The 138,892-nt window shown below is 38.6% G+C and overlaps 17 protein-coding genes, 2 long non-coding RNA genes and 3 pseudogenes across 34 annotated transcripts; 14 read left to right on the top strand and 8 right to left on the bottom strand.

Moving 5' to 3' along the window:
• Nucleotides 1–486: 486 nt before the first annotated feature.
• On the top strand, nt 487–2,886 carry LOC121795251 (protein DETOXIFICATION 54-like). Of its 3 annotated transcripts, none has more exons than XM_042193760.1 (4): nt 487–842; nt 949–1,004; nt 1,094–1,963; nt 2,195–2,886. In XM_042193760.1, the coding sequence occupies exons 2-4, from the start codon at nt 951–953 to the stop codon at nt 2,744–2,746; spliced, it is 1,476 nt and encodes a 491-aa protein (XP_042049694.1). In that variant the 5' UTR covers nt 487–842; nt 949–950; the 3' UTR covers nt 2,747–2,886. The 3 variants fall into 3 exon arrangements, with proteins under 3 accessions (XP_042049694.1, XP_042049690.1, XP_042049682.1); XM_042193756.1 differs by having other exon boundaries at nt 923–1,004; XM_042193748.1 differs by having other exon boundaries at nt 487–1,004.
• A 23,339-nt stretch (nt 2,887–26,225) lies between these two features.
• LOC121811670 (protein PSK SIMULATOR 1-like) lies at nt 26,226–32,165 on the top strand. Of its 5 annotated transcripts, none has more exons than XM_042212587.1 (13): nt 26,226–26,345; nt 26,947–27,497; nt 27,753–28,078; nt 28,151–28,243; nt 28,340–28,430; nt 28,857–28,950; nt 29,388–29,485; nt 29,669–29,738; nt 29,963–30,057; nt 30,353–30,469; nt 30,571–30,647; nt 31,085–31,129; nt 31,211–32,165. In XM_042212587.1, exons 2-13 carry the CDS (start codon nt 27,405–27,407, stop codon nt 31,716–31,718), a joined length of 1,707 nt encoding a protein of 568 aa, XP_042068521.1. In that variant the 5' UTR covers nt 26,226–26,345; nt 26,947–27,404; the 3' UTR covers nt 31,719–32,165. The 5 variants fall into 5 exon arrangements, with proteins under 5 accessions (XP_042068521.1, XP_042068516.1, XP_042068510.1 ...); XM_042212582.1 differs by lacking the exon at nt 26,226–26,345 and adding an exon at nt 26,396–26,529; XM_042212576.1 differs by lacking the exon at nt 26,226–26,345 and adding an exon at nt 26,484–26,607.
• A 2,984-nt stretch (nt 32,166–35,149) lies between these two features.
• Nucleotides 35,150–40,465, top strand: LOC121811661 (sucrose transport protein-like). The gene is made up of 5 exons (XM_042212556.1): nt 35,150–35,658; nt 35,822–36,589; nt 39,575–39,638; nt 39,741–39,784; nt 40,057–40,465. The coding sequence occupies exons 1-5, from the start codon at nt 35,224–35,226 to the stop codon at nt 40,234–40,236; spliced, it is 1,491 nt and encodes a 496-aa protein (XP_042068490.1). The 5' UTR covers nt 35,150–35,223; the 3' UTR covers nt 40,237–40,465.
• A 322-nt stretch (nt 40,466–40,787) lies between these two features.
• On the top strand, nt 40,788–41,756 carry LOC121797001 (annotated as a pseudogene).
• An 8,708-nt stretch (nt 41,757–50,464) lies between these two features.
• LOC121805121 lies at nt 50,465–52,464 on the top strand. Its single transcript, XR_006051259.1, has 3 exons — nt 50,465–50,649; nt 51,736–51,799; nt 52,279–52,464. It is a non-coding gene; the product is annotated as an uncharacterized LOC121805121 (long non-coding RNA).
• A 6,372-nt stretch (nt 52,465–58,836) lies between these two features.
• Nucleotides 58,837–60,836, top strand: LOC121805042. The gene is made up of 3 exons (XR_006051248.1): nt 58,837–59,021; nt 60,108–60,171; nt 60,651–60,836. It is a non-coding gene; the product is annotated as an uncharacterized LOC121805042 (long non-coding RNA).
• Nucleotides 60,837–67,451: 6,615 nt separating this feature from the next.
• On the top strand, nt 67,452–73,559 carry LOC121811646 (embryogenesis-associated protein EMB8-like). The gene is made up of 14 exons (XM_042212532.1): nt 67,452–67,927; nt 68,240–68,329; nt 68,679–68,740; nt 69,479–69,579; nt 70,055–70,144; nt 70,354–70,476; nt 70,553–70,630; nt 70,908–70,993; nt 71,208–71,256; nt 71,686–71,742; nt 71,863–71,993; nt 72,086–72,169; nt 72,656–72,725; nt 72,943–73,559. The coding sequence occupies exons 1-14, from the start codon at nt 67,668–67,670 to the stop codon at nt 73,360–73,362; spliced, it is 1,701 nt and encodes a 566-aa protein (XP_042068466.1). The 5' UTR covers nt 67,452–67,667; the 3' UTR covers nt 73,363–73,559.
• A 72-nt stretch (nt 73,560–73,631) lies between these two features.
• LOC121811655 (GRAS family protein RAM1-like) lies at nt 73,632–75,111 on the bottom strand. Its single transcript, XM_042212543.1, has one exon. It carries the CDS (start codon nt 75,011–75,013, stop codon nt 73,643–73,645), a length of 1,371 nt encoding a protein of 456 aa, XP_042068477.1. The 5' UTR covers nt 75,014–75,111; the 3' UTR covers nt 73,632–73,642.
• A 1,077-nt stretch (nt 75,112–76,188) lies between these two features.
• Nucleotides 76,189–78,371, bottom strand: LOC121811637 (annotated as a pseudogene).
• Nucleotides 78,372–79,666: 1,295 nt separating this feature from the next.
• On the top strand, nt 79,667–84,376 carry LOC121811620 (probable LRR receptor-like serine/threonine-protein kinase At3g47570). 3 transcript variants are annotated; one of them, XM_042212503.1, is made up of 6 exons: nt 79,667–80,572; nt 80,826–80,897; nt 81,460–83,448; nt 83,540–83,670; nt 84,162–84,233; nt 84,323–84,376. In XM_042212503.1, the coding sequence occupies exons 1-5, from the start codon at nt 79,669–79,671 to the stop codon at nt 84,228–84,230; spliced, it is 3,165 nt and encodes a 1,054-aa protein (XP_042068437.1). In that variant the 5' UTR covers nt 79,667–79,668; the 3' UTR covers nt 84,231–84,233; nt 84,323–84,376. The 3 variants fall into 3 exon arrangements, with proteins under 3 accessions (XP_042068437.1, XP_042068431.1, XP_042068447.1); XM_042212497.1 differs by lacking the exons at nt 84,162–84,233; nt 84,323–84,376 and having other exon boundaries at nt 83,540–84,153; XM_042212513.1 differs by lacking the exons at nt 84,162–84,233; nt 84,323–84,376 and having other exon boundaries at nt 81,460–83,405; nt 83,503–83,640.
• Nucleotides 84,301–85,365, top strand: LOC121762287 (probable leucine-rich repeat receptor-like protein kinase At1g35710). Its single transcript, XM_042158463.1, has 2 exons — nt 84,301–84,741; nt 84,844–85,365. Exons 1-2 carry the CDS (start codon nt 84,301–84,303, stop codon nt 85,363–85,365), a joined length of 963 nt encoding a protein of 320 aa, XP_042014397.1.
• A 1,228-nt stretch (nt 85,366–86,593) lies between these two features.
• LOC121761474 (LRR receptor-like serine/threonine-protein kinase EFR) lies at nt 86,594–87,538 on the top strand. The gene is made up of 3 exons (XM_042157434.1): nt 86,594–86,905; nt 86,976–87,192; nt 87,306–87,538. Exons 1-3 carry the CDS (start codon nt 86,594–86,596, stop codon nt 87,476–87,478), a joined length of 702 nt encoding a protein of 233 aa, XP_042013368.1. The 3' UTR covers nt 87,479–87,538.
• A 365-nt stretch (nt 87,539–87,903) lies between these two features.
• LOC121811597 (FHA domain-containing protein PS1-like) lies at nt 87,904–91,784 on the top strand. 2 transcript variants are annotated; one of them, XM_042212476.1, is made up of 7 exons: nt 87,904–88,294; nt 88,758–88,966; nt 89,037–89,687; nt 89,777–90,472; nt 90,659–90,902; nt 90,989–91,365; nt 91,450–91,784. In XM_042212476.1, exons 1-7 carry the CDS (start codon nt 88,021–88,023, stop codon nt 91,687–91,689), a joined length of 2,691 nt encoding a protein of 896 aa, XP_042068410.1. In that variant the 5' UTR covers nt 87,904–88,020; the 3' UTR covers nt 91,690–91,784. The 2 variants fall into 2 exon arrangements, with proteins under 2 accessions (XP_042068410.1, XP_042068402.1); XM_042212468.1 differs by having other exon boundaries at nt 89,777–90,902.
• Nucleotides 91,785–91,844: 60 nt separating this feature from the next.
• Nucleotides 91,845–94,797, bottom strand: LOC121811611 (protein SENSITIVE TO PROTON RHIZOTOXICITY 1-like). The gene is made up of 2 exons (XM_042212485.1): nt 94,483–94,797; nt 91,845–93,519 (listed from the first exon to the last, which is right to left on the bottom strand). Exon 2 carries the CDS (start codon nt 93,473–93,475, stop codon nt 92,003–92,005), a length of 1,473 nt encoding a protein of 490 aa, XP_042068419.1. The 5' UTR covers nt 93,476–93,519; nt 94,483–94,797; the 3' UTR covers nt 91,845–92,002.
• Nucleotides 94,798–95,531: 734 nt separating this feature from the next.
• On the bottom strand, nt 95,532–98,141 carry LOC121811567 (tetratricopeptide repeat domain-containing protein PYG7, chloroplastic-like). Of its 2 annotated transcripts, none has more exons than XM_042212439.1 (5): nt 97,809–98,141; nt 96,719–96,773; nt 96,320–96,612; nt 96,082–96,228; nt 95,532–96,007 (listed from the first exon to the last, which is right to left on the bottom strand). In XM_042212439.1, the coding sequence occupies exons 1-5, from the start codon at nt 97,998–98,000 to the stop codon at nt 95,714–95,716; spliced, it is 981 nt and encodes a 326-aa protein (XP_042068373.1). In that variant the 5' UTR covers nt 98,001–98,141; the 3' UTR covers nt 95,532–95,713. The 2 variants fall into 2 exon arrangements, with proteins under 2 accessions (XP_042068373.1, XP_042068378.1); XM_042212444.1 differs by having other exon boundaries at nt 96,320–96,609.
• Nucleotides 98,142–99,752: 1,611 nt separating this feature from the next.
• Nucleotides 99,753–101,880, bottom strand: LOC121811585. Of its 2 annotated transcripts, none has more exons than XR_006052725.1 (2): nt 100,762–101,880; nt 99,753–99,967 (listed from the first exon to the last, which is right to left on the bottom strand). XR_006052725.1 is itself a non-coding variant. In XM_042212457.1 (2 exons), exon 1 carries the CDS (start codon nt 101,729–101,731, stop codon nt 101,159–101,161), a length of 573 nt encoding a protein of 190 aa, XP_042068391.1. In that variant the 5' UTR covers nt 101,732–101,880; the 3' UTR covers nt 99,753–99,967; nt 101,122–101,158. The 2 variants fall into 2 exon arrangements, 1 of the variants encoding a protein (XP_042068391.1); XM_042212457.1 differs by having other exon boundaries at nt 101,122–101,880.
• Nucleotides 101,881–111,872: 9,992 nt separating this feature from the next.
• On the top strand, nt 111,873–114,830 carry LOC121811552 (dihydrolipoyllysine-residue acetyltransferase component 5 of pyruvate dehydrogenase complex, chloroplastic-like). Its single transcript, XM_042212435.1, has 6 exons — nt 111,873–112,974; nt 113,591–113,782; nt 113,886–113,973; nt 114,054–114,124; nt 114,230–114,313; nt 114,422–114,830. The coding sequence occupies exons 1-6, from the start codon at nt 112,099–112,101 to the stop codon at nt 114,524–114,526; spliced, it is 1,416 nt and encodes a 471-aa protein (XP_042068369.1). The 5' UTR covers nt 111,873–112,098; the 3' UTR covers nt 114,527–114,830.
• Nucleotides 114,831–114,946: 116 nt separating this feature from the next.
• Nucleotides 114,947–116,882, bottom strand: LOC121811557 (F-box protein CPR1-like). Its single transcript, XM_042212438.1, has 2 exons — nt 116,639–116,882; nt 114,947–116,321 (listed from the first exon to the last, which is right to left on the bottom strand). The coding sequence occupies exons 1-2, from the start codon at nt 116,648–116,650 to the stop codon at nt 115,071–115,073; spliced, it is 1,263 nt and encodes a 420-aa protein (XP_042068372.1). The 5' UTR covers nt 116,651–116,882; the 3' UTR covers nt 114,947–115,070.
• A 1,947-nt stretch (nt 116,883–118,829) lies between these two features.
• Nucleotides 118,830–122,054, bottom strand: LOC121760643 (annotated as a pseudogene).
• A 34-nt stretch (nt 122,055–122,088) lies between these two features.
• On the top strand, nt 122,089–125,502 carry LOC121811505 (pentatricopeptide repeat-containing protein At2g32630-like). 3 transcript variants are annotated; one of them, XR_006052547.1, is made up of 4 exons: nt 122,089–122,183; nt 122,377–122,560; nt 123,108–125,262; nt 125,411–125,502. XR_006052547.1 is itself a non-coding variant. In XM_042212385.1 (3 exons), exons 1-3 carry the CDS (start codon nt 122,153–122,155, stop codon nt 124,957–124,959), a joined length of 2,067 nt encoding a protein of 688 aa, XP_042068319.1. In that variant the 5' UTR covers nt 122,089–122,152; the 3' UTR covers nt 124,960–125,502. The 3 variants fall into 3 exon arrangements, 2 of the variants coding, with proteins under 2 accessions (XP_042068319.1, XP_042068329.1); XM_042212385.1 differs by having other exon boundaries at nt 123,108–125,502; XM_042212395.1 differs by lacking the exon at nt 122,089–122,183 and adding an exon at nt 122,319–122,336 and having other exon boundaries at nt 122,438–122,560; nt 123,108–125,502.
• A 139-nt stretch (nt 125,503–125,641) lies between these two features.
• LOC121811523 (probable arabinosyltransferase ARAD1) lies at nt 125,642–128,581 on the top strand. The gene is made up of 3 exons (XM_042212407.1): nt 125,642–126,784; nt 127,569–127,825; nt 127,903–128,581. Exons 1-3 carry the CDS (start codon nt 126,181–126,183, stop codon nt 128,452–128,454), a joined length of 1,413 nt encoding a protein of 470 aa, XP_042068341.1. The 5' UTR covers nt 125,642–126,180; the 3' UTR covers nt 128,455–128,581.
• A 544-nt stretch (nt 128,582–129,125) lies between these two features.
• On the bottom strand, nt 129,126–138,128 carry LOC121811475 (putative 1-phosphatidylinositol-3-phosphate 5-kinase FAB1D). 3 transcript variants are annotated; one of them, XM_042212362.1, is made up of 14 exons: nt 137,980–138,128; nt 136,923–137,174; nt 136,802–136,835; nt 135,962–136,669; nt 135,110–135,254; nt 134,680–135,021; nt 134,026–134,211; nt 133,408–133,932; nt 132,938–133,272; nt 132,493–132,619; nt 132,227–132,382; nt 130,279–131,694; nt 129,927–130,190; nt 129,126–129,840 (listed from the first exon to the last, which is right to left on the bottom strand). In XM_042212362.1, the coding sequence occupies exons 2-14, from the start codon at nt 137,149–137,151 to the stop codon at nt 129,406–129,408; spliced, it is 4,902 nt and encodes a 1,633-aa protein (XP_042068296.1). In that variant the 5' UTR covers nt 137,152–137,174; nt 137,980–138,128; the 3' UTR covers nt 129,126–129,405. The 3 variants fall into 3 exon arrangements, with proteins under 3 accessions (XP_042068296.1, XP_042068280.1, XP_042068287.1); XM_042212346.1 differs by having other exon boundaries at nt 133,408–134,211; XM_042212353.1 differs by having other exon boundaries at nt 133,408–134,211; nt 136,941–137,174.
• Nucleotides 138,129–138,892: the final 764 nt, after the last annotated feature.

Here is a 138,892-nt window from a genome sequence, read left to right as displayed (position 1 = left end):
TTCATTTTAAAACATATATTCTCTTCATCCCATAAAAATGTAAAACGTATTTTCCCTTTTCGTTCGTTCATATAGAAAGTTATCACAACTCATTGTCCATAGCTATCAATTTATTTAAATAGTTGTATAATTTATATCTCTATGATCCATCATTACATTAAATACTAATAACATTATAATATATAATCGCATTATATAACATACTCCTTCCTTTTTTTTTAAAATAGCAATTATTTTTATTTTTTAGCGTTCCTTAAAAATAGAAACTTTAAAATCTTTCTATTTTAGGACATATACCCTATAATTTACTAACTCTACTTTTACTATTTTTTCTCTTCTCTCTTATTTTACTCATTTTTCTTTTCATTTCTCTTATTTTACATTAAAACTCATATCGTTTTAAACGTTTGTGTTTTTTTTTGGAAGGCGGAGGGAGTATATATAACACGAAAGTGAGTTTAATAATTATCCTAAAATGTAGTTCTATCACATCTCTGATAAATTTCCTTCTCCTCTCATGTGTCATTTCCTTCTGCTCTTTCAGCAGAGTCCATAAAAGCTAATGTCGCCGCCATTATCAAAAGCTGTACACTTTTTTGGCCTTTCCTAAAGTTCAGATTTTTATTTTTAATTTTGTCTGTGACACGACACAACTTGTTAAACAAAGATATTATACGCTGAAAAAAGAATTCGATTAATCACACTGCACTAATGCTGCCCTGCTTATTAATATCCATGTTGTACGTAATATGCAATCTTGTGACATAATTGTGCTCTCGAGTTGCTACAATTTCATCATCAAAAATTCAAGAATCTCAAACTCTCACAACAAGAATTTCCAGGTGGGCTTCTTAAAAATTAAATCTTGCTCCATCCCTTTCCTTTTTTTCTTGTGATGCTATGCAAAATAATGATATTTTAGTGTTTCCCTCTGTTCATCAAATATAGAAATGGCAGAAAAAATGCGGGATTTCTACTCTCACAAACATCCTTCGTCATCCCAGGTAAAACCCACATCCATGTATGTATAAAAATTCAATCTTTATGAATAAAAATCCAATCTTTCTCAAACATCTGCCAATTTGTTGGAAAGGTGGTGGAGGAAATCAAAGAGCTATGGAAAATGGTGCTTCCCATAACTGCAATGAACTTCCTCGTCTACGTGAGAGCCGTCGTCTCCGTCCTTTTCCTGGGGCGGCTCGGTAGCTTGGAGCTCGCCGGCGGCGCGCTGTCAATCGGCTTCACCAACATCACCGGCTACTCTGTTTTAGTCGGCTTAGCTTCGGGGCTGGAGCCGGTCTGCAGCCAAGCATACGGCTCCAAGAATTGGGACCTTCTCTTTCTCTCTCTACACCGCATGATCTTCATCCTCCTCCTCGCGATCATCCCCATTGGCTTGCTATGGATCAATCTTGAGCCAATCATGCTTTTCATGGGCCAAGACGGCGAGATCACATCGACGGCTGCGATTTATTGCATCTACTCTCTCCCAGACCTTTTAACAAACACCTTGATGCAGCCTTTGCGCGTTTATTTGAGGTCGCAGGGGGTGACGAAGCCTCAAATGTGGTGCACTTTGATGGCGGTGGTGTTTCACGTGCCCTTGAATTATGTGTTGGTGGTGGCGGCGGGGCTGGGGGTGCGTGGGGTGGCGATCGCCTCTGTTTTGACCAATTTGCATATGATGGTGCTGATGATGGGATATGTCTGTGTTTATGGAAGGTGGGAGTGGAAATGGGGCGGCGGCGGCGGCGATGGTGGTGGAATTGGGGCTTTGCTGAAGCTCGCCGTGCCGAGCTGTCTGGGGATTTGCTTGGAGTGGTGGTGGTACGAGATCATAACGGTGCTCGCCGGATACTTGCCTAATCCGAAGCTCGTGGTGGCCGCCACCGGCGTGATGATTCAGACCACTAGCCTTATGTACACGGTTCCGATGGCGCTGGCGGGCTGCGTCTCCGCCAGGGTGAGTGATGATATTTGTGTTTGAAAAACTCTCTCAAAAGAATAGTCTATAGTCTATAAGGAGAGCACAATCGGCTCATTTATGAATACTTTGCAATCAATATAGGACATTAGAATCCGCAACAAAATTTATTTCTTGGAATTATTGATGTCATTATGTTTGTGTGTGTTGATTTTACTAGTGATTTGATATGCCTTAATTTGAGGTCTAATTGTGAATATGATTGTACAGGTAGGCAATGAGTTGGGAGGTGGAAGACCGTACAAGGCCAAGCTGGCGGCAATGGTGGCGCTGATGTGTGCGTTCGTTGTAGGGATTATCAACGTGGTTTGGACGGTGGTATTTAGAGAGAGATGGGGCGCTCTCTTTACAGAGGATGATATGTTGATTGCTCTTGTTGCATCGGTCCTACCTATTACCGGTGTATGTGAGCTAGGGAACTGCCCACAGACGACCGGTTGTGGCATCCTAAGAGGCACGGCCAGGCCGGTCGTGGCTGCTAGGATCAATCTCGCCTCGTTTTACTTTGTGGGGACGCCTGTGGCCGCTGGGCTAGCCTTCTGGCTATGCATCGGGTTCCCTGGCTTGTGGCTAGGGTTGTTGTCGGCTCAAGTCACATGCGCCATCTTGATACTCTATGTTGTGTTGCATTGCACGGATTGGGAAGATGAGGCTGTGAAAGCTTGCAAACTTGCTTGCCTAGAAATGAGAAGTAAGTGTAACCCTAATGATGAGATCACAAGAGTATTAGTTTTGGAGGATTCAAAGATGGATGATGTGTAGTTTCTTTTCTTCTTTAGTGTTCTAAGTTGGTAAAGGTGCAAGAATTAGTTGGAAAGTGGGGTGTTTTGCTACACATTACAACTAGAATTGTGTTTGTACTATCTCTTGTTTTCATAATGTAAATGTCATGTTTGTGTAAATAACTCTCTCATGATTTCAACATTGAATAGTAGATAAGATGATGAGGTATGAAAGTAGATCGTTATTAAAAGTGAAATACTATATTCGTATTAAACGTGTCAAATGTAAGTTGATTTGGTGCTTTGTGAAGTGGGATTTGCAAAGACACAAGTGGATGGGGATGGCTTTCAATAAATATGACAACTCTTTGGAGAGAGTGCTCTCAAATCCAAACTCCCTTTTTCTGTGATGTGTTATTACAACCTTTAATCTATGTTAAAGTTTAGCTCTTTTCTATATAGATTTGTTTTGGTATCATATTTTATTTTCCGACTCTATAATGATGTTGAACACCTGATGTGGGAAATCATTTTTTCGCACCCCGTAAAATATTTGTAAAATAAACCTAAAACAAGAAACACAGCTATATTAGAGTTTAGCTCTTATCTAATACTGCATATAGCATAAACTTATAAATAGTACTTCCTCCATCCCTGTAGTAGATGCATTTCATTATGAACAATCTTCTCTATATTATTTACTCTATCCACATTTTAACTATTATTATCTTTTTTATAAAACGAGTGCTCAAAATGAAACGTCTCTACTACATAGGACATAGGAAGTATGTGATTATAGAATTTATAACTAGCTAAATACGAGATATTTTTGAAGAAACTAGAAGATGTACTAGTTAATACTCCATCAGTCTCATATTACTCGCACTTTTCATTTTAAATCGTAAATTTGGGATTGATATTTTAGTGCAATTAAATTAGTATTTGAAGTGCAATGAGAAATTACTTAATGGAGTAAGAAAATGCTTAATTAAATCAAATATATTACTCATATACTCTAATTCTTACTTAAAATAGAAATAGTGTAAGTAATTTGGAAAAAATTGAAATAGAAAAATGCGAATAACATGAGACATAGGAGTATTACTATAAAATAAGTATTAGATTTAAACATCTCAAAAAAATATTGTGAATGTGATTACTGAGCACATGAGATTTTTTTTCATACTTAATTAACACTACTATTTTTATGGTGATATGTTCAATTCATATTATAGTAGTAGTATAGTGTAATATTACTAATTTTACGCAACACGTCGTCTCAATCAACCATAAAAGACTCATTTTGTTTTCACTTTGCACCATACCGATATAACTCAATTACTATAAAAGTTATTCTATTCTAAAATTCTATAAGAATAATATATATGCCGTAGTTTCACCATATTCTTGGCTACGTGGCGCCTTAAACTTTATAAAGTTTAGTTTATGAGCTAGATTTTAAGCCATGCTACTAAAAATGCTTGCAAAAAGTATGAGAATCAGAAAAAGTTAGTGGTAAATAAAAAAAAGAAAATGGATCCATTAACACCAATACGTGTATGTATGTGCTTAGTTGAAAAATATTAGTATTAGTCAAAAATATGTATGAGTAGTTCACAATGATGCTAAAAAAAAGAAAATGGATCCATTAACACCAATAATGTTCATTTTTAATCAATTTGAATATATGATAATAAAAGATTTACATGCTTCAGCCCTTCTACTTTTCTAGATATGCTGACAACCTTCATTACATCATCAAATAAATCCAATAACTTTTATGTTCTTGTCTTTCGACCTGTCCCATAAACTCAAAAGAAACTATTATATTAAATCAAGATCTTGAAGTATTGGAGGAAAAAGAAATCATACTTGACCTAATAAAACATCAAGAAGTGGGCAAGATGAAAGGCAGAGAAAAATGACTTCACATGCATATATATATATATATATATATATATATATATATATAGGGTTTTGATCTATGCAAAACTAGATTTAAATACAGAAACGCAGAACAATATCATAATTAGGTCACTTTTAGGTCATAATTAGGTAATTTTTAGGTCATGCTAACAAAGCATGACCTAAAACGATCTTAGCATGACATTAAACCCAAATATTATAATATGACCTAAAATTGCTTAATTATGACCTTCCGTGTTTTTGGTTAATTATTGACCATTAGATCATCTAATCCTAGGGCCAAGATTTGGTCTGTATTTCGGGATTTAAACACATACTTATTTTGATCATCTCCCTATATATATATATATATATATATATATATATATATATATATATATGATAGTGATAATGTGTAACTAATTTTAAGTGTATAACTAGAGAACAAATCTCAGCCACACATTATCTTAATCCAATGACTAAAATAAGTAAACATTTTTAGTTAATAGAAATTGCATAGGGATATTTTAGGAAATAATGTGTTCAACTTCAACTTCAACTTCACGGGAGAGGAGAAGGAGGACTATATTATGTTCTCGGTGCTGCCGTCGGGGATGGCGATTGCGACGCCGTCGATTTCTTCGTATTGCTGTGGAGTTCTGCTTCCTCGTCGATCTAGATTTCGATTGTTTTGTAGTACTTGAAATTATTTGTGATTGATTTTTTCCGATGTCGAAGTTGATTTACTGCGGCAGAGATGATGGCGAAGGGCGGTTGGTGGTGGGAGAAGGTATGGAGAGGAGTGAGGACGGTTTATTTCGTGGTGGCGATGGTTTCGTCGCTGGTGGTGGTGGCGTTGCCGGTGGTGGTAGCGATCGAAAATTGGGTATAGGACTGGTGGTCGCCGAGAATTCCAAATTTTGGGTGAATTGGATTTGTGATGATGTTGTGCTTAGTGAAAGAAAATTTCAGAGAAGTGGTGCAATTGGGAGAAAGAATGATGTGGAGTATGAAGATGAATTTCTGATTTTAAAAAAATATAAGAAGGAAGTGGATTGGTGTTCTTGGAAGGAGACATGGATGTGAGAATAGGCTATTGTTGTGGAGCGGTGGACTCCTATTTGAGATCGAGTCACTGAACTTGAAACCATAACCTCTTGATTTGTCGATGGAGAACTCGATGAATGCTCGGATTTAGAGGATCTCTCCCTCCTATTTAATTCATCAAAAATGTAAATTTAATTTCTTTACAAATGAAATTGTTTGATGAGTACATTTTATATCAATTACTTTTTTTTTTATAAATGTGGATTAATTACCTTTAAATAATCTAAAGTGATTATAACTCTTCTCAAACTTAAATCTATTTCGAAAAAAATCATTTTGGGAAAATAAATAATGAGATCCGAAATTGAAAATTGAGGCAATTAATTTTGAAAAGGTGGATTATGTGAAATTTTAATTTTACTTATACTTCACTGTTGTTAACAAAATACATCACTCTTGTTTACAAAACACTTCACTCTTGTTCAGAAAACACTTCACTCTTGTTCACAAAACACATCACTCTTATTCTGATTTTACTTCACTCTTGTTCACAAAACACATCACTCTTATTCTGATTTTACTTCACTCTTGTTCACAAAACACTTCACTCTTGTTCAGAAAACACTTCACTCTTGTTCACAAAACACATCACTCTTATTCTGATTTTACTTCACTCTTGTTCACAAAACACATCACTCTTATTCTGATTTTACTTCACTCTTGTTCAGAAAACACTTCACTCTTGTTTACAAAACACATCACTCGTATTCTGATTTTACTTCACTCTTGTTTACAAAACACATCACTCTTATTCCGATTTTACTTCACTCTTGTTTACAAAACAAATCACTCTTTTACTTCACTCTTGTTTACAAAACACATCACTCTTATTGTTAATTTACTTCACTCTTGTTTACAAAACACGTCACTCTTATTGTGATTTTACTTCACTCTTGTTTACAAAACACATCACTCTTATTCCGATTTTACTTCACTCTTGTTTACAAAACACATCACTCTTATTCTGATTTTACTTCACTCTTGTTTACAAAACACATCACTCTTATTCCGATTTTACTTCACTCTTGTTTACAAAACACATCACTCTTATTCTGATTTTACTTCACTCTTGTTTACAAAACACATCACTCTTATTCTAATTTTAGTTCACTCTTGTTTACAAAGCACATCACTCTTATTCCGATTTTACTTCACTCTTATTTACAAAACACATCACTCTTACCATGATTTTACTTCACTCTTGTTTACAAAACACATCACTCTTAAGATGATTTTACTTCACTCTTGTTTACAAAACACATCACTCTTAGCATGATTTTACTTCACTCTTGTTTACAAAACACATCACTCTTAGCATGATTTTACTTCACTCTTGTTTACAAAACACATAACTCTTAACATGAATTTACTTCACTGTTGTTTACAAAATACATCACTATTAACATGAAATCACCAATAGGCTGATACAAGGTTTCACTTGTTTTTATCATAGGGCAGACAAATTCATGCTTATTCTGATTGACCTTAAAAAACACATGACTCTTCTGAGATTGATCATTTATCACAATAGGGAATAAGCTAAGCAGCGCAAGTGTGCATCATATTTTACACACACACGCAACCTTCCTCCTCCCCTTCCTCTCTCTTCCTCTTCCCGTTGCTCTTTATCACCAGCGTGTTTTCCTCCTCTACCGTCACCTGCAGCAATTCCGCACCAATTTCATAAATACCTTCAGCTCGAGCGAGCTATTTCGCATCAATTTCATGAATTCCTAAAGAAATTTCGTTTCAATCAAGCAACAGAGCTTAATTTCTGGTGAATTTCCAGAACATAGAAGAGGAGAAGAGAGAAGAGTAATTGCGGTTCTTTTTCAAATGAATTCAATTTGCCGGTGAAATCTAATTTTGGCTATGCAATGACTATTATACCCCCGCCTTGTTAGTGTGGAGTAAATTTGTGATTGAGGGAACTAATTTCTCCTTAAATTTGAAAATTACATATTTTAATACTAGCCCTTGATTTTCTTGATCTTGTGGCTATGATTTGTTCTCTAGTTATTTGGTTAAGGGGTGTTTGCCATAGATCACTACCCTATATATATAATATGATATATATGGGAGTATCAAATGATTCAAATCCACTTGGTTAGCTACTTTAGTACAAGAAAACAAAGATTTATGAGACAGGAGTGGTTCCACTAATACCTTCCAAAGCTTATTTGTTGAATGATATTTGCCTTGGGAACTTTCCATCTCACCAGCTTCTATCAAGTAGCCTATGTCAACATCCAACATGCAGTTTATAATACAAAAACTGCAAATGAGTAAAGACTAAAGATCCACAGACAAGATTCAAGATTATTTTTTGAACAAAAATATCAGCACCAAAGGCCTAAGCAATCTCTAGAGAACTATGTTCCTATGCTGTGAAATGCTACAGTGTCAAAGTTGAGGAGCAAGCAACAGAGTCGAAAAGATCATGAAACTAAAGGAAATGATAAAGTCGCGCAACACTATCTATGGTTTAATGAAGTGTAAGCAATGCACAGCAGAAATTTTGATTCACATAACACCAGTTTAAGCTGATTGACAAAAAGTACATTCTAGTATTAAATTGAGACTTGATAAATTAACATGTTTTTATCACGTCGCAGTTTGCCCTTTGAGAAGTAGAAGGTAAGCGTGGCACGAGAATACCTGTGTCTAAACAATCGGCTGCCCTGTTGTTACAGGAAGAGCAACAATCAGATACAGCATTCTTATCTTCCATCGGTCCATGCCTACATGAATCAACCAACAGAGAAGTAACTCATTTCTTATGAGCTAGTGACATAATCCCACCTTAATTAAGTGTTCAAACTATGAAATTACTCACAAGAGAGTAGATATGCACATCCAGCACAAAAAACAATAATGAATTGCTTTTGTGCGTTGATATCAAACTATACGCCATCCTACAACCCACATAAATGAGCAGAAATGACATAAGAAGTATTAATAGCAGGGACTGTTTTGCATCAAGACAACAAGAATAACCAGGCATCAATCATAAACTGAAATGCAATAGCAACCTAATACATGAGATTGCTCAGTTAAGCAGCTCATCTCTTTCCACTACCTATGCTATGTGGATCTCCTCCCTGTTTCAGATCGCGTCCTATTTCCTGAGAAATCTGATTTCTTTGTTCTAATCATAATCTCGAAAATTTGTTCTCCTAGAAGGCCGGCCTTGTTGAAAATTTCGACATATTCTCTTCAATTTGTCCCCCTTCCCACACCTCTACTATTCCTCCTCCATTTGTTCTCCTAGAAGATCTTGATGACTTTCTCAACACATTTTCGTCGGTGCCTCTTCCATTATTCCTCCTTCCCACACTTCAAATATCACTTCTTCCAAAATCCCCACCTTTCCTTCCTTTCATTCCCCACCCCCCCTCTTAGTCACATTTTCAACCTCACCACCCTTCTCTCAATCATCAGTTTCATCATCATCCCACGACTTGTGCTTTTTGCCACCTAGCGCATTTCTTCTCCTAGAAGACCTTGTGGAACTTTCCAACACAATTTCTTCAATATCTCTTGCTCTTCTCCTAACTATTCCTCCTTTCGGAAACTCTGCCTTCATCATCTCCTGCATCCCTACATTTCCAACCTCATCATCATCTCTCGTCGTACATTACATCAACACCTTCCTCCACGCTCCACACCACACCCTTCACATTTCTTCATATAAACACCACTCTTCCACTTCACCACATTCATTAGCTGAATATACTTCCACCTAATACCCATTAAAGGATGCCACTCAATTAACATCCCCCTCTTAGAATTAACTACAGTATGCATCCCAATCTTACTCGACACATAAAAAATCCCAGGATGCTGCAAAAACGCACGCTTGAAGCTCGGCCTCAACCCCAAATACTCTGCTAAATGTAGCAGATTTTCCATCTCTGCCTTCTTCTCGACAAAAAGATTAAGCCATCCAGCCACTTCTTATAAGTACTTCTTGTCCATCTCAAACTATGGCAAAAACTCGCTCTTTCCCCTCTTCTTTTCTACCTCCGAAACGGCAAACTCATCAATCCAGCAGACCAACAAACGCCTTCTTCGCAGGTCGGCATCCGTCCCTGTTGGCAGGTCGACAGCCGAGCTCGCCTTCTTCGCGCGTCAACAAACGCGAGCTCAGATGTACAAGATCTTAGCTGACTGGAAGACGGCAACTGACCCCGAGGAGAAGAGTTTTCTTCACTCAATGCTAGTGAGTATGCGGGCCGATTTGAATGCCGCCGCGGCACAGTTGGGGGGCTAAGATGCGGGCTTAGATGCCGCAGATTTGGGGGTCCCGGATAGAGCGACAATGGCGGCGGCGACGGCGACTACGGCGAGGAGTGGGGCGGAGGCAGGGGGCTCGTGTGTGAAGGAGGAGTTTTTTTAAAATTAATGTAATTTTTTGTTACTTAATGTAATTTTAATTAATGTATTTTTTAATTTTTAATATTATTATTGAATTTTCCCGTATCTGTGTCGTAAATTTAATTCCGTATTTTGTGTGATTGTTAATTATTTATTTTTTATAATTTTGTTTATTGTGGCTAGGCTATGGCTAGCCTATTGCTTGTCTAGTTGCTTGTCCTGATGATGTGGCAGGAAGAGTTTTTAGTGCTGATGATGTGGCAGGTGGAGTTTGTGGCTAGGCTATGGCTGGACTATCTCTATTGGAGATGCTCTAACTGTTTTTAACAGTTTTTGGCGGGAATAGGAAATTGCAAAATAGTCCTTCAACTTTTGAAAATTACATTTCCGGATGAATTTTCTGTACAGCAACTTTAATGGAAATAAAAAAATTCCAAGCTGACCCAGCCAGGGGCTCTGCCCCTTGGACCCCGCTACTCGGGGGTGCTTCCCCTGAACCCTCGTCTAATCATAAGGAATTCAAATAAGTGTATACTCCGCACTTCCAATTTATTTGATGTCTCATTATGATCACGTTGATCAATCAAGTTAATCCAATTACACTAAAATATCCCACACAACTCAAGCACTTTCTCATTTTCCCCCAAAATCATCCCCACCAATCAGTAATTCACACTATGTTGATAAGTCAGGGAAGCTTATGAGCATCAGCAATGGCGGACGTCAACGCGGAATTCCCACCGGCGTGCGGGAATTCCGTGGCGGACGTCTGCCATTGCGCGTCCCAAGCACGGATACGGAATTCCGCGAAGGAATTCACAGTTCCTCGGGGAATTCCGTGCGGACGTCCGCCATTGCGTTGACGCTCGCAGAATTCCGCTTTTTTTTCATTAAATATATTTTTTTCGGGAATTCCGCAGGGAATTTCGCTACTGTGCAGTGGGAATTCCGTATGACTTGACAGAGCAGTGAGAAGTCCGTATGACGTGGCAGAAGGTGTTTTTGGGAATTCCGCAGGGAATTCTGCTCCACTGCTTATGCTCTAATAAGAGTAGATGACGGAAACCAGACTTTGTTGATGATTCAAAATCTTGCATTTAATATTTCTAAAATCTATATAATTAAAGAGAGGTAAAATGTCAATCCTTACTACGATTGCACATATACAAAAAACATTGAAACGGAAAAGGTTAAAATCTTTCTCTAATATTGAAATTATATATTCATGGGTTTTTTTTCTTATCAATATATATTTGTTTAATTTATTTATATGTTTTTTATAATTACAGATATTTGTTTAATTTATTTATATGTTTTTTATAATTACAGCAAGCACATTAGCAAAGCTTTGCACAACTATAGAGTATAGATTGCGATTATCTAAACCTATTTGCGGAAAGATTCATCATCAGACAGTTTGTACAAAGCTTGGTTGCGATTGTAATTTTTTGCAAGAATTTGAAAAGAATAAAGATAAATTCAACTATAGAGTCTCAGTATATAAAGTATGTACGGTATATATTTAATATTATTAAAAATCAATATATTTCAGTTATTTAAATTAACCAGAGATTGCAAAAGCGATGGTGACTGCGACTTAAATTCCTTAAAAGGTAAGAAGGTTGTACTTGGTAGACATAATTGTTTGCCCTTTTTATGGTATTTTTAATACTATCTTTAAAATAATTAATACTCTATGTCTCTATCCATCCCACATTTTGAGTCACTTCCACTTTTATGTACTAATTTTATACCATTCTCTGTATTATTTTCTCTTTTACTTTACTATTTTTTCACTCTAACTATTTATTATTATTTTTATAAAATGAGAGCAGAAATTTCTAATGTGGGACGGAGAGAGTAAATTGGATATTTCTCTCCAAATTCAAAATTCATAAAGTTGTGAGCCGTTGTATAATACTGTTAACCTCTTTTTATAATTATACTTTCTGTTCGAATATATATTACAGATTCTAAATTTCAATAACAAAGGAAATTAATACTCCCTCCGTCCCGCACTACTCGCACTTATTTCCTTTTTGGGCGTCCCAAGTTACTTGCACTCTTTCCATTTTTAGTAAAAAATTTCACCTACAGCCGTCATTTTTGACTTTCCTATACACTCATTCCTTAATCTCCGAGCCGAAAAGGAAATGAGCGAGTAGCCCGGGACGGAGGGAGTACTATTATTATTTGTAGAAGCTTGCAAAGTATCGAGAATAAGATAAATATTGAGAATAAAATTACTTAATACTCCCTCCATCCACGAAAATAAGAGTACATTTGTCATTTTTGGTTGTCCGTGAAAAATAGGACACATTCCAAAAAAGAAAGTTTTCAACAACTTCTCTCTTACTTTTTTTTCTTCTCTTTTACTAATAATATGGACCACACATTCCACTAACACTACTTCTCTCTTATTTTTTTCCCTTCTCTCTTACTCAATGGTGAAGCCAGAAGTTTTACGATGGGGGCCCAAATTACTACTCCCTCCGTCCCATAATAGATGTCACACTTTCTTTTTTAGTTTGTCCCACAAAAGATGTCACATTTCCTCTTTTGGAAAAAGTTTCCTCTCACATCAATTATAAAATTATATTTTCTCTCACCACTTAACACACAAAACAACATCTCTTAAAATCTCGTGTCATCTCCCAAGTGTGTGATAGGAACCCAACGCCAAGTGAAGAAACACGCCTGACGCTCGAGCATGAAGAGGAACATGGGATAGACGATGTACCAACAGCTAGCACGGAGCAGGTCGAGCAGCCCAACAACAAACCCAAGGACCGAAAGAAGCCAGCCCAGCCAACGAAGGCGCGACCCAAACGCAATGTGCAGCGGCCCAGCAAGTACAAGGATTTTGTTCCAAAATAGTCTCCTAGATTAGTGGCTTTATTTTTGCTCGAAGAATATTTGTTTTCCCCAATTACCGTTGTATTTGTTTAGCTAGATAGAGTCAATCTTTTCGGGTTTTCTTCTTGATTCTTTCCCGAATCGTAAGTCCGAATCAAGCAGGGGGAATTCTATAAATTATAGAATTCCCATAGATCGAGTCTTGAGAAATAAGTAATAAAATTTTACCTTATTGTCTCAACCATAATTCTCTACAAACCCTAGCACTCCAACTAGGGCTGCGATCTCTTTTCCGTCACTCTCCATCAACGATAGGATCTCACATCCTATCAACTGGTGCTTTCATTGACCTTCTCTTCCCCCGCTACCCCTTACAACCGGACTTCTGCCAGCCATGGCGTCCGACGACGTCGTCACCGGTGGAGACGATAACCTCGGCTACACCCTTCAAGAACTGGGCCAAAGCATGTTTGATATCAAGGTTCGCATCGCCGGCGATGAGAAGAAGATCCAATCGAACCGCTTCGCGCAGGAGGCGTTTGAGCGGCAGCAAACGCAGTGGAACAAGAGCATGGATGATCATATGACCCGTTTGATAAAGGCGGTCGAAAACTTGGGCAAGAAACCTCCTGAAGCAGCAACTCCATCGGCATCAGCGGCGACCCCACGTGGTTGGAAGATCCCGCCTTCGACCACGATCAGACCGGTTGGGTTCAACCAAGACTCTTGGCCGAAATTAAAGATGGATCCACCCCGATTCAATGGCGAGGGGGTGGTGATGTGGATAAAAAAGATCCAGAAGTTCTACAATCATAGTTTCACTCCACTATCGGACCGTTTATATTTAACTGAGTTTCTATTGGACGAGGCTGCGGAGGAATGGTTCGAATGGTGGGAATCTAACAACACCAATCGGGATTGGGACGAATTTTTGCTCGACATTAAACGGCGATTCGATCCGGATTTGTATGAGGATTACGTGGGGCGTCTAGCAACCCTACGCCAGACCGGGTCTTTGGAGGCGTATCTCACCGAATTCGAGCCCGTCTTGAGGAAGGTATCACACGTTGGCGACGACACTTTGACGTCGTTATTCATCGCTGGATTATCAAGCTCCCTCAAGCATGAATTGCTGATCCGACGTCCAGCCTCTCTCAGCGATGCAATTGCACTCGCTCAGCAACTAGCGGCGTGTCACGCGGCTTCAAACACGGGCCAATCGCCGCGCGCGCGATCGACTTGGCACCCTCGCGACTCCAGGCAGCAACAGAGGACTACAAATCCAGCCCCGAAACCGGCCGACACCACTCGCCTGCCTTCTTCTCAACCTCGCCAGCAGCGGGAGTCGTCGGTCCCTACTGATTACCCTGTTGTCCGCGTATCAGCGGCGGAGCGAGCAGACCGCACAAAACGGGGTCTATGTTGGTATTGTCCGGAACCGTACTCACGGTCCCATGTGTGTAGCAAGAAGTTTTATGCCCTAATGGGCGACGACGATGAGAGTGATAATCCTTGTGATGAGGAGGATCCGAGTATCGACGAGGAGGCCGAGAACATGGTGATTTCGGGAGATGTCTCCCGCGTCCTCGTCATCGGCCCGAAGCTCAGACCGCGCTCTATCCGAGTTACTGGTATGATTTATGATGCTCCGGTATCTGTGTTGATTGACGGCGGCAGCACCCATAATTTTATCAAACCCACCGTCGCTGAACAGCTAAGTCTTTCGATTCATACTATATCTCCTTTTCGAGTATTCGTTGGCAATGGCGCTTCGTTACGCTGTGATTATGTGAGTCTCAACACTCCTATTTATTTACAGGGGACTCGCTTCGACATAGACCTATTTCTACTCCAGGTGGAAGGTCCGGACGTCATCCTCGGCGTCCAGTGGCTACAGGATCTGGGCAAGGTGTTGTTGGATTTTCGTGATCTGACCATGGAATTTAATTGGAAGCAATCACCAGTCAAGTTGAAGGGCGAGGACAGGCCACCAAAAAGGATTTCCTACAACAATCTTTTCTCCCTTATTGGCCAGAATCGAGAGTCTGAAATATTTGAGATCGTTAGCCTGAGCCCCGACTCGCCTACTATTCAAGATCCACAGGCTGATGTGGATCCGGTCCTATCCTCGGTAATCGACGAATTTGCTGGGGTGTTTGAAACCCCTACGGGCCTGCCTCCTGTCCGCTGCTGGGACCACCGGATTCACCTTCCACAATCCTGCAAACCGGTCAACGTCCGGCCCTACCGCTATCCCCACTTTCAGAAAGCAGAAATTGAACGCCAAGTCCAGGAAATGCTCTCTCAGGGAGTCATTCAACACAGCACGAGCCCATTCTCCTCGCCTGTCTTGTTGGTCCGCAAAAAGGACGGCTCGTTTCGGTTCTGTGTAGACTACCGGGCCCTGAATGCGGCGACAACCCCGGATCATTTTCCTATTCCAACTGCAGATGAGTTGTTTGACGAGCTGCACGCCGCGGTCATATTCTCGAAACTGGATCTTCGTTCGGGATATCACCAGATTCGGATGCACGTAAACGACATCCACAAAACGGCTTTTCGTACTCACGATGGGCACTTCGAGTTCCTCGTCATGCCGTTTGGTTTAACAAACGCCCCATCCACATTCCAGGCAGCGATGAACGGGATTTTCAAGCCATTTCTGCGGCGTTTCGTCATTGTGTTTTTTGACGATATCCTGGTCTACAGCAACTCTGCCGAGGAGCATCTATCCCACCTCCGCGAAGTATTGCTTATTCTTCAGTCCAACGCCTTCTTCATCAAGAAATCTAAATGCGCGTTTGGAGTGTCGACTATCGACTATCTCGGTCACATCATTTCGGCAGGGGAGTTGAAGGTTGACCCCGCCAAAATCGAGGCTATGCTAATCTGGCCCATCCCCACTAATCTCAAACGGCTACGGGGATTCCTAGGCCTCACAGGCTACTATCGCAGGTTCGTGCAAAACTACTCGGTTATAGCCGCCCCACTGACAGAATTGCTCAAGAAGGACTCCTTTATTTGGAATGATGCCGCGGCAACAAGTTTCGTCGCCCTTAAGGAGGCGATGAGTTCCACCCCGGTGCTCCGCTTGCCGGATTTTTCCCTTCCTTTCGTGATTGAGACGGACGCATCCGACTTTGGGGTTGGTGCGGTACTCATGCAACAAGGGCACCCGATTGCCTACTTTAGCAAGAAGCTCGGCCCGCGCCGCCGAGTCGCCTCAACTTACCATAAAGAGCTCTACGCCATCGTGGAAGCAGTGCAGAAATGGCGGCAATACCTTTTGGGGCGGGAGTTCATAATCCGAACCGACCAACGGAGCTTGAAAGATCTGCTCTCACAAGTGGTGCAAACCCCGGACCAACAGTTCTATGTCCGGAAATTAATGGGATTCAAGTTTACGATCGAGTATAAATCTGGAGCTTCAAATAAGGTGGCTGACGCCCTATCGCGCAGGGATGATGACGGGCCTGATACGGCGCCCAAGCTGTTCGCTCTGTTTGCACGACCGATCCCCGCTGTGATCGACACCATTCGGCGTGAGAATGCCCAACTGCCTGATCTTCTGGCCTTACACCAGGCGGTGGCATCAGGTGAGTCTCCGCCGCACATATCGGTCTCCGACGGCTTGCTTTATTTCAAGCGTCGGGTGTATGTCAGTCGCGACTCACTTACCAGGCAATCCATTCTCGGAGAGTGCCATGATTCGCCGACGGCGGGCCACCCCGGAGAGCGCCGTACACTAGCTCGTGTGGCCGCGGTATTCTACTGGCCAGGTTTACGTCGGGACGTCCACGACTATGTGGCTGCTTGCTTCACGTGTCAGTCAACGAAATATGTCCGCGACAAACCCAACGGCCTTATTCAACCATTGCCTATCCCGGGTATGGTTTGGGAAGCGGCGTCCATGGATTTCATTGTAGGGCTCCCTCCGTCACAAGGATACACGGCTGTCATGGTGGTTGTGGACCGCTTATCGAAGTACGCACATTTCGGGGCCTTGAAACCGGGTTTTGATGCCCCCCGGGTGGCCCGCCTTTTTGTGGACACTGTGGTGAAGCTACATGGGTTCCCCGCCAAGCTTTTGTCAGATCGAGACTCCATCTTTATGAGCGACTTTTGGGAGGAATTGTTGAAGCTCAGTGGTACGAAACTGCAGTTCACGACGGCCTATCATCCGCAGACGGACGGCCAGTCAGAGGTTACTAATCGCGCATTGGAGCAATATTTGCGCGCTTTCACTTTTGATCGTCCCTCCCGCTGGTTCGCATTGCTGCCTTGGGCAGAATTAGCGCTCAATTGCAGCGTCAACGCCAGCATCGGGATGTCGCCTTTTCAGGCTCTTTATGGCAGAGAACCCCCAAACCTCTTCGCGACGTATCCCCGCCCATCTCACAATGCAGCGGTGGAGGAGCTACTGACGGAGCGACAAGAGACGCTGCGCGTCTTGAAGCAGCGCATTGCACGATCTCAGCAATCTATGGCAGAGTATGCGAATCGCCATCGTCGCGATGTTGAGTTTAGCGTGGGGGAACGCGTTTTGCTGAAACTCCAGCCATACCGTCAGATTTCGGTAAGCAAGCCGAGTTCCAACAAGTTGGCTCGTCGTTATTTTGGACCTTATGAAATTATAGAGCGGGTGGGTAAAGTTGCATATCGCCTCCTTTTGCCGGCGGATAGTAGGATCCACAACGTTTTCCATGTTTCGTTGTTGAAGAAGTTCGTGCCGTTTATTTCGGCGATGAAGGATCTCCCGACCTCTTTCCGCCGCAGCGATCCCTACGACTACCCGATTACAGCCACGGCATCACGCACGGTGCTGGTCGACGGCGTCCCGCAGGAGCAGTGGTCAGTGGGATGGGCTTCGGACGGGGGTGCACATCCCTCTTGGGAGTCCACTGCCATGCTAAAGAAACACTTCCCGGATCTTCACCTTGTGGACAAGGTGGCTTTCGTCGATGGGGGAGTTGATAGGAACCCAACGCCAAGTGAAGAAACACGCCTGACGCTCGAGCATGAAGAGGAACATGGGATAGACGATGTACCAACAGCTAGCACGGAGCAGGTCGAGCAGCCCAACAACAAACCCAAGGACCGAAAGAAGCCAGCCCAGCCAACGAAGGCGCGACCCAAACGCAATGTGCAGCGGCCCAGCAAGTACAAGGATTTTGTTCCAAAATAGTCTCCTAGATTAGTGGCTTTATTTTTGCTCGAAGAATATTTGTTTTCCCCAATTACCGTTGTATTTGTTTAGCTAGATAGAGTCAATCTTTTCGGGTTTTCTTCTTGATTCTTTCCCGAATCGTAAGTCCGAATCAAGCAGGGGGAATTCTATAAATTATAGAATTCCCATAGATCGAGTCTTGAGAAATAAGTAATAAAATTTTACCTTATTGTCTCAACCATAATTCTCTACAAACCCTAGCACTCCAACTAGGGCTGCGATCTCTTTTCCGTCACTCTCCATCAACGATAGGATCTCACATCCTATCAGTGTGTCATCTTCTTTGGGACGGAGGGAGTATTAATAGTTATAGGATTTTTTTCGATGTTCATGAAGTCGTTATTTGTTATTTTTAGTTTTTACGTAAGTATAATGGATGGAAATAAATTTTTTATGACGTTTAAATGCCACCATAGAAAATATCAATGAAAATATAATTTATAAAAAATAGAATACAATAATTATTTTTAATTTTTTTATTATGATTATAATAATGTAAGAAAATAATTATAAAATGACAAAGAATTAAAATTAGCATAATTAGTGGTACAAAAGAGAACAAATAGAAATTATGTTCTAAAAAGTTGAAAGTGAAAAAAAATAAAATATACACATTATACTGCATAAACAAAAATAGAATAAAAAAAGTTGCATAAATAGAAAACAAATAGAAATTATGTTCTAAAAAGTTGAAAGTGAAAAAAAAATAAAATATACACATTATACTGCATAAACAGAAATAGAATAAAAAAAAGTTGCATAAATAGAAAGAAGAGGGACAAAAATTGTATAAATCCAAAGTAGAAAAAATAAAAGAGGAAAACCATCAGCAAAGGGAATCAAACTCGGGCCACTTAGACAAAAGACACACTTCTTGATCAATTGGGTTAACAAGCTCACTTATAACAATTTAACTTGTATAATAATTTATCGACATATACAATATATATGTTAAACAAAAATTGACGGGGGGATCAGGGCCCCCTGCCCCAACGTGGCTTCGTCACTGCTCTTACTTTACCAATTCTACACTCTACTTTTTTTCACTTTTCTCTTACTTTTTTCCCTTCTCTCTTACTTTACCAATTCTACATTAAAACTCGTGACATTCACAAAGTGTCCTATTTTTTATGGACGGAGAAAGTAGATAAGGATGCCCAGAATTATACATTTATAGTAATTCATTTTTATAATTTAAATTATTCAAAACTTTTCATTTACTGAATAATCTTATTAAATAACGTCTATGAAGATTATATATGGATCAATAAATAAAGCCAACTACATAAAATGTATATAAATTAGTATGAAATATTTGATTTTCGGCACACGATTTTATGCAGTATTGTTTTGTTTGTAAGTTAATGAAGAGCGGGTAAAATAAGAGGGAGGAAAGAGTAGAGATGATGTTATTTCTATATTAAAAAACATTTTATTTTTAATGAGACAATTCAAAAGAAAAATGTTCATTTTTAATAAATATTAATGCATTTTCTGAATATATGTGAAAATTGAAATAACTAACTTGATGGATAGATAAAATACACTTTTTTGCAAAAAAGTTGAAATAACTTGATGGATAGATAAAATAACATTTTTAATGGATAAAATTGAAATAACTTGATGGATAGATAAATATTATCCAATCGGATAATTTTCAAAGAAAATAGAAGGCAAATTTAGATGTTATTTTCCACTTGCAATTTCGAGGTGATTTCATACTAAGTCAGTGATGCAAATAAAAATATAAAATAATAATAATTTATTCGTGGTTGAATATGTACAGGATCGAAAAAATGAGTCCAAAATGGAAAAAGTTTAGTGTAGTAGGTTGATGCCTTTGCTTTTGCAAACATAATTTAATTAAAAAGATAAAAAAAAATAGACATAGATTGAAATAAATTAAATACATTATACCGACAAAAGCATACAAATCTATCTACACAAACTATAAACAAAGCATATTCAGACAAACTTACATGAAATTTTAAAATTTAACCAAAATTATTGCATGCAATACATATCTTGAACAAAACAATAGAAGAAAATATTCAAATGAAGTAATGCTAAACAATCGACTTTTCACACAATTCTAAAAATTATAAATAAAATTTCTGAAAATATTTGACTTTTTTGGATTTCAGTTTTATAAAATTTCTGATAATAGATACTACTTTATTATGAACTATTAATAATTACCATTATAATTATTATTTTTATGAATATTTTTAAAATAATTTTATGTTAAAAAAATCACTCCATTATTTTAAATCAGTAATCAATAAATAATGATAAATAAAATAAATGTGTCTTTATTATTGGTTATTTTATGAATTAATTTAATGGTGTATGTAGAAATACGATATTTTAAAAATATGATATTATCAACATTTTAAAAATAATTTTGCTGCATAGTTTTATTGTTCAAAAAATCAGTCCGTTAAAATGAAGATATGTGTTAACTCATGCACAAATTTTTTATGAAATTATTTTACTTTATATAGGAAATAAGTGAAAAAAGTTAATGGAATGTGAATCTCATTTTAATAATAAAATGTGAGTGTAATGATCTAGCGAAGTATGAGGTCGAGTTACTCAAAGTAGAAGAACGGCAAATTTGTTTTTCAATGACGAACAACCCGTCGTGGTAAAACGTGTCAGATTTTAACGAAGTGAGGGAGTAATTAAATCACCAATAAAAGTATATGTGTGTATCAACATACAGATAGTTGTGTTTTCCGTTGTTGCATTTGTTTCTGTGTGTCCGTTGTTTTTTGAGCAAATGAATTAATGCACCGTAAAATACTTAAATCTTAAGGGCTTACTTTATTCACTTGTTTAGGGCATCTACAGTTGGGCGGACGATGGCATATCCATCGTCCGCGGACGATAGAGCTTCGACCACGCATCATCCGCGGTATCGTCCGCCCCACTGCGGGTCACGCGGACGATACCGCTGACTATGCAACGCGTTTTCTTTATTTTATTTTTTTTAATTCTTCAAAATTTGTTATATATATACTTCAACTTCACTCTTCCATTCACTCAACTCTTCCATTCTCACTCTTCCATACACTAAAAATGAATCCTGGTGATTACCCAAGTCCGAATAGTGCGATGTTTAGTGGTGGTGCACGGTGGCCGGGTACAAACCCTGATGAATACCGGCCCTTTGACTCCAACACTCAGTACGATCCCGATTTCAGTACGGATTCGTACGGGCTGTCAGACATGGAGCTATCTCCCACCCGCGCCCAAGCCCCACCTCGCCGCGCCGCCGCCGCCGCCTCGGGCTCCGCCACCAAGAAGAAGCGGAACAGGCAAAGGGACCAGAAGTTGCCGCCTCCGGGGAAGAATAAAGAGTTCACCCCAGGGAGGACGAACTACAACCCGGATGAAACCATCGTCTTGGTTATGTGTTGGATTGATATTTCGGAGGACCCAGTGTTTGCCAACAACCAAAAGCAAATCGCTGAATCTTGCTGACACTGTCACCACATTTAGGTCTCATAGATATGGAATGGTTCAACAACAGGTCAGATTGATTCTTGATATCTTCATCTCTTTCTTGCAGTGGAAATGAGATCAACAATACTAATTGAGATCAACTTTGATATGATTTTGCTGATTGCATTTTCTTGCAGTGGCAATATGAGTTCAGCTATGAAGCTATTTTAGATGGACTAAAAAGCCTCATTCTCAACAATCAAACTTTCTCATACTCTTAGTAATGTGGGGAGATGGATTCGTTCCACAGCGATATCAAGCATCTTTGGTTGCAGAATGAAGAAATTATTTTATCAGTTGTTTGTGTTCATTATTCTACTTCTGCAAGTATTGCATCTGCAGCAAGTCAAGAAGTGAAGATATCAAGATACTCATCTCTTGTTTCTGTGTAATTTTAAAGTACATTTTGTAAGTTTTTTTAAGATCCTTTCAATATTTTGTATCCCCATCAAATCAAGAAACATTGGAGTTCACAATGACTTTAGGCATGAATAAGAATATCTAGTGCTTCCTAGCGTGCCAAAAAACTTTAAGCAAAGAATTCATTTATGCATTGTGAGAGTGAATAAGACCATTCAATAAGCTGTCTCTATACCGTCCTTTATTCCGTCCCTTAACTATTATTTGACTACTATTTGAGGGCCCCACTGTACTTTATTCCTCCATCCCTTAACTAAGGGACGGAACCTGCAACGCTCCGTCCCTTAAATTACTATTCATTCAATTTCATTTTTTATTTTTTTTTCCAACACAATTCAATTAAAACAAACACACTTTATTAAAAAAAACAAACACACTTTATTAAAAAACACACTTTATTAAAAAAACACAACATAAAAAAAACACACAACATAATTTAAAATACAAATTTAAAGAAAATTAAAAAACTACTCCGCCGGCTAATCATCCTCCAGAGGCGGTCGAGGTTGAGGGGGAGTCGGAAGGCCAAGTTGTGCTGCCATATGCACAATTCCGTTCCACCAGGCCGCGAATTGGGCGTGCGAGAAGTGTCCTTCATTGTGGCGGTCATGTACGCCACTATAAGTGTGTCCGAGCCTCCCCACGAGCCCGATCCCGAGGCCGCCTGGCTTGATTCGCCTCGGCCCTTCCTCGCTCTAGCCGCTTTCGCCGCCTTCGTCCCTTGCGGCCGACGGCGCCCACGACTGGATCCTCCAGCATCGCCGACCGTACCTGCAAACTCCTGCGATTCAGCCTCATGTGTGCTGATGCCCTCAGCGGTGTCACCACCAGACGAGTATTGACCACTCGCCGTATGCTTCGTGCGCTTCGAGTTTGAGCCCGAGCTGGAGCGAAAACCGTCGGCCCACCGTTCCTCGTCCTTCACGGCCTGCCAAACATCAACATATCTGAATTATTGACGGGTGTCCTGGTAGTAGGCGCGCAAAGCGGACGTTAAAATGTCGGTTGCAGTGGCGCCGCTTCGGCCGAGTAGAGGCCGCAGAATTTTTTGACCTGTCGGTCGACTCGGTCAAAGTGAGAGCGGAGCATTTTGTATTTGCGCTTGCGGGAGCCTTTCGGCTTTATCTGGTGGTAGACCTCGCAGACCTTTTCCCAGAAACACTTCCGAGGTTGTTGATTCCCGATGATGGGATCGTACGAGACGGTGATCCAGGCGTTGTACACCGCCAGCGTTTCCTGGTTGCTGTACGGATGCCAGCCTAGATCATCTTCCTCTTCCTCTTCTTCCTCCTCGTCCTCGCTCGCCTGGGGTTGTACACCGCCTCGCCCACCTCCACCGCCTCGGCCTACTCCTGACGTTGGATCAACGGGAAAATCCTCCCAGATCTAGGATAATCCCTGCGAATACCGCGGGGCGGAGGGACGGGAATATGCATCAACGTCAAAGTTGGGTGGTTGGTACCCCCCGGTGTCTCCGAACCCTGGGTCCCCGGCGTCGACGCACTGGAACCGCCCAGTGTGTTGATCATGGTCTCCCAATCACCGAAAGCGTTGAGATCCCACCCGCCGGAGCCGGAACCGCCGGAGCCGCCTTCGCCGGACATCTTGTGATGAGAGGAAATTTGAGAGGAAATTGAGATGATAGAAGAATAGATGTGTAGTTGTGTGAGAAATGAGGATGAGTGTAGGAGTATTTATAGAGTAAAAAAACTAATTTAAAAATAAAAAAAATAAAAAAATAACAAAAAAACGGTATTATTACCGTTAGAATTTTTTTTAATAATTTTTAAAAAAATTTTTAAAAAAATTCGAATTTTTTTTAAAAAAATATTTATTGCGTCAGCACGTGACGACGCCCACTCGCGGGCCGGCGAGTGGGCGTCACGCACGACGCCGGGCCGCGCCACGTCGCAGCGCGTGGCGAGCCGGCCCGTCGCGTAGCTCGGCGACACGGGACGCGGGACGGGACAAGGGACGAGACGGCAAGGGACGTTTGCTGCAACGCAGTGCGCGACGAACTCGTCTCTCCGGGACGGGACGCGGGACGCCGACGCGCCGCCTAGTGGATGCTTTAGTTGAAATTTCAAGGAAATTGAGAATATTCCGCTGTTCGGAAAAAAATTCTTCATGACTAAAAAGCATGTTATTTATTTAATCTATTTGAAGACTTAAAATTCTCAATAAACGATATTTTCTTGATTTTAGAATTTTTTAATGGTCTGGAGCTCCCAACACAGACGGCCACCGCGTTTGAGTCTGTTAGCAACAGCGTCGATGGCAAGGACGATGTTGCAGACGCACATGGCCCTCAAGAACTGTACCGACCCCGACGAAGCCGAATATCTCCGGGCGTTACTCGATGAGCTGCGTCGGAAGTTGGGAATTGGTCCGACTTAGTTTTTTTTTATTAGTTCAATGATGTAACTTTTTTTTATTAAAACTTCGCCGTTTGTTATTTAGACCGTTTTTTATTTACTCGTTACTTGTTATTTGAAAACAGTTAAATTAATTAAACAAAACAATAAAATGATGATGTTGCGCGTCATAGGGCGCACCTTAGGGCGCCCCACTGCAGGTGGGGAGGTAGGAGGATAAAACTGCTGACGTGGCGCGCCATAGGGCGCCATTGCTAATGCTCTTAGGCCATCCACAATAGGCGCCCAGCGACCGCCCAGCCGAGCGTCGGCGCTGGGCGGTTCGCTGGGCGATCTATTGCAGCCGCCCAGCGGGCGATTGGAGAGAGAAACCGCGCAGCGCTCGGCGGTCGCGTGGCGCTGGGCGGTCCGTTCGGCGCTATTGCAGCGCCCGGATCGCCCAGCGCACCGCCTAGCGCGAAAAAATAATTATTTTTTTTTCGAAACACTATATATACGCGCTTTGTTCGTCATTTTCCCGTATATGTCTCGTAAACTAAATTTCGCATATTGTGTGATTGTTAATTATTTCATTTTGTATATATTTGTTAATAGTGATGTGGATAGTATTATTAATGTTTCTCGTATATGTCTCGTAAATTAAATTCTGTATATTGTGTGATTGTTAATTATTTCATTTTTATATAATTGTTATTAGTGATGTGGCTATTGATGTGGCTGGGCTATTTATGATGTGGCTAGGCTATGGCTGGGCTATTTATGATGTGGCAGGAGGATTTTTAGTGCTGATGATGTGGCAGTGGCTAGGCTATGGCTGGGCTATTGCTGGGCTATTCCTATTGTGGATGGCCTTAGAGTAACTCAAAGAAAGGGTCAAAAAATTGATTTCTGATTTATTTTTTGTGGGCATCCCATGGTCAAGACAGGGACTTTGTGATTATTTTATTTTTACTTTTATTCGGTTGCATTTATTTTTTCGTATAAAAGTATCTTACATAATGCCCTTGATTATTAGTAAATCTTAATATACTATTACGAGGAGTAAAGTTGATGAGGCTATTATTCCAAAATACTCCTATCCTAGTATAAATACAAAAGAAAGAATAATTTTACATCAAATAACAAACAAGTGAAAATGATAAATTTTCCCCTCATAAGCTCCGTCATATGACTCATCACTGATCTCTTTTTTTTTTCTTGCATTAAAAAGAAACATATATTTATTATTTGTAAGTAAAAATGTCATGCAACACTAGTGAAATTTGCAAAAATAGGTTATTGTCTCTAAATTTCAATTCAAATGCAACTAGTGGTACAGTATATTTTACCAGTCCATTCAATTTAAAGACATTTTTTTTTGTTATAGCCATGTCAATGAAAAATCCTGCCATATTGTCGGAAATTATTTTTAATAAATCCAACATTTAACAATTGTGACATATTAATTGGATCCTAAAAATATTTAACTAAAAACCATTTTATCGTTTGTTTTCTAAATTTTTTTAATAAATATTGTAGTCAAATTTAGATGTACATTCTTGACTCAAAGGTGTGCTATGAGTCTATGAGACTGATGATGTTTTTCCCTTTTACTAGAAATTTGAGTTGGATTTATGGGCGGGTTTTGACCTGAGGGAGACACACTCTACTAACTGACCTAGCTCTTGAATCTTGATTTTTGGGTCATTTTGATTTGTAATAGAATCTCTGCAGCAATCAGCATCACTATTTAACACATTTATACGTCTCTGTGAAGACTGGAACACCATAAAAATCCTGTCTTTCATCTTTGTTCAATCTTAATTACCAGGGTTTCAAGCTGCTCATTTTCAACTCATTCTTATTCTACAGATATAAGCATAACTGTAATTATTCTAATTTAATTTATTCTTTTTCTAATAACTACAATATCATCATCATTTCAACCTTTCCTTTTCTCTGACTTCGTCTACTGTATCATTGTGGAGTAGAAAGAGACGCGGCCAAGATTTTTTTTTTCCTGTTAGATCCAAGTCATCATCTTTATCCTCCTTTATATCTCTTAGAAAAGTGCGTACAAGTGGAGAGTATTTGTTGTTTTCTTTGATTCTTTCTTTACACAGGGTTCCTGGAGTTTTATTTGATTAAGTAAAGTATTTTTAGGCTTTATTTCAATCAATTGCAGTTTAATTATTCACTTGTTTTTCCATTTGAAGCTGTAGTTTTTGAGCAATTCTTTATTTGTTTTGTCATTAGACTAAATTTGGGTTTACCTTTTCTGAGCTGCGAATATGCTAATGATTGGCTTCATTTGTTGACATCCATCTAGTGCTTTTTTCTTATGCGGAACAATATTTTTCTTGTTCCAAGATTATATAGTTTAGTTTCCAGCTCATGCATTGGCCAGACAATTTAGCTTTACCTCCTTAGCTGAGTGTTATTGAATTTGTGATATAATGCTTTGTACTCCCATTTCTTGATTTGCAGTTTGAGCTTGCTGCACCTATAAGTTGTAGTCGAGAGAGCGTTTGGTCCGGCTATATAGTTGGGAGTCAGTGTAGTTTGGGCCTGAACTTTCACTGTCAGATTGGTAGTATGTGGTGTATCTTTGTGCCGTTTGCTAGTGGGAGATGGAAGAAGTTTTGCCTTGATTTGTATTTGAAGATTGCTTAGATGACGAGTACTGTTTGCTAGTGGGAGATGGAAGACGTTTGCCTGGATTTGTGTTTGAAGATTGCTTAGATGATTAGTGTTGAATAGGGTTATTATCATTACAGCCTCAATGGGCGGTTTTTGTTCGAGAAGAGCCACTGATGAGACTACGTTGGGTGGTGCACTTCCTCATGTTAATGGACGCTTCAGTTACGGACCTGGAATAGTTTATCAACCGACCGAGGGAACCATTCTCCTTTCCAGAGTTGAGTTCTGTTCCTCATGAGACAAATATGGATGATATCAATGATGGAATACCTCGGTTGTCTAGGGTTTTATCTGATAAATCGAGACCAACAAGAACAAAACAGGTTGCATTGACGAAGGTATGTGCTATAATGGATATAACTCTTTGTTATTTTGCCTGTCAATTATAGTATTTGCTCTATTGTGTCAAAACTTGAACCAGTAATTTAAAATCTTCAGTGTTGCTGTACTTGTGGGTGGTATATTTGCATAAATTGTGCGTGTGTTGCAGGCTTTCCCGAATTGTGTTTGCAACTTCACATGATTTTTGTACATGGAAGTTTTGCATCTGGTGTGTGTTGTGAAAACCGATAAATAACTACTATTACTCTTAGGTCTCAGAAATGAGTTCACGTCTTGGCAGAGCAGGCCATGCCGGCCTCGAGAAAGCAGTTGATGTGTTGGATACTCTTGGCAGTAGCATGACTACTTTGAATCTTAGCAGTGGTTTTGCATCGGGGTTAACTACAAAAGGAATCAAGATATCAATATTGGCTTTTGAAGTTGCGAATACCATTGTTAAAGGTGCCAATCTGATGAATTCACTTTCGGAAGAGAATATTAGGCATTTGAAGGAGGTGGTACTCCCTTCTGAGGGTATACAGCGTCTAACATCGAGGGATATGGGTGAACTCCTAAGAGTCGCTGCAGCTGACAAGAGGTGTGCATATTGAAAACAGTTGCATGATTTACTCTTTTCCACTGATGTGCTCATTCTCTCAATATCAATTAGGGATGAATTGAAAGTCTTCTCTGGTGAGGTGATTCGCTTTGGGAATCGGTGCAAGGATCCTCATTGGCACAACTTGGACCGTTACTTTGAGAAGTAACTGCAGATATCCTTTCTCCATTTGCTGTTCATATCTTTGTTAACACAACAACTGAGTTTCCAATATAATATAGAGTTCATCTACGCATTTAGGTTGGAGTTAGAACTCACACCTCACAAAAAATTGAAAGAAGAAGCAGAATGTGTGATTCAACATTTGATGGTATTAGTTCAGAACACTGCTGTAAGTTATATTACTTCTCTTTTTTATCTGCTTTTGGATAATTAATTTTTGAGATGGAGAATAAATTTGTGATAGACTATGGATTAAAGTCATCCTCATGAAATGTTTCAAGGCTACTAAAAAAAAGAAGCTAATATCTCATAAATATTATATCTATCGGTGATATTGTCTTTAGTTCGAGAAGAACCAAGTGCAAAGTATTTTAATGTATTGTGTTATGTTTCAGATATAAGGGCTCAAGAGATATTATTGTTTATATTGAATCAGTTAGATCTTATTAAGTTGGGACAGGGTTTAAATTTGTGTTTTATCATTCTGTAAAATCCCTTCTTTTCAACTACTTATGATATTTTAATTTTTTGTTGTATGTTTCGTTGGCATCAAACAGCTTTTTCTAGAGAAATGGTAATTTATTGTTTTATCCAGGAACTATACCATGAAATGCATGCATTAGACAGATTTGAACAAGACTGCCGGCGCAAAGCTCAAGAAGAGGATAACTCAAATGCTGCACACAGAGGTACTTATGATCCATTCAAAATTATGTTAAATCTTTGAAAGATCCGATGGTAGGTACACACCAATAAGAATTTATATGTAATACTCGACAATGTATTGTTATGGTGCGTACATGAGAATTTAGATATAAATGAAGTGATCAAGTGGGTTGTCCTGATTTTAATTGGTCTCTGTTGGCGTATTGAAGTTTTTCAAAGCTTCATATTGTAAATTATGATGTTCTCGTAAAATGAGAGAAGTAATCACTTTTTGCAAATTAAAATGACAGTCATTGATGACCTCGCCAAGTTCATATGCTTATGTGTTCTTTGCTTTGTAGATATAATTTTTCTGGAGCCTCCCATTTTGTTCTTTTTGCCCTAACCTATGACTAGTCACATCTTCCTGTTTCGCACTGTTGCTCTCTTCTTTCTGAAATTGTTCTCCCTCCCCATGAAGGAGACAGCCTTGCAGTTCTATGTGCAGAGCTGAAGAGTCTAAAGAAGCACGTAAAGAATTTGAAAAAGAAGTCTCTATGGTCCAAGATATTGGAGGCGGTAGCAATTCCAAACTCTTCTCTTATATGAGTTCCAAATGTATGCTATACGCAAGAAACAGAGCTTACTATTTTTTATTTGCAACACGACTTATATGTATTGAATATTGCTTACTTTTTGGTCATTACAACCATTCTTCAAATACCAAACTGATTTATTTATTCTTTATCCATGTTAATTAAGGTGATGGAGAAGCTTGTGGACATCGTCCATTATCTACGTTTGGAGATCCATTCTGCATTTGGTTCCAGTGGTAATGCACTTAAATGCTTTTCTTTTTCAAAACAAGATATGGAGTATTTTTTTACTGCTTATGTTGCACAATCCTTTTATTGAGTATGTCTTAACTCGAAGAACTATCGTTCTGGTAGTTTCTGTCTTTCTGAGTTTCAATCTGTGTGTCACGTATTCCCTTAAATCTATGTTTGGTTATAGGAATAGATAATAATACTTTGCTTTATTGACTCACTGTTAAAGATGGATACAAGCCAACGAAAGACCACCGCCAAAAGCTGGGATCTGCTGGACTTGCACTCCACTATGCAAATATCATAACCCAGATTGATACACTTGTGAGCTCGTTCATCTTTCTTATTCTACGTTGTACACTTGTACCTCTCTTGCAGTGACATGCAACATATCTCTCTCTTAACTGTTGCGTCTGTCGTGAAACTCGATATAACCTCCTTTTCTGTAAGTTGATTTGGTCGACATACCAAAAGAAACAAATTTTTATGATACTTATGGAGTATGCCTGTCTTCTCGCTCGATTTGTGGATGAAAATTTTGAAGATGGAGAAGCTGATCCATGCTACATATAATTAGTTAGCCTATATTTTTTGAACTATGGCTGCAATTTTCGATCAGGTCACTAGATCAGGATCAGTGCTGCCAAGTACAAGAGATGCTTTATACCAGGGACTGCCACCAACTATGAAATGTGCTTTGCGTTCTAGACTGCAATCTTTTCAACTCAGTGAAGAGGTCCTTTTTTCTTTATTTTTATTTGGCTCAAACAATGATTATGTAGTTTTCAATGTCTACTTGTGATTTTTATACATTTATACTTCTCCTTCTTTGTGCAGTTTACTGTCCCAAAAATCAAAGAAGAAATGGAGAAAACTCTTCATTGGCTGGTGCCTCTGGCCACTAATACAACAAAGTAAAACTACTATCTTCTCTATAATTATGCTTCACGAGGGGAACTGCGTTTAATGAACTTCACTCTGTCCCATTTTTTCTCTTGGAGGCCACAGCGTTGTGTTAAGATAAACATATAGGATTACTTGGTTAATTTTTAAGTTAAACCAGTTTTGTGATACCTCTCCTGCCCACGTTCTAAGAGCTCTGCCGAAATTACTTTGAACCTAAGTGACCATAATTTGTTGGGTAAATATCGCTTTCCAGTCCCACTATCTCCCTGTAAATGACAGATTTGAATCCAATAGATTGGCTTATCGTTCAAGTCTTGGGGCTAGAAAGTGATATCTACCTAATTTTCATCAGTAGAGCATCTGGCATACCCTTATAGTCCTTTTGTGATATCTTTTGCTTTGTTTTTCGATACATACTTTGACTTCGTGCCATGTTCGTAAACAGGGCTCACCACGGCTTTGGTTGGGTAGGTGAATGGGCAAATGCAGGGTAAGCTCATCTCCAACGACACTCATCTTTCAAACATTTCAATTGCTTTCGTCGTGATTGGCTATATATCGTGTTATTCAGATCCGAGATGAACCACAAACTTGATGGCCAGATGGATTTGCTCCGCATCGAAACTCTTTATCACGCGGACAAGGAGAAAACGGAAGCTTACATTCTTGATATGATATTATGGCTGCATCACCTCATCAGCCAATCAAGGGCTGCAAATGGTGGGCTAAGATCGCCCGGCAAGTCCCCAATCAGGTCCCCTAACCAGAGAATGCTACAGCTTTCGAGCCAGAAACCGAGCTCACCGTCCTCAACGCTGTCAGTCGAGGACCAGGAGATGCTCCAGGACGTTAGCAAACGGAAGCTGACTCCCGGAATAAGCAAGAGCCAAGAATTCAACACATCAAGAACCAGTCTTTCCAAGCACCACAGGCTAACCAAGAGCAACAGCCATTCTCCAATACATGAAACCAAGAGGGATCCTTTCCCGATCAGGAGGCCGTCTTCGGTCCCGATAATCAACTTCGACATCGACCGGATCAAGGCATTAGACATGATCGATAGAGTCGATACAATTTGAAGCCTGAACGCGTTATGAAATAGGCATGTTTTCGTGATGCATGTCCCCGGCCCCAGCTCATCCACGAGCTCATCTCTTTAAAAAGCCGCACATGGTGGGTGGGAGGAGGAGACGTTGCAGCGCGTGTTGTACATGGAGAGTTATATCTTAGGAATATACTGGTTTTCCCCGTGAGATCGAGAAGACGGGCAAGCTCGGACTATGTTTGACCGGCGTTGGGTCGGTTCAGGTACGAGTGAGTGCTCATGGGGGTGTAGTTTTCACTTTTCATCAGTATGTGTACAGAATGAGGTATACATGGTTATGTCTGAGTTCCATTGCTGCCCTTCTAAATGGATCAAGTTAATGTTTGTGTAGGGGTGGAATCGTAATTTTAGCACTGATCGAGTATAGAACCGAATTTCTCGATTGATTTTTTTTCTGTAAAAGAATTTAGTTTTCCGTCCAGTATGCTGTCATCTCAAAGAAAAAAAGAAGAAAAATATATCATTAAATATCTATATAAAAACAAATCTATTTTTAATACTCCATTCAAAAGTGTTTTTTGATAAATATATAATTAATTATTTATAATATCCTTATATAGTGTAATTTTTAAGGATAGTTTAGTAATTCTGTTAAGATATAATTATTTAAATAATATTGACGACATCAGATAAGATCTTTTGTATATTAAATTAATTCTAAGTACAGTATAATTTAATATTACACGTATCATATTTGTTAATTACAATAAAATGATTTACGTGATGCTTTTCAACTAATACTATATCATGATAACACCAAATCCAATTGACATTGATGACAATAATTCAATATTAGCATGTAAGGATAACTTATAATACCCCAATATATTATACCGTCATATTATAGCTGGTAATACAAGCTTGTTTAAGTAAATTTATATCAATCCAAAATTAATTGATATTCAAATACTACTTCCACCATCCACAAAAAATATTCCCATTAAAATAGTCTCATTTCTAAAAATGGAAAGTTTATATCTTATACTTTTTCTTCCTCTCTCATACTTTATCAACTTTTTTACCTCTCTCTTACTTTAGCTATTCTCTCGTTCTCTCTTACTTTACCAATTTCTCATTAAAACACGTGTCGTTCACAAATGAGGCTATTTTTATGGACAAATGTAGTACTATATTTACTAGTATTTTATTTTAAATAATTTTATTAATAATTTAAAATTTATAAAATTACAGTAATCTATAAAAGCTTTATATGTTTAGCAGATAAAATAATATACTAAATCTTTGAAAAAAATCCAAGAAATGGGATAAAAATCCACAATTCTTGAGAAACGTGGTTCGGTAGCCTTGTCGGATATTAGGCCAAAGTTTAACATGTACATAGCCTTGTTACAATTATTACGTATAAATTGTATTCCCTCCCTCATTTGTAGTATAGACGTTTCTTTTCGGCACGAGATTTAAAAAATGTTGTGTTAATTGAGTTAATGAATAATAAAGTAGGACAGAAAAAGGTAGATAGATAAAGAAAGAAAAAAAGTAAGAGATGATAAAGTAAGAGAGAATAAAAATTGTTGCTTTTTATCAAAAAAAAGAAAACGATACAGCTACAGTGTGACAACTCAAAAAGAAATAGAACTCAGCTACAGAAGGACAGAATGAGTACCGGTTTTTGAAGTGCTCGTGTTCATGTATATATGTCCTAGTTATCCAAATATTCAAAGATTAGTACTGGTATATCTCAAGTGGCGCAAACAAAATTAATAGTGAAAATCAAATTTTATTAGTTAATTGGTAATTTCAAGGATAAATATATTATTTTGAGGAGGCTTGAATACACACTTATATAAAACTTATTGAGATTTATTAATATCACTCCGTATTTAATCTTTAATGAAGGTGTGATCACGTGAGGACGTTCGAGACAAATATTTATATTGTATTAAGCCTATCACGATTTATTTAATTGGCAATGGCAAGCATATTAATTTTCAATATTTAAAATAATTCTTTCGCTCAAATTCAACACGACCTAGTGAGGATATATTCAAATTGAGTTATGTCAGGTACTACCTAAAAGACATTCACTTTAATAAAATAAAATTCTAGATGATCACTTAGATAATAGTCAGTTTATATGTTTCCACAACTCCACAAATATATTCCATCTATGCACATTATAACTTTGCGACGAATTAACTTTATTAAATTGGAATAATATGTACCTTACTATAGATTTTTAGAAATTTAAACTCTAGCTATCTCACTTTATACCATTTAGCAATAATCGCAAGGCATATGCAATGTATGCATATATCAATGGGAATATTTATTTCATTACTATATCGGAACACAAATGTATTGCATATATTTATGTGATTTAGTTCGTATATGTACCATCTCATTAGTAAACATTGGTTTCTTCATTGTGCTCGCAGTGGCGTAGCGCAGTTGGCAATAGAGGGACAGATCTTGTTGGAATGAGCCTGAGTTCAAATCACTGTTGTCGTATAGTTGCTTCCATCTATCAGGCACAAGTGTGAGGCCTTGGGAGTTGGGCTTCTGGCAGCCAGTGGGTTAAGGCATCTCCCTTAACGGGCTACTGCGTACCCTGATTGAACCCCCTCACATGATGTCGGGCCGGAGTGTGGGGGCGCTTTCATCTCACATGCACAATTGTGAGGTCTTGAGACCGCCAGTGAGTTAATGCCTCTCCCTTAACAGGCTACTGCGTACCCTGATTGAACCTACTCACATGATGTCGGACCGGAGTGGTGGGGGCCGCTAAGTACGGAATCGCCTTTTGTTGCAATTGTTTTGTTCATGGTAAAAGCAAGTACTATCTCTGAAAAGTAGAACAAAGCTTCTGACTCGTACGTAGTAGGGCTCCATCATTCCATGCATGAACGGAATACTTCCAAAATCTCCCAGTAAACATTAATGATTAAATATGTGACCACTTTTTATCTACGGATTCCTATTATTATTAAATATATGCCGTCCTTTAGGTCAGTATGTATTATTCTTCAAATTGATTTACCGAGACCTATTAAATTGTTACAAAATCGTAAGATATTCCCAACAAAATAAACTAAAACAAATACAGATGTTTCGATATAACTTTAAGGATCATAAATAGTTTGAGCTTTAAAGATGGAACTTTGAGACATGATAGTCACTTGGTAGGCAGTAAGTAAGGAGTGGTATTATTCGAGAATAATGTAAGCTTTATACCCAATTTTGAAATTGATTGCATAAAACTTTATTTTTAATACGAGAAAAGTTTGATTAGGCATATGATATTTTAGAGCCAGTTGAGCTCAATTATTGTAAATTATTAATTTAAAAGATAAATAAGGTTTAAGAGTATTTATTTTGAGAAACAACGTTTAGCAACCCACCAAACTTTACCCGCCAAAATAACTATAAAAGCCCCCCCTTGTGTTCCACGGTAATCCAACACTTTCCTCCTATACTCTTGTACGTACGCATGCATATAGAAACATAAAGTTTGAATCTGAATGGAGGTTCGAGGCACTGCTCCATCTATGCAGCAACCGGCGCCGATCAAAATAATGTTTCTCGTGGCAGCGATAGCAGCCGGAGTGCAATTCGGGTGGGCCCTACAGCTCTCCCTCCTCACTCCATACGTGCAGCTGCTGGGGATCCCCCACACCTGGGCGGCCTTCATCTGGCTGTGCGGCCCCATTTCCGGCCTCATCGTGCAGCCTATCGTTGGATACTACAGCGACAACTGCACCTCCCGCTTCGGCCGCCGCAAACCGTTCATTGCCGCCGGAGCTGCGCTTGTTGCAATGGCCGTTTTCCTTATTGGCTTCGCCGCTGATTTAGGGCATGCCGGCGGCGATCCTTCCCGCAAGGGCCAAAAGCCTAGGGCCATTGCCGTTTTTGTCGTCGGATTCTGGATTCTCGACGTTGCTAATAACATGTTGCAGGTTTGAATTTTGATTTCGGATTGTATAATTTTCATTTTATGTAGGACTAATTCGATTTCAATCAGGTTGAATTGGATTGTGTAGTGTGGCATCAACTGCGTAATTTTGATTTTTGAATTTCTCCCCTTTTCTAGGGCTTAATGGAATATGTGATTTTATGCAGGGGCCGTGTAGGGCTTTGCTGGCGGATCTATCAGGCGGAGAAGCTCGGAGAATGAGCACGTCAAACGCGCTCTTCTCCTTCTTCATGGCGGTCGGAAACGTCCTCGGCTACGCCGCCGGCTCCTACACTCACCTCTACAAAATCTTCCCCTTCTCCAAAACCGACGCCTGCGAATTCTACTGCGCGAATCTCAAGACTTGCTTCATAATCGCCATCGCCTTATTATCTATTCTCACCGTACTCGCCCTTACCTTCGTCCGCGACGTCCCCGCCTCCGCTGCGGCGACGGAGCCGGTAAAAAAGGGAAAAATCCCGGTGTTGGGGGAATTATTCGGTGCGTTGAAGGACCTCCCTAAGCCGATGTGGATCCTTTTATTAGTGACGTGTTTGAATTGGATTGCGTGGTTCCCTTTCCTGCTATTCGACACTGATTGGATGGGGAAAGAGGTGTACGGCGGGAAGGTGGGCGAGGGGAATCTGTACGACAGCGGCGTACGCGCCGGCGCGTTAGGTTTGATGCTGAATTCGGTGGTTTTGGGGGTGGCGTCTGTTGGGGTGCAGTTCTGCTCAAGAGGGCTTGTAAAGGTGAAGAAGCTTTGGGGCGGCGCCAATTTCTTGCTGGCAATCGGTTTAGGGATGACGGTGGTGATCACCAAGATGGCGCACCACACGCGCCACTACGGCGCTGATGGAACGCTGCAGACACCGGATCCCGGCGTCAAGATTGGAGCTTTGGTACTCTTTGCTATCCTCGGCATTCCTCTCTCGGTTAGTTCTTTTTCTTTCTTTCAATATTTTAATTAGTGATTGTTTTTGTCTGATTGCATGTGTTTCAATTTGATTTTTTTTTTCCATCAATTTTAGTGTTTATTTAAGTTTCGGTAAGTTGTTTGTTTATTTCTTGCATGAAATAGGCAGGTATTAACTAATTAAGAAAATTTTTATACTAGTTATAATTAAAAATACAATTTATATCTAACATTAACTTTTTTTCAAGTAAAGTGGTTGATTAGATTAAAAATTTAAAACTAAATTCTATCTATACGTCACGCATCCTGTGGTTGAGAATGGAATAAGTATTTTTAAGGTAAATTTAGAAATTTATTATGATAATAAATATTAGAAGGGAAAAAAGTATGTAACATCCTTAATTAAGAATATTAATTTTTTGCCTTTTGTTAACTTGTACGTGTGAGTGTGAAGTGTGAACATTATTAAAATATCACACCTCACTGGACATGGATTTATGAATTTATGCGAAGCATTAAATTTTGTTTATCCTTACGAGAACATCTCTAACCATATGCATAGTCTCTTTTGCCATTTTCGTCTATCCACCAATAAATGTCCCTTTTTTTATACTACTTTTGGTAATGAAAGTAGGATCCACTTTCCACTAATATAAAACTAATACTCGTGTCTGGTCAAAATTGACCTTGTATTGGACGGAGAGAGGACTGTATGTTTTAATTTTATTATAACAAGTGAAGTGTATTTTAATTTTCAAGTTAGTGTAATTGTTTTGAATAAAGTATATTTAATATATAAATATATTAATAAGAAAATTTTATTTAATTATTTAATTTAATTTAAATTATTAATAAAGTGTTTTGGGATTAATGTGTAATTTAAATAAGTATGTAGGTATAAATGAAAAGGAATAAAAAGTAGATGTGCATGAAATATTCTTTTCAGTTTGAGTTTGGCATAAATAATTAGTATAAATTTAGTTTTAATATTGATATATATATATTTTAAAGTAAATTTAAATTTTGTATAAGTAGTCGAAAATGAGCTAAGTAGCCATAAGCGGTATATTGTTTGGCCACGTGCCGATATAATCTTTTTGGAAAAAATGCTTTTGTCACTTTAATATGAATAAAGTAACTAGCTTTATGATGACTAAAATATAAAATAATTAAAGTTCACTATGGAAATTGGAAAATGACAGTCTACCTGCTTCAGAAATGATGAATTACTGTTTAGTTTCTTATGGAAAATTAGAACTAAAAGTCCTTCATCCTTCACTCGCAGTAGTGATTGCCACCTACACCCTTCATCCCCAATAAATGTCATATATTCTCTCCTTTTTTATAACTCTAATATAAATATCTTATCATAAATTTATAAATATAATATTAGTAAATGTATTACGTATTTCATTAACTCATCTATTCGTATTTATTACAAAATTAATACTTCATTCGTTCCTTAGAGATGAGTCATTTTTATATTTTAGAAAGTTCAAGATAAATGAGTCATTATTATTTTTGGTAAAAATTAATAATCCCTCCTATTTATTGTTTCTTTATCTTTTTTACTTATCTTATCTCATTACTTTATTCCACCCAGTTTAACATACTAAACATATTTTTTCTTAAATTTCGTGTCGAAAATAAGTAAGTACTAATTTTTTAAAATGTTAGCAGGGACTAGATGGAGTGTTATTTTAGTAGGTTGCAATGTATTGAAAAGAAATAATTTCAAATATTGACAGAATTTGGCAGATAGCATAGATACCAAAAAGAATAAATATTAGGCTATATTGGCTGTTCTTTTGCATATTGTCAAAGCATACATATCAACTGTTTGGCTCATGCCTAGCCAAATTAATGAAAATGATTTAAGTCATACAAAGAGAATCTGCAGAACTTAATAGCTACTATTTGCTTCTTTTGGGTGAGGAACGAAATAGCAATAATGGCAGTTTTGGCACTAATTAACATCATAATGAGAAGAAACAAACCATAAACGGATCTGGTATTAAAGATTAGGCTCCGTTTGTTATTATTTAAAAATTGGCTGAGCGTCCTTATCCATGTTTAGTTGGGCCGAATTTAAAATCCCTCGTGTGACTTGGTTAGAATTCATGGAGTTTTATTTTTTTAGGGGATTTGCATATGTTGACTTTGAGAAAGTATGCAGGGAAAATTATGGTAAAACACAGACATAATAAAATGGTGAAAGTTACTTTTTGTTTAGTCCTTTAAAAATCAGGATTAGAGTTCATTTTTGGAAGTTGGTTGTTGGTGGGTACACAGTTAGATTATGATAGTGATCTTTTCAACATACTATATATTTTTTATCCTTTCCAGCTCATTCAAAATGTCCACATTCTTAAATAACACGGGATTTTAAGAAGAGTTGTTAGGTGAAATAAATAGAAAAAAAAATACTTCATCCGTCCATGAAAAATAGTCTTATTTTGCCATTTTTAGATTGTCTATAAAAATAGCATCATTTCAAAAAATGAAAAGTTTATCCTTCATATTTTTACCACTTTTTCTCCTTTCTCTCATTTTACCTACTTTTTCTCTCCATCTCTCTTATTTTACATACATTTTCTCCTTTTTTATACTTTATTAATTTTTTTATTAAAACTCGTGCTGTCTACAAATAAGACTATTTTTTATGGACGGAGGAAGTAGTTGAATATTTTAATGAGAGGAAAGGTGAGAAAATTTTATTTTTAAATATAAAAAATGATAAATAAAAAAGAAAAAAAATGAAAGCATAGTTTTTTAAAAAATCCCATCATTTCATATCTTGACAATCCAACATTAAATGTGGGTGGGTGGGTTGGGGATAGGCCATTTTGTAATGATTAACTTGTTACTATTAGGTTGGCTTGGCAGAGGTTGACTTTGAGAAATTACTTGACTATATTGTACTGTATTTTATTTTATTTTATTTTATTTTATTTTATTTTATTTTATTTTTTCTCTGATGAAATCTCATACTGTTGTCAATTAGGTAACTTACAGCATTCCATTTGCTTTGGCTTCCATATTTTCCAGTAATTCTGGTTCTGGACAAGGTAAATATTGCAATGAATATTTGATATATCGTTATATGAAAATCAACTGTTTTCTTCCAATTTCTTTATTCTAAACTACAATCATCATATTAATATATGCAGGCCTATCACTTGGAGTTCTAAATCTTGCAATAGTTATTCCACAGGTAATAATTAATTACTCGCTCTAGCCCAATAATGTATCGACCTAAATTCTCCACTACACTAGTGCACAAAATTTGTCTGCCTAGTTGACTTGTGTTTGATGTACGACGGATCACACAATTTTGCAAAATATACAAAAATAATTGATTAAATCACATGCCATCTTATCAAGATAGCATGGCATAAAGTTTGAGCACATTCCTAGTGGAAGGTTATTAAAAAAGTGCCTGTGTGGATTGATTCTCTATATTTTTGGATTTGTCCTATGCTACAGATGCTGGTTTCTGTAACAAGTGGGCCATGGGACGATCTCTTCGGAGGTGGTAACCTACCTGCATTTGTGGTCGGGGCAGTGGCCGCCGCCCTCAGCGGTGTTTTGGCCCTCACTATCCTTCCATTGCCGCCTCCTGAAACGGTGGCGAGCAAGGCTATGACTTCTGGAGGATTTCACTAAAATTATAATTAATGTGTCGCTTGTTACACATTTTTATCTAGACTTATAATTGTTGTCCTTTTATCTTTTATATCTCCAACTTTAACAGTATTTGTATATGTTAGCGTGATTATAGTTATGTCGTTTTTCGCTATTTCTTTCAATGTGGATAATTATGTACGACTCAAATTAAATCTTTTCTTATTAATATACGTGGTCCGAGAATAGCCAATCATATTTTATTATCTAATTATCTTTATTGATTTCAAGAATCAAGAATGTAGATTTGAATGTTTATAACGTTGGATTATTTTCCTAAGAACACGAAGAGATATAATTATATGCGTGTCGTATGTTTTTATTATTTTTATAATTATATATTATACCAATAAAAATAAAAATAATAATTTAATAGGAAGAGTGTAACTGACTTCGTCTAGTCACACTCATTAATTTCAGCGTAACCACAATCATGGTTTTGTTTGCGTAGGATTAGGAAATTGAAATAATATTGACCTTCCATTTACAGTTAATTTGACCTCTTCTTACATAATTACTGCCAAAGCAATTATAAAAGCCCGAATCCTTCTTCACATTAAGTCCAGCACTCCGTTCTCTGGCACTATCCACACATGGTGCATGCATATATATACATACATATATATAGAGAGAAACATCACCATCTAGTGAGTGAAACAACATCACAATGACGGTTCAAGACGACAAGGCAGGTCCATCTTCTCTAGAAATACAGCAATCGCCGGAAGCCAATGCCCCCATCAGATTGATTATCATCGTCGCCGCCATAGCCGCCGGAGTCCAATTCGGGTGGACCCTACAGCTCTCCCTCCTCACTCCATACGTCCAGCTCCTCGGAGTCCCCCACACCTGGGCAGCCTTCGTGTGGCTCTGCGGGCCCATCTCCGGTCTCCTCGTCCAGCCCATCGCCGGATATTACAGCGACCACTGCACCTCCCTCTTCGGCTGCCGCTGGAGCCTCCCTCGTCGCCCTTGCCGTCTGCCTCATCGGCTTAGCAGCTGACATCGGCGTCGCCAGCGGCGATCCCACCGGGAAAGCTTCTAAGTCTAGAGCCACCGCTGTTTTCGTAATCGGATTCTGGATTCTCGACGTTGCCAACAACATGTTGCAGGTTTGATCGAAATTGATTCAAGCATTTTCGATTTCCCCCATTTTTTTATTCGAAATTAGGGATTTGAAATTGAAATTGATATTGCAGGGGCCGTGTAAGGCTTTGCTGGCGGATCTATCAGGCGGAGAAGCTCGGAGAATGAGCACAGCAAACGCGCTCTTCTCCTTCTTCATGGCGGTGGGAAACGTCATCGGCCACGCCGCCGGATCGTACACTCACCTCTACGCAATGGTGGACCCACATGTAAAGAGGGGAGGGCTTTAGCCCCTAATGAATACTCCCTCCGTCCCACATAATTTGAGACACTTTGACCGGGCACGAGTTTTAAGAAATGTAATGAAAAGTGAGTTGAAAAAGTTAGTGGAATGTGTGTCCTACTTTTATATATTATTTTTATAATTAAATGTGAGTAGGAATGAGTTAGTGGAATGTGTGGTCCACTACCAAAAATGGTAAAAGTGGAATGAGTCAAATTATGTGGGACGGCCCAAAATGGAAAACTGAGTCAAATTATGTGGGACGAAGAGAGTAAATTTTTAATTTTTTTTCTATTATAAAATTTAAATTTTATTCATATTTTGAACATATTGATATATAAAAGCCCCTAATAATATTTTAAATACATGAAAATTTATTTTTGTATAACATTTTGAAAATTTAGCCCCTACTCATGTTTATTTCTGCGTCCGCCCCTGCCTCTACGCAATCTTCCCCTTCTCCAAAACCGAGGCCTGCGAAGTGTATTGCGCGAATCTGAAGACTTGCTTCATAATCGCCATCTTCTTCCTAATCTCAATCACCGTCCTGGCCCTCTTCTTCGTGACGGAGACCCCTCAAGCGGCGGTGGAGCCAGATCCGGCGAAGAAAGGGCAAATCCCGGTGTTTGGGGAATTATTCGGTGCAATCACATAATTAATAAAAGTAGCTAATTTAATCATAGTTTTTATATAATTTTCAATTGTCTTCATACAATTAAAATTTTATTGAAATTTTTTATTTAAATCAAAATTTTCTGGATAAATTTAGCATTATTCTATAATATTATTGTCGGTTTTAGATGATTATTATGTAATTGGTGAATGGTGATGATATAATGACAAAAAGTCACAACAAATTTCGTAAAAATTTTAATTATATGAGACAATTAGAAAATGTACAACAATTATGATTTAATTAGCTATTTTTAAAAGTTATGAGATTGATTATAAGTGAACCAAAAGTTAAATACAAATTTTTCCAAGAAAAAAATGTGTTATTGAAAATGACTCAACTGGTTGAATTTTTTCAAAATGAAAAAAAAATGATATATCATTATAGTGGAACGCAGGGGAATATTTAAAATTAATTTTCAAGTTTCTAAAAGTTAGAGATTAATTTTAAGTATACGTAATCCTTTTCAAGAGATCTCATTCCAATTTCATAAAGAAAAACACAATATTTTCTTAACATTCTACATTATACTGTAATAAGTAAATCACTATCAGTTATTTATACACACAATAACTTATTTTTTAAAATTTGGAAAAAGATATAAAAATAAACAAAAAGAAAAATAACAAACATAAATGATAAAGAAAAAAAATCAAAATTAAACCATGAAAATTAATAAAGACAAATTAGAGTACACCTCAATAGTGATCACTGACCTTAAAAGTGTATGCCTAGTGCATAACCTCATGAGATTATACAAAAATTGACATTAAACAAAGTATATGCATAAAACATCACTATTATTCAAAATTCTCCAGCTTGTTTTGTAGTAATAAGGTTTTATGGGTTGCCCAATAATGAAAGTCTATGACATTCAATCCTAAAATGTACTTTCAAGTGGCAAAATTGATAAAACTAAAGAAATTGATATTTAAAAAAATGAATTATATATAGACCACTCGGTATGATGTGTACTTTGGTGCATAATCTCATGCTATATAGAAAAATGACATTAATAATCAAATCATATAAAATACTCCCTCCTCCCAACTTAAAAGTCCTAATTAGTTAGAGCACGGATTTTAAGAAATGTAAAAAAAAGTGGGTTGAATAAGTTAGTGAAATATGGATCTCACTTTTATATATATATATATATAGAGAGAGTTGTATTCAAATCCTTTTCCCCTTATTAATCCTTTCTCCTTCTTAATCACAGGTGTTGATTTATGCTGATCTAATGGACTAAATCTTTGGCTGAAATTATCATATTTCATGAATTTTTAACGTGAGAAGGGCAAAATAGAGAATCTCTATTGGAGTTAGTTATGGAATGGTCCATGATTTCCTCCGTTGAGGATTTCTGCAGTTTTTCATCAAGATTTGTTCAGATTTCGTTTAATTCTTTCTCCATCGACGAGAGCAAGCTCTACGATCTGTTCAGCCACGTTGCGCCCATCGCCTCCGTTAGGATTTGCAGAGATGTGACGCGCCGATCGTCGCTCTGATATGCCTACGTCAATTTCAATTCTCCGACCGACGGTGATCGTAATTCATTCTGTTTTTTCATTAGCATGCATCTCCAATTCATTACTCCACATATTTTTTTGTTGGAATATCATTGAATTAATAGTGATGATGGTGTGATTTGATTATTCAGATCCCCAATCTGAATGAACTGTGTGTGTACAATTTTCCAATTCGTATTTCCTTATGAATTATGATTCTCATTTAGCAGCTTATAAGTGATGATAGATACAATTCCTGAGTGAAATGTTTTATGTTTGATGGCTTAAAATTGTGATAATGTGCAGGTTCTAATGCAAAAGATGCTTTGAATTTTACTCATATCAATGGAATGCCAATCCGGATCATGTTCTCTCACAGAGATCCTAGCCTCCGGAAAAGTGGATATGCTAATCTCTTCATCAAGAATCTGGATCAAGCAATCGACACAAAGACGCTCTTCGAGACCTTCTCTGCCTTCGGAACTGTGCTCTCTTGCAAGATCGCAGTCGATCACAACGAGAACTCGAGGGGTTATGGCTTCGTGCAGTTCGACAAGGAGGAAGCCGCGCAAAACGTACACATAATGTACATATTGTATAGTATAATGCGTAGTTTAGTTTCTATAATGCATTATTTGTGATATGTAATGAACATTTATACTGACGCGTTTAATTTAAGCTGTGTTGTGTTTCGATGTTTGGCGCATGTTTCTTGTTTTCCCTAAGGGTTTAACAAACCTAGGGGCTAGGGTGTAGTATGTTATAAGTCTAAAAAACGTTGTCCAAATACACGAGCTGCATTAATTCGTCTGGGTTGCACATAATGTATATTTTGTATAGTATAATGCGTAGTTTAGATTCTATAATGCATTCTTTGTGATATGTAATGAACATTTATCCTGACCCGTTTAATTTAAGTTGTGCCGTGTGTCGTTGTTTGGCGAACGTTTCTTGTTTTTCCTAAGGGTTTGATAAGCCTAGGGGCTAGGGTGTAGTATGTTCTAAGTCTAAAAAACGTTATCCAAATACACGAGCTGCAGTAATTCGCCTGGGGTTGCACATAATGTATATTTTGTATAGTATAATGCGTAGTTTAGGTTCTGTAATGCATTCTTTGTGATATGTAATGAAACTTTATCCTGGCCCGTTTAATTTAAGTTGTGCCGTGTGTCGTTGTTTGGCGAACGTTTCTTGTTTTCCCTAAGGGTTTGATAAGCCTAGGGGCTAGGGTGTAGTATGTTCTAAGTCTAAAAAACGTTGTCCAAATACACGAGCTGCAGTAATTCGCCTGGGGTTGCACATAATGTATATTTTGTATAGTATAATGCGTAGTTTAGGTTCTGTAATGCATTCTTTGTGATATGTAATGAAACTTTATCCTGGCCCGTTTAATTTAAGTTGTGCCGTGTGTCGTTGTTTGGCGAACGTTTCTTGTTTTCCCTAAGGGTTTGATAAGCCTAGGGGCTAGGGTGTAGTATGTTCTAAGTCTAAAAAACGTTGTCCAAATACACGAGCTGCAGTAATTCGTCTGGGGTTGCACATAATGTATATTTTGTATAATATAATGCGTAGTTTAGGTTCTGTAATGCATTCTTTGTGATATGTAATGAACATTTATCCTGACCCGTTTAATTTAAGTTGTGCCGTGTGTCGTTGTTTGGCGAACGTTTCTTGTTTTCCCTAAGGGTTTAACAAGCCTAGGGGCTAGGGTGTAGTATGTTCTAAGTCTAAAAAACGTTGTCAAAATACATGAGCTGGAGTAATTCGTCTGGGTTTCCACATGCATAACGCGTAGGTATATTTTAAAACAGATATACATAATGTACATATTGTGTAGTATAATGCGTAGTTTAGTTTCTGTAATGCATTATTTGTGGTATGTAATGAACATTTATCCTTACCCCTTTAATTTAGGTTGTGCTGTGTTTCGATGTTTTACGCACGTTTCTTGTTTTCCCTAAGGGTTTAACAAGCCTAGGGGCTAGGGTGTAGTATGTTCTAAGTTTAAAAAACGTTGTCCAAATACACGAGCTGTAGTAATTCGTCTGGGGTTGCACATGCATAGCGCGTAGGCATTTTTTAAAACAGATATACATAATGTACATATTATGTAGTGTAATGCGTAGTTTTAGTTTCTGTAATGCATTATTTGTGATATGTAATGAACATTTATCCTGACCTGTTTAATTTAAGTTGTGCCGTGTTTCGATGTTTAGCGCACGTTTCTTGTTTTCCCTAACGGTTTAACAAGCCTAGGGGCTAGGGTCTAGTATGTACAACAACAACCAAGTGATGCATAAAACATGATAAATAATGCATTCAAATAGCCAAATAATGTATAGAATCACTCAAGTAATGAACATACAAATATTGCATTCATTCTTAGACTCATGTACAACAGCAGTCTAATGATGCATAAAGCAGGATAAATAATGCATAGAAATAGCTAAATAATGTATAAATATTGCATTCACTCTTAGACTCATGTACAAGTTCCGTAAGGCTTCCTTCTGCCGTGGAGTTAAACCCTTTATACAATTCAGAAACTCTTCCGGAGCTGTACTAGTCCCGGCCTCTGATAATCGCTCTCGGAATTTCTGGGTAATTCCTACTGGCAGTATATCATCGACCGCCTCGTTGATGTCCAATCTTAGCTGCTTTGATGTTGTACAACGTACAGAATAATAACATACAATTAGTTACATAATGTACAGACTGAATAAAATAATATGGACAGTTAAACTGCATTCACTTATACACCCTTGTACAGAAGCATCAAAATAATGCCTAAAAACTGATACATAGTGCATTTTAATAATCAAATAATGTTCAGAATAAAGCAACAAATGCACCATGAATATTGCAATCACCCATTGTCACATGTCCAACTACAATCACATAACGCATAAACCATGATAAATAATGCACTAAAATAACTAAATAATGTACAGATCCGGTCAAGTAATAAACATACAAATATTCCATTCACTCTTTGACACATGTACAACAACAGTCAATATAAGGAATACCAAATAGATATATATTGTACAGATAATTGCAACTAATGAACATCAAAATTACAATAAAAACATTACCAATGTCCAACAGCAGTCATTATGTATTCATATAGGTAAATACTGCAGTAATATATAGTTATAATACAAAGTTTATAACAATTAATGCACATACACATTATCCTTTTACTCTTTGAGTATATAAAACAAAAGTAAACATAATTCATGCATATAGGCAAATAATGCAATCAAATATGCACGTAATGCAGAGATTATATGATGTAATGAACAAACAAATATTCCATGTGTTGTTTGACATTATAAAACAGAAATGACCATAATGCATGCACATAGACAAATAATGTAGTCACATCGGCAAATAATGAAGAAATTATATCAAGTAATGAACAAACAAATATTCGATCTACTCCTTGACAATATAAAACAAGATTGACATGATGCATGATACATGATATATAATGAATAAAAATAGACAAATTAATGCACAGACTCATTTAATTAATGAGCAAACAACTTTTACATTGGTTAATTCAACAATGACCAACGACAGTTTATTGAAGGGTTTACCTTTGAATATAATGTATTTAAATAGGCATATAATGCATATATTATAACAAGTAATGCACATACACATATTCCATTTACTCTTCGACAATTAAAACACCAGTTATATGATGCATGATACAGGATATTTTGATGCATATAAATACTGATATGATGTGCAGATCCATTACAGTAATGAACACACTAACATGCATTATTGTATACAATAATGTCCAGCAACAGTCAGATAATGGCTACATAAGTTAAATTAATGCACACAATTAGGAAAATAATGTACAAACTCGATTAAAACATGTGGGCATAAAAAACCAAATATATCAAACACAGAATCAGAGCAACAATCCAGGTATTCAAAATCCAAATGAAAACAGAAGCTCACCCTCTCTCTGCGATTGTTGGGAATTTGACGGACGTCCTCTTTTAGACATTTTGAAAACTGCGCAAGACACCAAACAAACAAAACCCTATAAGATTTCATCAACAAATTTGCGCCGGTGATGGTAATCGGGTGAATCGTGGTGTGGGTGATGTGTTACGGGCGAAAATTGGGGAAAAGGCTTGATGAAACTCGTACAGTAAACCAGTAAAATAACATTCGACAAAACCTACCTCCCCTTTTACCTCAGAAGAATCTTATGCAAAACCGGAACGGTTGTTGGACCCTAAATCAGACACCGACTGCAGTTTCGAGAAATCGGAGCAACCTTGCGAAGGGGCGGCTAGGGTTTTTAAAGGGCTTGGAAATTTGGGAGACGAATCGGTAGAGAGATTGTGAGTTAATAGGGTTGGTGATGAATGATGTGTAGACTAGATGGAAGGTCGTGGTTATATCCCGCTAAAATTTCGCACATGCCGTTTTCAGAGGTTTTTGAGTATACAAATTTACTACTTCACCCCCATACTGCACGAAATACACCAAATAATGAACTACGGGATCATTATATATGCTTGTCATCTGGATCGTCCATCCTCCAGATCCAACGCTCCAAATTGAGAAGGAACTTAAATCTAAGGGGAGAAAATGAGTTTAACACTACCATATATATATATATATATATATATATATATATATAGGGGAGCGTTATTCTCCTTTTCACATCTTAGATCCTTTTTCCTTCTTAATATTACGCGTTAGATCTAAGGCATCAACGGATCAGATTGATTCTATAAAACTGGTTCCGTGTTGCATTATAGAAGGTGGTTGTATGCATTACAGGGTTATTATTGACATTTGACGGAATAGTAACTGCCACATTTTGGTATCTGCAAATAATGCACCACATGGTCACGAGTAATGCATATAATTGACTATATAATGCACAATATGTGAACTGCAATGCATACGAATAAGATGTACCATGTTATGATGTTTGGACACACGTTTCTTGTTTCCCCTACGGGTTTAATAAGCTTAGGGGCTAGGGTATAGTACGTAGACACGTATGTAATCTTCACATGGTAACGAGTAATGGATATAATTGACTATATAATGCACAATTTGTGAACTGCAATGCATACGAACAAGATGTGCTGTGTTATGATGTTTGACACACGTTTCTTATTTCCCCTAAGGGTTTAATAAGCTTAGGGGCTAGGGTATAGTACGTACGCATTAATAACAAGTTATAAAACGATACGAATAATTCACCAAATTATCACGAGTAATGGATGTTATTAACTATATAATGCGCAATATGTGAACTGCAATGCATACAAATAAGATGTACCATGTTATGATGTTTGACACACGTTTCTTGTTTCCCCTAAGGGTTTAATAAGCTTAGGGGCTAGGGTATAGTACGTAGACATTACTAACAAATTGTTGTTATTGGAATATACGTATGTGCATTATTTGGTTTAGGTAGTGCATTATGTAGCTGTTAATTGTTATTATCTCAGTATATTATGCATTATTAGAAGTATTGTGTATATGGGTTAATCAACGGATTGAAGATTACACACGTGCATTTAGTAATGTCTACGTACTATACCCTAGCCCCTAAGCTTATTAAACCCTTAGGGGAAACAAGAAACGTGTGTCAAACATCATAACATGGTACATCTTATTCGTATGCATTGCAGTTCACATATTGTGCATTATATAGTTAATAACATCCATTACTCGTGACAATTTGGTGAATTATTCGTATCGTTTTATAATTTGTTATTAATGCGTACGTACTATACCCTAGCCCCTAAGCTTATTAAACCCTTAGGGGAAACAAGAAACGTGTGTCAAACATCATAACACAGCACATCTTGTTCGTATGCATTGCAGTTCACAAATTGTGCATTATATAGTCAATTATATCCATTACTCGTTACCATGTGAAGATTACATACGTGTCTACGTACTATACCCTAGCCCCCAAGCTTATTAAACCCTTAGGGGAAACAAGAAACGTGTGTCAAACATCATAACACAGCACATCTTGTTCGTATGCATTGCAGTTCACATATTGTGCATTATATAGGCAATTATATGCATTACTCGTGACCATGTGGTGCATTATTCGTAGCGGTTTCCAGCCATTATTAGATTACTATTGTACCCTCATAATGCACAAAATAGGACAAATAATGCATCACGGGATTAATTACCCAATGTTGATCTTGACCGTCCATTTCTCTAATCTAATGGCTGATATTAAGAAGGAAAAAGGAGGAAATATAGGAAAAGGAAATGAATACATCCCTATATATATATTGTAATACCCGAAAATTTGTGGAATTTTATTCTTTTAATTAAGGATGAAATTTTTATGTTTTTGTGTTTAAAATATGGTGTGGAAAATATTATTTGTGTTTATTTGATTGTTGTGGATGTGGTATTTTCTACCTAGGCAAATTAAAATGGAATTAAGTAATTAAGCTATGAATAAAAACTCCTAATTAACAAATTAAATCCCTCCCTCCCCAATTCTCTCTTCTTTTTCGAAAAAAAAACCTCCCCCATCACCCCATGATTCTCTCAACCGCCCCCACTCCCTCATAACCGATTTCCCTCCCCCTCTTTTCCATTCGTTCTCTCTTCTCGGTCTCTCTCTCTCTCTCTCTCTCTCGCTCTCTAGCTCTCATCTCTCTCGAAGTGTGCTCTCACGGTAAGCTCTCGCCCCTCTCTCTCTCGGTTTACCTTTCCCCATTCATCCCCTTCTCATCATCATCTTGGCTTCTTCAAGGTGTTACGCTCGTACGTTGTAAATCGGTGTAGGGAAAGCTTCGAATTTACGTTTGAACTATCCAAGAAAGGTAACCAAACCCTAACCCTTGTTTAATTCGAAAACTCATGCATATAGGACGTTTTGGATGGTTTAGATGCTGAATAGGGTTTGTGGCTATGTGATATGGTTGAGCATGTTTTTGGTAGTAACTGGCAGTGGGTTCCGACCCCTTTTTATCTAAGCAAACGATCTCCGTTGGGTACGAATTTTGAACTGTATAAAGGTTAATGTGGCTTCTGTGTGGTGTGTAATTTTCAGCCTCTTTGGATGTCGTATGATTTTATTATGATTTTTGCAAGTAAACTGCGCAGTTTCGCGAGTTGTATGTTTTTGGGAGATGTTTTCATGTGCAATTGGCGTGATTCTGAGTGCTATGTTTTTGTGATGAATGTGGGTGTGTTTGACCAAGAGATGGCTCGGGAAAATCAGTGTTTGGTTCGAGGGTTTTGCGTGGGTTGGCCGAGAGTTTTAGGGGCCGGCCTAGGGCAGTGTTGTGGGGGGGTTTTGAAGGGATGATCCCAGGTGTCTGGGTGTGTTTTGGGACGGAGAATGTGTGGTGTGAATGTTGTATAGGGTTTGAGAATCGGAAGTTGGAGGAAAGTGAGTGTGCACGGGACGAGCCAGGCGGCCGAGGTGCCGAGCCAGCGGCCGAGGTGCCGAGCAGGCGGCCGAGGTGCCGAGCAGGCGGCCGAGGTGCCGAGCCAGCGGCCGAGGTGCCGAGCAGGCGGCCGAGGTGCCGAGCAGGCGGCCGAGGTGCCGAACAGGTGGCCGAGGTGCCGAGCCAGCGGCCGAGACACCGAGCCATGTCGAGACGCCGATCCTTTTTCCGAGTTTTTCCGAACCTTTTCCGAGCCAAGTGAGCCGTTTGCACAGTAAGGGTATGCCAGGACTTGGAGTGCTGTGTTCGTGTGTCGTGTGCGCGTTTTGGGTACGTCGTTTGCGTGCGGGGTGTGTTTCGAACGTGTGACTTTGTGTGTTTGTTTTGTAACATGTTGTTAAGTGTATGTACGTGTAACGTGCTAGATGTTGAAGTCGTCCACGTAGGAATCATGCATTGTCGTTTAAAGTCTCGTCTCTTCTGACTCTAATCATGATACAATTTATCTTTCAAAAGGGTGATCGTTTACGAGGAAAGTGTGGTTGAAGAAGGGAATTATTTTAAAAGCTAAGCAATCGAGGTGGGCTTTTCTACCCTACTTTTACGTGGGTTGTTTTTAATACGGACTCTGTTCCGGAATTGTTTATGGAGGTGAACTGTTTGTCTTGCCAAATGTTTTGATTTGAAACCTATCTGAAGTGGTTTACCACATATGTTTAATCGAATTCGGGTCTGTTGGGCTGCGAACCCTCAGGCTAGTGTACACGAGACTGGGTGCCATCTGAGAGCAAGTTGGCCGGTCTAGATGACCTGGGGTGTGGCCACGCCCCTTGTCACCGTTTGGATCAGATAGTGTATGATTGAGGGAATAAGGGTGGCAATATCGGAAAATGACTGCGCAGTCGAATTTATGAAATATATTTTGGTGTACTTGGGTTATTTTCATTACACTCAAAACCCCAATGTTACACTGTTATGGCATGACAAACTATGATTTTGGCGTGTGTCCACTGAGTGCAATAAGTACTCAGCCCTGCATGTTGTTTTCTTAATGTGCAGGTTGAGCGGCGATGGGGAGGACGGATGTTGAGCAGTTAAAGTCAAAATGCGTTTCACTTTGTTTTGGATAATGTCGTGTCGTCATACCCGGCATTATCTGTCTCTTGATCTTTTTCCGCTGCTTGTAATCCGAAACAATGTTTTCATTTAAACTCTGGTTACTTAAACTTTTGAAATGTCGCTACAGTACCTTGTTTTAAAATGAATTTCCTTTTATTAAATGTCTTTGGGTCAAATATTCTTGTTTTTCCCCTTTCTTCCCCGCTTCTTTACTCCTCCCCTAGTCGCGGTCCACCGTACTTCCTATCCTTAGGAAATGCGGGCGTGACAGAGTGGTATCAGAGCCTAGGTTTTCTCTTTCTGCTCTGGACCCAAAAATTTCTTTTTCTGACTGGAGTAAGTTTTCAAAAGTGTCATTGGCTCAACATCCGACTCATCGCACTCAACCTGAAATGAGGTAATGAAAATTTCGAAATTTTGGAAAGTATATGGAAGTGGAGGAAATTGTGATTTTGGTGTTGAAAATGATTTTTATGTAAAGTTTAAGTAAATGTTGAGACATGTGGAAGGGTACAAAGTGATGTGGAAAAGTTGGAAATTATTTGAGTTATGAACTGTTATGGTGTTATGAACTGTTGATGTATGATGAACTTATATGAAAGCATGTGGCTGATGTGTGATGATATGATGACGTGAATGTTGATGTGAGCTTTTATGTGAGTATGTGTTGGCCTTTTGAATGTTTGAACTTAGACGTGATAGAATTTCACTAGTGCTTCTTGGACCTATGATAGATAAGAGCTTTTGGCCTTTGAACACCAGCGGGTTTGGGTTAGAACAGCGATACGTGCATACACACTCTCTCTCTCTCTCTCTCTCTCTCTTTCTCTTCTTCGGTTATGTACTCTGTTTTTATACGCGAGGCGGTTGTTTCTGTTTTTCTATAGATGGCGCGTATGTTCCGAACCGCGCGACGGAGTGATCGCGATAGACTTAGGGCACAGAGGGTGCTCAGGGATTATAGAGTGTACCGGAAGAAGGATCACGTACCGTTGATCGAGTTCGTGGCACACTTCGACACCCTCTGGAGGGCAGCTCAGGAGTTCGGAGTGACAGAGCATGACGGCATTGAGAAGCTAATAGATTTGCTTCCCGATAGCTGGAAGGAGTGGGCCGAAAGAACGGTGAGGAGGTACACGTGGCATGAGCCCGCTACCGATGACATGGTGGGTGACATGGCTGGCTTTCGGAAAGCCGTGTATTGTGCACTGGTGGACTCTCGAGAGGAGCAGCCCCCACAGGAGGTGGAAGAGAGGGTCGTGTATCAGGACAAGTATGTGAGCATGTACGAGGGTGAACAAGGGTATGAAGATGATTATGAGGAGGCTCTGCCAGGGAACTCCGAGGAGGACGACGACGAAGACCCGGAGGAAGGGCCTATGGATGAGGATGATAGAGTCGTAGTCTAGAATTAGAATAGTTCGTTGTCTTTTCAGTTTTTGCTTTCAGTACGATCTACTCTTGGGAACAATGTTGGCCTTCTTTCTTTTAATGAGAATTTGATTTTGATTTATATCCTATGTGTTGCATCTTATACTACATGAAGGTTTTATAAGAATTTTTGAGAAAGTGGTAATCTTGGATGAGAATTAAAGTAACACTTATGGGTATTGAATCAGAATGCCGCCAAGACGTGCACGCCAACCACGACAAGGACCCAACGTGGAGGCACCACCACCGCCACCACCACCTCCACCCCCGCCTCAACAAGAAAGATTCATAGTTACGTTCTCAAGGCAGAATCCCCCAAAATTTGACGGACAAGGAGACCCATCCAAAGCGGAAGAGTGGATACGCGGCCTCGAGCGTATCTTCAGGGTCATGGAGTGCACAGATAGGGAGCGCATTGCTGGCGCTACCTTTCAACTGTCAGGTGCTGCCGATTACTGGTGGGAGACTCGGCAAAGAACTATGAATCCTGCCCGCCTGGAGGCGCTAACATGGGAGGAGTTTAAGGTGGAGATTGACAACAAGTATGTCCCAAAGACGTACAGACGGGCCAAGGTGGTAGAGTTCCACACGCTAAGCCAAGGCCGAATGACTGTGACCGAGTATGACCGAGCCCTCGCGCAGATGGCACGATATGCGCCCGAGTTGATGGACACCGATGAGAAATGGGCGGTGAAGTTCCGGGCCGGGCTCAGAGATGAGATAAAGGCCGCGTTGGCCTGTCGAGGAGAACTCTCCTACTCGGAGATCTTGACTTGTGCACTGGACGTGGAAGATGCACTCCCTAAGCCAAGAGTTGTGGCAACAACAAACGCGACACCCCTACAAGCTCAGTCAGGCCACCAAGAGAAGAGGAGGTGGGATGGTGACCAGGCTCAGTATGGTGGTAAGAGGCCACAACACATGAGGAACCCACCCTACAATGGCGGGAGACAGAATACTTTCCAACCGAGGGCAAACTTTCCGCCGAGGAACCCTCAATGTGGGAGATGCTTCAAGTATCACACCGGGGAGTGTCGAGACCCTAGGTGCTTCAACTGTGGTGGGAGTGGCCACTACATCCGAAATTGCCCAAACAAGCACATGGGAACGGGAACGAGACAGAACCAGCTAGGCTTCCGTCCACAACCCCAGGCTTTACCTGCACCTCCACCACAGCAACGCCGCCAAGGATTGCCATCGCAAGCAAGGGCCTACGCCTTGAAGGGGAAACAGCCGGCAAACGGGAAAGAAACCTTTGAGCAAGGAAACCTGGCAGGTATGGGCACACTTCTCAATATGCCTATAGTTGTCTTGTTTGATACGGGTGCGTCGCATTCCTTTATATCAACGTCTTGTGTGGATACTTTGGGATTACATACTGTTAAGACCGAACCCACTATGAGTGTGACCTCACCGGTAGGCGGGACTATAGATATATCCCGATCTTGTGCATGTGTGAACTTTGGAATAGGTGAACTCAGTTTAGTGGCTCATAATTTGCAAATAATGACGATGGGTAGCGTAGACATAATCTTGGGTATGGATTGGTTAGCGGAGAACCACGTTACCCTTCATTGTAGAGAAAGGGAAATCTCGTTTGAAACCCCCGGAAAAGAGCCGATGAAGTTTCACGGAGTCCCAATGAGCCGACGCAAGTCCATTATCTCTGCGCTGCAAGCCACTACAATGATGAGGAAGGGATGTCCAGCGTACCTTGTTTATTTGAATGGGGAGGAGAAGAAAGACAGGAAGATAGAAGATGTGGAGATAGTGAGTGAATACCCCGATGTTTTCCCCGATGCATTGCCGGGACCCCCACCCGACAGGCAGGTAGAATTCACGATCGATCTGGAGCCCGGATCGGCACCAATATCCAAGGCACCTTATAGAATGGCGCCAAAAGAGTTGGAGGAGCTTAAGGTGCAACTGCAAGAGCTACTGGAATTGGGATTCATTAGACCTAGCGTGTCACCATAGGGAGCACCAGTGTTGTTTGTAAAGAAGAAGGATGGAACGATGAGGATGTGCATCGACTATCGGGAGCTAAACAAACTAACGCTAAAGAACAAGTATCCACTACCAAGGATAGACGACTTGTTTGACCAACTTCGAGGGGCAGGAGTCTTCTCTAAGATGGATTTGAGGTCTGGGTACCATCAGTTGAGGGTTCGGCGAGAAGATGTACCCAAGACGGCGTTCCGAACAAGATATGGTCATTATGAGTTCGTTGTAATGCCTTTTGGACTGACGAACGCCCCGGCAGTGTTCATGGACCTTATGAACCGCGTGTTCCATCCATTTCTGGATCGGTTTGTCCTGGTTTTCATCGATGACGTGCTCGTTTACTCAAAGAACGTAGAGGAGCACAAAGAGCACTTGAGAACCGTCTTAGCAACTCTAAGGGACGAGAAACTATATGCCAAGTTCAGTAAATGCGAGTTTTGGCTCAAGGAAGTGAACTTTCTTGGACATGTAGTAACCTCAGATGGAATTCGTGTAGACCCGGCCAAGGTGGAAGCAGTGCAGGAATGGAAGCCACCTTCTACACAAAATGAAATCCGAAGCTTTTTAGGACTGGCGGGCTATTATCGAAGATTCATCGAGGGATTCTCGAAGATAGCAAGGCCAATGACGCAACAACTGAAAAAGGGAGTCAAGATGATTTGGACGCCAGAATGTGAGGCGAGCTTTCAGTTGTTGAAGGAGAAATTGACCACCGCACCAATCCTAGCTGTGCCGGAGCCAGAGACTGACTATGCGGTATATACGGATGCGTCGAAGGTGGGACTGGGATGTGTGCTTATGCAGAAGGGGAAAGTGATTGCATATGCATCGAGACAATTGAAGCCCCATGAACTGAATTATCCGACGCATGACTTGGAACTGGCAGCTGTGGTGCATGCTTTGAAGATCTGGAGACACCATCTCTATGGAGTCCGTTGTGAGATATACACGGACCATAAGAGTCTAAAGTACTTCTTTGAGCAAAAGGAGCTGAATATGCGCCAACGTAGGTGGCTCGAGTTGGTGAAGGACTACGATTGTGGTATAAATTACCATCCGGGAAAAGCAAACGTAGTGGCCGATGCTCTTAGTAGGAAGTCTCAATCTCAGCTGGCCACCTTTCTTACTATCGAGGAGAGTATAATCCAAGAGTTCAGTAAGATGCGCTTGGAAGTGGTGAGAATGCCCGAGACTGTGGAAGGGATAGTAGCCACGTTGGTGATGGAACCCGACTTAAGAGCCAGAATTGTGGAAGCTCAACGGCGAGATACGCTACTAGAAAGGATTCGCTCAGAAGTGAGGACGGGTGAACCCGGAAGTTTCCGTGAGGCAGCGGATAACGGTCTCACCTACAAGGGAAGGTTGTGTGTGCCCAAGGATGAAGGCTTGAGGATGGAAATCATGAGAGAAGCACATGAAACCCCATACGCTGCTCATCCAGGGAGCACCAAAATGTATCAAGACTTGAAAAGACAGTTTTGGTGGAACGGTATGAAAAAGCATGTTGCAGCTTTTGTGGAGAGATGCCTAGCGTGTCAACAAGTAAAGGCGCTACACCAACGGCCCTATGGGAAATTGCAACCCCTCGAGATTCCGGAATGGAAGTGGGAACATATTGCAATGGACTTTGTGATAGGACTGCCAAAATCCCAGCGAGGGAACACGGTGATTTGGGTGATTATAGATCGTCTCACCAAATCTGCCCACTTTGTACCGGTTCGCGCTACTTATGGATCCGACCAGTTGACTAAGGTATATGTACGGGAGATTATACGCTTGCATGGAGTTCCAGCGACAATCACATCTGATCGTGATGCTAAATTCACTTCTAGATTTTGGACAAGCCTGCAACGCGAGTTGGGGACTAAGTTGAATTTCAGTACAGCTTTCCACCCTCAAACCGACGGGCAGTCGGAGAGAACGATACAAGCCTTGGAGGACATGCTACGAGCCGTGGTGCTTGATCGAGGCTGGGGTTGGGAAGAAGTGTTGCCATTGGTTGAATTCGCGTACAACAATAGTTACCAGGCGACTATCAAGATGGCCCCATATGAGGCCTTGTATGGAAAGAAGTGTAGATCGCCACTTTATTGGGATGAAGTGGGTGAGAGAAGAATTCTCGGACCAGACTCTGTAGAAGAGATGATAGAGATTGTCCGACAAATCCGTGGGAGGATCAAGGAGGCACAAGATCGACAGAAATCTTATGCGGATGTTCGAAGGACCGAGTTACAGTTCGAGGTCGGGGAAAAGGTCTTTCTGAAAGTTTCCCCTTCTAGGGGAATAACTCGTTTTGGAGTGAAGGGAAAGCTGAGACCCCGATTTATTGGTCCATACGAGATTTTGGATAGAGTCGGCGTGGTAGCATACAGGTTGGCTCTACCACCAAGCTTTGGAAATGTGCACAACGTCTTCCATGTGTCACAATTGAGGAAGTACGTGTTTGACCCCACACACATAGTTCACCAAGAAGAGATGATGGTCCTAAATCCTGATCTAAGCTATGAGGAGAAGCCCGAGGCCATTTTGGATCGAAGAGTGCAAGAATTGAGGAATAAGTCAATTGCTTCGGTGAAAGTACGGTGGAGGAATCATGGAACCGAAGAGGCAACATGGGAATCAGAAGATAAGATGAGAGAGAAGTTTCCAGAGCTGTTTGAGTAATCTAACAAATTTCGAGACGAAATTTTGTTAAGGTGGGAGGAATGTAATACCCGAAAATTTGTGGAATTTTATTCTTTTAATTAAGGATGAAATTTTTATGTTTTTGTGTTTAAAATATGGTGTGGAAAATATTATTTGTGTTTATTTGATTGTTGTGGATGTGGTATTTTCTACCTAGGCAAATTAAAATGGAATTAAGTAATTAAGCTATGAATAAAAACTCCTAATTAACAAATTAAATCCCTCCCTCCCCAATTCTCTCTTCTTTTTCGAAAAAAAAACCTCCCCCATCACCCCATGATTCTCTCAACCGCCCCCACTCCCTCATAACCGATTTCCCTCCCCCTCTTTTCCATTCGTTCTCTCTTCTCGGTCTCTCTCTCTCTCTCTCTCTCTCGCTCTCTAGCTCTCATCTCTCTCGAAGTGTGCTCTCACGGTAAGCTCTCGCCCCTCTCTCTCTCGGTTTACCTTTCCCCATTCATCCCCTTCTCATCATCATCTTGGCTTCTTCAAGGTGTTACGCTCGTACGTTGTAAATCGGTGTAGGGAAAGCTTCGAATTTACGTTTGAACTATCCAAGAAAGGTAACCAAACCCTAACCCTTGTTTAATTCGAAAACTCATGCATATAGGACGTTTTGGATGGTTTAGATGCTGAATAGGGTTTGTGGCTATGTGATATGGTTGAGCATGTTTTTGGTAGTAACTGGCAGTGGGTTCCGACCCCTTTTTATCTAAGCAAACGATCTCCGTTGGGTACGAATTTTGAACTGTATAAAGGTTAATGTGGCTTCTGTGTGGTGTGTAATTTTCAGCCTCTTTGGATGTCGTATGATTTTATTATGATTTTTGTAAGTAAACTGCGCAGTTTCGCGAGTTGTATGTTTTTGGGAGATGTTTTCATGTGCAATTGGCGTGATTCTGAGTGCTATGTTTTTGTGATGAATGTGGGTGTGTTTGACCAAGAGATGGCTCGGGAAAATCAGTGTTTGGTTCGAGGGTTTTGCGTGGGTTGGCCGAGAGTTTTAGGGGCCGGCCTAGGGCAGTGTTGTGGGGGGGTTTTGAAGGGATGATCCCAGGTGTCTGGGTGTGTTTTGGGACGGAGAATGTGTGGTGTGAATGTTGTATAGGGTTTGAGAATCGGAAGTTGGAGGAAAGTGAGTGTGCACGGGACGAGCCAGGCGGCCGAGGTGCCGAGCCAGCGGCCGAGGTGCCGAGCAGGCGGCCGAGGTGCCGAGCAGGCGGCCGAGGTGCCGAGCCAGCGGCCGAGGTGCCGAGCAGGCGGCCGAGGTGCCGAGCCAGCGGCCGAGGTGCCGAACAGGTGGCCGAGGTGCCGAGCCAGCGGCCGAGACACCGAGCCATGTCGAGACGCCGATCCTTTTTCCGAGTTTTTCCGAACCTTTTCCGAGCCAAGTGAGCCGTTTGCACAGTAAGGGTATGCCAGGACTTGGAGTGCTGTGTTCGTGTGTCGTGTGCGCGTTTTGGGTACGTCGTTTGCGTGCGGGGTGTGTTTCGAACGTGTGACTTTGTGTGTTTGTTTTGTAACATGTTGTTAAGTGTATGTACGTGTAACGTGCTAGATGTTGAAGTCGTCCACGTAGGAATCATGCATTGTCGTTTAAAGTCTCGTCTCTTCTGACTCTAATCATGATACAATTTATCTTTCAAAAGGGTGATCGTTTACGAGGAAAGTGTGGTTGAAGAAGGGAATTATTTTAAAAGCTAAGCAATCGAGGTGGGCTTTTCTACCCTACTTTTACGTGGGTTGTTTTTAATACGGACTCTGTTCCGGAATTGTTTATGGAGGTGAACTGTTTGTCTTGCCAAATGTTTTGATTTGAAACCTATCTGAAGTGGTTTACCACATATGTTTAATCGAATTCGGGTCTGTTGGGCTGCGAACCCTCAGGCTAGTGTACACGAGACTGGGTGCCATCTGAGAGCAAGTTGGCCGGTCTAGATGACCTGGGGTGTGGCCACGCCCCTTGTCACCGTTTGGATCAGATAGTGTATGATTGAGGGAATAAGGGTGGCAATATCGGAAAATGACTGCGCAGTCGAATTTATGAAATATATTTTGGTGTACTTGGGTTATTTTCATTACACTCAAAACCCCAATGTTACACTGTTATGGCATGACAAACTATGATTTTGGCGTGTGTCCACTGAGTGCAATAAGTACTCAGCCCTGCATGTTGTTTTCTTAATGTGCAGGTTGAGCGGCGATGGGGAGGACGGATGTTGAGCAGTTAAAGTCAAAATGCGTTTCACTTTGTTTTGGATAATGTCGTGTCGTCATACCCGGCATTATCTGTCTCTTGATCTTTTTCCGCTGCTTGTAATCCGAAACAATGTTTTCATTTAAACTCTGGTTACTTAAACTTTTGAAATGTCGCTACAGTACCTTGTTTTAAAATGAATTTCCTTTTATTAAATGTCTTTGGGTCAAATATTCTTGTTTTTCCCCTTTCTTCCCCGCTTCTTTACTCCTCCCCTAGTCGCGGTCCACCGTACTTCCTATCCTTAGGAAATGCGGGCGTGACATATATATATATATGTAGTAGTGTTAAACTCCTTTTCATCCCTTAAATTTAAGTTTCTTCGCAATCTCGGTCGTTGGATCAGGAGGATGGACGTTCCAGATTAATAGCAAATTTATCATCCCGCGCTTCATTATTTGACTAATTTGGTGCATCATGGGGGTGATTTAGTCAATTTGTGTAATCAAAACGGCTGAAAACGAATTGGGCGAAAATTTAGCTGGATCTTTCACCACTTTCCTCACACGCATTGACTCATATCTATCATCATACACATTTAATCACAATCCCGCTCCAGATTCTCTCTCAACAAGAGTCTTCTCAGTTTCCAAATCTGGTAAAAACCCAAGCCGCCGCCCACTCAAAATCGCGACGATTTCTCGGAGATTCACCGCTGGTTCCCTTGAATCTCAGTGCATTACAACAGCAGGTAGGGTTTGGTCGGTTTTTTTTATCGATTTTCAACAATCGTTTGTTTTAATCGATTTTCAACAAGCGCCGGCTGAAAAAAATCGCCCACACCAAGATTCAACCGATTACCATCAAATCCTAGACTATTTGTTGTTGAAATCTTGTAGTTTTTTGATTGTTTGCTGTTACTCGCAGATTTAATAATGACTAAAAGAGGTAGACCTACCAACTCACAACAAACACAGAATAAGGGTGAGTTTCTGTTCGATTAGTTGCTCTGTTTTTCTACTTCACATATTTTAATTTTGATCCTACATAAGTTAGTCGATTTTGTACATTATTTTAATGTTTGTGTGCATTAATATGCTTGATGTTTCCATTATTTGTATGTCAGTGGACATTAGTGTCACAAAATATGCTGTAGTAGTGAATCATTACGCTTTTGGATCTGCACATCATTTGATTGTTTTATGCATAAAAATATTCTGTATTATGCATCAATTAAATGGTGTTTGTAATTGTAAAAAAGTACCGGTAATATATGTGGGAGTGCATTATTTGTTAATACATATGCATTATCTGTCTATCTAAATTCATTATATGCATCGTTAGATGAATTCTATATATGCTGGTGGTGGTCACTGATAATAGTGGATCCAGAAGTGTATTTGTCATTAATAAAATCAGTTTGTTTGGTAAGAAAATATCTTGTATGATTCATCGTGGTTGTGTTATAAGTGCATTATTTGATTATGTGATTGCATTATTTGGATGGTTAAGTTGTTATATATATATCTTGTATGATGCATCATGCTTGTGTTATGATTGCATTATTTCACTATGTGATTGCATTATTTGCTTATGTGATTGCATTATTTGAAAATGTGATTGCATTATGTTGGATTCTGTTTTAAATTGTCAAACATTAACTGGAATATGTGTTAGTAAATTACACTATATAGTCTGTACATTATGTGTACATGGTAAAGCATTATTTTCCTATACGCATGAATTATGTGTACATCTGTTTTGTATAGTCAAAGAGTAAAGGAAGTAATTGGAACATTCTTTTAAATAGAAGTATATTTCATTGTAGTATTCACCTAAATGAGTACATTATATCTGTTGCTGGACAATGGAAATTTTTTGGTTGTAATGGTAATGTTCATTTGCTAGATTTATTCAAGTTCGCGCAGTATTTGATTAAAATTGTACATTATTGTAGGGAATAGTGTGCAATATTCATTTGTGTATTATTTGCTGTCATTAGTAGATTATTGTGTACAAATATTTTTGTTGTTTAATTTTAAGTTGTGCATTATTTCCTGCCATATGTACATTATTGTAGCGAGTGGTGTACATTATGGTTTTTGTATATGCATCGGTTTTATACAACGTCAGTGGTTAAGATAATGTAATATTCATTGATGCATTATTTGTTTCCTTTTGAACATTATACAGTTAATATTGTGCATTATATAATAGACATGCAATACATTACTGATTTTTGGACAGCAGTGAAGCAGCCGAGGGTGGACATTGACGAAGCGGTGTATGGAGCAAGTTTAATTTAGTCCACAAGGGTTTAGCAATCCCGTGGGCTAGGGTGTACTATGGAGTAAGTCACACAACCGTCGGCAAAGTCCACGAGTTCCAGTCATACCTCTAGGGTTTAGATATCATCAATGTTAGGGAGTAGTTTTAACTAATAGACATTATGTACAAATATTTCCGTGTAATGTATTTTATTGACCCAGTAATGGACGATATGTGTCATGTAATGGATATGTTTCAGAGACGTTTTTGTTCTGATTTTATGAGTAGTTTTATCTTATTAACATAATGTGAAAATATTTCAGTGTAATGGATTTTATTTAATCAGTAATGGACGATTTGTGTCCTATAATGTATATGTGTATGAGACGCTTTTGTTCTGATTTGTATGAGTAGTTTTAAAAAATGAAATTTAATTCATGTTGTGGTGCTATAACCTAGCCCATGGGTTGCTAAACCCAGGGGGAATAATTCAAACTCTTTGTCCTTTGTGATGGTTCCGTTTGTGAGTGGGTACCACAACCTAGCCCCATGGATTGCTAAACCCAAAGGGCAAGAATTCAATTTCCTTTCAACATTATTCTCTCCAATCTGTACATTATTCACTGATTCGTGCACATTATTAGATACTATTGGTACATTATTTGTTGTACCAAATCTTAAACACATTAAAAAATAAAATTGAATTCTTGTGGTGGTGCTATAACCTAGCCACATGGGTTGCTAAACCCAAAGGGGAATGATTCAAACTCTCTTCCCTTTGTGATGGTTCCGTTTGTGAGTGGGTACTACAACCTAGCCCCATAGATTCTTAAACCCAAAGGGCATGAATTCAATTTCCTTTCAACATTATTCTCTTCAATCTGTACATTATTCACTGATTCGTGCACATTATTAGATACTATTGGTACATTATTTGTTGTACCAAATCTTAAACGCATTAAAAAATAAAATTGAATTCTTGTGGTTGTGCTATAACCTAGCCCCATGGGTTGCTAAACCCAAGGGGAATGATTCAAACTCTCTCCCATTTGTGATGGTTCCGTTTGTGAGTGGGTACTACAACCTAGCCACATAGATTGTTAAACCCAAAGGGCATGAATTCAATTTCCTTGCAACATTATTCTCTTCAATCTGTGCATTATTCAATGGTCCGTGCACATTATTAGATACCGTTGGTACATTATTTGCTGTAACAAATCATAATGTGAAAATATTTCAGTGTAATGGATTTTATTTACTCAGTAATGGACGATTTGTGTCCTATAATGTATATGTGTATGAGACGCTTTTGTTCTGATTTGTATGAGTAGTTTTAAAAAATGAAATTTAATTCATGTTGTGGTGCTATAACCTAGCCCATGGGTTGCTAAACCCAAGGGGAATAATTCAAACTCTCTATCCTTTGTGATGGTTCCGTTTGTGAGTGGGTACCACAACCTAGCCCCATGGATTGCTAAACCCAAAGGCCAAGAATTCAATTTCCTTTCAACATTATTCTCTCAAATCTGTACATTATTCACTGATTCGTGCGCATTATTAGATACTAATGGTACATTATTTGTTGTACCAAATCTTAAACGCATTAAAAAATAAAATTGAATTCTTGTGGTGGTGCTATAACCGAGCCCAATGGGTTGCTAAACCCAAGGAGAATGATTCAAACTCTCTTCCCTTTGTGATGGTTCCGTTTGTGAGTGAGTATTACAACCTAGCCCCATAGATTGCTAAACCCAAAGGGCATGATGAATTCAATTTCATTTCAACATTATTCTCTTCAATCCGTACATTATTCACTGATTCGTGCACATTATTAGATACTATTGGTACATTATTTGTTGTACCAAATCTTAAACGCATTAAAAAATAAAATTGAATTCTTGTGGTGGTGCTATAACCTAGCCCCATGGGTTGGTAAACCAAAGGGGATTGATTCAAACTATCTTCCCTTTGTGATGGTTCCATTTGTGAGTGAGTACTACAACCTAGCCCCATAGATTGCTAAACCCAAAGGGCATGAATTCAATTTCCTTTCAACATTATTCTCTTCAATCTGTGCATTATTCAATGATTCCTGCACATTATTATATACTTTTGGTTCATTATTTGCTGTAATACAATGAAGAAATTAACTAAATTACTTTCTTATTGTTAAAAAAACCTTAAATGTCAACGTGGGTCCAATGTTCGCTTTTGAACAATCAAGTATGAATTTCTGGTGAACGTCATCCAAATGACGGTTCACAGACATGAACTGCTGGTGGTCGGACTCAACCATGTCGTGGTTATGTACCTCGTTAAAATCTTGTACCATATAACCTGAATTTCCATTATCAGAGAAGTACTTGAAGGAAATACTAGCTTTACAGCCACATCTCTTCGATAAGCGTCGGCGCTTCATTGAGAAACCGGAACGTGCATTCAACTGGTCATCGTCGATGGACTTCTTATGGCCCTCCCTATTGCATACGACGTAATACCACGTTGTAACTTCGTCCACTTCCTCGCACCTTGTTTGCGCGTGTCAAACCCAACAGCCCTAGCATACACATCATAAAACGCGAGTGCAAACTCTAATGTTTGGAACCTCTGACCAACAACAGGCTTCAATTTATCAGAGCAGGCAGGCACAACCCTAACTGCGTGTGAAAACGAAACAGTATGACAATTGGTAAGGTTAAGTAAGTGATGCATTATTAGAGATATTCGATACATTACCGCACAAAAATGATTTCATTATATAGTTATCATGATACATTGCATGTATAATTTTGTACAGCGACTACGTCACCCTGTATAATTCACGGACACAAATCATAAGTTTCAATCTAATAGTATAAAACCCTACTATTGCCTGTAGTCAATTACTACAATTGCCATCGGCTTCCCTGGGATACATAATTGAAAGCAGATGTCAACTAAATTAGCAAACCTAATGGTCTGAATGCACCATTGCCACCTCAGAATATTCGCCGCCCATCAGTAAATTTCGATAAAACAGTAACATAACCACCAACATCAAACACAACATTTCATGATTTACAGACATCTGGTAGTGCGACGGGTATACGATTACAAAAGTAAAACACCAACATCAATAAACATGGGGGGGAATTGGTGACTTACATTCTTCCATTGTTAAACGAACCAACTAGCACAATTACGATCTGTTTGCGACGGAATGTGTGAAATTATAATTTCTCGCAGAATCTTCGACGAACCAAAATAAGGCAGCAGAAATGGATACTTGATTGGGCGAAAATTAGAGAAGAATTTTTGCTTGAATGGGCGAAAATCAGAGAAGAAATTTTGCCAAAGTGCAGGGAACGTAAAAGTGAGAAAATCGTGGACTTACCATAACCAACTCCATTTGCTATTTCCATTTATGCCCTCTACACGGTTAATCTTAATAAAATTTTAATGATTAAGTTTAAAATGTGATCCGCTGGATTAAGGTAAATCGACGGACTATATTAAGAAGGAAATAGGATTTACTAGGTAAAAAGGATTTGATCACACCCCTATATATATATATATATATATATATATATAGAGAGAGAGAGAGATGATCAAAATAAAAATGCATTTAAATCCAGAAATGCAGCCCAAATCTTGGCCCTAGGATTAGATGATCTAATGGTCAATAATTAACCAAAAATACGGAAGGTCATAATTAAGCAATTTTAGGTCATATTATAATATTTGGATTTAATGTCATGCTAAGATCATTTTAGGTCATGTTTTGTTAGCATGACCTAAAAATTAACTAACTATGACCTAAAAGTGCCCTACGTATGATATTGTTCTGCGTTTCTGTATTTAAATCTTGTTTTGCATAGATCAAAACCCTATATATATATATATTATTTTTATGATAAAATGTGAGTGAAATAAGTTGGTGGAATATAAGGCCTACTCTTGAGTTGAGACGGACGGAAATGACAAAAAAAGATTCTTAAGTTGGGACGGATGGAGTATTATTTTATTACATTTATAAAAAATTTTCTGCTCACTCTCTCTAAATTCAAAATCTCAAAACTCAAAAAAGCAGAAGAAAGAGTTGTCTAATGACGATCATGTGAGTCTACCGGTTGCCAAAATTTGCCCAAATGTGCTCCATTAAATATTTATAGAAGTGATTGATGGCTTAAAAAATACAAAAAAAATTAAAAATTTGAAAAAAACAGCTATAAACAGCTAGTATATTTTTTGGGATTATTTTTTAATTTTTGAAAATTTCCTAAATTTTTTAAAAAAACAAACAAAAAACATTTAAAATGGATATAATCGACGTCCACTTGCGGGCTGGCGAGTGGGCGTCACGGACGAACCAGAGCTCGCCACGTTGCCAACGCGCGTGACGAGCTGGCGCGAGATTCCTCTCCGCGGCGAGACAAGGGACGGGCTGAGGACGAGACGGGAGCCCGCATCGCTGTCTCGATGGGGTCTAGTCTCTCCGAGACGAGATTGAGCCCGCATCGAGACTCGATGCGGGTGCTCTAAGTTGCAACCGTAAGCTACCGCAGACAAAAGAACCGCATCACCCTCTCAAGCTTCTGCAACCGTCAACGCTCACCGTCGCGACGGAGAAGACAATAGACACGCGACATACCATAAACGAAACGTTCTCATCTGTCTCACCAAACATGCGATGAATTCTTAATTTCCACAAGATCGCCTTTGCTTTCTTAATGTCTGATAAAAAATCGTAGCTTTTTTCAGCTCCATGGATTGCACCGACGCAATTCTTGAAACACCAGCGGCTGCTTACGAGCTGCTTCTCAAATCGGTTGTCGCGATACCCTTGTCGCATTATTTGGCGGCGGCCCTTTTCTGTTTCACTGTCGTCTTGTACAATTTCTTGGAATTCCATTTTCTTCAGGATCTTCTCACTGGATTTCGCGGGGGCCCTATTTTCTTGACGTACAATGCAAGCTCGGAGATTTATCACGGAATTGTTTCCAAGTGCCGGACGCTTCATGGGAGGTAGGGTCGAAGAAAATTGTAAAGTGACGTTTGAGAGCCTTAAACTGCGTGAAATTAGGTGTTGTCAAAATCTGGTTTCTCTCTGCGTGTGTTCTGATTTGCAAGGGCAAATTGAGTAATCAAGAATGCATTACTCTTGCATAATTGTTTTAGGATATAGTACTCCATATGGTCTGACATGTACATTAGTGACATTTGAGCCTATGGTCATGGTATTGGTGATTATTGGTTGCCTAAAAATCTTCTTCCTTTGTTTATATTTAGGTTGTTTAAATTTTTGATTCAGCAGTTTGTGCTAAAATGGATAAACAGGTACTTGGTTACACCTTGGCTCTCAAGTCCACATTTCCAAACTTCTTTCCTGAACTTCTTTGGGAGGCCTCCGGTGTTCACCTATAGAAGGTGAGGTTCCTGCAATGCTAGTTGTATAATGCTTTCAGTCACTCCCTTTTGTTAGTTTATGCAAAGTGACTGACTATGCAGTGAAGGGAGATTATGTCATGGGCAAAGTATTATATAATTGATCGGGGGAATAATGATTTATTGAGCTAAATTGAACAATTTGAGCAGTCCATTTCGCACCATTTTCGTTACTTGCTGAAAATACACAGCTGTGAAATCATCTGTTCCTTCTTCGAATATTAACATACTTTTATCAGAATTTGCAGCAATAGAATTGGGGATGTTTGGTTGACATTATTGTTGTTAGATGCATTACTTTTATCCATCTGATTTGTCTCTGTACCTTCAGGCAGATGTTTCATGCATCTGATGGTGGGACTTTTGCTCTGGATTGGCTGTTGCACTCTGATGGTAAAGAAATCATCCCGAAGTGATTAAGTGAAATTGGCTGAGGCACATAGCAAATACATGGCACACACAATAGTTTGCTGTAAGAATGTTATGATAAATTTTGTTGACATCCAAAAACCCCAAACGGCATATAAAACTTTTATATGCATAGCAATGTTCCATGTTCAGTTAATATGTCCTCCAGCATTAGACTTTTATTTATTCGAAAACTATTTGGTGTTGTGAAGTTTCAGATTTTAGTGAATACTCCCTCCGTCCCACAATAGGCGTCACATTAGGTGGAGGCACGGGTTTTAAGAAATGTAAAGAATAGTAGGTTGGAAAAGTTAGTGGAATATGTGACCCACTTTTTTATATTGGTTTTATAATAAAATGTGAGTGAGGTGAGTTAGGGAAATGTGGGACCTACTTATCATTTATGGTAAAAGTGAAATATGACTCTTATTGTTGGACGGACCGAAATGGCAAAATGTGACTCTTATTGTGGGACGGAGGGAGTAATTAGTTACTTCTACAGAAACTAATAACTAAATCCTGCACTCTGTGGACCCTTTTCATGACATTTTTTTTTCTCAAAAACATAATCTTGTGAGCGCATAAAATGCAAATTTCTTTTCTTGGAAGGTTGTAAAGCTATTAGCTTCCTTGTATGTTTTGGATAAATGTCTTGTTCCTTCATTTTGGCTGCTGAATTCTGTTTGTCCCTTTTGATTTTTACCTTGCTTATATTCGTGGCAGTTTCTGGAGTATCTGTTCAAAATGATAATGACCTTGCAAAGCATGATGCGACTCCTATTGTTATTATGATTCCTGGACTGACAAGTGATTCAAATTCTCCGGTAACCCCCTTGTTACCGCAATTTAGAATAGTGGTGCATCCTATTGGACGTACCATTTGCTTTTATTGTAATATAAAATTATGTATTTGAAATATTGCCCTTTTCTCTTTATTTCTTATATGTGAGTATGATTCTAAAAGAAATGTGAGTTGGACCATAATAAACGGAAAAAAGAAATGTATCGCATAGACATACCATGCATGTTTTTGGTTAACTTTTGTAGTGTTCGGTAATTTGCCTCAACATTTTTGTCAAGCATGAGTTTATTCTATAGAAGTTCAAGATGGTGATATCTTAAGGTTAAATCGAGCTTTAGTTTGTCCATTGCACTGTGGACATACTATGCATTTTTTATATCTTTTGATCTCATATTCTCATCCATGCTGAAAACCAGTTGCCTACCAGGTAGCTATCGATACAGTGGTATATTATTAATTTGTTATTTGTCTAATTAGCTTCTGCTCTATGGCTGCAGTACATGAAACATCTCGTCTTTGGTACTGCCAAAAATGGATGGAATGTGGTTGTCAGCAATCATCGAGGACTGGGTGGTGTCTCAGTTACAGTAAGCACTAAAGATGAAAGATTTGTCCAAAAATAAGCTGAAGAATGACTTGTCATTATTACTCAAGAATTTGTTTTGTTATGCGATACCATGTTTAAATCTAGACATGAGCACATGTGATATGCTAGATATCTTAGTAAATCCATGAGAACTGGTCATGTTAGTGAATCCATCACCAATATATTGATATTAACTCATCATTTATGCAGACTGATTGCTTTTACAATGCTGGATGGACTGCAGATGTGCGTGAAGTTATTAACTACTTACATAAAGAGTATTCTGCGGCTCCATTGTTTGTAGTGGGAACAAGTATCGGTGCAAACATTCTGGTAGAGTTCTGCTTATGTCTTCATGCTTACAAGGGAATGCCAATGTTGATCTGATATGCCCTTTTTAAACTGTTAGGTAAAATATCTTGGAGAGGACGGAGAAAATGTTCCAATTGTAGGTGCTGCAGCAGTTTGCTCTCCTTGGGATCTCTTGGTCAGTTGATGTGAACTACATATATTTGAATAAAAAATGTACAACCTGTTAATTAATGACTATAAGTCTCTGCTTGAGAGTACTCTGATTGGACCTTTTCTTGTGATTTTATGGGAAAACTGTATCAAGTTATATAAAGCTTTTGAACACAGCTTTAATTTCTAAAATGTGTTAAAAGTAGATGTTATATTCTAACAGACTCTTTTCCTGGTGTTATGATTTTGTTTTAGTTATTTAGTTTCATATCAAATTTGTGTTCCCGTTTCCAAATTCCCAGATTGGTTCCAGGTTTATATCTCGAAGGCTTATTCAAAAGTTATATGACAGAGCTCTTACTATTGGTCTTCAAGGCTATGCACAGCTGTATGTTGCACTGCCTTCTTATACAATTCTCTACAAATTTAGGCAATTGAAACATTTGGCAATGCTAAAGACTGCTGGACTTGAAAATTTCTTTAAATTGAATAGTTTCCATATTCTTAAATCTATTTTTTTCTGTCATGTTTATTTTTTTTCTTCATATGCATTGATTGTTATGCGTCTTACTAACTAAACTATGTTTGCTTGCACGATGCAGACATGAAACTCGCTATACTCGCCTTGCTAATTGGGAGGGTATAGTAAAGGTTAGTCTTCTACATTTGTAACATGCTATTTCGGGCCTCTCCTGTATCTGATTCTTGCATAGCTTGCTTGTGAAGTATGTCGACTGTGAGATCTTCTTTCTGAATTCTATGCTTATCATGGACGCTTGTCTTAGTATCGGTCAGCATTGAACACCCAAGTGACCTATTTTCAGGTCCTTTGTTCGATTAGATCTCTCATTGTTTATCTGCATGAATAGTTTTAGGGGTTGTAGTTTCCTGTACAAGTTATACGGCTTCATGCACCTCAGCATTTGTCATTTCTTTAAATATCTTACCAAAATAAGTAATTATATCGATCTCAAACTTGTATCGTGGTGAAGGTTAATTAGTTTCAAACATTTTCTCGCTGAAGTAATTCAGTGTCACGGTAGTATCTTCATTCGCTGATGGTACCTATATTATCTGTAGTCACGTACTGTTCGGGATTTTGATACACATGCCACCTGCCTTGTTGGGGAATACGAGGTACCTCTTGTTCTACACTTCTGAATATTCCCTAAGCTTTTCAAATTAACTTCGTTCTTACAAAGTCAGTATAAAAATTACCTCACTGACTATTGAAGCTTACTTTTATTTTTGCTTAAGACTGTGGATACATACTATAGACGCTGTAGTAGTACTGCTTTTATTGGACGAGTTTCTGTTCCATTGCTCTGCATAAGTGCATTGGATGATCCAGTCTGCACCCGAGAAGCCATTCCTTGGGATGAATGCAGGTAAAGTAGCGTACATTTTCCCATGAAGTGCCAACTTCCTTTCTACCTTTAGAGTTGACCTGATATAGTGCTAAGATGTTTTCTCATGGCAGAGCAAATAAAAACATAGTCTTAGCTACAAGTCTACGTGGTGGACATCTCGCGTTTTTTGAAGGCATAACTGGATCTCGACTATGGTACTTCATTCTCTTCATTCAAACAATTTATTTTCTGGTCAAGTTCTTTATAGCTTCTTAATTACTGCATATACTAATCGAAGGTAATCATAAAATAGCTACGAAAAAGTTATTCATTTTTGCAGTGTTTTGCCCAAAACATCATATGATACAATGCTGCCTCGATGCATTTCATTGTAGCCATTATTTGACAAAACTTCCTCCTTTTCTTGAACAATTAGATCTTTCATCTTTGATGGGTCACTGTGCTTGATTTAGTATGCAATGGACCTCACAAATATAATGATGTTTAACATCCCTATGTTTCCAAATCTAACAATATTTAGGGTTTAGTGAAAATCTAACACTCGGATGTAAATGACAATATTTCCGTTATTCTATCCGTTCAATGTAAAATGTATACTATTAATTATTCTCCACTCAGATGTGCAATAGAATCTAGGATCTTTGTTTTGTAATAGTTACACTTATTCTTCTTCTTTTCAGGTGGGTGAGAGCAGTTAATGAATTTCTTGGAGTTCTACTCACGAGTCCATACATGCACAAACAGAACAAGGTGCACGATTTTTTCGTTACCTCGTGTCCTGTCCATCTAATAGCTCTCTTGGTATTTACTTTGGGTGATATTTTTGATATATGAAACAGTATAGGCTAATCCACCATGTTTCGAAGCATTTGCTAAAATTTAGAGCTTGTTTGGCCGTCTGATCTTTTAAATACAAAACATCAATCTTATGATGTGATTAATCCCCCTAATATGTTCTCGTTATCAGGCAGAAAGTGTACGGCCTCATTCTCCTGCTATGCAAACTTCCATCGATCAAGGTCCCTATCTCAACATAGCTGATGGAATGGTGGCTGCAATGGGGAACGAGCACACAGATGGCGAGGAGACATCTGAAGGTCACAATCAGACTGATCAAACAGTTCCAGTTACTGACAACCACGTCTTTGGTGGAAGGAAAACCCATTGTGCTACCAATGATGCTCAAACCTCCAGAGATGATGCTGGTTCAAAGGGCCAAGGGATGGTTCGAAGATGCTTGCATCAACTTTCTCGTCAAAGTAACAAATCGATCTGGCTGCTTGCTTACATAGCCATCATGTCGTCCTGGCCAGTAGTGGGAGTTGCACTCCGTTATCTCTACAGAAGGAAGGTGATGAAAGGCTTACCGGGAAGTGGACTGAAATGATCGGACACAGCTGTTGCTTCGTCGTCCGTAACAAGTAAATTGTGATCTCCCTTGAAAACTCTCTTTGAAGTATGAAACATGTGCTCTTTATAGCAATTTAGCAATAAGTTAATTGGGAATAGCAGATAATGTTCTATCATCTATCTTATCAATCATGAAAGTAAACACTTTCTCAATGAAGAATGTTTTTATGTGTATCTAATAGTGCTGTTGGTAACAAAATATGTACTGATGAAACGAACATGCTAAATAAATTTACAAGAAAGTAAAGAATTTCATTTCATACACCTAAACACCAAGAAGATGCTGTGATCAAAATTCTATCTTGCCATCCTAGAGAGATAGCTTTGCCATTCTCTCTCTCAAAAACTCTAAAACCACCATTCTCTCCATCAAACTTGATTGGGCAACAATGGCTTCTGGTTTTCAGCAGCAACTTTGCCTGCATCACAGCTCTGCAGCTCTGCTCAACTCCCACAAAGCCCCTTCTCTCCATCCTCCCACTCCATGTCTCCATCTTCTCAAACATCGGACAGCTCCTGTTGTTGTCTCTATCATAGTTTATCGCACTCCTAATCTCCTTCCCAAGATGATCCCTCTCAATGCTCAGCCTCTCATCACTCTCTAATGGAAGGCAGTCATCCAATGAATCAAAAATCGCTGCAAATTGATGCAAAGACTCCATGAATCTAGGTAAGAACTTGTTGCTGCTGCATGTGCCTTCTTGCTCGACTAGAACGACAATCGAGGGCTTAAGAGAGTAGACAAAGCTTAGAGTTTCTGAGATTTTGGAGAGAGTTTTGAGTGAAGTGAGATGGAATACTAAGTTGATAGCAACTGTCTCATCCTTCCTCTTCTCCATCTTCACATTCTTGGATCCTCTAACAAGGCGATGGAACTCGAAAACGAGGTTGGGGAAGCCCTTTGCGAAGCTCACCAATCTTGATTCAGTTTCTTGGAACTCTTCCACATTCTCACCGAAGGCAGTGATCTTTAAAGAAATCTTGTTTGTGGGAGTGGCGTTTTCTGATAGGGACTGCATGAGGGAGGGCCATTGGAAGCCGTAGGAGACGTCGAAATCGATCACGTGAAGAGCCTTACTGCCCTCTCTCTCGAAGGCTTCGATGATGGCTTGATTGGCTGTGAAGTGAGCAAATTGGTAGAATGGTGAGGCCTTGTAAAGAGATATGAAAGCCGATAACTCCATCTCGGGTGAGGGCCCCTTCATGATGGCATCGTAGAAGGGCGATTTTCGGGTGAGGAGATGGGCTAGGAGGGTGTCGGTGAAGTAGGTTGCAACTCGTTGGACGGAGTTGCCTCTCAAGGAGACAGAATGGTAGAGTTGGGAGAGGTTTTCGAGGGCCGAGGTCGTGTCGTTTTCATTCACGGAGGCAGCAGCGATGAAGAGGGAATGGATCAAATGGAGGCTTTCACCTTCATTTGATCTCTTGTTGTGATCCATCTTTAGCATTGTCTCCCTTGTTTGGAGGAGGGAGATGATCTTGCCCTCCTCCGGGATTTCATGCGTCGGGCTTGAGTAGTTTGATATATCTTCCGTGGTTTGGGTTCTTTTCATCTTTCTCTCGCCGTCGTGGTTCGGAGCTATGGAGAGTTTGAGGGTCAAGAAGTCCTCTTGGTCTATGATTTCCATAGAGAAGTTGATTGTTAGAGGAGGGTACAAAAGTAGAAGAGGGAGATAGATTTCATGGGAGAATAGAGACAAGATGATAAAAATGAGATAGAAAACGAAAACAAGCCTTGAATAGTTCGTATAGTGATGGAGATAGAAAAGGTATCTTTTTAAGGTCAAGATTTGGATTGCATTTTTTATTTTGTTTTATTTTTTCGTTGTTTGAACGCTACGAAAAGGGTGTTTGTAGTGTGCAGTGGAGAATATATGTAATTTGGAGCATCTAAAATATACCAACCGTCGGCATAGAGACTTTTGTCGAATTTGAATAAAATCTCATGTTCCAACTTCTATATTCTTCTATTTAAAATCCTTTAAACGGTTATATCACATATAACGATAATGATAATGAAAATGTATATATTTAAAGTGGATGATTTAAAAAAGTTAAATAACTCACCATCATCAAAATGATAGTATATTTAAACATATAGAATCAGTGAGTATTTATCACTCATATAGTTGTCTTTAGAGTTGAAAGGAATTTTTATTTTAGTTGCAGAATATTAGTAGAGTAAAAGATCCGAACTGTCCTTTTAAATATAAACTAGAATAGCTCGTGATCCACCACAATGTTAGAAAATCAATATTCTTGTTTGAGCAATCGAAAGAATCACAACTTTGGAAGTTAATGTTTCGAATTATTTATTTGGATTTATATTACTATATTTCTGGCATGTTTCATGTCTAAATTTAATTTGAGTCAATTAAGCCATTGAGATAATATACACTATCTTAATTACTAGTACAATCAGTTCCAACACTCATATGTAATTAATAAATCCTAGCTAATTTGAACGACGACTGATGAATTGCTCGTTTGATTACTTTAACACTTATTTCAAATTTCAAGAAATAAATGTTCTAGAATCATCAAAAGAATATACATGTTGAATATTCCTTCATCTATAACTGCCGTTTGAACGAAGCAATGCACATGTACTTATATAACCTTCAAATTAAATGTGAACACAGCTCGTGTCTTAGATTACAACGTTATTAACAGGTGAACATATACACATATATACTTCGAAAATTTTTGGAAAATTCATGCGTGTTGTTTTGTATTGACATTTAGGTGAGCTGGTGGTTGTTTAGTGTAAAATAAAATAAAAATACAAAACATACAGACAATATTCGATATGATAATTAGAATTCATAATTATGCTAATTCATGAATCTAAGAGTGTTTAAACTTTAAATGGAAACATAATAAAAACAAAAATATCATACAAAAAATAAAGCACAACATGCAACACACTATTAGGGAAGCGATTGTTCATCACCTAATAAACTTAAGACTTGAGACACACTATTTTGTCGCTGAACATGGAAGCGATATACATAAGACTAAACATTGCCACTACTTGATTGTTCTCGAGTCTCAAAGAAGAGTCTTACAGTCGAGTAGGCTCAGCCATTGCACCGTATCCATAGTCTCCACAGGCCAGCCTCTTCTTCACCGGGGGAATTAGAGAGATCCCAAGATCATCGATCCCCATGAGATGACGTTCGGTGAAAGGGTTGTTCCACATGAGGCTGTTCATGGCTGGCGCTACGAACATTGGCTTACTGTAGTCCCATGCCCGGACAATGCAGGTCAACAAGCTATCACATAAACCTCCAGCAATCTATTTAAGACAAAAGTTAAACACATTCCAAAACAATCTATTTAAGACAAAAGCTTAGTCAAATCAATTTTTACTATATTATAAGAAGACCTTTGAGCTGAATTGCAAATACGGCCCAAACCTATATTCCCAGGTTAGAAATTTTACGTGGTACTGTGGAAGGTCTGAAACTTATGTGGATTTTACGTTTGTAACTTTGTACATATGATCCTTGCACATGGAAGTAGCCTGTGATTTATCAGTGAAAAATGCTGCAGATATATAGCATTTTAAAAGTAGTAATGGACGGTAAGGTTAACAAATAAATACGAACAGCCATCATCGCAGCTTATTTTTACCTAGGCAAGTGTATTAGCAGACAAAGGTGCAATGACCATTATATCAGCCCATTTACGCAACTCAATGTGGAGCACATTATCACCTATCTTTTTCCAACTCGACCATTCATCCTCATCAGCGTAAAGTACTACATCCTTGGGAAGAGCAACCCTGTCTACGAAATGAAGCGATGCCTGGGTAGCAACAGCTTTCACTTCTGCCCACTCGGAGAAGCAATGACAAAGATTAGCAAATTTAATTGCAGCAACACTGCCACTGGCAGCAAGCAGGATGTGAGGTCTCCTCACAGCACTATTTACTTGATACAAACCCATGTCCATACAGAGGTTCTACATGTTCCATAGCCTGTTCGGTAACAACAATGTTAACAAGACGTGGCTTCTATTAGAACTAGGCAGAAAAAGATCTAGTCACTACTACAACTAGAAACGATTTCCAATGATGTATTCAGACATTTATCAGCTGAATAAGGTGAGACATTGGGTGGCAGCCGCCATTTCAGGCACTCGTACCATATAGGAAGAAAAAACAGTAAGATGGTAAACATTGTTCAGTACATTCTACCTTAGCAAAGTCATGATTCACGAACACCATTTATTCTCTGATAAAATGACTAACTCAATACATTGAATAAACAGAGCATAAAAAAATTATCATAAATTTAGTGCTGGTTTTATTATCTGCACTAACAAGGGTCATTTTAACAAGCAGGTAATGGGTGACCAGTTCATAACTTCTTATTCTAAAATGCTACAAACATTCAAACAATTAGCAGCCAAGCTTGCATTATCTCCTTACAAATGAGAAGTGATTTACCAATTTGCCTAGGTTAAATTTCCACAGTGTGGCAAAGGGGCAATGGATCACAATGTCAAACTTCCAAAATAACAATTCAAGCAAGAAAAACTAGGTCAAACATGCGATTAGAGAAATCAACAAAAACTGAAAATTGTAACTGATATTCAGTCTATCCGAGCTACCCAAACCACAGAAGAAGCAAATTAACCGTCAATTCACCAAACATTTATAGAAATGCATACGGCGCCAGCTACAAGAATCAGAAATATTGAAATTTCAAACGACAAACTACCCAACAGTTCCAAAAAAATCATCTGAAGAAAACGCAAACAATTTTAGCACCCAAAAAAGGAAAAAAAACGTGCAAGGGAAATCAAGAATAAGTTAAGTAGCCAAATAAAACGGTTAAAAAATTAATTAAAAACGAGATTAACTGCGAAAACTCACAGATGAAAGTCTGAAACTGAAGTATTGGAGCGCACAAGTGGGAAACTGTACTAATATTCAAAATAAGATTAAGGAGATAGTAAAGCATAAGTCCCCAAATAAATGCTTTAGCCATGGCTTCATGTTAATTTTATTTAATAATTAAAAATTAATAGTACCAACTTAAATTTGAAACACACATTCTTATGGTTAATTATAGAAGATATGAGCCCGATAAAAAAAATGCGCTCAGGATCGCCTACTCCACTAATTCAATCCATTCCTATTCCACACTCATAATAAAATAAAATAAAATAAAATAAAATAAAATAATACTTTATTCTTTTTCAACAAAATAAAATAAAATAAAATAAAATAAAATAATACTTTATTCTTTTTCAACAAACACATAAAACAATATTGGATGCAATTAGTGCCGTCCAAAAAAAATAGTCATCTTTCTTAGTGGAGGGAGTATTTTTTTTCAGCAAAAAGCACTGTGCAAAATTGAGTACACCGAACTATGTTTAGAAACAACTGGCAATAATTTGACAATTTGTATACTCACAGAGTTTCATTGGAAGCATCAATATTACAAAACTCATTTTAAATGACTAGTCAATTAGATAATTCATTCGGTGTATAAATCTCATACCACAAAATGAACAACTTAATTATATATTCACACTTGCTTGTGCCCACTCCACACCGAATTGACTATAATTCTATATTCTCTGAATATTGACCACTTTCATACAAACCATATCCATATTATATATAGTGTCCCAAGGATTTAAACTTTTGCAAGCACACAGATAAAGAACTTTTATCAAAACAAACAACGAATTTAAAGTTATACTCATTTTGTCCCAAAGCATGTCACATTTTCCTTTCTAATTTATCCCAAAAAATATCATATTTCCATTTTGGGAAAAATTATTCCTCACATTAATAAATACTTTATATTTATTATTTTCTCTCTCCGCTTAACACACAAAACAACATTTTCTAAAATTTTGTGTCATAATCCAAGTGTTGACATATATTATGAGATCGATAGAGTATCAATATAGTACTTCATCCGTCTCATTCAAAATGTTCACATTTTTCTTTTTAATTTGTCACACTTAATCTTCATTTTATAATATTTAAAAATAAATTTATTTCTTTTCTCTTATTAAAGTATTCAATATTTTTTTTCATATTCAAACAATTCCACATAATAGATAAAGAGAGAGAGCTGCAAGTTCATCAGTTATCTCAAATCTGAACACAGAAATCAATCATTGTTCAAAATACAAACCAACTTGCTCTTTGTTTTGTTTGTGTATTAATTTTAGACTTCACCAACTACTATTCCATATCTATAAATATCATAAACACACACACCCCAATACACCATTAACATAAACCACACCATCTATGGAGTCTTCCCTATTCCACATTGCTATTTTAGTATTCATATCAAACACCTTTTCCCTCACATCCTCCCAATCACTCTCCAATCTCACCACTGATCAACTATCTCTCATTGCCTTCAAAAACTCCATCACCTCTTCCACCTTCCTCAACAACTGGTCCACAAAAACACCTACTTGTGAATGGAATGGTGTCTCCTGCAGCCCAAAACACCACCGCGTCACCGCCCTAAACCTCCCCGGCCTCGGCCTCCGCGGAACCATCGCTCCACATCTCGGAAACCTAACGTTCCTCCGAGTTTTAAACATCCCCTCAAACAATTTCGGGGGCGTCTTACCAACTGAGCTGTCCAACCTGCGACGCCTGCAGGAGATAAACCTCGCGGCCAACAACTTCACCGGAGATATTCCGCCGTGGCTCGGAGCCTTATCCGAGCTCCGCCACATGAATCTCTCGGAAAACATGTTCTCCGGCGGAATCCCTGCTTCTTTATTCAATAGCTCGAGGCTTCAGAGTCTGAATCTGAGCTTCAATGCTCTTGATGGAAACATCCCTGTTGAGATTGGTGGCCTTTCTTCACTTGAAAGAGTTAGTGTGCTAGGAAATCAGCTGTGGGGATCCATACCATATTCTCTCTTTAATATTTCTTCGTTGATGGTCGTCAATTTTGGAGAAAATAGGCTGTCGGGAAAGCTCCCAGACAATATTTGCAGTGGTACTTCAAGATTGAGAAGATTCACTGTGTATGAGAACCAACTTGACGGGGAGATTCCAAGAAATATAGGGAAATGCAGAGAGCTTGAGCTACTGCAACTGCAAAGGAATAATTTCAAAGGCGAAATCCCGAGTGAAATTGGGAGTTTGAGTATGCTAAGGGGGCTGTATCTATGGGAAAATCAATTCCAAGGTATCACTTCTAAATTAATTACTACGTAATTAAGAGTGCGATATTTTTTATTCAAGAATAATGGAAACCTGTATTTTGAGTATGCTAATTAATTTTAATTATGTAATTATTGATGTTGATAATATTTTTTTTTCTAAGAAGAATATGGAATAAAATAGTTAAAATCTCTAAAATATTAGACCGTTTAATTTTTTATCACTTGATTAAATTTTAAATGTAAATCCATATGATTTGGTAATTTGCTCTATTTCAGGCAGAATACCAAAGCAAGTTGGGAACCTCTCTTCTCTGACGGTGCTGAATCTGGAAAATAATCATTTGATAGGTATGGTATGTACTCTCTGGGGTGTTCGCTTTGCAAGATTGTATCCGAGATTAAATTTGTAGTGTGTTTGGTTCATGAGATTCAACCCAACAACTCAATCCTAGATGAATAACCCTATGACTAAAATAATCTCACAACTCAATTTAGATTTTATCTTGAAAACCTAACACCTCCTCTAAATTGAAAAATCCAATGCATTTTTTACTATTTTTTATACTAGGTAATAGCCACATCTCAGTGTCACTGTCAACTGTCAAAACATAGTAGTCAACATGAAATATCCAATGCATTTTATTTAGTCAAACAAATTTTTTTTTACCAAAATTGGCAATCAAGTATTCTTCACTTTTCAGTGTCAAGACATAAAATTAGTCAACCATGGGCTTCACCGGATCACCTTTTTTGTACACTAGCTCAATTTTTCTTTGTGTTTACACTTGACACTTTGATGAATAGTTTTTCGTAAATTATTCCGATGTGACATTTTAGTTTAATTAAAAAATATAAAAATTAGAGTAATAATTTTGATAAAACTTAAATTGTTTCCATTTGTGGATGGCAGGCGAATTACCGAAAGAGCTATCCAGTTTGACATCTGTAATAGTAATCCGTGTGTTCAATAACTCCTTATCCGGCCCTATCCCACCCGCCATCTTCAACATGTCAACCTTGCAATTGCTAAGCCTTTCATACAACAAGTTTTCCGGCACTCTTCCTTCCGACATGGGGCTTACACTTCCCAATCTCTACCACCTCGCTTTACAAAACAACCGCCTCACCGGCCCCATCCCTGCCTCTATCAACAACGCTTCTCTCCTCCAAGTCTTAATCTTGCAATCAAACTCATTCTCCGGCCCCATCCCTACTTTGGCTAACCTAAACCTTTTATCCATGTTTGTCCTCAGCGACAACAACTTGACCTCAACTCATGATATGGACTTTCTCACTTCACTAACCAATTCTCAATATATCAACATTATTGAAATATCAAATAATCCATTAAGAGCTGTTCTTCCTAATTCCGTTGGGAATTTGTCACAATCTCTTGAGCTTTTCCATGCGTATGGAACTGGTATTAGAGGTGTCATTCCTTCCCAGATCGGAAACTTGATCAATTTGACGGCCTTAAGCTTGGGAGACAATCAGTTAAATGGATCAATTCCTTCAACAATAGGAAATTTGAAGAAACTCGGGAGATTACTCCTTGCTGACAATCAATTGCAAGGATCTATTCCCATTGATCTTTGCATGATGAGTAGTTTGGCGGAGGTGTTAGTGAGCAACAACGAGCTGAAAGGTCCAATACCGGAATGTTTCGGTGAAATGCAATCGCTAAGAAAGATTGATTTTGGATCAAACAAGTTGAATTTTACCATACCTTCCAATTTCTGGGATCTCAAAGACCTAGTTGATCTCAACTTGTCCTCGAACTATTTGAGCGGTCAGATTTCACCTAATATCGGAAATCTGAAGGTGATCAACCAAATAGATTTATCCTTAAATCTATTTTCCGGTGATATTCCCAGCTCGATTGATGGTTGCCAATCATTAGCAGCCCTAACTTTGTCAAACAATAACTTTGGAGGATCCATTCCTCAGTCGTTGGGAAATATGAAAGGCTTGACAACATTGGATTTATCTAATAACAGTTTTTCTGGATTGATACCCAAATCTTTACAAGATCTCAGATTCTTGGAGCATTTCAATGTATCTTACAACAAATTGGAAGGGGAAATTCCAAGCACGAACCATTTTGCTAACTTTACTCCTCTATCGTTTGTTCACAACTCTGCTCTTTGCGGAGCAGCAAGATTTGAAGTGCCGCGTTGTGTAGAAGTTGAAGGAGGATCAAAATCGAAGAGTGTTGCTCGACTAATGAAGTACATTTTGCCTCCTCTAGTTTCAGCTATCGTCGTAGTGGTCGTTGTAGTGTTACTCATAAGACGATGGAAGCATTTTAAAGTAGCAATTCCAGTGGACACTTCATTAGGTAATCCTTGGAGAAAAATCTCGTACATTGAACTCTCACGAGCAACAGATTCCTTTAGCGAGACGAATATGCTTGGGAGAGGAAGCTTTGGTTCTGTATTTAGAGGGGTGTTTAAAGATGGACTGAGTTTTGCTGTGAAGGTGTTCAATTTAGAATTGGAAGGCGGTAGCAAGAGCTTCGAAGTTGAAAGTAGAATATTGAGCAATATTCGACACAGGAACTTAGTTCGAGTAATTGGTTGTTGTACCAATATGGAATTCAAAGGGTTGATTCTTGAATTCATGCCGAATGGAAGCTTGGAGAAATGGTTATACTCGGACAACTATTGTGTAGATATTCCACAGTTGTTGAATATCTCGATAGATGTTGCGTTAGCTCTGGAGTATCTTCATCATGGCTATACATTCCCGGTTGTGCATTGTGATATAAAGCCAAGCAATGTGTTGGTCGATGAGAACATGGGTGCTCGTGTTGCTGATTTTGGTATTTCAAAGCTTTTTGAGGAAGGGGAGGCTATGGTTCAAACTAAAACCTTGGCTACTATTGGTTATGCAGCACCAGGTGATGGTTTGAAATTTTTTAACATTTTCACTTTTTTGGTCTATATGTTTGTAGGTATTCTCATATGAATTGGTTATTTGATGATAATTAGAGTATGGATCGGAAGGGAAAGTGTCGACAAGTGCTGATGTATATAGTTTTGGAATGATGTTATTGGAGATGTTTACTAGAAGGAAGCCGACGGATGATATGTTTGATGGGGAAGTGAGCTTGAAGGAATGGGTGAGTGAAGCATTAGAAGCGAATGCAATCGATCAAGTGTTGGCCTATGGTATTCTTTCAGAAGAAGATGGCCATTTCATTGCAAAAAAGGAACACGTGACATCTATTTTTGAATTAGCAATCAAATGTTTAGCTATTTTACCTCATGAAAGAATGGATATGATTCAAGTGGTAGCCACTTTGAAAAAATTAAAAGCCAAAGTGGTGGCTGGCCAAACCCAAAGGGGCAGACAACATGTCATTACTATTACTTGAGATCATAACTTATTGTATTGAACCAAGAATAAACACTTAATTTCTTTCTCTAGCCGTTACTCTTTGACTTTAGTCGATTGTGGAAAAGTAGGGAGTATATCAAATAAAAGCCAAAGGGGCAGACAGACTATTACTTTAAGAATAATAATTCAATTTGGAAATTATACTCTTTGACCTTAGTCCATTGTGGAAAAGTATATCAAATATTAATTTAGTGGTTTGGTTTGATAAAACAGGTAGCATACCAAAGGAACTTGGAAACCTCACTTCCCTCAAAATTTTACAACTTGGTGCAAATCACTTGACAGGTATTGTTAATATGTTCAGATCTTTGTTATCCTAAAAGTCAAGAAATTATTCCGACAAATTTGACTGATGAATCTTTCAACTGTGACAGCCAAAATACCACAAGAGCTTTCTCATTTGCCATCCCTTAGTAACCTCATTCTTACAGATAATTTGTTATTTGGCACTATCCCACCTGGCTTCTTCAACATATCAACCTTGCAACAATTAGACCTTTCATACAATGAGTTTTCTGGTACTCTTCCTTCGAACATCGGCCTCACACTCTTCAATCTTCCACAACTAGCTTTACAAAATAACAGTCTCAGCGGCCGTATTCCAACCTCTATCAACAATGCTTCTCAGCTCACTTACTTGAACTTGCAAGCCAATTCATTCACCGGATACATTCCAAACCTGTCTAGTTTACGCCTCTTAACTCGAATATCGCTTGCTAAAAATAATCTGACAGAAGCAAAATCCCCAACTCAAGAGCTGGAATTTCTTGACTCTTTAACTAATTCTCACTCAGTATCTCAAGTTTATTTATGTGGCTGAAAATCCACTCAGTGGTGTTCTCCCTGCTTCCATTGGGAATCTATCTCAGTCCTTGAGTTTTTTTCTGCATCTCAGACGAGTATGGGAGGTGTCATTTCTTCTGAGATTGGAAACTTGACAGGTTTGGTGACTTTGATCTTCAATGACAATCAGTTGAGTGGATCAATTCCAACAACACTAGGAAATTTGAAAGAACTTGGGAGATTAGTCCTTGCTAATAATCAGTTGGAAGGGCATATCCCGATTAGTCTTTGCCAGATGACTAGTCTCTCGGAGGTGTACTTGATAAGCAATGAGATCGAGGGCTCAATACCAGAATGTGTGGGTGAAATGCAGTCGTTAAGACGGATTGAGTTTGGATCAAACAAGTTAAATTCCAACCTACCTTCCAGTTTCTGGGATCTAAAAGACCTTGTCTTTCTAAACTTGTCCTCAAACTATTTGGGAGGTCAAATCTCACCACAGATTGAAAAATTTAAGGCCATCAACCAAATGGATTTCTCCTCTAATCTATTTTCCGGTGATATTCACAGCACAATCGAAGGTTGTGAATCGTTGGAGTATCTAACTTTGGAGGATCCATTCCTCAATCACTAGGAAACATCAAAGGCTTGTTGTTAGTGGATTTAACTAACAACAGTCTTTCTGGAGTGATACCTAAATCTTTACAAGACCTCAGATTCTTGGAATATCTTAATGTGTCTTACAACAGATTGGAAGGGGAGATTCCAAATGGAGGTGTTTTTGCTAACTTTACAGCTGAATCATTTCTTCACAACTCTGGTATGTGTGGTGCACAAAGATTAAAGTGCCACCTTGCTTAGATATTGATGGAGGATCGAGATCAAAGAGCCCTACTCGTTTAGTGAAGTATATTCTACCCCCTCTTGTTTCGGCTATGGTTTGTTAAGATCGTCGACTGCAACATTAGTTTGATATTGTCCGCTTTGGGTCAAGCCCGCACGGATTTGTTTTTGGGTCACTCCCAAAAGGCCTCAAACTAATTGGGGTTGGACAGAAATTATATACACCTTCCAACTTCCCTCCCTCATCCGATGTGGGATGGGTTTGTACCCCAACAAACCTCCCCTCAAACCGAGACCACATCGGGAACGCAGTCGACACGAACATGGGTCGTTCCAGCCCTGGCCCCTGGGTCATCCTGGGCCCGACTCTAGCTTTGAGTCCTTCAGGGCCCGACCCTAACCGGGGCTCATCCAGGCACAACCCATAGCCACCTGGGCTCTGATACCACTTGTTAGGATCGTCGACTGCAACATTAGTTTGATATTGTCCGCTTTGGGTCAAGCCCGCACGGATTTGTTTTTGGGTCACTCCCAAAAGGCCTCAAACTAATTGGGGTTGGACAGAAATTATATACACCTTCCAACTTCCCTCCCTCATCCGATGTGGGATGGGTTTGTACCCCAACAAACCTCCCCTCAAACCGAGACCACATCGGGAACGCAGTCGACACGAACATGGGTCGTTCCAGCCCTGGCCCCTGGGTCATCCTGGGCCCGACTCTAGCTTTGAGTCCTTCAGGGCCCGGCCCTAACCGGGGCTCATCCAGGCACAACCCATAGCCACCTGGGCTCTGATACCACTTGTTAGGATCGTCGACTGCAACATTAGTTTGATATTGTCCGCTTTGGGTCAAGCCCGCACGGCTTTAGTTTGATATTGTCCGCTTTGGGTCAAGCCCGCACGGATTTATTTTTGGGTCACTCCCAAAAGACCTCAAACTAATTGGAGTTGGACAGGAATTATATACACCTTCCAACTTCCCTCCCTCATCCGATGTGGGATGGGTTTGTAACCCAATATGGTTTTAGTGATCATTGTTGTTTTTCTCATAATACGGCGGAAGCATGTAAAACTAGCAGTTCCAGTTGATACTTGGGTAGGTGTTGCTTGGAGAGTAACTTCAAACAATGAGCTTTTGCGGGGAACGGATTCTTTTAGCGAGACAAATCTACTTGGAAGAGAAAGCTTTGGTTCGGTCTTCAAAGGAGCATTTTCTGATGGGATGAATTTTGCAGTTAAGGTGTTCAATGTAGAGTTAGAAGGAGCTAACAAGAGCTTCGAAACAGAAAGTAGAATACTTAGCACCATTCGACACAGGAACTTAGTTCGAGTAATTGGTTGTTGTACCGATATGGAATTCAAAGGGTTGATTCTTGAATTCATGGCAACATATTCTACAGTTGTTGAATATCTCAATAGATGTTGCGTTAGCTCTGGAATATCTTCACCATGGCAACACATTCCCAATCGTGCATTGCGATATAAAGCCAAGCAATGTGTTGCTCGATGAAGACATGACCGCTCGTGTTGCTGATTTTGGTATTGCGAAGCTTTTTGTGGAAGAGGAAGCTATGGTTCAAACTAAAACCTTGGCTACGGTCGGTTATGCAGCACCAGGTAATGTTTTTGAAATTGTATACTAGTAAAATTTTGATTTTTTTCCGTACTATGCATGTGTTGGCATATGAATTGATTATTTGGTAATGATGAACTATGATTACAATTATTAGAGTATGGATCGGAAGGGAAAGTGTCGACGAGTGCTGATGTATACAGTTTTGGAATATTGTTGTTGGAGATGTTCACAAGAAAGAAGCCTACAGATGATATGTTCAATGAGGAGATGAGCTTGAAGGAGGGGGTAAGTGGAGCATTAGAAGCAAATGGCATCAATCAAGCATGAAGATGGTCATTTCAGCAAGAAGCATAATTGGATAGTATCAGTATTTGAATTGGCAATGAAATGTTTAGCCGTTTTACCAAATGAAAGGATCGAAGTAGCATCCACTCTGAAGAAGATCAAGGCTAAAGTTGTAAGAAGAGTGGGTCAACAACATGCAATTACCGTTACTTGAGACGATGGCTTCGTATATTAATCACAATCACATACTTCAACTATTTTGTCATTTGTAAAAATATTTTTAATTAAAGATACTGTTATCTAGTTGGGAAAAGGTCTACTATTTCTTACGGTGTGGTTCAATTATAGAAAATTATCAAATTTCAATTATAGAATCGTGAATTTGGTAAAATTGTTAGTGGATACCAAAAATGGGAGTATTAATATTCACGGCGTCATAAATTTCCAACGGAAACCATTTTCAAATAGTTCAATTCAAATTCCCAACTATATTTCTCCTTGCATTTCCACTCCAAGAAACCACAAAATAAAAAAAAAAACATTTTTCACACACCACAATCGCTGGAGGTCATCCACTCTCTACAATGGCGGAGAATCAAGAACAAGTGCAGCCGAAGGAGAGAGAAATTCCAGTTTTCACAGTCTTGAAGAATGGTTGTGTATTGAAGAACATCTTCGTTTTAGATAACCCTCCCCCTATTTCTTCGTCTTCCACGGCGGGTCTTGAAGAGATATTGCTAGTGGGGAGGCACCCCGATTGCAATATAAAGGTGGAGCACCCGAGTATCAGCAGATTCCATCTCCGCATTCACTCGAAACCCTCTTCTCGATCTCTTTCCGTCACCGATTTATCCTCCGGTAAACCTCCACTGCGTGTTTGTGTGTGGAGTTGATTACATATATAACATTTTTGTGTAATTTGACGGTCTCGAGTTTTTGCGACTTGTCTAGAAACCCTTTTATTGAATCGAACCTTTTGCAATCTTCAGCAGCTCTGTTTTTTTCAGAACAAAAAATTATTTCGATTTTGATCGAAAATTTCGGCTGTAGAACTTTATTGTGTGTCTAATCTATCTAATTTAGGTCAAAATCTTGTTATTGGTGTGTGTGCGCTCCCAACCTTGATTAGCTCTGTGATTTTTGTTCATAAATTCTTGAAATGATAGCCCTAATTTATTTGTATAGTGTGAAGCAATCTAACACTACAGTTTGTGTATAGATGCGATGGTGGTGTCTATTCAATCCAATGTGGATGAATGTTTGATTGTTGCATTGGATTTCTTCTGTGTTCTTTATTGAGCTGTTTCCTTTCTTGAATCAGTACATGGGACTTACATCTCTGGGAAAAGAATCGAGCCGGGTGTCACGATGGAACTAGTTCGGGGTGACACGCTGAAGCTAGGGGAGTCTAGTAGATTGTATAGACTAGACTGGGTTCCAATCAGCTATGCGTATGAGGTAAACAACCTGTTTGCACCTCAGCTGGATGAGTTGGATACCGTCGATGAAGAAACACCAGTAGCAGATCAGGTAGGTTTCAAGTCTACATGATGTTCTTATTGGGTTGTTTGATTATACTAATTTGGTACCTGGTTTTCAGGATGAGAATTGTCTGCCTCGTGAAAATGAATGGGGCCAGGATCTGGGTAATGAAATAGAAGCTCTAGGGTGGCAATTTTCTGAGGCGGATCTAGGTTTGGCTGTGCAAGAAGTAGAGAACGCTCGCTCGCCTGAAATGTTCAGCAACGAAAATGAAGCGCCTGAAATGCTCAGTAAGGAAAATGAAGCGCCTGAAATGCTCAGCAATGAAAATGAAGCGCCTGCAATGTTCAGCAACGAAAATGAAGGGCCTGAAATGTTCAGCAATGAAAATGAAGGGCCTGAAATGTTCAGCAACGAAAATGAAGCGCCTGCAATGTTCAGCAACGAAAATGAAGGACCTGAAATGTTCAGCAACGAAAATGAAGGGCCTGAAATGTTCAGTAACGAAAATGAAGCGCCTGCAATGTTCAGCAACGAAAATGAAGGGTCTGAAATGTTCAGCAATGAAAATGAAGGGCCTGAAATGTTCAGCAATGAAAATGAAACGCCTGAAATGTTCTGCAATGAACATGAAGCGCCTGAAATATTCAGCAACGAAAATGAAGAGCCTGAAATGTTCAGCAATGAAAATGAAATCTCCCGTGGCCAGCTGTTATCACTGGATATGTCATTTTCATGTGATGAAGGAGCAGGAGGGGTGTGGAAGCAGGTAAAATGGTCGAGAACTTGGTCAAGAATGTGGTTTTCTGGAAATGTCAAAATTTAATCTTTTTTTGCTTTCTGTTTTTGAGTTTTCAGGATGGGGATGGTTTATTGCTTCACAAGGATGATTTAGGTGAAACTATGGAGGATACGCTGTTATGTGACGAGGCAACAATGCCTCCACGGCCAGAAGATGAAGCGGAGACTGTCAATTCGCCTGAGATACACATCAATGAGATTGTTTTCTCAAGCATTCAGAAAGGCCATATGCCATTAGCAGAAACTATGGAGGCTTCTGTGATGAACTCGGAGAAAAGGTTAGGTATGAATATTTGGTCGAGGAGGGGTAAATTCGAGGATGTCAAGATCAGAACCAGCAGAAGCAAGGCAATCTGCACGAACATTCATATGAGCGCACAGATCAGATCACTTCTCGTTGAAGACCGTGCGAACAAATCAATGGTGAAAGATCAATGTGGTGCTAGTCCTAATAAGGATGAAGGGATCTTCACACCGGACAAGGAGAACGCTTCTCCTGATTCCTGCCTGGTCAGATCCTTGGGAAGCAAATTCGATGAAGCTTTGAAGAGCGAATCAATCTCAGATGAAGAAATTTTCGGTTCAGATGAAGAGAATACGACTCCGAACAGTTATCTGCTCAGGTCCATCAAGAATGTCGGGAGCTCTCAAGTGGTTAGGCGCCTGAACTTGCACAAACCTTCTCCCTTGAAGAAAGCTAGCCGCAGCATTTTACAGGAACGTAAATCAGAAAGCTCTGCTTTCAAAGGGAAGGCAGCAGAAAGGGAACCTTTTCTTCCGCTGCCTGTGGATAGCCGAGGCATTTTACAGGAACGTAAACCAGATAGCTCTGTTTTCAAAGGGAAGAAAGCAGAAACGGAACCTTTTCTTCCGCTGCCTGTGGCTAGCTGCGGCATTTTACAAGAACGTAAATCAGAAAGCTCTGCTTTCAAAGGGAAGGAAGCAGAAAGGCAACCTTTTCTTCCGCTGCCTGTGGTTTCCACTGGTGATGATAAGTCCACACCGACACCTCCAGTACGTGAATGCACAGTGAGAGAAAGCCGATGTGTCGATTACTCCAAGGCGAGAGGGAACAGGTGGATTATTGTAGTAGACACTGGTTGTCTGCTAAACAAGAAGTCAAGGAGGGAGCTGCAGCTGTTGAGAGGTCTTCGAGGGACCTCATTGGTCATTCCAAGAATTGGTAAGATGGATCTAAAATTTGTCCTTTGTAAAAATGGAAACTTTTCTTTGATTTAGATTAATGATGGATACCTTTCTGAATCTCAGTTTTGAGGGAGCTCGACTGCATGGTGAGACGTGCTAGTTTCCTGTCAAGAATGACGGAGGCCTCTGCAGCGTTGCAATGGATCGAGGAGTGTATGGCTTCAACAGCGTGGTGGATTCACGTGCAGAGCTCAGCAGACGAGGGCAGGCTCGTCCCACCAACTCCGCCTGCTGCTGCATCTGCTCACTCGTTCAGTGAGGAGAAAGGCGCGTTCTCCGTCGGCTCTATCCCTTTCTCTCCCTATACTCTGCAAGAAATCATCACTCCAACTGCTGCAGACCACATCCTCGAATCTGCTATCCTCTTCAAGCAAGCCATGGATGGACAACTTGTCCTTCTCAGTGATGATGTTACTTTAAAGATCAAATCCATGGCCGAGGTAAGCACATTTCTATACATATACAGTTCCTCTGAACAGTCGTTTGAACTTGAAACATGCCTCAGTGATTATGTTTCATTGCAGGGTATCATCTGCGAGACAGTGAGAGAGTTTCGTGGCAGTCTTGTCAACCCTTTCTCGGCGAGGTTTTTGTATTCAGATAGCTCTCCAAGAGGGCCTGCATGGACTTGTGTGGATGATACTATCCTTAAGGAGAAATACTACCCGAGTCCCACGAAGAAAGCCACGAAATCGGGAGACGGGGCTAAAGGTTTGAAGCTGATACTACTGCACAACTCCAATTTCAGAAAGATGAGAGCTTAGGCAGTTTGACTTGAAAGTTATTGAGCGCTTCTCAATTTCTCAATGTATGTTAAATTGTTACTATATTTGGGAGTCTTGCGTTACCAAATTTGATATGTTTCCATAAAGCAATTATGAATAGTGAATACATTAAAACGACAAGAATCTGCAAAATATTGAATTAATATGCTTTTTTCATTGATGATAAAAGGAACAGCAATGGATGGGTAGATCACCATGGAAACGATTCTACAGAAAAATTTATTTGATGTCAAAGAACTAATGCATTGATACACAGTACTTTAAAACTACATTAATAAAGAACGAGAACACCTCATTCAAGATCATTTGGAGCGGCATACCTTCCATTCTTCGGAGAGTCATCACAAGATAGAAGGAATGAGAAGGAACTCTCTGCATCCTCAAATAGATGCCGAGGGAATTCTTGATAACTGGCCATATTACTTGTATCAAAGCCCAAAGGCGAGAAATAGGTTGCTGGATCCTCTCCAGACCCTTCTACCTCCATTAAGCCTTGACACACGCTTCTACCTGGATCGTCTAACTTGTAGCTGAAGTCTAGTTGTTCGACTTTGTTTGCTGCTTCAACGCTGCTTTGCCCTTGATCAGACGGCCCAGCCTCTTCGAGAGGGATAGCCGGAGTGTGGCCTTGAAAGAGGGCAATGTGACCGAAGAGCTTGTCCTTCCTAGAGAAGGTCGTCCCACATGAGCAAAGCCACTGATCTCTCCCACAATGCTTCTCATGCGTTTTCAGATCTGCAATGACCGAGAATTTCTTGGTGTGGCAGCGGCTGCAGGTGTAGTTCTTGTCACAGTGGGTTCTCTTGTAGTGGTTCTTTACACATAAAATCGTCTTTAGAGGCTGAAACTTCTTGTGATCCTTGTTGCGCTTGCAGCCAACGTAAGGGCAGGAATACCTCTTGATGAGGACCGGATCCGAGCTCGATTCCTTATGTGGCTTAGCTAGAGCAGCTGGAGTCTTGTACTCATCGCCATGGCCTCTCATGTGCATCCGCAGATTGGCATCTCTCTTAAACCCCTTACCGCAGATCGTGCAGAAATGGGTGTGAGGTGCAAGAATCTCCTCCTTCTCGAGCTGCAGGATCTCATATGAGCCGGGAGGGAGATTCTCTCCTTCTTCGGTCTCATCATCACTCTTCATAGTATGTTCCTCAAGACCGCCAGTTGGATCATGGTGATCCTCCATCTTGTTTGCATTGTTATGAACAACATTATCCGAAACTCCTGCTGCTTGACTCATCATTCCACCAAATTGCCCTAGCTGGCTACTCAAACTCTCTGAGTTCTTCACAGATGGGAGAAGGCTCCCCGCAGTGGATATCAACTGAACTATAATCGAGGTGAGATCAGCCGTGATAAGCTGCTGTTGCTGAGCCAAGATCTCGTCAGCTTGGCTCATAGCTTGGCCTCTGCGCCCGATAACCAACTGCACCAAATCCTGTAGCTGGTGAATCTTCTTCTCCAAAAACGAGAGATTGCTCAGCATTGCCTTCGGATCCCAGTTCTGCATATTGGGAGCCTCTTGTATCTGCTTACCTTGAAGATTGTTCATTTGCATCTGGCTATCAGTGTCACATGCCAATGGGCGTTTGGAACCAGAAAGTTGTTGGCCGGAGGTCCTTACTCCATGTCTATCAAACGAGGATTCTTCCCACTTCTTCTGATGTCTATCAAAATCTGTGAGAGATGGGTTATTTGAATGAGTGTCCAGCCCCGATGAGGACTTTGCCCATGTTTCTGTACATAGCCTCTCGTCGGGGTCCATTTTGAGTTTAGAATTTGCAAGAATCAACTTGGGAGATTTTAAAACTGCAACCAGGTTTGGAAAGGTGCAAGAGCTTCAGCAGAAGTCAGGTGATAAACTAACCAAGAACGAACACATGTAATTAAGGACAATGAATTCAAAACACGACAAGCATGCCTCAGCGACTTTACACAACCAAAAGCAGTATCAATTTCAAGCTTTTCAGGGATACAAAGCAGCAGTCATTTTCAAATTGGCGAGGAACGACAAGAAAGACGAGCAAGAAAAGCTTCGAGAAAAGCTACTAATCTATTTGCTATTCTCTATATAGTGCAGGGATGTTCATATCCACAAAATATACACTATAAAGTTGAAGCTCTACAATTTTTCCCAATTATTCCTAATTAGAACAAAATGACCTAAAATCAGCTCCCCAAAACAAAACTAGATAAAGAGCAAGTAGTAAAGTACTTCTGGTGAATCTAAATATTTTCTTGTAGTACTGATTACTAATTAGGAACCTATAGTCTATAGAACTTATGCACTCATTGATTTCTCCTCCCAAGCTACAAGGTGACGACCAATAAAGTAAATTTGCTGAAACTTAATTTGCACCTTTCCAACTATTCCTAATTCTTACAACCATAAACAAGAGGAGTTCAAGAATCTCTTTTTCATTTACTTTAATACTTAATTATTTTCCTTTCCCAGCTGCAAGAAATCTCAAAGCACCAAACAAACAGAGATTACTTTTGATTCTTCAAAAGATAAAAAGATTACTTATTATTAGTTCCCAACATTCTCAGATAACTCACAGTATCACATCCTAATTCCTTTTGTCAATCAAATCTAGGGATTCAGCTCACAACAAAGAAATTCAAGAATCAAAGCTTACAAATCAAGAACAAACATGAAATTCAAGAACAAAAGAATCAAACCATATAATCAAGAACCAAATAAACAGTAGCAGAAAAGTACTGATCCAATTGTTTGCAGAAGAGAGAAAAAAAATAGATAGGAAAACTCACCAGATTAAACAGAACCCAGATGCAAAATGAGAATGGGGCTATTCTGATTTTCTATATTTATTTTATAGTAGTATTATTTTATTTTGGTGTGTGCGGCTTCGTAGAAGTCCAGTCATGTCTGTCTTCCTCTGTGACACTGCCACCACTTGTTTCTCATATACCTATCAGATAAAAATTGATACTTTTTGGGGCCACTGTAATCGAAATCAAGAGTACTTACTCTTTGTATTCTGTATATGAATAATCTGTTCATCATAACTTTGTTAGAAAGTGAAATTATTACGATCTTAGGGACAAAAAGGTGATTCGCTCACCCCAGGCGCCCCCATAACCCGGCCCGACATCGCTATGGAGGGGTTCAAACACGGTACCTCAGCGGCCCATTAGGTGGGAGGAACTTACACTGGTAACCAGCACACAAGGAGCCACCACAGTGGTGAAACTCCCACACTGCGGCTGCCAGCATTCGATGGGAGATGGGAGTGGAAATTATTACGATCTTGTCTTGGGAGATGGGAGTGGAAATCTTCCAACCAACTTTGGATGCCTTCTCTTCTACATCGATTCTTGTAATGAAATGTAATTTGAATTGAAAGTGTGCTTTGTTGTATTTGATTGAATAAAGGATAAAGTAAATAAATAAGTCGTGTCATATATTTAGTATAGAGTTCGTGGATGTTTAGAAAATTAATATACTCAATAATAAAAAACCATAAATTTGATTATTTTTAATTACGGCCACATCTTTCGTTTTTAGTATTTTAGTATGACATGCCTTTTCTAAAAATTTCAATTATGGCTGCGTTCCATATTCAAACCTACCATTACAAATTCACTTACTCTATCGACTAAGTATTTTTAGGCATGAAACTTTTTGTCCACTAAAAATAATGAGAATAAATATTCAGTCCGTTGTGACATTGGAGTTTTCATAGCTTATTTATTTATTTATTCCTCCAAGTGCACTTTCTTGAATTTCAAAGCAACCCCAATTAAATCGCAATATTTTCATACTCCTATATACATTGGTATGTAAAAAATCATGATACTAAACTGAAGGGAGCAATATTGATCCCATTACCCTCTTAAAAAATGATAAACATAAAGTCAACAGCCAATATTAATCATCCCTCCACATTTGAATTGCCAAAATCTCAGTATGTGAAAAACAAGCAACAAAAAATAGCAAATTAACCAAGACTGAAAAACTGTGTCTAAAACAAGCTTATGCTTATGTTCCTTTCTTCTTGGTCTTCACATTCACCGGCACGCCTCTATACATGTCGACTTTCGCCTTGAGGTCGTCCCTCCGAGGACGAGCAACCGTGTTGTTGGGGTCGAAGAGCAGGACTTCTTCGAACGCCTTGAGCGCGGACTTGAGGTCGTTGGTCTTCTCATAGGCGTCACCAAGGTTGTTCCAGGCCGTGACATATCCCGGTTGGAGCTTGACTGCGTTCAGAAACTGAGCAATGCCCTTCTCGACTTTCTCATCACGAACATAGGTCACACCTAGGGCGTTGTAGACCTGGAAAACAAGGCACAGACTGAAGAGTCAGCGATGATTAGATGGTGGAGAGGAGATTGAGGTAAGCCGCGTACTTGAGCAAGATCTTGATCGTCCCCATCCCATTTCTCAATTGCTTGAAGGAGGTACTTGGTCGCGGCTGGATAAAACTTTCTTCTCAACATCACAGCTCCAAGCTCGAATAACTCCGTTGCACTAGCATCACCACTTCTAACTTGCTCCTGCATAATGTAATGAACGAAGCACAGAAACGAGCTTCTTTAATCTCAGGTTTTCGCACATGTTTGGGATGCATAAACTATTCGAGCTTACTTGTAGTTCTTTTGCAGAAAGATCGAGCTCTCTACGCACAAGGACTTGACGGAGCACAAAGAAGGTCCCGGCTCCAAGTAAAGCTAGAAGCAAAAGCAAGTAGGAAAGCTGGATTCCCAATTCAAACAGCTCCCCGACCTCGTATACTGCATTTGCTTTTACTCCCTCACTCGCTTGCGCCACTTGAACAAGTGCCAGCCATGAAACCGACGAGCAGAAAACAGTGGAAATGAGAAAGGAATGCCCTGCTTCTACTCTATCCTCCTCTCGAATCCATAGCTTCCGTGAGACTTCTGAAAATGAACATAGTAAAAACAAGATACAGGTGATAATTTCTAGCTAGACAGAAGTTGATTGCAGCGAAAGAGAAGGTCACTAGTAACACGAAATAGTAATCACCTTCGTCTTTTCTAAAGGACAATGTTGAAGAATTCCTTGCTACCTTTCCAAGAACCTATGTTCAGAAATGGCCAATTATTAGTTCATAAACCATGATCACATTGCTTCAGTAGATTGATATACAAATATGTCTAGAACGATGCCAACATAGACTCTGCAAGAAACAACCACCACCCTTGAATGAGAAGCTTTACTTTGCATTAAGATCTCTCAAACTTGGATCTCTTACAATTAAAATTGGGATATTCCAAGTAAGCAAAATAATGTAATCTCAGTTATTGAGGCGAAATGAATAATCAATAATATCATACTAATATTGTAGTATCTTCTCAAAAGTCTAAAGAGAAGCTTTTGAAACTCTCTTTCCCAACAACACATACACACACTTTTTGCATTAAAAATTCTCACATTCAGATTATCATTTGGATATAGTTGATAACTAAACTGGATTTTTCCAAGAAACACCAATCACTTGAGTTCAAGTTTCCTAAAGTAGTTATTGTGGCAAAAAAATCAATCAAAGATCATATGATTATTGATATCAAGATGCAAGTACAAAAAACTCATAAAAAAACATGTACAAACCTCAAAAAGCTAATGAGGAGGAGTATAACTTTTTTAAAGATGATCAATGATGGTTCTTTATTATGTAACCTGGTGACTTGAACCCCAACCTATTGGTTGGAGGGAACGTCTTATCAACTAAGCTAGCTTCATTGTCAGGACTCAGGAGCTACTACAACTTAACCACTCCCATCTCCAATACACACACACACACACACACACAATTTACTTTTAAGATTTCTCAGACTTAGACTATCATAAACATAATTGATAACTAAAGTGGAGTTCTTCCTTGAAACACCAATGACTTTAGCAAAATTCAATCTTGTTAAGGTAGTTATTGCGGCAAAAAGAACAATCAAAGATCCCAATATTGTAGAGATCAAACATATTACCAAAAAAGTACAATACTACAAATTACTCAAAAAGCTACTGCAACTCATTCCATCCCAAACCACACAGACACACTCACTCACTCACACACACACACTGACACACAGAGCAAGAGATAGAAAGAAAGGGGCACCTGCAGAGACAGTTTGGGGATGAATTTCTTTATGGGCTTTCTTGAAAGACCAAAAAGAGACGCTTCGTAACTGCGGACGATCGAAAAATGGCAGGAAATGGGACACTGAGATTTGTTTCTTGGCTTCAAACTTGGGACAAAAATGGCCGTGCTCTCATACTGTAGCAACGGTGAACTGCAGTGGATTAGCATTCTCTTCTCCACCTATATCTAAAATTATGCTATTTCTTAGCTTCTCCGTTAGTTTTATGTGAAAAAGATTGAATCTTGGAAGCATCAAGAACCAATCTGTTGGGTTATCGCTAACATCATTCAAGAAAAATCTCTTGCTTCACTGCGTTGATTTGAAGATAAAGTTCACAGTTTTATTATCTAAACATTCAACCGAACCCGTGGGTCCCGCCAATTTCCTGCTTTTACTATGATGGATTTTTCTTCATTTTTTTAGTTGGAATTTTTTATAAAGAAGGCTCAGAATTTGATGTAATTAACCATTTTTTTTCTATCTTTATTGTTTTTATTTATGCAAATAATTATGTTAATATTTCTGTCTATTTGATTTCTTTCATTGTCTTTTTTTTTGTGTCATATATTTTTCAGTATCAATATATTTGTGGTTAGCCTCGCCTGGGCCTCCACTTTTGATGCCCATTATTTTTCTTTTTCATTTTTTCTTTGCAGAGAGCAACAAAAATGCATTTTTAAGAAATTAGTATCGACTCCATACTCTAAAAAAAAGACAGCAAGCTCAACACTCTAGACAGAGAAGCCTTCTTTTTTCTTTTACTCTAGACAGAGTAAAAGAAAATACTCCACATCTCTATCAGAAGTAATGTGAAATGTATAAATATTGATCTGTAACTATAGTTTGTAGCTAAAATTTCTCCAAGAAATAGCCCAGATAATTATTTGTATGCACATTCTCACATGGGATATTCCTGTGTATGAAGATCAAGGCAGGCTGCTTTTATGTTCACACCCAACTACTGCCCCCCGGAGCTTCGTTTCTTGGTGTTCGTTACATGCATACCTGAGAAAGAACAAGAGAGTTTACAGGTTGCATATTCTTAAGAGATGGATGTGTGGAGCTTACCTTACAGAAGAAACTGTGCACGTTACTACTTGTTTGATCGAATACCATCTCCTAGTGACCAGCCACTGCTCCTCAATCTGGATATTTACATCCCTGTATTTTTTTTGTAAATATGAGCATCAAAAATTGAAAATATGCAGACAGAAATGACAATCGGAAAGAAAATAACAGTAACTTCAAATGAATTACAACCTCTTTAAATTAAAGAAAGAAGTTCATAATTGTTTCGAAGAAAATCAGCATATTTTGTTAGTGCCTCCTGAGCATATTGTCTTCCTATGGATCTCACGCTCGCAGCACTAAGTAAACTCTCCAAAGACCTGTGTTTTTTCACAAGCTTTAGAGCAGTCTTACGACCAAAACCAGGAACGAGATGCTGGATACCGGGAACACCATCTATTTCATCTCCCAAAATGCATCCTGCAATAAAACTTTTAATGAAATACTGCAGTTTGCTTCTTGTTTTTCTCTTGTGTTTGACACAGTAAGTTCATGTATGGGTGGTCAAGGCTAATAGGACAGATAGGCACGATAACAACCACAGCATACAGCCTTCAGATGAAAAACTTGTTTTATAGCAACTAAAAATGAGTGATAGATGGAGTACTTACTTAAGCTCAAATCAGATTGTGGATCACAGTTGTATTGAGTGATGTAGTGTTTTAACGTGTAAAACGACCATCTCTTCAATTCTTGCACAGGTATAACCATCTGAACATCTTCTGAAATGAGTTGCTTGAAATCCTTGTCTGGAGAAGCTATCACAGCTCGATATCCCTTATTCAGCACCTGATGCACAAGTGTTGCGACAACATCATCTGCCTCGTGCCCTTCAATCTTCACAACCTGCATATCTTGTAAAAGTCAGAATTCAATACTTTTCATTCTTACTCTAAAAGTATTCACCGGAACATAGAACGTCCATGACTAGTTTCTTCGATCTTCCAATAGAAGCCGTTATAGACCTTTCAGCAGCTGGGAATTGCTGCAACATCTTTTTCCTATTTGTTTTGTATGATGGTAGTAGTTGCCTTCTGTACTCATTGCCACCTTCACCATCAAGGACCTATACACGAAGTAGATAGTTCTCTTTTCGGTTATGAATATGATAGTAGCAAAAACCACCTTCACCATGTTCATACATGGAAGGAAAATCACACCGAGTATTGCATCGTAGCACACACCATTGGATACTAAATTCGGCATAACTACACAAGTTCAATACATATGTCCAACGAGAAACAGATGATAACTAAAGATAAAGCCAAATCAACTCAACAATTGGCACCAAACTCGCCGCAACTACATGAATCCCACCAAAAACGGAAACCTATTGAACTTCAAGAAAGTATATAGTAGATGATATCTAGAGAAAAAACTCGATCAACTCAACATTCTTTGAACTCCATTGAACTTAAAGAAACTATACTACCACCACCATTAGTGATATGCTATTGCTAATTAGAAGAGTTGCATTTGACCTCAAATATCCTTCCATCCATTACATATAAACAAGCCAACAGAGTATAAAACAATATATACATAAAGAAATGCATAATTATCCATATACCAAGCAGGTAATCAAGATGCAGCCTTTTTACCAGTTTATATGCATTTCCTCTATCACTCTCTAATCCGCATACCAAGCAGATCATCAAGATGCGGCGTTGTTACCAGTTTACATACAAAGAAGCATTTACTCTCTCTCTCTCTCTCTCTCTCACACACACACACACACACCACACAACACATACACATTCCAAGCAGGTAATCAAGATGCAGCCTTTTTACCAGTTTACACACAAGGAGCATTTACTCTCTCTCTCTCCACACACACACGCACAAAGATAAGGGACTTACAGCTACAATGATAAGGGAAAGACCCTTATCAAGTGAAAAAGATAAAGAAAGTCGCAGAGAAACCGTGCCCTGTCGACAATCGGAAATTATAAACGGAAAAACTAAATAAAGATAAAAGACAATAATTATGATTTCATTGATTGAATTATGAGAATAACAATAGGTCCTATTTATAATACTCCTATGAATAACCTAACTTGGTGAATAAGATAACAATTATATGGAAAAGATATGATAATATAATAATAAAGATATGAGAGATATTTCCGAAGATATACTCGTATCAACTCCTCCACGGTTAAAATCCACCTTGTCCTCAAGGTGGGACCCACAACACAATGAAAAGCATCGCGAACATACACTTTGGCGGGCTATTCCCTCCTGGATCAAATGCACATCAAACAGTTGAGCATCTCAGTCGTCGTGGACAATAAATCATAAGTGCATTGACATCAGAAATGTAGGTTGTCGCCCAGTAATCCGGTCCAGTTGGCATGCACTCTAGCGCTACTGTCAAAATTCCAACCTTCTCTTCATCATCTAAAAATACCCATTCCGCTCCAACGTGATCTCGGTCAAGTAGTTGATCAATTGTAGTTATTGGGCAAGGTTTTTTTGATGCACCAGTAACATCAGCAATTAGTTCTAGGGAGTCATAACTGAATTTAGGGTTGCTAGGTGCTGAGTAGAGGCTCGGTGGATGCCCATCGGAGGCAGCAACAGGCTGCTGGTTGAGGAAGGGTGGAGTTGTCTGTAGAGCGGGGTTCAGCGGCCACGGCCTTGACTCTGCAAGCGACATCTCACATGCCTCGTCTTGAGATCCTTCACTCTGTTCAATTTCATCGCTCACATCTACCCCGACAGCAGTGTTGATGGCAACATCGGAGATGTTGAGGGAAAACAAGGTACTCCCGAGATCTGCTCTGCAAGTGTTTCCCCAGAACTCTGCAAGCCCTCCAACGGCGTCCATGGTCCCGGCGATAAGGGAAAGACCCTTATCAAGTGAAAAAAGATAAAGAAAGTCGCAGAGAAACTATGCTCTGTCGACAATCGGAAATTCTAAACGGAAAAACTAAATAAAGATAAAAGACAATAATTATGATTTCGTTGATTGAATTATGAGAATAACAATAGGTCCTATTTATAATACTCCTATGAATAACCTAACTTGGTGAATAAGATAACAATTATATGGAAAAGATATGATAATATAATAATAAAGATATGAGAGATATTTCCGAAGATATACTCGTATCAACTCCCCCACGGTTAAAATCCACCTTTTCCTCAAGGTGGGACCCACAACACAATGAAAAGCATCGCGAACATACACTTTGGCGGGCTATTCCCTCCTGGATCAAATGCACACCAAACAGTTGAGCATCTCAGTCGTCGTAGACAATAAATCATAAGTGCATTGACATCAGAAATGTAGGTTGTCGCCCAGTAATCCGGTCCAGTTGGCATGCACTCTAGCGCTACTGTCAAAATTCCAACCTTCTCTTCATCATCTAAAAATACCCCTTCCGCTCCAACGTGATCTCGGTCAAGTAGTTGATCAATTGTAGTTATTGGGCAAGGTTTTTTTGATGCACCAGTAACATCAGCAATTAGTTCTAGGGAGTCATAACTGAATTTAGGGTTGCTAGGTGCTGAGTAGAGGCTCGGTGGATGCCCATCGGAGGCAGCAACAGGCTGCTGGTTGAGGAAGGGTGGAGTTGTCTGTAGAGCGGGGTTCAGCGGCCACGGCCTTAACTCTGCAAGCGACATCTCACATGCCTCGTCTTGAGATCCTTCACTCTGTTCAATTTCATCGCTCACATCTACCCCGACAGCAGTGTTGATGGCAACATCGGAGATGTTGAGGGAAAACAAGGTACTCCCGAGATCTGCTCTGCAAGTGTTTCCCCAGAACTCTGCAAGCCCTCCAACGGCGTCCATGGTCCCGGCGATAAGGGAAAGACCCTTATCAAGTGAAAAAAGATAAAGAAAGTCGCAGAGAAACTATGCTCTGTCGACAATCGGAAATTCTAAACGGAAAAACTAAATAAAGATAAAAGACAATAATTATGATTTCGTTGATTGAATTATGAGAATAACAATAGGTCCTATTTATAATACTCCTATGAATAACCTAACTTGGTGAATAAGATAACAATTATATGGAAAAGATATGATAATATAATAATAAAGATATGAGAGATATTTCCGAAGATATTTCCGAAGATATACTCGTATCAACTCCCCCACGGTTAAAATCCACCTTGTCCTCAAGGTGGGACCCACAACACAATGAAAAGCATCGCAAACATACACTTTGGCGGGCTATTCCCTCCTGGATCAAATGCACACCAAACAGTTGAGCATCTCAGTCGTCGTGGACAATAAATCATAAGTGCATTGACATCAGAAATGTAGGTTGTCGCCCAGTAATCCGGTCCAGTTGGCATGCACTCTAGCGCTACTGTCAAAATTCCAACCTTCTCTTCATCATCTAAAAATACCCCTTCCGCTCCAACGTGATCTCGGTCAAGTAGTTGATCAATTGTAGTTATTGGGCAAGGTTTTTTTGATGCACCAGTAACATCAGCAATTAGTTCTAGGGAGTCATAACTGAATTTAGGGTTGCTAGGTGCTGAGTAGAGGCTCGGTGGATGCCCATCGGAGGCAGCAACAGGCTGCTGGTTGAGGAAGGGTGGAGTTGTCTGTAGAGCGGGGTTCAGCGGCCACAGTCTTGACTCTGCAAGCGACATCTCACATGCCTCGTCTTGAGATCCTTCACTCTGTTCAATTTCATCGCTCACATCTACCCCGACAGCAGTGTTGATGGCAACATCGGTGATGTTGTGGGGAACATCGTGAATGTCTTTAGGAACATCCGCACTCAATACCATCGTGAAAGTGTTATCAATGTTCTCCTCAGTTATATTCTCATCATCAGTGTTCTCCTCAAACCAAGCGGTCACACGGGCGAGCAGGGCGGCTTGGTCCAATCTATACACACGTAACTTCTCGTTGTAATCGTTTACGGCAGCCAGTTGGGCAGGGGAGAACGATCGAGCCATGAGGTCAGGATTATTGGGGTTCTGTATGTCGCTTCACCATAGGCGAGGTACGGGTTGTGAGGCGGCGACTGATCATAGGTCGAAGAACTCTGCTGCGTGCGCACCCATGGCGGGTCCCAGCAAGTGGGCTGTTGGGCCCGGTAGGGATGATATTGTGGGTGGAAGTGCCTATCCTGTGGATAGGATTGTTGCAGATCTAATGATCCAATCGGATGGTGTGGTGGCTGATATATGGGTTGCGATGGGTGGTGGGCGAATTGCGGCTGACGGTAGTCGAATTGGTGATGGTAATAGGCAGCATAAGTGGATGACATGATGGAGGTAATTTGGAGGATGAGAACCGAATGAAAGCACCAATTGATAAGGGAAAGACCCTTATCAAGTGAAAAAAGATAAAGAAAGTCGCAGAGAAACTATGCTCTGTCGACAATCGGAAATTCTAAACGGAAAAACTAAATAAAGATAAAAGACAATAATTATGATTTCGTTGATTGAATTATGAGAATAACAATAGGTCCTATTTATAATACTCCTATGAATAACCTAACTTGGTGAATAAGATAACAATTATATGGAAAAGATATGATAATATAATAATAAAGATATGAGAGATATTTCCGAAGATATACTCGTATCATACAACAAGGTCATTGAGGCAGACTTGGGAGAAGAAAAGAGAAATCCAATGAGCAAAAGAGTCCAAACTAGGAGTGCTCCCTCTATAACACAAGGGATTCACATCCAAGAAAAACACCCTCCTCTTCCTTGGCATCTTATTATAGCAACTACCACCATCATTTACACTCAAAACACCATTCTTGTGCAGCTGGGGCAAAAGCGCTTCTTCATGAACAGAAGATTGCTCGCCATTTGCAGCTGAAAACAGGGGCTTGATAACTCTCCAAGATTCGGCCTTTTTCGTTCTTGAACTCGGGACAGATACTAACGACGGCAGATGATAAATTCTGGCGGGGTATAGACTGTCGCGAAAAGAAATAAATTGGGTAAGTTTGGTAATATGCAGATGACCATCCATTGACATTCAGATGGGTATGTTCAAGATTTCTGCTGCGCGCTTTATCTATTTGGGTGTCAATTGTTAACCACGTTTCTACACAGATTAATCTGTAATACTTGCAATGAGGCCCTTCAAATTTCAGGGTGTTCCCTTTTAGTTCCTTGAATAAATACTTAGGGTTAATTTTTTAAGGGATAGAAACAAAATACCTATTTATTTAAATCTTATACGGAATAATTATCTTTAAAATCATTTTTTCTAGATTTTAATTATCTAAATCATCTCGAGCAAGTATAAGTTTTTTATTTTATTCATTACATACATATGAAAATAATTATACAATTTTCTTCGAACATAAATAGAATATCTAAAATATTATAAATAAATTAACTTGTAAATAAAAATATTTTAATAATTAAATTAATATTACCAGTCAAAGAACGTATAATTTTATTTTTAAATATATTTATTATACTAGTATATAAACGTGTGTTCATATAAACTGTCATAGACCTATATATTAGTCCACTCCCTCGGACACCCACGATAAGAGTTACTCTTATTGTGGACACGGATTTTAAAAAATGTAAATAATAGTGAGTTAGAAAAGTTATTGGAATATAAGACCTACTTTTTTATATTATTTTATAATAAAATATGAGTGAAGTGAGTCAGTGGAATGTGAGACCTGCTTACCATTTATAGTAAAAATGAAATGTGACTCTTATTATGGGACAGACCAAAATGACAAAGTGTAACTCTTATTGTGGGACGGAGGGAGTACGTATCTTCGATTATTAAATAATTTAACAATATAAATATATATACTTATTTTTCTCTAAGAATTTTTTTTTTAAGAAATTAAAATTATAGTAACTTTCTACGTTATTTTTCAAGGAAAATCTAAATATTTACTTCAATGTACGTATACAGTGAATTAATTGTTTGAGATTGATTGCATAATTAAATTGTACGTAGAAGAATAGTACTTCCTCCGTCCTAAAATAGATGTCACATTTTCCTTTTTAATTTGTCACATAAATGATGTCACATTTCTTTTTTAGGGAAAAGTTCTATCTCACATTAATATAAATATACATCTGTTCCATAGTAGGAGTCCACATTTGACTCAACACGAGTTTTAAGAAATGTAAAAATAAATGGGTTGGAAAAATTAGTAGTGTAATGGTCCCACTTTTATTTACTAGTATTAGTTTCATAATAAATGTGAGTGAATTGAATTAGTGGAACGTGGGACGGAGGTAGTATTTATTTATAAGGTACAAGATTTTGTTAGTAGTTTGGTAATCTTTTGATTATTAGAAGTACTAATAGGTGTAACCAAAAATTAGAAGAACTGCACTTTGTAGTTCCGTCAATTACTTAAGCTGTTTGACCTATTTTATCAAATCAAATTGGACTATTGAACTAATTTGAGGTAAACTATACACAACATTTCAATAAGTATTTAGTAGTTCGAAATTAGTAAAAAAAATAATTGAACACCCAAGTCACACACTCCAGTTCGGAGAGGGATCCTCTGCTGTGCTTGAAACGGCAGCACACAATGAATCAAACGCAAGAGAGAAAATGGTGGGGCCTTCTTTTCTTTCATGTACTATTACTTTAGTCAATATTATATATATATATATATATATATATATATATATATATATATATATATATATATTATGAGTGAACTACGCGGTCCCTGAACTATGCCTTTTGCACGCCAATGATCCCTAAACTTTAAAAATATCGTAGATAGTCCCTGAACTAAGTGATAATCACATTTTTTATATTTTTTCACTTTTCTTCTAATTTTATATCAAAAATACCCCAAAAGCTTGGAGGGTATTTTTATCCATAAATCATGAATATCAAAATTTTGAATGATATTCTTGTGGACTAGATAATAAGGTATGTTTATTAATCGTTGTAAATTAATTAGGAAGTGATCCATAACTATTTTACAGCATTATTTTTGAATTTGGATTCTCTATTTTAAGTAGGTAGGTCATGTGTGTCAATAATCATCCAAGTTAAATGTTGAAAGAGAATCTAGAAGATTTACAAGTAAGATCAAATTCATTGACGCCAATCTTTCTAGCTGTAATAAAATACTGTACGATCATTTTATTTAAATATTAATATTTTTTTAATTTAAAAGGTGAGAATAACAATAATGAATTAATACCCGTCTATTAATTGATGTCAATCTTTCTATCTGTAATAAAATTTAGATTCATACGAACATTTTATTTAAATATTAATAAAATTTTAAATTTTTAATGTGGAAGAATTCCTTGCTTGCTTAAAAAATTCTAGATGGATGTATTAATTCATTATTGTTATTCTCAATCCAAGCAAGTTAGGAATGAAACTAATTTTCTCAATCCAGCCAATATTAGTACAAATGAATGAACTAGTTAGGAATGAAATTAATTTAGAAATATGAAATGAATAGAAAATTTTCGGATCTTATAAATTTAAATTTAAATAAAATACAATAACTAATAAAATAAAATATTTCGATTTTATTTACAGGTAAAGAGACAATTTAAGTAATTGATTTATAGTGTCGATACTTGACCTTCTTTAATTAATGAACCTACGTTTCTCCAACGACAAAAGTCATTGAAAGAAGATAAAAATGAAGTTAAATAGTTATGGATCACTTCCTAATTAATTTACAATGATTAATAAACATAAGTTATTATCTATTACACAAGAAAATCATTCAAAAATTTGATATTCATGATTTATGGATAAAAATATCCTCCAAGCTTTTGGGGGTATTTTTGGTATAAAATTAGAAGAAAAGTGAAAAAATATAAAAAATGTGATTATCCCTTAGTTCATGAACTATTTGCGATATTTTTAAAGTTCAGGGACCATTGGTGTGCAAAAGGCATAGTTTAGGGACCATTTGCGTAGTTCACTCTATATATATACTAGCTCCTCTTTCAGCTTTTAAAAATGATTTTACCAATATTTTCCAAATGATCTCGTATTGTAAATATGCAAGTCAAATTTTACATATCTTTTTTTTTTAATTTTAATAATATTTTATTTTTGTATAAATTGTTTATTTTCTCTTCCTTTTTTAAGATATACTACTACTATTATTTTCATTGTGGAATATTTTTATTTGTATACTCAAAAACACAATGAAATTCAATTACATTTACATATTAAAATACTTATAAATTATGATCATGATATTGAATATATATGTATGTTTTTGTGTGTTTAATATTTATATTTTACATCTTTCTTGTTTAAGTACTATTTTCTGTAGCACTTTTTATTTCTAAATGTTTAAAGCTAATAATTTATTCTAAGAATAATCTCTAATATCATATAGAATCTTCAACTATGTTAAGTTATTAATTTATTTGAAAACTATAATAGATTTGAGAGTTTTAACAAAATTAAAATATCAAAAAAAAGGAAAAATGGTTGTGGTCTTTTCTTTTTATTCACACCATTTTATTAAATGCATAGATTTAAATCACTAAGGCTGTAATTAAAGCATATAATACGTATAACATATTTTGAGTTAGTAGAGTATTAAAAAAAGATCTAGTGTAATTTGTCCGCAAATATGTGATATCCTTTTCTCTCTTTTTTTATATGTTATTTCACTTTTTGTTAAACACACACAAATATATTATAATTTTCAATTAAATCAATAAACTAAAATACGAACTCATTTGGAAAATGTCGGTAAATTTTGAAAAGAATCACAATTAGATATTGAGTGTATATCTATACTAATCTAAAGTGTCAGTTTAATGAAAGGACATTTTTACCCTTTTTGGTGGGAAATTATGAAGCTATTTTGTTTGCCCTTTTGGTCATTTTGAGAAATGACACCCATTGGATAGAAAAAAGACAGTCCTATAGAGCAAAAGTGGCTTCTCAAATAGTCCAACCAAATGCAAACTTCTTGAAGAAGATTTGAAACAATTTTAAACACCAAACCTTGAAATCAAAGATTAAATCTTTAGAAAATAAAACAAAGAGAAAAGTGGAAAAACAAAATCTGCTCACCATATCTATCGGAAAAACATCGTACGGCGGGGGAGGGGTGTCGGCAGTGGCGGCGGCCGACGGTGCGAGGCGCGGAGGAGGCTGAGGCCGCCGCCTGTGCATGCACAGTGGCGGCAGCGGCAGAGCCGAGGGAGAGAAAGAAGTGGGAGAGGAAGGAGGTGATGGAGTGGAAGCTGGGCGACGGGGGCAGATCGGCGGCGGCGGCGGTACAGTGAAGGGGGAGAGAAACCGACCGAGAGAGAGAGAGAGAGAGAGAGTGCAGACTGCTGTTGTCCGGATACGGCCGGACTGCCAGGAGGAGGACGGCGAAGCCGCCGCCTGTGCATACACAGTAGCGGCGGCGGCAGATCGGGGGAGAGAGAGGGGGGGGGCGGCGGTGCGAGGCTGGAGAGAAGAGAGAAGGGAGGGAGAGAGAGAGACGAGAGGGGGAAGGGGATGCTGCCGGAGACGGCGGCGCTGGTAGAGCGGCTGGACGGCGGCAACAAGGCAGGGAGGAAGGGAGAGTCATTTTTTTTTGTGAATGAGGGAGGAAGAAGAAGACCTAGGGTATTGAATATGGGTTTCTTTATTTGGACTAATGATTTAATTATTTGGGCTATGCAAATATAAATTCGAGCTCAACTACTTCTAAATAAATTGGGGTTACAGTGCATGGTGAATGTGAGGCCCGATTTCGAATTTAATTATTTCTGGGCTTAAATCAAAATGGTTAAGTAAGATAAAATGATTTGTTATGATCCAAGTTGCTATATTTTTGTAGAATAATCTATCAATCATAATCTAAAGTGCCAGTTGAATGAAAAGACTTATTTGCCCTTTTTGGCGGGAAATTGTGAAGCTATTTTGTTTGCCCTTTTGGTCATTTTGAGTTAGTAGGCTTTTAGTACTTCTTATAAAACTATGTAATCAATTTATAGTATCTTTCTTGATTAAATACAGTTTTTAATTTGCATTTTTTATTTATTAGACTTTGTATAATATATATTTTTAAATAATTTTTTAATAAATAATTAAGTCTATATATATAGTTAGAATTGAGTTGTCTTTGATTTACTTATATTTCTATCTTTTAGACTTTCCAAAATTTTGAAATATGTATATATTAAATTTAAATTTGGCTAAACCAAAATAATTATAAAAAGTGAAGTTAAATTAATGTTATTATTAAACAATGAACAATATTGCATCACAAGAACATTTTAATTAATACGAACACATGCTATGTGTTAGTTTCGTGATGTTAGATCGTATACTTGATGTTACTTCTACTCAAGAGGGAAAACAAAATTTTGAAGTCTTTTTTACTAAGTAATTAAATTCATAGTATATAGTTAGAATTGAGTTAACTTTGATTACTCATATTTCTCCTTTTATATTTTTCAAAATATTGGAATATGTAACTATATTATCACATATTGAAATAAAATTTGGCTAAACCAAATAATAATTAATAAAATACCAAATAATAATGATAAAACAGCGAAACTAAATTAATATCAATATCAAACCAAGAACAATATTGCATCACACTTAACATTTTTATTAATACGAACGCATACTATACGTTATTTTCTTTATATTAGATCGTAAATTTGGTGTTACTTCAACTCAAGAGGGACGATAAAATTTTCAAGTATTTTTTTAATTTTTCTTAGTTTATTTTTTCATGTTTAGATATATTTTCCTGTATTGAATTTAAATTTGGTATTAATTGTGAAAAAACATTTATTTTTGTATTTGTTTGCTCATGTTGGCCTATTTCTTAAAAGTCATTTTTTAGTCATTGACAATTATGTGTTGCAATTTCAAGAGTAACGAGTCCATGAATGATTAAAGGTTTTAGTCTATACTGAGGGGTAATTACACCATACATAGAAAATGTTTCATTAATGTTTAAATTTGTAAAAAAGTTTTAAATTAGCATATATCAGACAGAAAGTTTGATTATTGTTTTTAAATTTCAATATTTTGAGTTATTCAGTTGGATTAGTATGAAATATAAATTATACTTTTATAGTATTCCCTCTGTCCTAACTAAGTTGAGTCAAAACTTTTGGGCACGACGGTTAAGAAATTGTGTTAAAAAGTAGAAGAGAAAAATAAAGTAAGAAAGATAAAGAGAAAGTAAAGTAGATGATGGAATTAAATAAAAGTGACTAGATGTTTTTTTGTCAAAAAAAGGAAACGACTCAACTTAGTTGGGACATCCCAAAAAGAAAACTTAGTTGAGACGGAGGGAGTAGCATATTGTGATTGAGACGAGTTAGTGAAATGTGAAGTTCACTTACTAAAATAAAAGAGTAAAATGAGATCATTATATATGGATGAAGCGAAAACGAAATAAAATTACAATTCTTCGCTGACAAATGAAGTATGTATATATTGTGCACAAATTTTTTTTGAGTAGTGGAGGTCTCAAGATTTTAGTTTGTGGAGATGAAGATGATAATAGAAGCGATGTTACTGTTAATATTGTTTACAAAGAAGTTTTTCAAAACTTATGAACTATTGGTTGGTTTGTTGTTGTTTTCTAATTTTTCTCTTTAATCTCTACTCAAATATCAGGTTCTTTATTTGTGTATCTTATTCTAACTAACTCATACTCTTTGATCATTAGTCATACATCTCTCATTTGTCATTTAGTTTACTCCACTTATATCATAAATTAATATTGTATAAAATTGATTGCCGAATATGAAATATTTCATTTATAGTTATGAGTAAATTCTTCATTTATTATAAATGTTTTATTTATAATCACATTTATGTTTTTGTAAATCTTTATATTGTTTTTAATTCTTAGTTTCTATATTTCATTAAAATTTATATTCATTATTTAAAAATTATATGCCCGTGCTGGTGTAAATACTAATAATGATTAAATTAATAGTACACGAAGAAAGAAAAGACAAGGCCCCCACCATCTCCTCTCTTGCGTTTCATTCATCAATTGATGCCGTTTCAAGCACAGCAGGATGCTGTGTTTTTTAACACAACAGAGGATCCCTCCCACTCGAGTTCACCCAATTTCTTGTCATTGCCGTTAAGAGTTGGTTGGGCCTAGGAAGCTCCGCCTCTTCAGTCTTCCCTTCGATGCATTCAAGAGAACTTTTCTCCTCTTTACAAAAAACTCTCTAACACCATTTTCATCAAACATATTCGCTGCCTTCTCTCCCCCAATTCTCTCTCACTAAAACCATGTCTCATTCCCACCTTCTCCACACATCTTTCGTCCCCACCGCTCCCCCTTCCCTCCGCCGCCGCCTCGGCGGCGGCGCCCACCTCCCCCGAAAGCCCCATCTCATTCAATCCAAGATCCGAGAAATCTTCATGCCGGCACTCAGCTCCACGATGACTGAGGGAAAGATCGTCTCTTGGGTCAAATCGGAGGGCGATAAGCTGGCAAAGGGCGAATCCGTTGTCGTGGTTGAGTCCGACAAGGCGGATATGGATGTGGAGTCCTTTTACGATGGGTATTTGGCCGCCATTATTGTTGACGAAGGTCTTTCAGCTGCGGTTGGATCCACGATTGCTTTACTCGCCGAGACCGAGGAAGAAATTGCCCTCGCCCAATCCAAGAAATCGTCTTCTCCCACCCCCGCATCAGCCTCCGCCGCTGGATGCAATGATGCTCCGGTGGCGCTCGAAGAAATGCCGAGCCCAGTTCCTGCTGCTGCACCAGTTGTAGCTAGTGTCAGCAGCAATGCTGGTGCGGTGGGCTCAGCTGTGCATCCAGCGTCTGAGGGAGGCAAGAGGGTGGTGGCTTCGCCTTACGCGAAGAAGCTGGCGAAGGATTTGGGGGTGGATTTGAAGGGAATTGTTGGGAGTGGACCCAATGGGAGAGTGGTGGCTAAGGATGTGGAGGCTGCTTTGGCGGCTGTGAATGTGGGTTGTGGCGCTGCCACCACGGCTGCTGAGGTGGCTAAGCCGAGTGGCGTGGAGTTGGGCTCTGTGGTGCCATTCACAACAATGCAGAGTGCTGTGAGTAGGAACATGGTTGAGAGTTTGGCAGTGCCAACATTCAGAGTGGGGTATACTTTCACAACAGATGCTCTTGATGCTTTATACAAGAAGGTAATGCTGCTTCTTTGGATTGCTTAGTTTTTCGATTTCTTGGTGAATTGTTCTAGAAGTTCCATTTTGTGGAGCTTTGTCTAGTTTTATGCTTAAAAATGAATAGACGCATGTCTAAATTGAATGAGAGGAAGAGGGTACTTGAGAAAATGTTTAGTGAAATGCATTGAAGTTTGTAGAAGTTGTATAGACGATATATAACATGATCTTGTTTGCAGTTTTACCGATGAAACGAGTTTTAGAGAAATTACACTTGAGGGGATAATTCAATTTCTTTGCGACCTAGCCGAAATTGATTTAGGAATTGATCAAATTGGTGAATGCTTTCCTTTGGTTTTGATGTATCAAATAAGTTGTTGAAGTTAGTAGACTGGCTGAACAGTTATATAGATATAAGACGTGATCTCGTTTGCAGTTTTTCTTGAAGAACTGAGATTTAGAAAATGGCACACACATAGGGGATAATTTGCAGTTATTTGCAACCTAGACTAAATTGGTTTAGGAATTGATTGAATTGGTGTTGTCTAATTAGGTTTTCCTCTAGGGAATGCTTGTTTTTTCGGTTTTATGGATCAGATTGTTTAGCTTTTTGTGATCTTTGCTGATTCATTTTCAGATTAAGTCTAAAGGAGTGACTATGACAGCATTGTTAGCCAAGGCAACAGCACTTGCTCTGGTCCAACACCCCGTTGTGAATTCCAGCTGCAGAGATGGCAAGAGCTTTACATATAACAGTCATATTAATGTTGCAGTAGCAGTAGCCATAGATGGTGGTTTGATCACACCAGTACTTCAAGATGCTGACAAGGTTGATAATCCCTTGTCTTTAATCAAGTTTCCGGTAGAGATGTTTGTTGGTTGTCCTTCTTTTACTTCGCTCACCCTTTTGTGGCCCCCTTTGTTTGTCTTAGATCGATATTTATTCATTATCAAGAAAGTGGAAGGAGTTGGTTAATAAGGCACGAGCGAAGCAGCTCCAGCCTCAGGAATATAATTCGGGTAACTTGTTAACCTCATTGCCTCAGATATTCTCGTTGCATTTGATTTACACTTACCATGGTTATTCTATTGTTTCACAGGCACTTTCACCCTGTCTAACCTCGGAATGTTTGGTGTGGATCGCTTTGATGCCATATTGCCACCCGGAACTGTAAGAATTTTATATATTAAGCGAGAAGGAATTATCATGTTGCCCTTAGAAATATCTTTTAGTGTGTCATCTTATGATAACGAACCATATGTGGGATTTCCACAGGGTGCGATCATGGCTGTTGGAGCTTCTGAACCAACTCTTGTTGGTACAAAGGATGGTCGGATCGGACTGAAAACTCAGATGCAGGTGAGATCATGCCCGTGACATCTGATTATACTGAAACTTTGTATGAAATTCTCTTAACGTAGTACTTCTCGAACACTCTTATAACTCGCTGGTGTGCTATATTCCTAGGTGAATGTAACAGCAGATCATCGCGTGATATATGGTGCTGATCTGGCTGCCTTCTTACAAACCCTGGCCAAGATAATCGAGGATCCTAAAGATCTAACACTTTAGGTTTGTCGTATCATGGGAGATTGAAGATTTTGTTTTCGTATCACCTTCTTTAGTTAGCCTTCTCTTTCAAGGTGAATTAAGATGCAGATATCTTCAGACAAGAGGGCCCACTGACTGATACAGAACGAAGACGTCGTATGCAAGTGTGGCATATGCTTTTATTTGTTTTGTCTAGTTGAAAGTGTTGCATACATTTAGTTTATAAGAGGTCTTTTTATTGCTTTAAATGGTGACTGTGAATTGTTTTGGTCTTGATGCTACAAGTTCTGATTTGAGTTAGCTGATTTCGTCGTTCTTTGATGTATGATGTGGTTGTTTGATGATGGATATGCTGATACTGTCATGGCAAAGGGGCTAGACATTACTAAGATATGAAAGCTTTTGCATTGACAACATGCTTTTGATATAAACTCAAATGAATAAACTGAATAATCCTGCTAAATATATTAAATCAACAGCCTTTGACATCAAGGAAGAGTTATCATAGAATGCCAACAGGAAATCAAGAAAATCAGCATTTGGTCATACTTAGATTTGCAGGGAATCAGAAGGAAATCACGTTCTCTGTTGCGAGAGTTTTGAGAGGAAGAAAACTCGGGGCATAAGCGACTGCACGAATGCAGAATCGGCTCTGCAGACCGAACAGATCAACGTGGCGAAACGTCTTAGTCTTGCTGGAGTAGTATAACGTCAGCAGCTTGCTGTATTCCAGAGCCATCAAGATGTCACCGTTTGGGAAAGCTTTGATGGGGCACATAAGCCCTTCATTATAATCGCCATCTCTTTTTCGGATCACGAATTCCTTTGTCCAAGACGTCTCATCGCCATACTCCTTCATCAACCAAATAACAATCTCACTGTGTGATGAGTTGTCGCACAAACAGAGACAATCCTTAAAAGTAGACACGTTCAGACACTCTTCCCGACCATCATTGCAAGGCGGGGGACAGAACGTGCTAAAGAGTTCTGTTTCGAGATCAAAGCATGAGATCCACACAGAGGAGCCGTACATGTCCCTTACCATCCAGTGAATGTTTCCATTAAGAAACGCCCCTTTCGCATTGCCTTCGTACTTGAATGGGCCAATAGAGGAAATCCCACTCCATGATCCAGTTCCAACTGTGTATACTTGGCATTTTGGTTCAACAAGTTCTGCTGTACCCAGTTCCCTATTCAGTACCAACTTGTGAAAAACCCGGACCATCTTATACTGACATGTCGTTCTACTCACTCCAAATCCAAAAGTATCCACATGAACCCTACGTTTTGAGGAGGAGAACTCCGGAGGGCAAAGGATCTTTATGTAGTCGCGAGTAATTGGATTGCATATGAAGAGATCACGGGGCCACCAAATATCTTCCCTCCTAAGGGTACCATGTTTGAAAATCTCACGGGACATTATGCCTCGACTGCACAGAAAGAGCAAACCATCAACTGAGCTATAAGGTGGCTCAGTACAAGGGAGGTTGAAGTTCAACACCACATTCCAACGAGGCACACGCTTAGGACTAAGCTCGTCTACATATTCGAAGACTTTGTATGGCTTCGGGTATTCTCCCTCCAAAAAGACCGCGAGGCCGGGGACTGATTTAGAAATATGAGACTTCACAAACTCACGAGTCTCGAGCAGATCAAGCCATGGCTTGCAAACGCTCTTGCAACTTACAGTGGTTCGAATGGGGAGTCTTGATGAGAGGATGTTGATTATGATTTCAGGTGGTAGAAATGACAGCAAACCTTCGCCTGATTTTTGAGTTTTGGAAGCTTCTCTCTGTTTTCTGGATTTTTTACCTCTCTGATCAAAGAAAACATGTAGTTATACTCCAGTTATCCAAGAAATTTCGGTACTTTTATCAGATTTAAAAGCTTGATAACGCAACATCATCAAACAGATTTTAGTCTTAAACCCTAACACATCCAGAAAATTATCGATCGAATTTGGTGTGGTTGATAACAAATTGAGCAACAAGTTAAATGCAAAATATCTGGATTTGATCCAAACATAAGTTCTTCACAAAACAGAGATCGAAATAAGTAGAGAATAAAACCAGGAGAAAAAATCAAATAAGCATAAGCAGAGAAAAATCTAATCAAGTAACAATACAAAGAAACCTCATGCTTCATCTTGCGGTGAAGTAGGGTGGGCGAAAACGGTGGTTGCCGTTGATGCGTTGCAGCTGGAGCTGTAAATCGAGGGAAAAAAACTAAGCTCAAAAATTGAAATGTGGTTTCATGAAAAGGTTGTGAAATGTATAGCCATATATAGAAAGGGAGGCATGATGAGCTGCCCAACTACTGTGAGCAGCAAGAGCACCAATGTTTCTTAAAATGGTGAAAGTTTTTTTCATGAGTACGACCGCATGATGCGAACTACTATAAGTGTCTAATTGGGAATTTGACACTCTTTTTGGGTGATCAAATTAGATTATATGGCGGCACATAAATTTGTTTGAAAGCTTATAAAATAAATATTACTCCCTAAATAATAGCAACTATTTCAATTTTGATCCCTAAAATTATATACTACTCCAAATTGGCATGTAAAAATTTGTATTTTCCATCAACTTTCGAATTAGCCCCTTGTACAACCAACTTTCTCATATTGTGGAAATTAATTTTTGATAGATTAAACTAGGCATGCTTATTCGGCCAGTTCTGGTTCTAACCGAACCGATTGACCTGTTAACCGGTTTTAAATTTTCATAAATCTTAGAACCGGAATCGGAAACCGATCGGTTCCGGTTTGGAACCAGCCGGTTAAGAACCGGTCGATTCCGGTTCCGAACTGGAACAGATATGTAATTTTAATCCGAATTTATTTATACTTTTTAAATAGTTCAATACTAAAAAACAATAATCCAACATCTAGAAATATAACAAATAATACCTAAAAATTCAAATAAATACACAAAAAATACAAACCAACAATATAATAATATTCATATATGGATAAGAGTGATGCCTAGTGTAATAGGTCGGACTAGTTTATGTTAGCAATTCTTTTATAAAAAAATAGGAGTTTTAAACTTTAGCAATTTTTTTAAAAAATGAGTTTTGAAATTGAATTCCATTTTCCATATTTTTGGCTGAACAAATATTCAATGGAATTTCCATATTAATTGATCTTGTTGTGACTTTTTGGTTTATAACGGAACAATTGATAAATTATTCACAAACATGTTAAAATCGTAAATTTGTTATAAAGTTAAATTTCTATCATATGAAATGATATTGTATTTGTATAAGTTTTTTTGGAAATTAAAAACAAACTTATGATGTTCTGCTCATTGTAGTTAGTTCATAAAAAATGGATTGGAGAAATAATTGTAGATTCAAAGTATCACGCTTTAAATATTTTAAATATGTAGAAAACAAAGCTCGCAAATCTAACACTGTTTCAATCTAAAAATCACTCAATGTTTCAAAATTCAAATTATTTTACTTTAATTCAAAATTAATTCAATTAAATTAGATTTATCATTATATTAAATTAAAATAAAATAAAATTGAATTGTAATCCGGTCACCGGTTAGGAACCGGTCGGTTCCGGTTCTAACCGGAACCGATTTTTTCGGTTCCGGTTCGTCAATTAACCGGCCGGTTTCGGTTCACATTCCGGTTAACCGAGAACCGGAGAACCATTTAAGCACCCCTAGATTAGACTTCAAAACACACATTTAAAAGTCATTATACATAAAAATTTTGTTTTATAATAATTTATTATTTTTTGTTTCATTAAATCCTTTTACTAAAATATTTTTTTTATCATTAAGTTATTTTACAATCTTTGTTTCATTAGGTCATTATAATAATGCATTTAGATTTAGGATGTTCTTATAGATTTAGTTTTAATTTGGTTGAATCTTTATTTAACGGACTTTAAAATTTAATTTAACTTTTCTCGTGTTAATTAAATTTATTTAGTTTTCTTTTTTTATCTCAAATTTATTTTTAAATTAATTCAGTTGTAGAATAATTGGGAAATGAAAAATTATCAATATTGCACGTTATCAACTTATAATTTTTTTTATTTTTCCTACGATTTTTAGTGAATATTACAACTGAATTAATTTCAAATAAATAATTAAAAATAAATAAATAACACAAAAAAAGTTAATTAAATTGTGTAGTCTGTTGAATACAGATTCAATCGAAGAACCTCCTAAATTAAAATATATTAATATAAGAATTTAAATGAAATAAAATATTGTAACATTTCTCATGAAACAAAATGGATTAGTCAAATGATCTAATAAAATAAGATTCTGTTTTATGAATAGAGGAAGTACTATCAAATCAGGAATTGACACAAGTTAAAGTATTGTACTAAGAAAATGAACCACAAGAAATCAACCAAAAATGTCCAACATTACATAGGGGAAAGGCCACTAAAAACTCCTTTTAATCAACACTGTCCAAAAAACACTTGTTGCTTGAATTCTTCTATTCAAGCACTCACTATTCCAAGAATCCTATATCAGATTCAGACAGGAAAAAATCAGGATTAAGCAATCAACTACATAATTGAACTAAACCAAGATGATCAATCAATAGATGGTCATGTCTCCACACCTCTCAACCCAAACTTGAGCATTCAAGACGAAGCCAACGACGAAACAGCCACCATTTGGGACGACGAAACTGATGAAATCACAACAGAAGATTGACCTGATCCATCACTCAAGAACAAGGGTGGAGGTGGCTTCTGTACATCAGCAATCCCTTCACGCATCTGCACAACCTTCCCCATCGTAGGCCTAAACGACGGGTGTTCTTGAATGCACCAGAAGCTCACCTGCAGCACCCTTGTTGCTTGCACAAAATCAATCTCAATCTCCACTAGCCTTCTGTCAACAACTGCTCCCACATTTCCCTTCTCAAACTCCTCGTATGCCCACAACGAGAACCTTCTGTTGTTCGTCTCAGGAGAGACCTCAAAATTCCTCTTCCCACCCACAATCTCAAGCAGCACCATGCCATAGCTGTACACATCGGCTTTGGAAGTCACCGGAAGGTTAGCTATCCACTCAGGAGCCAAGTACCCTCTCGTTCCCCTCACCGTGATCAGGCTCCTATGCTCATGATCATTCAAGTTCAACAGCCTTGCTAGCCCGAAATCAGAGATTCTTGCATTGTAGTTCTCATCCAAGAGTATGTTCTCTGGCTTTATATCGCAGTGGAGAATGCAGTCGAGACACTCTTCATGAAGGTACGTCATCCCCTTTGCCGTGCCTAACACAATGCTGTATCTACAAGCCCAACTCAACACCTTCTCATCCGATGACAACGAGGGAAAGAGAAAGCTGTCAAGAGAGCCATTCTTCATGAACTCTTAAACAAGCAACCTATGCTTTCCCTCAGCGCAAAAACCAACCAATCTCACAAGATTCAAGTGATGAGTGCTACTAATCGTAGCTACCTCCATTCTGAACTGCTTCTCCCCTTGACCTATCCCCTCTAGCTGCTTCACAGCAACAACTACTTTGTTCGACAAAACTCCTTTATAAACGGACCCGAATCCACCTTCTCCGAGCTTCTCCAAAAACCCTTTTGTCAACTGCTGGAGCTTCTTGTAAGATAATTGCACAGGAACACCAGATGCATAGTCTGAAAAGGAGTACTCAGATACCAAACTCTCATAACTTTGCCTACCCCTACATTTAATCCACAGAAGCACCCCAACTAAAATAACTATAAGCTAACCACTCCCCAACACTATGACACCAATCTTGAGCCTTGCAGATCCCCCCTTGTTTTTTCTTAAAGAAAACGGAGGATTAGGCAGGGCCGGATCACACACCTTCACATACGACGTGCTGGTCAGGATTGGCGAGTGGTGGCCACTGATGAAATCCGATCTTTTCATATAACAAGCGCCCGTTCCATCAGCCATTGAACTCGAAGCAACACATGTGGAATCAACAAGGCAGTTAGACCTACATGCTCTGATATTTGCTGTGAAATAATCAGAATCAAACTGAGGAAAGTAAGTCAAGAACAAGGTATTGTTCAAAGCCAGCATTGTTGTCTGACAGCTCTTTATGTCACCTATCATTCTACAACCTTTTCTGCCATCATTAGGATCAACGGATTCGAAGTTTCTAGAAGGGCATCCACATGTGGGGACTTGGTCTGCTTCATCGTACCTGCAGACTCCGTAGCTTCCACAGAACCCGAAAACCTCACACTGATCACTCACAGCAGTCCACCTCACAACTCTGTTTCCAACTCCATCACTCAATGCAGAGCTATACATCCTCATATTCCCATCACAATCCAACTTCACAAACTTCGGGATACCATCACCCGAATCGCCATAATCACTACCTCGAGCCATGAAGACATTGCTCGAGAGCAACGGATCGAGAAGGGACAGTATTCCCTTAGGCTGCATAGCTAAACTAGGTGAGCTGACATTCAAATCACGGGTCACATTGATCCCTCTATATGTGTAATACTCAACAGAATTGTTCCATCTCAGAGACATTTTACCTGAACTCAACAAGCGAAAAGAGTAGAATTCACAACGTAAGACGTTGCCAGATGTGAAATTCTGCTCAGGCACAATAGTATCAGTGGGATTGTCAAAGGTTGTCCAAACAGAAACATTTCCATTCTTGAGCATGAAGTTGCCGGAGTTGTCAAGTGAGGCAGAGTTGATACCTTGTCTAGAGGTATTGGACTGCCACACCAACGACGTCGTGGGACCCACCACCACGACTAGCTGGAGGTTACAATCTTGCAGAAACCTGAGCTCGGCTGAGGAATTGACAGCGCCACCCGGACCACCACCGGCTTTCCAGATAGGAACACTGTTGTAGGTGATGGCAACAAAGTAGACATTTTTGGATTCTTGAATGAAGGAAAGAGTGAAAGATCTATTCGGAGAAGCCCATGATTGCTGTGGATTTGAGGCTTAAAGAGTTGAGCCAGGAGGAATATCTAGTGCTGTAGATGTAGCTGAAAACAAGATGAAAAACAGCATGAAAATATTCAATGATGACAGCTCCATTTTTTAAAATTTTTTCCCACACTTTCTGCAGATCCTTATGTTATGGCTAGATTAAAAACATAAGCAACAGAAACACAGCTGCAAACAATGAATATGCAATAATACAATTGTATTCTGTATTAGTGAATGATATTTATGAGATGGGACCCAAAATTTGGAAGCTCTTAAACACCCTTCCACCAAGATTTACAAAATCAGCATTTAAACAATTGCAAGTGAGGGAAGCGCATGGAATTTTGTGGATTTTTTTGTACTTCTCTAGATAATAAATGGGTGACTAATAATGGTTTTGAGGAATTATAATCCTTGTCACTTTGTAAGAACCTTATTGTCAAAAAGCAAGACCCACAGCTGGACTTATAAACAGTTTCAAGAATAGTAAGCTCAACTAAACTTTAAGATTGAATCCAGCAAAATAACAAAACACATGTGCCTTTCTTTTTTATATTGATTTTCCAAATCTCTAAAAGTGAGGTAAACCTGTGAGTCAATTCCTTTTCTTGGAATGGACCACATGACTATACAAGTAATGGAATTAATTGAAGGTTTTCAGGTGGAGGTGATACCACAAAAGACTCAAGCAAAGACCATCTAGATATCCTTAAAGGAAAAAAATGTCATCTTTTCCACACTTTCACACTAATGGTGGGTGATTTGAAATGAGTGTGCTTTTGAAATATGTAGTCTTTAATTCCTTCGTTGATATTTCAACCATAATATTAAGCACTGTTGTTATTTTTTCTTTTGGAATTGTTAGTCCTTTCTTGGTTGACTTTTCACTTTTCCAACAACAAGTAGGTAATTTTCAACTAACTTCAAAATTATGGTTTGTGTTTAGCTCATATATCATCTACCAAGTTCTTCAAGTTGGCATTGAACATAACAGATGCTCTGTTCAGATTCTCCACACACCCCTCTTGTGCCGGGACCCTGGCCAAGGCCATCGGACTGCAGCCATTCGGATTGATCGCCATCAGACCAAATTTCCGTGCCCCCAGAAATTATCAACCCCAATCATCTCGGTAATTATTTGGGAATTAGCTACTGTTTTCACTATTTCTCAGGCATCTCTTCTGATTTTGCTCTTTCTCGTTTTAATTAGTTCTAAAGATTATTTCTTTGGCATCGCATTGGTTCAGCTATTCATTATGATTCGATTCGAGTTTCCATTTTCCATTTGGGTTGATTAGCTAATTTGGGGATTTTTCCTTTTATACTCCACTTTAGTAATTTCTTGATCTTTTTTTTAGTTTTTTTTAATCGTTATGTTGCTGACGAGACTTGTGTTGCGAGAAGTTATGTTAATGGATGGATTGAAAATAAGAACGGAGGAAGATTTGATGATGGGATTAGTTTCTATGTGAAGGAATTCAAGATCATTGCTTTTTTTGGTTTTTGTCATGCTGTTTTGGTTGGAATAGTCGAGGTAGATGCATTTTTTTCTGTATCGAGCTCGATGACGGTTTGAATTATCATCCATTGATTGTTAATTAGTTGCTGCATTGTGTTTAGTGAATGTGTTGTCATATAATTCGAAGGCTTGCTAAATGTTTTTTTTACTGCTGCTAGAATGCATAATTCGATGTCCAACCAAGGATTCTACCGCACTGCGAAACAAGTTTTCAGCTCTACAAAATCCAATGAACACACCGCAAACTTGATCGCGGAATCCCTAATTAATTCGACCACAAGATCTCTCCAAATTGCAGAATCTCTCATTTCCAAAGTTAATCCCTGTATCACACCTCATGTTCTCTCGAACCCACGAATTCCCAGCTCTTCTTGCTTGCGTTTCTTTGAATTTTTGCGGATGAATAAGTCCATTACTCCTCAAAAACCCGATCTTGAATCGCACATTGTAATCATTCTGCGGCTTTTTGGAGCTAGAAAATTTGCGGAGGCCAAGAATATTCTGAGTGCTGCTGTTGCAGATGAAAATCTTCGATCCCCATTTTCAGAAGTAACTTCATTAGTGAGTGAAAGTTGTGCAGAACCCACTGTAAAGATTAAATTCTTTGATATGTTATTTAGGGTTTATGCTGACAATGGAAAGTTTGATGAGGGCTTGGAGGTTTTCGAGTATATGGTTAATAATAAGTTTGAGATTGATGAGCGTTCTTGCATGGTTTATTTGGTTGCATTGAAGAAATGCAACCGTTTTGGCTCATTGTATGATTTCTTTCAGAAAATGGTGGAATGCAATGTGGTGATTACTGTTTATTCCATGACATTGGTTATGGATGGATTGTGTAAAAGAAAGGAAGTCGAGAAAGCCAGAAAATTGATGCATGATTTGGTTGGAAAAGGGGTTAAACCAAATGCGTATACTTTCAACACTTTGATAGATGCTTATGTAAAGAAATCAAATCACGAGGGAGTGGAAGATATCTTGGCTACCATGGAGAAGGCAGGGGTGAATTTCAATGTGGCGACGTATACTCTTCGAATTAATTGGCAAGCGAAATACTTTGGTATTGAAAATGCAGTGAGGGTGTTTAAGGAAATGTCTGAAAGAGGTGTAGCGGCAGATGTTCATGTGTACACATTGATGATTAGTCTGTACTGTAAAAAAGGTGATATTAAGGCTGCATTTGCTTTATTTGATGAGTTGGTGGAGAAGGGGGTGGAGCCTAACGCCCATACTTATAACTCATTGATATATGGTGTGTGCAAGATGGGGAACGTGGATGCAGCGAAGGTCTTGCTCATTGAGATGCAAAGCAAAGGAATAAACTTGAATCGAGTTATTTTCAACACGCTGATGGATGGCTACTGCAAGCAAGGGATGATTGATGAAGCTTTGAAGTTGCAAGCTGTTATGGAGAAGAAGGGATTTGATCCTGATGTCTACGTGTACACTATGATTGCCAATTGTTTATGCAAATTAAACCGGCATGAGGAAGCGAAGAAGGAACTGTTCTCGATGGTGGAGAAGGGTGTCGTACCAAATGTGTATTCTTACACAACACTGATTCATATATACAGCAAGGAAGGTAATCTTGTTGAAGCTACTAGAACGTTACATGAGATGGAGAAGAGTGGAGAGAAACCAAGTGTTGTGGCATACAACGCTTTAATCCATGGATACTGCCGAAATGGGAAAATGAAGGAAGCAAATGAATTGAGGAGGAAACTGGAAGTTAAGGGGTTGCTGCCAGATAGTTACACGTACACCTCCCTCGTGCAGGGAGAATGTATAGCTGGGGATATAGATGAGGCGCTGAAGCTCTTCCGAGAGATGCAGGTGAAGAATATAAATCCGGATGTATTAACTTACACAGCATTGATATCAGGGTTGTCCAAAGAGGGGAGATCAGAAGAGGCTTTCGAGTTGTATGATGAGATGAAAGAAGCTGAGGTCACGCCAGATGATATCGTATACTCTTGTCTTGTGGGCAGCCTCCATACAAGTCAAACATAGTCTTGAAATCTCGAATGAGGTAATTTCAAGGCTTCCATATTTGTCCCAGATTGGGGAATGATGACTCAAAGACATGAAAGTAAGTGTTTACTGTACAAAAAAGAAACCACTCCTACATTCTAGAGACAATCACAGGTTCACGTCTTCTAAGGTGATGCCTCAATGTATTCCAAGCACTGCATGACTTGTCCAGAGACATGCTGTTAGAAGGGACATCGTGAGAGACTGGAACTTTGAGTATGTACTCGGCCAAAGCTCGAGAATGCGGAGCTGCTCAAGATGAATAGCTTCGGAGGAATGGAGGTCGGCTTCTCCTCCCTCTCATTTTGTTCATGTTGTTTCCGAGTTTATGATATTCACGTGCTGTGAGTATTTGTAACAGATTCAAATCCCCTCAGACCATCCGTGTATACCTTTTTTTAGATTCCTCTTTCTTTTCTCTTCTATGCAGAAAATGATCGAAGCAGCAAACCCCAAGTGTATAAAGGATAGGATTGTCTAAATCAAGTTTTTGTGCTGATAAATGGAACTTTGTGGGTAAAATTCAAAGGGTGGATTTTGAAAAAAACCTCATTCTGTAAAAGGGAAAAATGTCACGCCAATTAGATGATTGTGTTTCAACTTTCAAACAATTTTCATTGAAAATCAAGAGGCTCACCGCCATTGTCCCATGCACACCAACACCAGTCTTCCTTCCTTGGCTTGCCGCAAAAGGTGAAGTGTTATGAGGCGGAGTAGCAGCACATTCCAATTGAAGCTGCAGAAGGTGTGAGTAACATCAGCACAGTTATGAGGCGGAGCAGCGGTTAGTGGATGTGGGATTGGAGATGAGATGAGATGGATTGATTGTTGATTTGTGGGACGAATTTCTGCTAACACGCCATTTCATTTTACTTGTTTGATACACGCCACGCCACGCCGCGCCCAATTGACATAAACACCTCATTTCATTTAGCCTCATTCTAATTTTCGTAACCAAAAAAACCACTTCTCTTTCAGATAGTACTATTAGATAATTAGAGTATCTTTTTCCTAAACTCAACCAAATTTTGAAAAACAAAAATATCCAACTTTTCATGACAAAATCATTCAAGGGTTTCGTTCAATATTCAAATAGTACTCCATAAAATTTTGTTAAAATCCAAAATTCCTCTTCTCTGTGAAAATGTAATGTAAATATAAATACATCTACACACCAACTGAGATGATAATTTGAATGCAATGGCACCGCCCAGAACCCCACCCCTCTTCATCACACTCTCACTCCTATGCATTCTCTCTCTAATTTTCTTCTACCTCTACTCCACCTCCACCATCCCACCACCGCCAAATTTCAAAACCGATTTCTCCCAAGATCGCATCAAGGTCTACGTCTCCCCCCTCCCCAGATCCCTCAACTACGGCCTTTTACAAAAATACTGGGCCCTATCCTCCAACACAAGAATCGGCAGCCAAGTCGACAACGAAATCCGTAAGAAAATCTCGCCCAAACAATCCCTCAAATCCCTCCCCTTCCCCGAAAACCCCATTATTAAACAGTACAGCGCTGAATACTGGATCTTGGGAGATTTATTGACGCCTGAGCATCTCAAAGGAGACTCCTTTGCCAAGAGGGTTTCGGATTCTAGGGAGGCCGATGTGATTTTCGTGCCTTTTTTCGCCGCATTGAGCGCTGAATTGCAGCTGGTGGTTGATAAAGGCGTGTTTAGGAAGAGGGTTGAGACGAATGAGGATTATGTGAGGCAGAGAATGGTGATTGATTCGGTTAAAAAGACGGAAGCTTGGCGGAAATCTGGGGGCAGAGATCATGTTTTTGTTCTCACTGGTATGTCTTTGATTTAGTATTTTCATAAAATTTTCATCTTTAAGTGGTAGCTACATGTTATTGAGTTGGGGAATTTTATTCTAAGCATGATGTAATTCTTATATTGCTTAATTAGCTCCCTTGTGTGACACATTACATATTTAGAAATGAAGAAAGAATTTTGATTTTGATTTTGAGTGTGTGTGTGTGATCGGCCTTTTAGGTTGAGATAATGTGTTGCTAAATATTTAAGCTAGCTTTAGTGCTTTGTTGTCAAAAAGCTAGCTACCGTACTTGATAGATGCAACTCTTCTTCATGTGCAATTCAGAGTATATAATATACAAAATGGATTGGTAGCTGATTCTAGAGAAAATTGAGATAGTGAAGAAACAAATTTGCAAGGAAACGGTGTGGAGTTGTTGTTTCAAATAAGCATGTGTATGAACTGCAAAAGTGAAGGTTGATATATTTCAAAAAGTAATGTCATAGTGAGCGTATCAATCTTCATGGATTTTTCTGTATTAGCTTGCTTTGCTTCTATTTGGACCGTTTATTCATATATTTTCCGTGCTCCATAGTTGTCAATCATAATTCGTTATCTTTCAGGTATAATCTTCATCAGGGTATGAGATCAGATAATAACTTTAGGTTATCATTGTCAATAATATCCGTATTGAGTTCTTGAGGAGTTTAATATCCACCATTTCCAATTTAGACAACCTCGGATAAGTGTTGCATGTTTTAGGTGCTTATATTTTAGTCTCTGGATTGTCAGGTTTTAAAACTTGAAGCATTCTTTGGCAGATCCTGTTGCAATGTGGCATGTCAAAGATGAGATAGCCCCTGCTATCCTCCTTGTGGTGGACTTTGGTGGCTGGTACAGGCTTGACACGAAGACATCCAATGGAAGCTCTTCCGACTCAATGATACATCACACTCAAGTCTCTCTACTGAAAGATGTCATTGTACCTTACACCCATTTACTTCCTAGGCTACACCTATTTGAAAACCGGAAGAGGCCCACACTTCTTTACTTCAAAGGAGCAAAGCATAGGCACCGGGTCAGTATTCTATGTTCTAATTCTACTATTTTTCGCATCATGGTTTCTTGTTGTTGACATTTTTTGCGTATCCACAGGGAGGTCTTATTCGTGAGAAATTATGGGATTTGTTGATCGATGAGCCGGGAGTGATTATGGAAGAGGGCTTTCCTAATGCCACAGGGAAGGAGCAATCGATAAAAGGGATGAGGTCATCGCAGTTCTGCTTACATCCAGCAGGTGACACACCAACTTCGTGCAGACTCTTTGATGCTGTGCAGAGTCTCTGCATACCAGTCATTGTCAGCGACAATGTTGAGCTACCATTTGAAGGCATGGTGGATTACTCAGAATTCTCTGTTTTTGTTGCTGTTAGTGATGCTTTGAAGCCCGATTGGCTAGTGAGTCATCTGAGAAGCTATTCTCGTAAACAGAAAGATAGGTTTCGCAGAAACATGGCCACGGTTCAACCGGTCTTCCAATATGACAACGGCCATCTGGGTGGTGTTGGCCCGATACCTCCAGGTGGCGCAGTGAATCACATATGGAGAAAAGTTCATCAAAAGCTGCCATTGATCAGAGAAGCTATCACACGAGAGAGGCGAAAACCTCAGGGAGTATCGGTTCCACTTCGTTGTCATTGCATTTGATGTATCATATTTCCATAACTCACTTCTTCACTTTACTCCATTTTTGTATTTTAATGTTTTCGTTTATTCATCAATATGGGTTTATTATACCTTCTTTAATAGATCTACTACACAAGGTTTGCATTTGTATCTTACTACATGGATTGGATGAGAAGTCGAACGATATAAAAATTGCAATAAGAACAATTGTTAAGTGAAAAAAATTGGCATTATTTATTAACATTTTTTTAAGTATTTTGACCACAATTAAATCTTGAAGAAGTCCAATTTATCAAAAAAAAGATTAAAACCGGCACTTTTTTAGCTGATGAAATGTAACAGCCGCCTCAAAAAGGAAATAACACAGGAAAATAAATAACAGCCTTAAAAACAGTAAACTCGTGACAAGATTCACATGACCAAGATTTTTAGATCTTTTAATAGATTTGACCTAATGAACAACATCTTCAACCATTTTATCACAATTAATATCCATCTTTGCAGCAGACGGAGGGAGGCAAGGTTCCCAGAAGATGTTTCAAAGGCAGAGGCAATAGCATGAATCAGGTATGTTCCCAAACACAAACTCTTCTTCTTTACCACATAGTTGCACAAGAATTATGAATCTCAATCTCTATGAAAGAATTAAACTTTGCTCGAAGCTATAAACGATAGATGCACAACATAGGCAGTAAGTAAATTGCACTATATTTCTATCATTGAAAATATCAATAGAGGTCATATGAACTACACAATGCCATTTTTCACATTTGCACAAGATATAAATGTATATCTATGTGCAGCCTAAAATTTCCTGACCTATATATGCCAAAATACCCTCAGAACTTTGCTTGGAAAAAATAATACCAGGGTAAGAGGGGGTGTACACAGACAATCAGCTATACAATAATATACGAATCCAAAAAAATCAGTACTAGAAAAGGGCTTCATAAGATGGTGAACTGACAGACCTCAAGAAAAGGGGCCGTCTTGTTCACCATGAGCTGGGGATTTCAAAGAACCAGCTCCATGTGTCCCTTGTTCACAAGATGCTCCATTGGATGAATCTTCATCTTCACTGCCTTGCTTAAAGGATCTTGCTTTAAATGAACCAGTTCCTAAGGAAGGACCGCAGAGTTGGCAAGGGTTGGAAGATCTCCGGGAACACCAGTGATCTGGAACACTCAAAAAGTGTGTGTCTATGAACTTCCTAAATCTCTTCTTATATTCTCTTGGAGAGACAATAGTTGGCTGCACATTTTTGGGAACAACAAGTGAAGACTTGACCCAGCTCTCGAGATATTTGTCCCAAGTATACTGCCTGAGGTAGTCTATGATACCACCCACCAATTCGCGACGCTGTGTATCCACTCCTACCAGAAGAGAGTAGTCCATCACGTTGATCGACTGATAAGCAATGAAACAAACAATAGTTAGTGTATATAGCAAATCAAATCCATGAATGTAATGCAAGAATATTTATAGAAACTAACATTGAGGAAATTAGTATCATTATACACAGCCCGCTGCAGATTCCGCTTTGATCTCCTGCTGACATAGAGAGGTGATATATTCATATCATTCACAAAATTTTGATCCAAAAGAACATCCTCAGCATCATTGCCAGCAGTTAATCGAGCATGCAACGCCCCCTTAAGATCATACTGTTTGGAAATCTGTCGACCAAATGAAAGATTCTCCATCACTATGAGATCGTGTCGGGTTTCCTTCCCATACTTTGTTGCTCTTATGACAACCTAAACAAGTTTAGTTAGGAATAAGCACAAGAGACTTTATGCCACCTTAAAAAGAGCCATAAGTAAGGATAGAACTAGATAAACTAACCTGGTAGATGCCAAGAATCTTAGCAAGACATGTCTGGTTTCCTTTCTCATAGCACTCATTCATGTAGTCAAAGTAGTTTGGGGCGAACTTCATGAATGACTCAAACTCTGTCCTCTTGATTTCCTTAAGGATGAACCTGTCATCTAGTGTTTTTGCAAAAAAAGACTTACTCTTTCCACCTTTAGCATTCCAATACCTACAACGGCTTAGGGAAGCAATATAACTAACTTCTGAAGGACAACATCGATCCCGCAACTGACGGAACTGGCTTGCGTATACACATACAACAGAGTACTTACGCTTCCCTGGATATTTCCCCAAACCCATAGAGACTTCTGGATGGCTTGCACCATAGGAGACTAATGATTCTAACAAATTTAAACCATCAAAACTTGAAGAATGTAGATCACCCATGGATGCAGAAGGAGAATGCATGCTATCCAAATCGAAAGATCCAAAAGAGGACCAATTAGGGGCTGTCAAAGAAAATATTCGCAGTAAGCTCTGAGAACCCTCAAAGGATTTTGTATCGATTCCTCTTTCTCTCTGAACATCCGCTGCCAGATCTTCCGTCGCTACAGCATCATCCTTTAATAGGGTCAAAGCACAGGCTATTATGCTTGAGAATTCATCTTCATAGTCAGACACAATATAGTCATCCATGCCAAGAGGAATGTGCAATCTGGAACCCTCGTCAGAGATCAATTTTTGAGCTGTAGACTCTGCAGTATAGCTACTACAAGATTCAAATTTCGGCAAGTATCCTCTCTGGAGATCTTCAAGGTATTCACGTCGGATATCTGTAAAGGGTGCCCAGACCCAGCCTTTACCATTTTCCAGGTTGGAGAACATAGAAAGATAATGCTTAAATCTCAAAGAATTATTAGAATCGGAACCAACCCCTTCCATGTCTGAAGATATCGATATTATGCGACCAGTCTGCAATTCCATACCTGAATCGTGATTTTCCTGTTTAGAGTTTCCTTCAAGAGAATCAAAATGATCTTCTGAAGTGGGTTTCACCAAGAAATCATGGGATCCTGCTCCATTTTCATTCAATCTATCAATATTTTCTGCCACAGTTAGTGTAGATTTATCTCCATTAGATCCTTCTACATCTCCATCAATAGGTATTTCTTTAATTGGATAGTCATCACTTCCATCAAAATCTTGCTTGAATTCGGATTCAGAAATTTCCTCAACACCAGTATCAGCCTCGCTTGATGGCTGTCTGAAAATGCCATCTTCCTTCACTAAATCCGAACCAATCACCTTAAATTCTGAAGAGAGCAATGCATGTAATCTCCGATCCCATATGCATGATTCCAGCATAAGATCCAATCGCACTCTATTCAAGCTTAGGATCTTACAAACAGCACCATCCTCACTTCCATTTGTTGCATTTTGAATCTCAACCTAATAAAAATTTTAATTTATATCAAGAGCACTGTAACTATGCAATGTGGAAAGAGCATATAAAATCTAAGTTTAAAAGTTTTTGTAGTTGGAAATTATGTGAAACCAAACAGCATATTATTCTAACCTATTTACTAGAGCTAACTGATTTCAACATAAATTTTCAGACTTGCAAAAAACTGAGTCATACTTTTTGTAGTTGGAAATTATGTGAAACCAAACAGCATATTATTCTAACCTATTTACTAGAGCTAACTGATTTCAACATAAATTTTCAGACTTGCAAAAAACTGAGTCATACTTAAATCTAGATTTGCATACTCCAATATACTGTAAGTTACCCATACACCATTCTACAATTGTATAGAGAAGAAACCATCGAGAAATCCATTTATAATTATGTAAAGTATATATGTTCCTTTTTCATAAGATAAATGATTTTAATGGTAGATAAACAAATCACTAAGAAAATAGGAGTAACTGAGAAGTAGGTCTAATCTTTATTAAAAATGTATAAGAATACAAATCTTACCTCAAATTGAGACCTTTCCTCTCTCAACATCTCCACAATATCAGAAAATTCCATATCTGAACCTTGAATTTTCAAGGTTACCCCAACATAACGATTTCTGAGATCCATCAAACACTTTTCGATCTCAAGGAACATTGAGATCCCTTTCGAGTACACCTTAAAAACAGAAATCAACGATACGGGTCAAAAGACGAAAGGAAGAGGTGATTCTTTAGCTAGAGCACCAGGCAAGATAAAATAGCAAAATCATTTATGAAAGTACATACACTCTCAGAATCTTTCTTAAGAAACTCTCCTCCGCCTGAATAGTTAAACTGCACCATCTGAGGTGGAAGCGAAACTGAGTAGGTCGAAACTAGAGAGTACTTGAACATTGCAACCATGGGACCCAGTCTGCATATTTGTCAAAAATTCTGAGAGTTTATCACAGAGTAGAAAGTAAATGTAAATAGAGATGCTAAATGAAGCATCCAGGAATTGGCAAGCTCTTATTTAAGAGCCATCTAGGTAGAAGCAATTCAACTTCCTTGTTTCTTTGTATTTGTTTTTTTTTGTTTTGTTTTGTTTTTTTTAGGGTGGGGGTTGGGGGGTTTAATGCCATCCCACCAAAAAGTTTGACGCCCATCTCAACAAAAATGTATTAACAAATCAAATAGTACATTGCTGATTAGACCTTCCAATAATGGCTAAAAATTTTAAAATAAAGCATACCCGAAGAAGTAGATGAAATCCTTGTGGTAAGAATGACCACAGCAGGATGAACTACTGAATGAAGAGTGATTCGAAAAACTCAGTTCCAAAAACTTTCCAAATGACAACCCGCAGGCGGAAGTGGATATTAATACCCTTTTTGTGGATTTTGGGCTACCATCACTGAGTTTACACCGCCCACAGCGACTCCACATCCAAAGCTTCCCTTCAGCTTCCCCTGGCAGAACTTTTCTTGCAGGAAGACGTCTAACTTGGATTGTAAGTTGTTCATTGTGATGTGCATAGTAGAAGAAGTGTGCCTCAGGCGGTTCGTCACAAACTTTACACTGGAGTCTCTGCGCAGAGGAAGAATATATGTTAGCTCCATAGCACAAGTATAAATAAATGTCCAAAATATCAAACCAATATAACATGTCAATTGGACAAAGTAAATACTCATAATTAATTTGTAAAAATCAACTTCGACGAACCTGATTGAGTAAATTATCCTGCAAAAACTTGCCAAGTGGAACATCAAAACTGCGGTAAAACTTAATATGGGAAAAATGGCGGTGCTCGCAAATACTTCCAAGTGAAGCATTGCGGCTGGACATCAGAACCAATATGCTCTCAGAATCTAAGACTGAATTGATCTCATCCTTGACATCACAGTTTTCCAATGTGTCTGAAGATTCTAGCTGATGGGGCTGTTCATTGTTCAGTAAATTCTCTCCCTCATGTCTAGCTTTGGGCTTATCATAACAATATTCCGCTTCCTCTTGAAGACTAGAGATCTGAACATTATATTTTTCATCTGGACCATCCTTATTTGTTAAATCAGAACCAAGCAGACTCAGCTTTTTCTGAGGAGAGTTGGAAAACAGAGGAAAACTATCATCCATAACTCTCTGGATAGATGTTGAAATAGACAGACCAGGAAATGTTTCAGGATTGCATGCTTCTATTGACACTGAAGAATCGCCTTCCGGTGATGAGATCGGAATCTGTGGCTTGTCCTGATCAGACAAGCGAAAATCAAGTGCAAGTGGCTTGTTCAATTCTGTGTCACATGGCATATCAGCAAAAGCAGTTGACTCATTAGTCCCTACCAGTGTTGAATTTATATCAGTAAGTGCTAGATCAATCATCTCATTGGGAGAAATTGTGGAGAACATTGCAGTTTGATCTAATAGGAAAGAAGTCTCAAGCATAAGATGATATGCCATGACAACCGCACAGCGTACTACACATTTAATTCTTTTCAGTTCATCGCTGTTAGCTCCCATCAGCAGGATCTGTGCATTATAAAACAAATAAGGTCATATACACAAGCAATTTTGATGAGCTTAAGTGAAATATCTCAGATTTAATCACGTCATGTAGAATGTAATGGTTATGCTGGTACTACAGTTAAACAATTATTCTGGAATGGCAATGAAAATTATGAATAACTCTAATATAGTCAGTTATACTCAATATTAAATTCAAAACTGTTAACCACAAAAAAATGAAGAAAGGTATGGGATTATAGCAGAGTTGTTTTTTCACGATCAACAAAAATGTATGCAAAGAACTTAACAAAGAAAGGAAGGGAGAACATACAGTAGCTATCCATAATACACGAAATTGTTTGAAGTGGAGCATAATTTACAATTTTGGTGGTGAGCTTCTCTCTTTTTGAAACTCTAACTGAGCCTAGTTCATGCATCTAAACAATAAGAACACCAATAGGTAGTACTTTCATCTTTGAAATGTGAACTTACTGTACAAGCAAGCCTAGTAGGAGCACCCTCCAGGAATATTAATGTTTTGCTTTGTTTTTTCCCACCTTCCTTAGGAGCAGCATATTCTTCTACAAACTTTTCAATACGAAAGGAGTCACACTGCCTAAGTTTTTGACCTATTCCAACCTCGGAGGCCAATATAGGTGACCCAATGCAACGAGTAACTCTTTCCAAGCGGTGGAACTTCATATCAAAGACTAGTGTAATTCCTTTTGCTAGAATAGACTCTTGTATGTCACGAGAAACTGATTTCTCAACCAACATCACATTAGGATGGTACATGTCTATCATATCAATGATAGTTTTCAAATTGTCGTTCTCCTGTCATACAAAAAATATGATGAGAAAAGGCAAATGAATGTTTATACAGAGGGTCATGTATGAGGTTGAAAGAAAGAATTTTAATTACCTGCTGCATTGATTCAAATGATGACAAACCGCCCGCAGAAAGTTCAAGTGCACCGTGGATCAGCAGCAGTCTTGGGCTTTTATACTTTGTTGGCATGTGTTTGTGAGCAGCATGCTTTTTGAAGACTAGCCCTTTAATCAGTTGACTGCAAAATCGAAATACAATTAGAATATTTTATTAACATAATTGCATGTAGATAAGTAAATAGTGCTATCAGAAACAGAATAAAACCTAAAACAAACAAGCAAGCCACATGCTAATTTTCGTTCAACATATGCCCTTGCATCAGTGGTAGAAGATTTAAATGGGAACCTATAGACCTGAATATAGGGACTACTTCAAAAAAAAAGACAATAGGCTAGTCTGATGTAATACAACAAGAAACGGTGTCTGATGCAGAAGTTTTGCAATTGGAGCTACAACATGAAAATCAAAAGTTACAAAATTATATTCATCCATGAACAAACGACATCGAGCATAATACCAAGCAGCCAGGATCATTTACTAGGCATATAAGTTTATGATCCAGTTTTAATGTTAATCTAACTGCTTGGTATGGATTTGGAAGAGGGTAGCAAAATGAATGAAACATGATTGTTTGGTCAAGACAAATCATTCCCCATCTGATCACTTTTGTTCCACAAGCCCCAAAAGGAAGGAATTCCCTCGCCATCCCCCACTTCCATCATAAATCCAAGTTCCTTCTAAACTGCCGCTGAGACTGGCAGACTAGGTATCTAAGCTAACTTTACAAACTAAGCTAACTTTACAAACAAAAATCCAATTGTTGAGGCCCTATACGATGTATCAATCCCAATGTCAAATACAGGCAGAACAGTGTCAAAGTATTACCTTTGTGTGCGGGAACCAGTTGCAATACATTTAATCTTTACATATCCATCCGGATCCATTGCCTTACCCTCATGTGTATCTGGTCTAACATAACTAGCAGCCTCCCATGATAGAGAAGTCACTATATCAACCCAATCCTCACCGCTGTTTCCAGAAGAATAGACACCCACTGATTTCACCAGTTGACTAATGAGAGACCTAAATTTACCATGCTTCACGTCATGCATGGCTTTAAGTTTTTCCTCTTTGAACCTATGACTTCCACTGCCTTCTTCTTCAAAGCTTCTCAAGGAACTAGGCTTAGCCCAGGCCGCACCATAGCCACACTCATCATCGTCGTCATCATAGTTTGATATACTTCCGAACACCTCATTCTCTTGGTCATCTGGTTCTGGAGGAAGCCAAAACTCAGCATTTATTTCATCATTCAAAGATGACACTTCAGATGACTCATCTACATAAGAAATTGATCTTTCCACTTTGTTATCCAACACTGCCTTAACTTCTGCAGTTTCTGTATGTCCTATATTTTCACTAGGCCTCAAACTATCAACATGGCTGACTTGCTTACTATCAGGCTTCACCGCATCATCATCTTGGCGAAAACCATTTAAATTAATTGCTGAAACAGAATCATCCATGTTTCCCTTTGATGAGGAACTAAAATCTTCTTGACTACTATCTGTGCCGCTATCCTCTATGCATCCCCTAATTGTAGATCAAAAAAAATAAGGTTATAATAAAGTTGAAACAAGGGAAAATATTCAAAATGCATGTGAAGCAATCTTCCAGATCATTCTTTTCCTAACACTAATTAACAGAATAAAATGGATATTTTACCTCTCGCATGAGTTTGCAACAACTGAAATATCACCTGAAAATTTGAAGGTATCAGTGACGGAACAACAAAGAAAAACGATAGAGATAGTTGGATGGGACAGAAAATAAAGAGGAATAGTACTGCAGTTCGATGTGGTACTTTCGATGCTTTTTAGAGAAGCAGACACACTGATTGATGGCATTGCGCAAGAACTGGAATTTTCTCGGTTTGGACTTTCTTTATAGATCTTCTTACCGCACAACTTGCAGGACTGGATCAAAGGCCCACTATCTAGTTCTGGAGAATACTCATTTCCCTGTTCTGTGCAGTCGCTTGATTTTGCGAGCTTTTCACCACAGTAATGGCACATAATACATTCAATTCAACTTCAGCCTGCACATTCATATTAAACAAGTTCAGTGGAATATGGCACAAAAGATCTTCTGAAATGAAAGGGAAGAACATCAAGAATTCCAACCAAGATTCAACAACGCAAATTGTATATTAGCCATTACAAATTGCCAATTAAATATACAAAATTCACCTGGCAACAGAATTTGAAGCTTTTCTTTCAAATCACGACAAACATTTGATAACAAATTTCAGCAGAAATAGTTCAAGAATTATTTACAACAGCTTGGTATAATGAATACTAATCAGTTTTAATAAACAACAATATGCAGCCCCTCAGATGGAACAACATAATTGATTTCAATAAGACGCCAAAAAAACCAACAGAAAATTTATAGTTCAACAACCACCTGTGCACAACTAATGCGATGTCTAGAAAATTCCAATTACTCATTATTTATAACTAATTGCAATATTGAAATCAAGAAATTAGGAGATGAGCTGCAGAGTTCTGATCCAGTATTTCATTGCAACACAAAGATCATTTGAAATCACCAAAAACAAAACTGCCTACAAATTCTACAGATTAACCAAATCACTCTAAATCTCGCAATACATCACCGAAAGTCCTAAAATGCGCAGCAAATAATTACAAATCAAAACCTTCAGCAATTCACAGGGAGCTGATTTGTTGACTCTTTAGTCAACAAATCCAGCTCATTCTACCTTGATGAGGTCCAAACTACAGCTTGAGGAAAAATAAGATGACTCAATTAAAAAAGGAAGGATGGTTCCAGAACTGTTGAACAAATCCAATGAAGAAGAAATCATGACCTTGAACACTCACCAGAAAAAGAAAAATCGATTAAGTTGCCCAGATGACATCTCTCTTCAAGGTACAGAGATTTGGAAATCTTGACATGCAGATAGAAAAATGGGGCAGTGAATTCAAGGAAGTTTGCTGGAAGAGAATGTATAAATATTCAAGCAAGAAATTTCTGTCTCCCCAGTGGGCCGGCCCACTCCGCCTTTGTACACAAATAAAAATCAAATTCTTTTTTTATTACAAATACGGAGTATTTTATAAATCAAATTCAATAAAAAAGAAGCCAATGCAATCATTTATTGCTCTCTCTGCATGCTTCAAAGTCAAATTTTATTTTAGTGAAAATTATCTTCCATCACTGTCTGTATATAATTTTTTATATAAAAAATAACTTACAGTATTACATTATTACTAAATTTGGGTAGAAAAAATTCGGTATAATTGATATCAATACTATAACTTTCTGAATTTAATTCATATTTATTGCTGTACCTAAAATTGCATTCTACAACCTAAAATCGGTTATTTTGATACGTATTTCTTGAATACTTATCTTCGCAATAAATACGTATTAAATCATCACATGTTTTTTTTCTGTATATTATATATTGCCAATAGCCCCATGATCAGGAAATCAAATGGCGTCATCTATAAGTAGCATCTTCTTGACAAAAAAAATTGTCGCTTATGATACTATTTTAAATTTATTGAACTATCATAAAATTAAATATAATATATATGTGTGATCAAATACTAACTAAGTTACAGTAATAACTAATACCTAATATCAATTTTGTATGTTAAAAATTGTAAAATCATGAATTAAATATGTCTGGTTAATGGATTTTGACCAAACAATAAATGTGACGAGACATTTAATTTTGTGAAATTAAATGATATAGCGCCGATCTACATTTTACGTAGATAAATGTAG

Source organism: Salvia splendens, chromosome 1 (genome assembly GCF_004379255.2).
Source record: "Salvia splendens isolate huo1 chromosome 1, SspV2, whole genome shotgun sequence".
Classification (NCBI taxonomy): Eukaryota; Viridiplantae; Streptophyta; class Magnoliopsida; order Lamiales; family Lamiaceae; genus Salvia; species Salvia splendens.
Note: the sequence above shows the minus strand (reverse complement) of the source record. Positions and strands in the feature narration are given on the sequence as shown.

Bases quoted from the DNA above. Each gene is read 5' to 3' on its own strand.
- LOC121761474 (XM_042157434.1), top strand. From the start codon at position 86,594: ATGGTTTTAGTGATCATTGTTGTTTTTCTCATAATACGGCGGAAGCAT. The intron at 86,906-86,975 runs GTAATTGGTTGT...CATATTCTACAG, and splicing joins GACACAGGAACTTAGTTCGA to TTGTTGAATATCTCAATAGA. The intron at 87,193-87,305 runs GTAATGTTTTTG...TACAATTATTAG, and splicing joins GGTCGGTTATGCAGCACCAG to AGTATGGATCGGAAGGGAAA.
- LOC121811585 (XM_042212457.1), bottom strand. From the start codon at position 101,731: ATGGACGCCGTTGGAGGGCTTGCAGAGTTCTGGGGAAACACTTGCAGA.
- LOC121811597 (XM_042212468.1), top strand. From the start codon at position 88,021: ATGGCGGAGAATCAAGAACAAGTGCAGCCGAAGGAGAGAGAAATTCCA. The intron at 88,967-89,036 runs GTAGGTTTCAAG...CCTGGTTTTCAG, and splicing joins AAACACCAGTAGCAGATCAG to GATGAGAATTGTCTGCCTCG. The intron at 90,903-90,988 runs GTAAGATGGATC...TCTGAATCTCAG, and splicing joins ATTGGTCATTCCAAGAATTG to TTTTGAGGGAGCTCGACTGC.
- LOC121811475 (XM_042212346.1), bottom strand. From the start codon at position 137,151: ATGTGCCATTACTGTGGTGAAAAGCTCGCAAAATCAAGCGACTGCACA. The intron at 130,191-130,278 runs GTTAGTTTATCT...AAACTTGTTTAG, and splicing joins AGATTCTTGGCATCTACCAG to GTTGTCATAAGAGCAACAAA. The intron at 129,841-129,926 runs GTTAGTTTCTAT...ATTGCTTATCAG, and splicing joins ATGATACTAATTTCCTCAAT to TCGATCAACGTGATGGACTA.
- LOC121811505 (XM_042212385.1), top strand. From the start codon at position 122,153: ATGTCATCTTTTCCACACTTTCACACTAATG. The intron at 122,184-122,376 runs GTGGGTGATTTG...GTTTGTGTTTAG, and splicing joins TCCACACTTTCACACTAATG to CTCATATATCATCTACCAAG. The intron at 122,561-123,107 runs GTAATTATTTGG...TACTGCTGCTAG, and splicing joins TATCAACCCCAATCATCTCG to AATGCATAATTCGATGTCCA.
- LOC121811523 (XM_042212407.1), top strand. From the start codon at position 126,181: ATGGCACCGCCCAGAACCCCACCCCTCTTCATCACACTCTCACTCCTA. The intron at 126,785-127,568 runs GTATGTCTTTGA...ATTCTTTGGCAG, and splicing joins TCATGTTTTTGTTCTCACTG to ATCCTGTTGCAATGTGGCAT. The intron at 127,826-127,902 runs GTCAGTATTCTA...GCGTATCCACAG, and splicing joins GAGCAAAGCATAGGCACCGG to GGAGGTCTTATTCGTGAGAA.
- LOC121811611 (XM_042212485.1), bottom strand. From the start codon at position 93,475: ATGGACCCCGACGAGAGGCTATGTACAGAAACATGGGCAAAGTCCTCA.
- LOC121811670 (XM_042212587.1), top strand. From the start codon at position 27,405: ATGGATGATATCAATGATGGAATACCTCGGTTGTCTAGGGTTTTATCT. The intron at 28,079-28,150 runs GTGTGCATATTG...AATATCAATTAG, and splicing joins GTCGCTGCAGCTGACAAGAG to GGATGAATTGAAAGTCTTCT. The intron at 28,431-28,856 runs GTAAGTTATATT...TGTTTTATCCAG, and splicing joins TATTAGTTCAGAACACTGCT to GAACTATACCATGAAATGCA.
- LOC121762287 (XM_042158463.1), top strand. From the start codon at position 84,301: ATGAATCTTTCAACTGTGACAGCCAAAATACCACAAGAGCTTTCTCAT. The intron at 84,742-84,843 runs GTATCTCAAGTT...TCTGCATCTCAG, and splicing joins CTTTAACTAATTCTCACTCA to ACGAGTATGGGAGGTGTCAT.
- LOC121811552 (XM_042212435.1), top strand. From the start codon at position 112,099: ATGTCTCATTCCCACCTTCTCCACACATCTTTCGTCCCCACCGCTCCC. The intron at 112,975-113,590 runs GTAATGCTGCTT...ATTCATTTTCAG, and splicing joins TTGATGCTTTATACAAGAAG to ATTAAGTCTAAAGGAGTGAC. The intron at 113,974-114,053 runs GTAACTTGTTAA...ATTGTTTCACAG, and splicing joins GCCTCAGGAATATAATTCGG to GCACTTTCACCCTGTCTAAC.
- LOC121795251 (XM_042193760.1), top strand. From the start codon at position 951: ATGGCAGAAAAAATGCGGGATTTCTACTCTCACAAACATCCTTCGTCA. The intron at 1,005-1,093 runs GTAAAACCCACA...TTTGTTGGAAAG, and splicing joins AACATCCTTCGTCATCCCAG to GTGGTGGAGGAAATCAAAGA. The intron at 1,964-2,194 runs GTGAGTGATGAT...ATGATTGTACAG, and splicing joins CGGGCTGCGTCTCCGCCAGG to GTAGGCAATGAGTTGGGAGG.
- LOC121811567 (XM_042212439.1), bottom strand. From the start codon at position 98,000: ATGCTAATCCACTGCAGTTCACCGTTGCTACAGTATGAGAGCACGGCC. The intron at 96,774-97,808 runs GTGCCCCTTTCT...TTCTGAACATAG, and splicing joins TCCCCAAACTGTCTCTGCAG to GTTCTTGGAAAGGTAGCAAG. The intron at 96,008-96,081 runs GTACGCGGCTTA...CTTGTTTTCCAG, and splicing joins ACGATCAAGATCTTGCTCAA to GTCTACAACGCCCTAGGTGT.
- LOC121811655 (XM_042212543.1), bottom strand. From the start codon at position 75,013: ATGGAAATCATAGACCAAGAGGACTTCTTGACCCTCAAACTCTCCATA.
- LOC121811620 (XM_042212497.1), top strand. From the start codon at position 79,669: ATGGAGTCTTCCCTATTCCACATTGCTATTTTAGTATTCATATCAAAC. The intron at 80,573-80,825 runs GTATCACTTCTA...GCTCTATTTCAG, and splicing joins ATGGGAAAATCAATTCCAAG to GCAGAATACCAAAGCAAGTT. The intron at 80,898-81,459 runs GTATGGTATGTA...TGTGGATGGCAG, and splicing joins GGAAAATAATCATTTGATAG to GCGAATTACCGAAAGAGCTA.
- LOC121811661 (XM_042212556.1), top strand. From the start codon at position 35,224: ATGGAGGTTCGAGGCACTGCTCCATCTATGCAGCAACCGGCGCCGATC. The intron at 39,639-39,740 runs GTAAATATTGCA...TAATATATGCAG, and splicing joins TAATTCTGGTTCTGGACAAG to GCCTATCACTTGGAGTTCTA. The intron at 39,785-40,056 runs GTAATAATTAAT...CCTATGCTACAG, and splicing joins TTGCAATAGTTATTCCACAG to ATGCTGGTTTCTGTAACAAG.
- LOC121811646 (XM_042212532.1), top strand. From the start codon at position 67,668: ATGGATTGCACCGACGCAATTCTTGAAACACCAGCGGCTGCTTACGAG. The intron at 70,145-70,353 runs GTAAGCACTAAA...TCATTTATGCAG, and splicing joins TGGGTGGTGTCTCAGTTACA to ACTGATTGCTTTTACAATGC. The intron at 71,994-72,085 runs GTAAAGTAGCGT...TTCTCATGGCAG, and splicing joins ATTCCTTGGGATGAATGCAG to AGCAAATAAAAACATAGTCT.